Consider the following 139,951-nt stretch of genomic DNA (forward strand, 5'->3'; position numbering starts at 1 on the left):
GAGGAAAGTTCTGCGCGTTGTTTTCCGGGACCTTCTTGCGACCGGGCTGGTTGTTGGACGAGGCCTTCTTCCGGATCTCGGCGTATTCGGCCCGCTTCGGACAGGCCTTACTCGTGGCCTTGTGGGCAGCACCGCAGTTGGCGCATGTGGGAGCGGCTTCCTCGATGCTGTCGCAGTCGTCGATCTTGTGGTTTTTGCCGCATTTGATGCAGCGGCTGGCCATGCGGCAGTTCCTGGTGCCGTGCCCGAACAATAGGCAGTTCGAGCACTGAGTGACGCCACGGTGGGTTGGCTTATACCGCTCCCACTTCACTACGATGTGGAACAGTGTGCGTGTCGTATGGAGATCCTTCACGGTTGTGGAGTTCTTCTGCAGATGGACCAAGTAGAGCTGGTCACGATACTTGATGGCCTTGCTGCGGGTCATCTTGTGGATTTCGACCGGCTTGAGGCCGTTCGCCTTAATCTCGTCCATTAAGGTGGTGGTGTCCATGTCGTGGAGCCCGCGCAGCACCACTTTCAGCGGCTTGGTGGCCTCGACATCGTGGGAGAAGTACTCCAGCTTCATCCTGTCCAAGAGGGCCTGGACTGCGTTGTAGTGATTTTCGGCCGAGACCATCAGTTTGTAGCCTTCCGTGCACCGTTGAATGGAGCAGCGAAGGCCCTGCTTAATGTAGAAATCCAGCTGCTCCCATAGCCCGGGAGGGAAGCCCTTCACATAGAAGGGTGGCAACTTAACTTTTTTAGGCACCGTCTCAGGGTCCGACTGCGGCTGGGCTCCGTTCTGCAGGGCGGAGAACGGATTGTTGCTCAGCAGCTTTTTTGCTGCCGATGCGGTGGCGCTGATGTCTTCAGGTCTGGGTCGTTTAGTTCCGGGAGGCCCCGGCTGCGGGTCCGCAACGCCTGTCGGGACGGGCAATGGGGTTTTCTTCTGCTTCTTCTGAGCTGGCTCGGTGGTCGCGCCGTCTCCTGGGAGAGTCTGTTTTCCCGGTAAGCCGGCACTCGCGTTACCGCGCGATTTCTTACCCATGGCTGGGTCAGCGAGAGCGTCACTATACAACGCGGAGCTAATACGACTTGCGAACGAACGAACGAAACTAGAGAGAATTCAAATCGACTGAACTGCTCAACAGTCTGGCAGCGGATGAGTGTGATGAGCAAAAGCATGACAGCAGCGCTGTTTTATATCTTTTCCGGTTCAGAACCTGATAAGATTTCCCGCAGTTTTTTTATAAATGGGGCGGAGCAGAAAGTTTCTTTTGTGCAGAATATGTAAAATAGGATGGATTTTGGATCTTAATATAATTGCATTAATAGAGGCACCAGATATGTTTCACCGTCAGTTGTGTGTAATTCACCAACTGAATGTCATCGAACATGTTTTTCAAGCAATTTGTGTTCGAATTTGAAAGTTTCGGTGTGGGAAAAAATTAAGGGAAAAACTTGTTGGGATTTGTTTAAACTTTATTTTCCGGAAAAAAGTAATCGTCAAGGTCCATGTCTTTTTCGGGTTATTGTTGAGGGGTGGGGGGGCTTAGGATAGGTATTTGAGGGGCGGGAGGGAAGGTTAGGAAAGATTGTTGATGAGTGGGAGGGGGGGTTAGGAGAGGTTGTTGTGAAGGGGGGAGGGGGAGGTTGTTGTGAAGGGGGGAGGGGGAGATTGTTGTGAAGGGGGGAGGGGGAGATTTTTGTGAAGGGGGGGAGGGGGTGAGATTTTTGTGAAGGGGGGGAGGGGGAGAGGTTGTTGTGAAAGGGGAAGGGTATTTACATAAATTACACCGTGATCCACCTTTAGCCGCTGATTTGGTCCTGCTTACTGCAGGACCAAGTGCCACGCCGTCCGAAGCGACAATAAGCAAAAGCATGACAGCAGCGCTGTTTTATATCTTTTCAGGTTCAGAACCTGATAGGATTTCCCGCCGTTTTTTTATGAATGGGGCGGAGCCAAAAATTTCTTTTGTGCAGAATATGTAAAAAAGGATGGATTTTGGATGTTAATATAATTGCATATATAGAGGTACCAGATATGTTTTACAGTCAGTTTTTGGTAATGCATCGAGTGTATATCTCCTATTAAGCAACATTTTTTGATAATGTTGGCTCTGCATGTAAAAAATAAATTGTTCATACATTAGGGGAAAAGTTGGCTTCGGCAATACCTTAACCTATTATCGTCAGGGGGGTAAACAAAGTCCTAGAGCACTCAAATTTGGGCCAATAGTTGCTCTGAAACACAATGTATCCACATGCCAATAGGTTAAGGTATTGCCAACATGCGATAATAGGTTAAGGTATTGCCGAAGAGAACTCTTCCCCTATTAGGGTTTGCTTAAAATTTATTTCCCGAAAAAAAAAGATCGTCATAGTCCATGTCTTTCTCGGGTTATTGTTAAGGGGAGGGGGAGGGGATTGTTAAGCGGGACAGGGTTTTACATGCACGTTTTTTCAAGTCTCATTCCTTTACATGCACTTTTTTCCAAGTCTCATTCCTCATTGTGGTGGACACGCCGTGATCCACCTTTAGACGCTGACCTAGTCCTGCTTGATGCAAGACCTAGTGCCACGCCGTCCGAAGCGGTAATGAGCAGAGGCATGAGAGCACTGCTGATTTATAACTTTTCAGGTTCAAGCAGAATGATGTGCAACCAAGTGGTATTCGTTTATGATGACTGGGTTTGGGAAAAAGGCTTATTTCATGAAATCAATGATAAAATTATCATTTGTACATTTTCAAAAGTTTAATTACAGAAAAATTGGAAAAATATTTATTTTAACAGGTTCGTAATGTTATATCCTATCGATTGGCGTATTTGGATTTTAATTTCATCTATAAATAACAAAGTTACAAGCGTTCAAAACCTAACACTCCTTCACCACACATATTTTTTGATTTGCACCCCAGTATAGTCGACAAAGACGTAGTACTACGTCAAAAAAATCAGTTTATTTCTTTGTTAACATTCCACACTATTAAAATTTCAAAGATTGTTTTTATGTGTACCACACATGATTTTTTGCAATGTGATCAACAAATGATATCCATGTGTCGGACACATACTCAATATGTGTACACAGAAAAGCCATGTGTGGCCACACATACTATTCATTTGACACATCAATTTCATGTGTACTTCTGAGTGGATTCTGTTTATGTGTGGTCACATGAAAATCATGTGGAATTTCACATGGAAATTCGTCAATAAAAATGTGTGAAATTTTTTGAGTGCAGAATTAATTGGAAAGCTCATCAAACGATGAATATTGTTATATTGGAATACCAGCATGGCTATTGATTTTCACAAAATTAGAATACGAGTTTTGCCTTGCAAACAGCACCGATAAGTTTTCGGGTTCAAAAATTCATTGCTTAATATTTTGACGTTATTCATTGTGGATGGAAAACTAAGAAAATACACATGAGCATGTTATCAATTGACGTTTGAGTGGTTTTTACGAGTTTGTAGCTGGAATAATTTTTTGCATGAGTGAGTGTGAATGCGTGAAAATACATGAGAATATCTAGCTGATATTTGTTTGTTAGATTCGTATGCGAGTTTTTTCTCTCAGGAGGGCTCAATGAATGAGATTTGAGAATAATTTTCCACACCAACCCAACAAACAATTTTGGCTAGCTAGCTTATACAGCCAAAAATTATTGTCAGTATCTGACGATATGCAACTTTCATGATGTACATCAGAAAGGCAGCCGGCGCCGGTGGTGTAGTGGTAAGCGTGACTGCTTTCTAACACCCCAATGGGTCTGGGTTCAATCCCAGCCGAGGTCGGTGGGATTTTTCTGAGGCATAAAAATCTCTGGTCACGTCTTCCTTCGGAAGGGAAGTAAAGCCGTTGGTCCCGGCCCATGTGTGTTGTGAATGGGTGCGATATCCTACGCAGGTGTGGAAGCTGCCTTCCTGCACATTCGATTGTCGTCAATGGATGGCAATCGATGTCCGTCGGTGATTGGCACTAGATTGCGGAACAGAGACCGACTTTAAATAAAGGAAAGAAGAAGATCAGAAAGGCAGACAAAGAATAACAAAAGTGATGGAAATGGTACCATAATGTTTGAAAATTTAAATATAGTCATATGCCAGGGATAGATCAGATTTTGTTGTGACTTTAAAATATATACTCAAAATATTCCTCACATCAATGCTACGTGAAAACACAAATAGATTTTTTCCATTGCATTTTTCACGTAAGACTTACGTGATTCTCATATGGAGGCACTCAATTCAGTGAGCTTCCTCGTCACTGGATTATCACGTAGAAGTTACGTGATTCTTCCGATAAAATGCATAGTGATTCCAACTGATTATTTAATTCCGATTCGATTTAAATAAAATGTATTCTTTATTTTTTAATAGACATAAATAAATAGACAAAAAAACACATTGGCATTAAACATATAATGAAATAAAATTCGACAGAGACAAGAACACTAACAAAAATACAACGGCTTATAACTTCCACTTGACTTGAAGCTCGATTTGAAGTTCATAGATGATGGTCCTTGTCGTCATACTAAAAAAGGAACAAACTAAATTAATCTCCTTGTAAAATTTTAATTAATTATACTTACAACTCGAAATTGTCTCAGTAAAGACAGCGCCATATTGTATAGCAATATGAGTGAATCACTCATTTATTTTTTCAGACGTGAAAATCACTTAGGGTTTACGTGAAACGAACGTAGAATCTGTGTATGTGTAATTCACGTAAACGTCATTAAAAAATCTGACGATTTCGAAAGGAGTTTCGGTTCACATATAAGTGGTATCATGTAGAGTTTACTTGGGCCACGTAAAATTGACAGCAAAGGAAAATGAGATACCCTACGTGATTTTTCACGTAACAACAACGTGTCGATTATTTTGAGTGTATCCCTACGAAACAATTAAATAAGCGGCGCCGGTGGTGTACTGGTTAGCGTGATTGTCTCTCACCACAGCAGGCCTGGGTTCAATCCCAGTCGGCACCGCCGGAATGTTCTGAGGCATAACATCTCTGATCACGCCTTCATTCGGAAGGGAAGTAAAGCTGTTGGTCCCCGGATCATGTGTTGATGGGTCGATAGGTAGGGTCCAGGTGTGCAAGCTGCCTCCCTGGCGTCGGTAGCATTGGTGCTCAGCAAGGAAAACAAGATCGACGGAAACAAACCAGAAGGAAAAAAAAGGAATTAAATTGACATTCAATTTATTGAATAACAGCGTTCGCTGTTTGATAGATTATTAATTGAAAATTGATAAAAGACAATCTCAAAAGAGATTCAGTGTATTTGTCATAGTTATGCAACATTTAAATGTAATATGGTTTCAAATGCACATTGAAGTAGTCTAAACCGGTTTGTTAAATGAAATCCATTTTAATTAGTGAATTGCCATTATTGAGTTAAGGTACACCGGGGCAAGTGGTAACGGCCTGACAACGGCCTGGTTAAATCTAAATGCTGAAGTGTAAGTGCGATAAAACGAACCTATGACGTATAGTACTGCTGACGGCATTACCTATATGAATTTTCATGCCAGGCGCCCAGTGCAGTGACGGTGAAACGGCAATGTGACATCATACAACATGTCAAAAAATCACGTCAATGTCGTGTGGCGTGTGGCGATCCTTGACATGATGTTTTGGCGTGCTAACAGATGGCACACCTCTGCAACTATACTTTAGCTATCAAATTTGAAAATGGCAATACCCCAAAGCATAAAACAACTTTTTATTTTTAAATTCAATGTGAAGAAGAAAAACTATTTTTTTTTTAAATTACGTTAAGTAAACATACATCTTTAATAAAATAATAATAATAATAGGTAAAGTTGTACCATTCTTTTATGATTTATTTTTCGATATTTTTTATCAGTTCTCTACCTTTTTCGACTGGCGTACCCTTTGAAAAAAAAATTACCTTCTCATTTTCAATGGAATGATTGAACAACCAAGAACATAGATCGTTTATGCAACAAGTTGCAAAAAGAAGATTGTTTCACAACGAGTCGTAATTTATCCAACGAGGCTTGCCGATTCGATTCGTTTATTATCAATTTTCAAGTGTCCATTAATTTCAATATTCGTTAATATTTTTAAAAAATATATAGAAGGAAGTTTTGAGAAATTTAAGTTTTTTTTACGTTTTTGTAAAATAAAACAGCAAAAAAAGGTTATCTTCCATTTAATTCCACTAAATAAAGTTTGGTATCCATGACAGATACGTATTTCGACTACAATGTGCAGTCTTCATCAGTGTCATTCCCACTAAAGAACTTATCAAAATCTAACCCCCTTAAGTACTCATCTCCTAGGTAAAAAGTCAAGATCTCAGGTATAAAAATGAAACTACAACTACTTTTTGTGGTGTGGTGTTGAGTACTTGGCACTGATGAAGTCTGCAAGTAGTAGACGAAATACGCGTATCTGTCAAAAGATAAGCAATTATAACGGAATTTAAAGGAAATAAACCAACCCACTCAAAGCTCTTCATACTTTTTGCTGTTTTATTTAAGCATTCCGCTAACAACCCAATTTCATTACTTCAATACGTTTTTGGATATTTTAAAGCACTAAACAATTTTTATCGTATTTATTTTTCACCTTTGTGTTCTCTACAACTTTGTGTCAGACTTGATTTCGATTAGAAGTTACGTTTTAGTGTTACAATTTATTGAAAAATGTCTGACGCCTTTTGACAAAAAAAAATCTAGGGTAGATGTACCAATTATGGCTAAACGTTCCACCATAATGGCGTGTAAGAATGTATAGCCATAACTGATACATCTACCCTATACGCAAAATGACGGAGTTTCAGCACAACTGTGAATGATTGCCTATAACAAACAATTATGCAAAGTTTCATGCAAATCGAAGAAGGTCATGTCTGATCGATTCGTCATTTGTCGTGGAACTGCTCTTTTGCTGCACTTCGTATTCCAAGATGCTCCAGTTTTTGTACCAAAAGGCTTTGGTGAATAGTATCGAAGGTTTCTTTTTAAGATCGATCAATACGATACCAACCATGTTCCTATTATCAACCATGTTCCGAATCGTATATATCCTCCACAAGACCACAGGTCAAGATGGAAGTATGTATAGCTGGTCAAGTATTCACGGTCCGCTTGTGTTGGTGGTTTATTTGCCGTTAATGCTCATGAAAAGTTCACTATTTTACCATAAACAGTTCCAAAACAAAATAAACTATGGACGGATTTGGAGAGATTTGGACCTGTTTCATCCGACCGGAAGGTGTATGCTGGTCACAAATGCCTTACCACATCGATTTCCTACGCAAGTGATCAATCTATGATGTGAATTTCGTGAATAACACACAAGCAAGAAGGATTGATTATAGTTAAACTCGCCATATACAATCGTCATAGTTCATTTTAGTATACAAACTAACACTTCTTCCTTGTGTTTAACCTTTGTATTAGTCGCCTATACCACAGGTAGCACTGAGTGTGCAAGAGCTTTCGTGAAATCCGTACTGATGAGCGTATAGCAGTTTGTAGCGGGAGCAGTTCCAATTTTTGAATCGATGTGTATGAAACTTTGCGTAATTGTTTGTTGCGATCAATGATTCACTTTTTTAATTTGGCCATTTTGGATCTTTTAAAATTTTCAAAGCAGGATTTGACACTTTTCAAAAAAATTTAACTCATAAACGGCATTTCTGATTAAAATTATATCTAAGACAAATAATGTCTTTCTTTAAAAAATAAACATAAATGGTTATTTTTTATTTAATGTTTAAATTTTATAAAAAATTAAAACCCAAATATCTCAAAAATTCCCTGCCCTGATATATATATTTTTTAAAGCATCTGAAAATTTCAATATACATTCAAAATATTCAAAACCATAGACCCTTGAGACTGACAAAAATCGAAGATCAAGAATTTTTGATTAAATTTATAAACTTTTTGTTGGTATGCTTTTTTGAGTTTTTTTCTTTTCAAAAACAAATTTCTGGTATAAATTACATGAAAATGTTTTTACAAAAAGTTGAAAAATATAGCCAACTTCTTTCTGTATTTTCCAACTTCAACGGTTTTTGTCAATTTTTAAGTGTTCATGAATTTAAATATTTCAAAAGTTTTTGTTCTTCATGAGCTTTTTTTTTAAAGTTCAGACGAAGGCATTTTGAAATATGAAGGTTAATTTTTTTTTAATTTTTACTTGAAACTGCTAAAACATATTTTTGTAAATTTTCCCAGAAAAACATTATTTTTGTCTACATCTTTGTGTCATTCGATCAGAAATTTCGTTTCTGCGCTGCATTTTTTTTATGTAAGACGCTATTTTGAAAGTTTTACATGATTTAAAATGGCCTAATTATAGCATACATTTGAATGATTGTCCATAACAAACAATTATGCAAAGTTTGAAGCAAATCGGAGAAGGTCGAGTTTTTCCTATTCGTTATTTGATGTGGAACAGTGGTGGCACGAGTACTGGTTTTTAACATTTTGTCCTTACCATTTGATACTTTTCACAATAACCAGAGTGAAGACACACAAAAGCAAACTGACAAGCGGTAAAAATGTCGTGACATTTCTTAACTGTTTTCTGCAATCGGCAGAACATTTTCGAACAAAGAAACATGCAAGACCAGCGTAGACCAGCATATCATGTAGAATTTTGCTGATATCAATCCAATTATTGCGTTTATTTGATGTTTTTATTGTATGGATTTAAAAGATATGAATTAATACTAATAAGCAAATATCTTAAAATTATGCGCAAATAGGGGAGTTCCAAATTAACGGCCACACGTAAGCTTGCAGCTTAAATTTAATACAATAGACTGTTTGAAAATAATGGGCTACGATACACAAATAGAATGTTTGAAAATAATGGGCTACGGGTCACAAAAATAAACAAATGCAGTAAAAGCAGCGTAATGTCAGTTCATGCACTGTATTAATGATCATTTTGTCCTTTTTGGCGAGTAATATTACACCATATTTATGACACGATTGACGTGCATCCGCTTTTTTTTTCCTTGATTTGTTTTCCGTCGATCTTGTTTCTGTGCTGAGCACCAATGCTACCGACGCCAGGGAGGCAGCTTCCACACCTGGACCCTACCTATCGACCCATCAACTCATGAACCGGGGACCAACGGCTTTACTTCCCTTCCGAATGAAGGCGTGATCATGCCTAAAAACTTTGCCAAAGGAAGTATGGTGCTAGAATGTATCTAACAAAAGTTATAGCTATTCAAATATTTATGGTTTGAATTAAACACCAAAGATCCCTTTTTCTGCCAACACTGCCGGTGTACCAATGGAAGTCAAACTGAAATAATATCGGAGTTTCATATCTTACCGATTTGGTATGTTCAGATGAATTCTTCAAAAACAATTGCTCCATCTCATATGTGTAGTTGGAGAGGGGGGAGGGGTTAATAATATACCCCATTCCCCTCACTCATATCAATAGTTTCAGCTTTACTTCGGAATTTCTTATATTATCGATTTGGTATGTTCAGGATGAATTATTCAAAAACATTTGCTCAATCTCATTAACGTTGTAAGACAGCGGTGTAGGGGAGTGGGGAAGGGCTTACTGTATGTAGTTTTTTAAACGAAAATTGCTGTAGTGTAAATATTTAATATCCACTTGTCGGTTCATCTGTTAGTGAGGAGATGTTTTTTGAATTATTAGCAGCTGAGAAATTTTAAATTTCTATACAAAGCTTTTATTAGAAATATTAAACTGCCATTCGGGCCACCCGCATATAGAAAACATAGAAGTAGTCGTACGTCAAGAACCAAAAACAAGAGTAAACGAAAATTGTCTTCACCAGTTTCGTTTAAGACACAGGTACAGTCGGATTTCGCTTGTTGGGCTAACTTTAAGTGGGCCAAGTTTCAGTTGGGCTCCCAAGCCAAACGTCACTTCTAACAGTGCTGATTCCTTTTCGAAATTTCGACCGGCTTCATGCAAAAACCGGCAAAGGAGTGGAGTAATGATACAGATTATTTCAATGCGATACAACGAGTTGGTTCCTTGATGGTTGTCAACGAAATGGCTGAATGAGGGGTGAAGCTAATTTCTGAATTATAAAGAAATCCACCAGCGCCCTAGTTCAACAGCAATATTTGCTTCAAGGGATAGAACAGCATCGAAAAGAGTACCCTGAGAAATCGTAGAATATATTAAAATGAAATATAATCATTACAATCCATCACATTTGTGTGAATTTATCTGACATTGTATATTGCACCAAAAGAGTAGGGAAGAGAATGGTATTACTCGCTTTACAACTGCTCTTATGAGTTTAAGCAAATGTTTTTGAATAACCCATCCGAACAACTCGAGAGATGGGAAACTGCGAAGTTATTTTAGTCTTTATCTTTACTTTCATTGAAATAAGTGAGGGCCGTAAAGCATACATACCCCCCCCCCCCCCCATATCTTACTACGCATATTAAATGGAGCACATGTTTTTGAATACATCTGAACATGCCAACTTGACAAGATCAGAAACACCAAAGTTATTGCAGTTTGAAACCCTGCCTCCATTTATATGGATGAGGGGGGTTGGAGTATAGTAAGCCCCCTCATCTCTTAATATGCCTATGAGATTGAAAAATTGTTTTTGAATAATTCATCTGAACATACCAAATCGATAAGATAAGAAACTCCGAAGTTATTTCAGTTTGAAACTCTACTTCTATTGATATGAGTGACACCCTCCTCCCTCCAACTACTCATATGAGATAGATCTATTGTTTTTGAATATTTCATCTGAAGATATCAAACCGATAAAATAATCAACTTCGAAATTATTTCTGTTTGGAGTCTGACTTTCATTGGTACACCGGCAGTGTTGGCAGAAAAAGGTATTTTTGGCATTTAATTCGAAACATTGACATTTGAACAGCTATAACCTTTTTTATGGACATTCTAGCACAATACATTTTTGAGCAAAGTTGTTAGGCACTTCCTGGGCTATACTTTAACGTATTTAGGTTTGTGCAAAATTGTGGTCCCTAGTAATAAAGATGCAAAAAAGTAGGTTTTCCCATACTAATTTCCATACAAATTTCAAAGGCAATGCGGGAAGCCGGGTAACAACCATTCGTTCCCAAATTTTGCACAGTTGTTTGGAACCAAAAATCGTTGTTTTGAAAAAATGACCATGATGACCCATCCTAGTACATATACACGACCGCACGTGTGCTAGCTGTTTTGTTTCACTCTAGACGATGGTTTTGCAAAAAATGTACATCTGCCACCTCTGCTTGGAACTGCTCACGGTGCACACAGTCGTTGATTCTTTTTAAAAGCAGTTTTTCAACCCAAGTCAGAAACAGACCACTTTCCGGGGGTTCCTAAAACATGGCCAGATGTGACCAGTGTGTTCCTGGGCACTTCTGAGATGCACTATTATTATTAATCAATACAAAAAAGACTACCGTTTCACTGGATTTAGAATTCTCATTTTATTTGAGGTGTCACATGATAAGGTTTTTTTTCGTTTTATGACGTATTTAGTCGCATGGCCCATACAAACCGGATCATGTTCCAAAAATATTAAAAAAAAAAACGTTTTATATGATATTAGTACCTTTCATTTTGAGGTTGTTGTGTCCTATTCGGGTCAGTGGTTGTCGAGAAATACGACCTAATTCCCTAAATCAGTCCAGTTCGATAACAGTTGATCGATTCCAAAGATATTCAATGGGACCATGAAAACTTTCATTTGGTGGTTGTTGCGTCCAATTTCGACCAGTGGTTACTGAGAAACATGTCTTAGATTTTTTTTTCGTTACATACACACATTATCCGATCTCGTCAAGCTGAGTCGGTTGATATATGGAACTCAACCCTCCAGGGCTCGCATCGAAAGTAGGTTATCCAAGCGATATGTATACCCTGCTTTATAAGAAGGGTAAAACGGTAACTATAAAACTTTCAAGCAAACATGATTTCAGCTCTTTATTTTCAAAAGTTTATCAATGACTAACTACAATCCTGTAATTACCTGAGTACTGCGGACTCCCTCAAGGTGCCTGTCACTTTGGAGCCAGTGTGATCTGTCAAGCGGGAGCCAAACATTCACAAGCAGCAAATGCAGTTACTGTTCTTAAAGGGTGTCCACGATGAAATTGCCACACTATGAAATTGCTCTAACTTTTTAACCGTTGGGTAGAATTTAATGAAAATTTGGGTGGATTTAGTTCATAGTGCATTATTTACATCCTGCAAGTTTTAAAGTCCTGTGATCAAAACTCGCGGAAATGGAGTCGAAAGAACAGCTCGTGCGTGATAAAATCTTGCGCATTCATCACGAGAACAAGGATCTCTCGCATCGTTCCATCGCTAAAACGTTGGGAATCGCGAATTCCACGGTGTCGCGAGTGATTAAGCGGTTCGAGGAACGGTTGACCACCGATCGGAAGCCCAGAAGTGAAGGAAAAAGTATTCCGTACAACACCAAAAATCACAACCGCGTAGTTGGGGCCTTCAACCGAAATCCGAACGCCTCCATTAGGGATGTGGCTAAGAAGCTGCACCTAAGCCGAAGTTTTGTCCAGAAGGCCAAAACTAAGGCTGGGCTTCGAACGTTCAAGGTACAAAAGGCCCCTAATCGCGACGAGAAGCAGAACAAGTCCGCCAAAACCCGTGCCAGGAAGTTGTACCTCAACATGCTGACGAAAGTTGAATGCTGCATCATGGACGACGAAACATATGTGAAGGCCGACTTCAAACAGATCCCCGGCAACCTGTTTTTCACGGCCAAGGATAAGTTCAGCGTTCCGGAGCATGTCCGCACTCAGAAGATGTCCAAATTTGCGAAGAAATTCCTGGTTTGGCAAGCCATCTGCACGTGCGGGAAGCGGAGCGCACCTTTCGTGACCCAGGACACGATGAACGGACAGGTGTACATAAAAGAGTGCCTCCAGAAGCGGCTGCGTCCTCTCCTGAAGGCCCACAACGTCCCAACAATCTTCTGGCCGGATTTGGCCTCATGCCACTACTCCAAGGACGTGCTGAAGTGGTATGCGGACAATAAGGTCAATTTTGTGCCGAAAATGTTCAACCCTCCCAACACTCCGGAGCTCCGCCCCATCGAGAAGTACTGGGCGATTATGAAGCAGCACCTTCTTAAACGACCTAAGATAGTGAAGACAGTTGAGGAACTGAAGAAAGTATGGGTTTACATGCAAAAAACGGTTGATTCACAGGTTGTGCAGAATCTTATGGCCGGGGTTAAGGCCAAGGTGCGGGCATTTGCGTATGGACTGTAAATAAAATACGAGTAAAATGGTAAAATGAAGTTTAATAGTTATTTCTCAATCCCTGAAAATTTGATGGCAATCGGATGAAAACTCGAATTTTGCGAATCAATTTTGTGTGTGGCAATTTCATCGTGGACACCCTTTATCTACCGTCAAGCATTGTAATCTCATAAAAATTATCTATACTTTTTCATAACACATTCTTAATTTTATGCTCAAAGATAAAAACCAACAGGCTTAGTGATAAAAGTATAAAAACCAGCATAGTTTTTATGAGGCTGCTGAGTTTTCAATTACAGTAAAACATACTTTGGCGAAACTCCTGGCTCAGAGCTTTTGGTGGGAATCAACCGAGAAAGAGCAAACCAGTTTAAACTTGAGAAAATTTTTAAGCAGTTTTCCATTGGTTTGCAAAATAAAATTTGTCGACTCCGCAGGTAATTACCATTTATTTCCACCTCCAAATTTTTTTTCCATTGAGCACCCTGTTTTTTCACCAGGTGGATACATCCAACAAAAGCACCAATGTGTAATTTTCATATGATATAGCAGCGCTCGCATGCATGATTGAAATCCTTTCAAACTGGCACAAATTTGAAGTATAAAACAAGCTGAAAAAGTGTCACGTATATGTTTATCAAAAGAGAGTGCGCATTCATTGTCGCTATAGGTGTTTGAGTTCCCTCTAACAAAAAATGAGCACCTCGTGTTGTGAAGATGAAGTAATTATATGATGCGCATGTAACACTACGAATGTTCTCTCTTTCTTAGAGCAAGTGCTAATGACGAATACGTAAACATGCTCTATAGACGTATATCATTGTATTTTTTTAAGTCTACTTTATATCCGGGGATGTCACATACTTGTGTGTTTGTTTGGTTTTGCTAATGACTAAGAACCTTCACGCTTAGGAGTTTTATTCCACTTTCTTTTGCAAATCGTTCCGCACTTGCCAAAAGGTTTGCAAGTGAATCCAAAATATGTATATATAAATAGCACGATAGGTCAGCTATACAGTGTGGTTGAATCACTTACCATTTTTGAGAACATGACTTTAACTGTTTTTATTCCACTGAGATTATTTGTTTTCTTCTGTTCGGGACATAACTCCACTGCGACCAGTAATTTGGTCTAATGTGGTTATGTCCCGTGTCCTTAGTTTCGTGCTTGACCCTTAGGTTAGTGGATAAATCTAGATAGAGCAGGAATTAGGGCGTAACAGCTTTTGTAAACCATGACTTCTATCGATGATTTTTTGCGATTCAAGGCACGTCCACGCAGACCAACCTAACCATCGGATAGGGGAAGTCTTTCCTTACCCGATGAGGATGTTGGTTTACGTGGGCGAGAATTAAATTTCTAAAAATCATCAAGAGAAGTCTTTGTTTACAAAAGCTGTTAGGCCCTAATTCCAACTCTATCTAGAAATGTGCGCTTATTGGGCTACAAACACTATCGGGCCGCCATTGTAGAGACTGTTCATATTTGACATGATTAGTAATCGCGTGCTTCAAGACACAAATTTCCATGCTACTCCCGTACATCACACTGCTAACGCGTTGTAATGTCATGTAACATAGTTGCTTACCATATCATTTTGAGATGATAAACTCTTGGTCAATTTTAATAGGAAATTTATCACACTTTCTTAATCTGCAATAATAGTTGAGGGTTACTTTTCAGTCTTTTTTTTAGTTGCAGTACAAATTTGTCTGTCAGAAAATAAATCCTGGTATAATGTGTCAAAAGGTTCCGAGGTAATGACGTTCGGGGTAACAACGGCATTCGGGATAGTATCAAAGAGTAAAAATATAGATGTCTACTGTAATTGTTCAATGTAGAGTATAGCACGTTTTTGTAATGATTTTCAGGTAGGGTAATTTGCAAATAGTTGCAAACTTCACATTTTTTACTGCCCAGCATTTATCCATGACCATGACGTTTACCGATCATGGTGACATGTTAATCAATGATTGTTGAACGATAATACGATAATTCCCAAGTAACAATTTTGGTTTTATGAGGGTTCTGTAGACCATTATTTAGACTTGAAGAATGCTTAAAAACCTTGATAAAAGTTGAAATGTTAATAGGGTTCTTTGATGTCCAGTATTGAAAATATAATGATAAACATGTTTAAAAATTTTGTGACATTGTACCTACACAGTAAACAATTAATTTTAATATCACATCAAAGTGGATGTACTTCAATCGGGTCGAAATTATGGTGTAATATTACTTGCCCAGAAATGACAAAATTATAAATAATACAGTGTACATGAACTGACATTATACTGCTTTTACTGCATTTGGCCATTTACTACTGGCCATTAAAATTACATTTGATTTTCGACATGATTGAAGTGCATCCTCTTGGATGTAATATTAAAATTTATTTTTTTGCTGTGTATGATTTCAGGCGATTTCTAATTATTTCAGCTTATAATCCACTGATGAACTTGGGAAAGATGGTGAACAGTTTAGGCTGTATTTTTTCCCTTGTTTTCTTTCGGTTTTGGCAATTGGAAAGACTGGTTAGCGGACGGTTGATGCGCAAATACACAAAATACCACGCAAAAAGCAGTGAGTGATGAGATGTTGGTATGATTAGTTTTTTAATGTTGAATTCATCATTCATGAATGATATTTTGAATGTTGAATTCATCATTGATTCTTATTAGAAAACAAATCTTTCGTTACATCCTTAACGAAAAGATAAATTCGCGGCCACATTTTTTTCAACTCTTTATGTGTTCTAAACTCAAAATAAATTACATTTCATTTTAACTTTTAACCTAGGTGCTCCTGCTACTACAGTAACTTACCAGCCTTAATTGTTTTAATATATATCTAAGTGTTTTAACATTGTTCCTGCCTTGGCAATTCAGTATTTTAAACTTAAAACTAAAACTAAATCTTATATATTTTTTTTCCTTTGGTTTGTTTTTTCCGTCGATCTTGTTTTCCGTGCTGAGCAAAAGCCATGGCCGGTCTAAAAACTTGTTTAAATACTAGAACTTTATTCGTCAGGCAAAGCTTGGATTTCCTGTTTATAAGAGGATACAAACATTTGTTTGTTACATTTGGCTTGAATGCCCTCAATGTAATCTTTAAAAGTTAAATTTTGGTCCGGTACTAATCCAAGATATTTCACTTGACTTGACCAGGAAATTGGAACTCCGTTCATAGTGACTATGTGACGAGTACTACTAGGTTTCAAAGAAAAAGCTCTAGGATTATGTGGAAAAATTATAAGTTGAGTTTTGGTAGCGTTGGGAGAGAAATTTTCCATTTTTGTAAATAAGTAGAGAAAATATCTAAACTTTTACGTAGTCTGCTACAAATAACACGAAGACTTCTTCCTTTAGCGGAAATGTCGTGTCATCAGGGAACAAAGATTTGTGGCAACCCTGAGGCAAATCAGGGAGGTCCGAAGGGCAAATGTTAGTCGATCAGATTTGGAATTTTGATAATTTACCTGCAGAGTTCTGTCAGTTAAATAATTTTGAACTAATTTAATAATATAGAGTGGAAAATTAAACTTTTTCAATTTAGCAATCAAACCTTCATGCCAAACACTCTCGAATGCTTTTTCTATGTCTAGAAGAGCAACTCCAGTTGAGTGGCCTTCAGATTTGTTTGAACGAATTAAATTGGTAACTCTTAAGAGTTGATGAGTAGTTGAATGCCCATGGCAAAATCCAAACTGCTCATCTGCAAAAATTGAGTTCGCATTGGTGTGAAGCATCATTTTATTCAAAATTATCTTTTCAAAAAGTTTACTTATTGAAGAAAGCAAACTTATTGGGCGGTAGCTAGAAGCTTCAGCTGGATTTTTATCCGGCTTCAAAATTGGAACAACTTTTGCATTTTTCCATTTATCAGGAATGTATGCCAAATTGAAACAACTGTTAAACAATTTTACCAAGAAAGACAAGGTACTATCTGGGAGTTTTTTTATGATTATATAGAAAATTTCATCATCACCTGGAGCTTTCATAATATGAAACTTTTTAGTTATAGATCTTACTTCGGCCAAATCAGTGCCCCAGGAATCTGATTCTCAATAGGAGCTTCTGAGTTTTTTTTCGTCTAGTTCTTCTTCTAAGAACGAGAATCGTTTCACAATAATATAATTTTCATTTTCTGATATGACTGTGTTCCGGAAATTTGTTTGACAATATTATAACGGGTTTTAAGTTTTCTCTCCATCGCTTTATGATCTGCGTCTGAAAAAAGCCATAGTGCATTTTTTAATCGATTTTAGAAATTGCCCATGTACAAAGCTCTTTAGCAGTTGTAATGAGATGCCCTGCAAACTTGCTTTAGCTTGCTGTGAACTTGGAAGAGCGATTGATTGTATGCTTGGAAACATTACTCACCTTACTAATCAGGCTAAGACCTTGTTGTCCTCTGCTGTCCGAATAAGTCGTGTCCACTCTACTCGATCTATGGCCACAATTCACCAGCCTTGTAGTTTGCGAAGGGTCCGCAGACCACCTTCCACTTGGTCGATCCACCCTGCCCGCTGCGCGCCTCTTCTTCTTGTTCCTGTTGGGTCGCTTTCGAGAACCATTTTCACTAGGTCGTCGTGCGGCATTCTTACGACGTGCCCAGCCGACCGTAGTCACCCATTTTTTTCAATGTGGGCGATGGATGGTTCTCCCAGCAGCTGGTGCAATTCGTGGTTCATTCGCATCCTCCACGTTTCGTCATCCATCTGCACTCCACCGTAGATGGTACGCAACACCTTCCGTTCGAAAACACCAAGGGTTCTCCACGACCATGGTCCAGATCTCGTGGCCGTAGAGGACCACCGGTCTAATCAGCGTCTCGTAGATAGTCAACTTCGTGCGTCCTCCGGAGTCCAAAGGAGGCACAATACCTGTCATAATGCGTCTTTGAATGTCTCTGCTGGTATCTGTAGAGTTGGGAAATTAAATAAATCACTATTTCATTTACGTTTATGATTCACCCCTAAGAAATTATAGTTTTAGTTGATGACTTGACTTCACCCCTGACGAACGACGGCAGAGAGGAGACGGGAGCTCTTGATGCTCGGGGGCAGTCGTGATCGAACCTTTATGGAAAGCGGTAGCTAGACCTCTTAGTAGCAGGAGTGTTTTTGGAAGTGCAAATAGGAGTGATTTCAAGGCCGGCGTGATTCTACAATTTGGCGCAGCCGGTAGCATTAATTGAGGTGAGTAATGCAGGATAATGGTGCTATGTTTGTTAATATTCGATTCGGAAAAATTTTTGATGTTCGGGAGCGTTTTTATTTTCTCGTAATGTGAGAACAAAATGGCGGCTAGGATGAAGAAAAAGTGGTAAAATGAAATCGACAGCGGGTCCGATAAAATGTCGTAGCGCTCACACTGATACATAGCAAAAAGGAGGCAAAAGTGAAAAGCGAGACCGGTTCATAGCTGCAGCGCTGGTTTGTTAAAGTAGAGGAAGCGAGACCGGTCGATGTCCGAAGTGCTCACCATTGTATAGAAGCGAAAATTTTAGCGAGACCGGTTGAGGACCGCAGCGCACGAAATCGAAGCTTTCTACGTGTATGTGGAGTAAATAGCGAGGCCGGTTGACGACCGCAGCGCGCAGCAATACATAGAGGTATAAATATAAGCGAAGCCGGTTGAGGACCGTAGCGCACACAATTAAAGCTCACCACATGCGTGTAAAAAAATAGCGAGACCGGCTGACGACCGCAGCGTGCATGAATACGAAGAAGCAAAACGAAATGATAGCGAGGCCGGTTGAAGACCGAAGCGCATATGCTAGCATTGTGTCTGTGTATGGAAGAGAAAAAAATTGCAAGGCCGGTTGAGGACCGCAGTGCTCACAAATATTTAGAAGTAGGTAATAATGCGAGTCTGGTTGATGATCGAAGCGCTTCTGTACAAGCTCTGGTAAATAGAAAGCAAGCGAAAAAGTGGTAAATAATGACAAACAACGAGTTTTTAGAATTGTGTACATGATGATGTTTTGTTGCTGAGGACAGCCAGTAGTGTAATAAGATAATTAAAGCAAACTTAATTACGGGTTATTGAATTGTTAATCACAACATGCATTTGCTGAGTTAATTAGGCTACATTTTCGCTATAAATTTCGAAAGATAGATTTTTTTAATTCGAGGATCTGTTTTGTTACAGATGGATCCGGACAAGGATTGGCCGTTGGAGCCATTTAATGACGCAGTTGTCACTTCCGATTTACGTCGTGAATGGGAAGAATGGTTCAGAGCGTTCGAACTTATCGTAGAATTGAAGACGATTGAGTCGCAACATGACAAGCTTGTTCTACTCCTGGCACGAGGAGGCCGAGGCCTTCAGCGAATTTTCTACAACTTGCGACCGGTGGCTGATGAAATTTATCCGGAGCCGGCTAAAGTACCATTTCTGCCAGTAGAGACACCGGAGTACGACAACGCAATCAAAAGATTGAGCAACTTCTTCGTGGGAAAACGCAACGAGCGCATCGAGCTGGAGGTATTCCGGGCGTTGAAGCAATCGCCTGATGAATCCTTCAACCATTTCATACTGAAGTTACGTACACAAGCCGCTCGTTGCGACTTCCGGGTTCGAGAAGAGATGGAAATATTGCATCAGGTAGCGATGGGAGCCCATGACGAACGAGTCAGGGACAAAGGTCTTGAAAATTCAATGAACCTGGATGAGCTGACCAACTACGCTGTAAACAGAGAGATGTTATTGAAGCAGAAAGAAAAGGCACTTCCTTTCAAGGCTGAAGTAGATTATGGTACTGTGGCTGTGGTCAAGCAGGAATGGAACAGGGAGCCTAGACCGACAAATTTGGGATTGCGTGAGAGACGACGGGAACAGAGCAGCCGTATGGAGTGTGAAAATTGTGGATCATGGAAGCATCGAAAGGATTCTCGGGAATGTTCTGCCCGAAACGCCCGGTGCAACAACTGTGGGCGTACCGGTCATTATGCAAGAAAGTGCAGATCAAGACACGGAAATGCCAGGAACTGGAAGCGTTCATTTGGTGAAGCCAACTCGGTGCGAGAGGACGAACGTCGTCGTTTTGGCTACCGCTACCGGGAGGACCCTGAGGAAGGACCATCTCGACGTCCTAGCCCGGTGTTGAAGGTAGAATAATTTATATCTTCCTTCTTTTTGATTTACAATTATATTTCAGTTCAAGTTGAATTCGATAAGTTTTGATTTTTTTTTGTAAGCATATGTTGAGGGCTTGTAGAATCACTCACCGCATATTTTTTTTCTGATTAGTGTGGATTACTAATAACTTAAATTAAACGGAAAATAAAATAAAACTGAAATGATGTTTATATTTGATTTCTTTATTAAAACTAGGGAAGTACAACGAATGACGGAAAAATAACCTGCAAGATTGATGAGCTTCCAGTGGCATTCTTAATAGACTCTGGTGCCGCCATCAACACAATCACGGAAGAAGATTGGAAGGCACTTGTAGAGAGCAAGGCAAAGATATACAAGAAGAGGTATAACTGTGATCGACAGTTCACTGCATACGCCAGTCAGGAACCTTTGCAGGTTGAGCTAATATTCGAAGCTTGGATTTCAATTAATGATTTCAAACCACGAACCTACGCCGAGTTTTTTGTCATTAAGGGAGCCAAAAAGTCTTTGCTTTGCAAGAGGACTGCGGAAGAACTCAAAGTATTAAAAGTTGGCCTTGATGTTGCAAATGTCGAAGTTGCGGATGATGTTTTTCCGAAATTCCCGAATATTCAAATTAAGTTCTCGATCGATCCAGACATTCCTCCACGGAAAGTAGCATACTTAAGAATCCCAGCTGCGATGGAAGAGAAGGTGGACAACAAAATTATGCAGATGTTGCATAGCGATGTCATTGAACCGGCCGTAGGACCGCCGGAGTGGATATCTCCAATGGTTGTGGTTCCGAAAGGGAAGAGCGATATCCGCTTGTGCATAAATATGAAATACCCTAATCAAGCTATCCAGCGCGAACATTATCCGCTTCCCATGATCGACGCTTTACTGAACAAGCTAAGGGGCTCGAAAATCTTTTCTAAACTGGATATAACATCTGCATTTCACCACATTGAGCTTCACCCTGATTCCCGTGGAATAACCACTTTCATGACCAGTAGGGGTCTCATGAGATTTAAAAGGTTGATGTTCGGCATCAACTGTGCGCCGGAAATTTTTCAGCGGGTGATGTCCGAAATGCTGGCTGGGATCGAGGGAATAATAATATACATTGACGATATAGTCGTTTCTGGAAAAACACGTGAAGAACATGATGCTCGGCTAAAGGAGGTATTGGCAGTTCTAAAGGCAAATAACGCGACGCTGAACAAGGAGAAGTGTGTGTTTGGTGCAACGAAACTTGAAATCCTGGGCTATGAGGTCATCGCAGCCGGGATCAGCCCTTCTGAAAACAAGATCTCTGCAATTCAGAATTTCCGACGACCAGAGACGAAGGAAGAAGTTCGTAGCTTCCTTGGACTCGTCAATTTCGTCGGGCAATTCATTCCGGATCTATCTACGAGGACTGAGCCACTTCGTCAGTTTATTAGGGGAGACGTAGAGAATTTCGGCGATGCCCAGCAGGTGGCTTTTGACGATTTACGAAATATGCTTGCAAGTACTGTTCGTAAGCTGGGATTTTTTGATCCCCGAGATAATACGGAACTGTTTGTAGATGCATCACCCGTTGGTCTGGGCGCAGTTCTAACTCAAAAGGACAAATCGAACAAGTCACGAATTATAAGTTTTGCTTCAAAGGGCTTGACAAAAGCAGAAAGAGTGTATCCACAAACTCAGCGGGAGGCACTGGCGGTTGTATGGGCCGTCGAAAAATTCTACCCATATCTATTTGGAAGTAGATTTACAGTATTCACGGACCATAAGACTTTAGAGTACATCTACGGAGGAAAACACCAAAATGGAAAGCGTGCTTGTACCAGAGCTGAAGGTTGGGCCTTGCGTCTTCAACCTTATGACTTCACGGTGCATCATATTCCAGGCTCAAGTAACATCTCGGATATTTGTTCTCGATTGTGTACTTCATCAGAAGAGCCATTCGATGAAACTACAGAACATTATCTCTGCGCGGTAGGGGAAGGGCCAACCGCCATTACATTAAAGGAAATAAAATCCGAAACGGCAAGTGATGAAACCATGACGGCGGTTATCAAGGCTATTCATACTCAGCAATGGTCACAGGACTTATATCGGTATCAGGCATTCTCAAAAGAGCTGGGAGTGATCGAAGACATCGTAGTTAGAGAGGATCGAATTGTGCTTCCGCTAAAACTGCGACAGAGAGCATTACGGATTGCTCATAGAGGTCATCCTGGTATAGTTGCGATGCGGCGAAACTTACGTGAGAAGGTATGGTGGCCATGTATGGATCGCGATGTTGGTGATTATATACAGCAGTGTGCAGGTTGCGCAGCGGTGAGTGGACATGGAGTTCCTGAACCTATGATGCGGAAGGAAATGCCAGAGCGGGCTTGGCAGGATATTGCAATCGACTTCTTTTCTGCTAAAGAGTGCGCAACATTTCTGGTAATCATCGACTACTATAGTCGCTTTACGAAGGTTATTGAAATGAAAGGCACTACAGCAGCGAAGACTATTGAGTCTCTTGAAGGCGTATTTGTGGAGCAAACGTACCCCGAAACAATCAGAAGTGATAACGGACCTCCGTTTTCATCCGAGGAATTTCTGAGCTACTGCATCTCAAAAAACATACGGCTTATCCGAACCATTCCTTACTGGCCGCAGATGAATGGTTTGGTGGAAAGGCACAACCAAGGCGTATTGAGGGCTTTACGAATAGCCAAGGCAACGAAGATAGATTGGCGAAAAGCGGTCAGAGACTACGAGTACATGTATAATACTACTCCGCATACGGTGACCGGTAAGCCACCGTTGGAACTATTGACTGGGAGACCAGTAAAGGATCTGTTGCCGTCGATGCGTACTGAGCCGTATTGGTGCCGGGATGAAGAAACACGGGACCGTGATGCAATCAAGAAAATGCAAGGCAAGATCTACGCTGACAACCGAAGGAAGGCAAAGGAATCGGAAATTGATGTGGGTGACGAAGTAATGCTCAAAAATTACGAGACAGGCAAATTGGAACCAAATTTCAAGCTTGAAAAGTTCGTGGTGGTTAAGAAAACTGGAAGTGATGTCATCGTCAAAAATGAAGAAGGAGTAACGTATCGCCGTTCCGTTTCCCATTTAAAGAAGTGGCCATCTTCACGAAATGCAGGTGGACTGCCCGAAACTCCGGATCATTCGATGGATTCATTCCTACAAACGGCGAAACCATCAATATCCCGAGAAGTTGAGCTGGCATCAGAAAGAGAAGCGGAAGCACAGAACTCCGATCTGGAAGGAAGCTCCCCTCAACAGCGCCCGAAGCGAATGAAGAAGTTGCCGGCAAGATACAACGAATAAATGGTCATCGTGGTAGGACCAAGATTCTGAATTTTTTTTTTCTTTTTCTTTTTTTTTCTCACAGCAGAAAAGGGATGTAGAGTTGGGAAATTAAATAAATCATTATTTCATTTACGTTTATGATTCACCCCTAAGAAATTATAGTTTTAGTTGATGACTTGACTTCACCCCTGACGAACGACGGCAGAGAGGAGACGGGAGCTCTTGATGCTCGGGGGCAGTCGTGATCAAACCTTTATGGAAAGCGGTAGCTAGACCTCTTAGTAGCAGGAGTGTTTTTGGAAGTGCAAATAGGAGTGATTTCAAGGCCGGCGTGATTCTACAGTATCATTTTCGGTGGTCACCAGTTAGCCCAAATACACGAACTCGTCAACCACCTCGATTTCATCACCATCAATCTGAACTCGGGGTGGGAGGCTAACCTTGTCTTCCCTAGAACCTCTTCCTCTCATGTATTTCGTCTTCGATGCATTGATGGCAAGTCCAATCCACCTAGCTTCAGCGTTCAGTCTGATGTACGTTTCCGCCACCGTCTCAAAGTTCCGTGCCATGATGTCGATGTCATTGGCAAAGCCAAGAAGCTGAATGGACTTCCTAAATATCGTGCCACTCGTGTCTATCCCAGCTCTTATGATTACACCTTCTAATGCGATGTTAAATATCAGACACGAAAGTCCATCACCTTGCCGTAACCTCCTTCGAGATTCAAAGGGACTCGAGACGTACATCACTCGATCCATCGTCGCCGTGCATAATCGCGTCAGTCTATCCGGAAATCCGTACTCGTGCATAATCTGCCATAGCTGACCACGATCGATTATGTCGTATGCGGATTTGAAATTGATGTACAAATGATGTGTGGGCACGTTGTATTCGCGGCAATTCTGCAGAACCTTCCAAACCGCGGGCACCCATGAATCCCGCCTGGTATTGCCCCACGAACTCTCTTGCAAATGGAGAGTACCTTGTAGGCGGCGCTCAGCAGTATCATCGCGCAGTAGTTGCAGCAATCCAACTTGTCGCCCTTTTTGTAGATTGGGCGTTACATAGGTAACGAATTTATAGCAATATTTTGATAAATGAGGGATTCCATCCAGAATGACCTGAAAAAACCTGAAATCGTGCTCGACCATCTACGATTTGGATGATACTTTGCCCATATTTTCAGTATGATAGACCAAGTATTTTCCGCAGGAGAGGAGACCCTTTTGACTCAAGGGTAATTTTTGAAAAGGGCCTATGTGTTTTTGCACACATGCTTTAAAAAAATGTAGTTCGAAAACAGTTGGTTGTAGAAAAAAATTTACTAAGAAGGAGTTGTAGGAAACTAATAAGGCTTTATAAAAATATACACACGGAATTTTTGTTTCGTTTTTTTTTTACAAAAAAAAATAAAAATAAACCTCAAAATTCAAATGACAATAAAAACGTATTTTTGATTTTTTTTATATTTTTTAATAAAAACTTGAATAGAAAGCAGAAGTTTTGAAAACAACTGTAGGATGAACAAACTTTCAATAAAAAGGTTTTTCTAAGAGGAACTTTTGAGGCATTTTTGAAAGTTTCATTATTTACGGCAAAATGTTTAGATTAATGTTAGTATATGATTATAAAAATCATTTCAAACGATAGTGCTCATAACGACAAACTTCCTAAATATAACCGTTTTCGAGATATTTCAAATTTACTTTCATCAAAATCAATTTGTTGTAGAAAATAAGCCATTTTCATAAGTTAATCGTGATTCTCCATCAGCATTGATAAGTTTAGCAAGATACACATATATTTACCTTCAATTTGTCTTGTGACGATTGAACGATCAGACAACCCGTTTAGAATTTACAGAGGAAATGAAAACACTATTATTTTAGGTATAGAAACCAATACAAGTTAAGTTGCACTTATTTTCATTATCAAGCGTAGTTTCATCCTATTTAAGTTGTTAATATTGATGTACCTATCCATCTTATTATTTTAGGTACATTATAATGTCTTCCATGGTATTTTTCATGAAAAAAAGAGCTTCTCTGTTAGAGTAGCTTCAATACCAAAACAATATTTATACCTGAATATCCAAATGGTATCTACGTTTGTATATAAGCATGACCATCCTTTTGAAAACAGACATCACTAAAAAAATCTTTTTGAGTGAACATGTATAATTTGAATAAAGAATTCAAGAAGGTCGAGTGTTGCAAGCCGTTTCCTAATAAACGGTGTTCGTCAAAGCTTCGTAAATTATCCGAAAATTTGATTGAAAAACATAAGTTCCTAGAGTGGAAATTTAATTTGGATACATCTCTATCAATCTGTGATACGTGTCGCTTGAATTTAAATAGAATCGAACCATGTGCTGAAAATCTGGAACTAGAAGTGCAACCGTCAGTCCTGGATATCGCGGAGCCGCAGCCATCTACATCTCGACATGGCCTTGAAGAAATACCATCAACTACGTCAATAACAACAGCATCATCTCAAGATAGTGGAGAGCAACAATTTTCCAGGACGCATAATATTGAGCTATTCAACAAGGGCATAGCTGGTATCAACGTTTCGCCAATATCGACAAAAAAATTCCAGAATGTTAACTTAGAAAGTATAAAGTGGTATGTCCATATAACCAATGGCATTAAGAAGTCTTTGTAAATTTAAAACGAAGTACAATATTGATGTTGAATGGCACTTTTTTTGCAACTTCGCATGGCAAGGGACCATGTGACGCGATTGGTGGCACATTAAAACGAACGGCAAGGAACGCAAGTGTGGCTGTAGAACACGAACATCCAATCACAAGTGCAGCAGAGTTATATGCATGGGCTAACCAGAAGAGTAATGATTATTTCACAAAAATTTCATTTTGTTTTGTGTCACAAAAGGAATACGAACAGAGGGCTGCAGAATGGAAAAGCATTTTTGAAAAGGCCAAAACGATCCTAGGTACAAGAAAATATCACTGTATTGATCCGATTTCCGAAAATAAAATATCAGCGAAACTATTTTCGAATGACGAAAAACGCACCATTCATAACTTATAAAAACATGCCAATCAAAAGTTCATCAAATAAAAATATATCCAACGAAAAGGTTTATGTACAAATTATTAATATTAAAGACGATCGAAAGTAATAGGGTTTTTGATCTAATTTCCGTCCTACTACTACCCGCGCTTTACCTCTCTTTTCTGAACGAATTTAAACAAAAAAATTGAATATTTCTGTCAAAGATGACTTGCAAATTTATTCACCTTTCCATACGTACCGTTGGATTTGATAAAGAGTCACAAATTGATGAGATATTGTCTAAAATCTAACACTGCTTCTTGATTCTAAATTCGTTCTACGAGTTTCAATTCCGTCCTAACGCATTGAAACGCCATTAGATTTTCTTCGTCCTACGGATAAACATAGAAAAAGGGGATTCACTAGGAGCGCTTCTTTTGTTTTGAGAACAATGAGCGTAAATATTCATACAATGCGCTCTAATAGGATTTATGTTGTAGCTAATGAACTAGCGCATCGGAACAAACCTATTATTGATTTGTGCACGGTGAAATCATTGATATTATTGATCTTTACTGATCGATAGAACGGAAATGGGCGATTACGACGAAGTAGCGCTCTACCCTAAATGTAAGATACAAATAAAAACGCATGAGTATTTAATTTATTTATCTTATTTATCTTATAAATTTAAAACCAATTTTCCAATAGTCTATTGGTGGAAGGGTAAGTTGAAGGTAAGTTCATGCATATCTTGCAAAACTTATCATATTTCATGGACAATCACGTATAACTTACGAAAAGGGCATATTTTCTACAAAAAAAAATGATTATGATGCAGGTAAATTTGAAATATCTCGAAAACGGTTACATTTAAGGAGTTCATCGATATGAGCACTATCGTTTGAAATGATTTTTATAATCATATACTGTCATCAAACTGAAAATTTGGCCGTAAATAAAGAAAGTTTCAGAAATGCCTTAAAAGTTGCTCTTAGAAAAACTTTTTTGTTAAAAGTTTGTCCATCCTGGAGTTGTTTTCAAAACTTCTGTTTTCTATTCAAGTTTTTATTTAAAAAATCATAAATACGTTTTTTTTTTGTCATCTGAAGTTTGACGTTTATTTTTAATTTTTTTTTTTGTAAAAAAACGAAAAAAAAATCCGTGTATATTTTTTTTATAAAGCCTTATTAGTTTCCTACAACTCCTTCTTAGTAAATTTTTTTCTAGAACCAACTGTTTTCGAACTACATTTTTTTAAAGTATGTGTGCAAAAACACATAGGCCCTTTTCAAAAATTACCCTTGAGTCAAAAGAGTCTCCTCTCCTGCGGAAAATACCTGGTCTATCATACTGAAAATATGTGCCAAGTATCATCCAGATTGAAGATAGTCAAGTTTGGTGACTGACCGATTTGGCGTGGAATTGGTCAAACGATTCATCTTTACATTTCTTCATGAAATAGTGACGATCGTTATCGATTTTTCATATGAATGTCTTTGAAGATCGATGTATCGAAAATTAAAGAAATTTAACGAAATGGTTGGTCGGGTTGATGATGACATTTGTTCTTCAGTTATCAAAATGGCGTCCGAGTAAGAGGAGCAACGCGTCAAAATTTTGCACGCGCATCGTGAAAATCCCAACTACTCGCACGCAAGGCAGACAGCTTCCTGGGCAGATATGAAACTGTCGAAGTACACTAATAGCGAATTCGTTTATTATCGGGGTTGGAACCAGTTCCAACCCAGTGCGAAACCGAACTTTTTGTCAGTGCGAACCTCAACCTGAGCTAGGTTTTAAAAACAAACGAGCAAACTGACGTTTGTCAGAAAACAAGCAGACCCAATCTTGATACCCGATCCAGGTTGGAACTGAATAATAAACGAATTCGCTATAAGAAATATCTGGTTTGGCAGGCTCTATCTGTACCTGTGACTTGAAAAGCGCCAATTTTATTGCAACCGGGACCGTCAACTAGGCACTTTACGCGAACGAGTATCCAGAAAAATGTCTGCTGCCTTTTTTTGAAGGCTATCGAATATTGGGCCGTCGTCAGGCGGAACCTGAAGAAGACGCAAAAAACTGTTAGAAGCTAATAGCAAACTGGCTTTCTGCGGCGAACAAAGTGGACGAGATGGCTGTACAAAATCTGATGGCAAGAATTAAACGAAAGGCCCGGAAAATCGAAAATCGGATGATCAACCACAGAGCGATTTTCGCAAAATATAATTTATTTTCGAAGTGAAAATTCACTAAATGGAACACAGCCTAAATTAATATGATAATGTTTTTTCTTAAGTCTAGTCGAATTGCAGTCTTCAACAAAGGCCCTGGCTAGAGTAGACGCGATGCGACTCACGCAAGAAAATAATAAATAACAAGATTATTTTGAATTTGCCGCGTCGCGTGTCGCGTCTACTCTGGTCGCGGCTAAAGTTGTTCTGCAAAGCATTTCAAATCTATTTCCGAGGTTTGGTGGAATATGAGCAATATTGTAATTATTGGCAAACAAATTAACAGGTTTAAAAATTCTCCCTCAAATCCAGATCATAACAGATATCCAGATATATGTGCTTACGGTGCGCATAGTGAATACCCCTTATATGCTATATGTATATACATGAGTTATCTGAGTCCACTAACCCCTCATTTTATCTATCAAACTTTTTTCATAGCGAATCAAAACAAACATTGTACTAGAATTTTGACAAGAATGGAGTGCGTTATTCGATTTGCTTGGGACCAATAGGCTAGTCAAGTAGTGAGCCAATTTAAAATCGTTAGTTGCCACCGGTTGTATAATGCTCGATTCAATAATTTAAATAATTTAAAATTTTATATTTTATTATCAAAGCTTCCAATAATAAAGCCTAATAAAACCATGATATGCTACAGCTGTGCCATCTTTTATTTCATGCCAACAACTGTAAGCATACAAACAAATCTCTCGCAATCCCTTCATTATTTAGAGAAGTCCGGAGTGATTTGAGATTTGGGCGTAATTGTATTTGTAAACAAACACGTCAATCGCCAATTTCTCGCGAATAAAAGCTCAATTTTGAAAACTAATAACACTATTAGGTAGAAGTATGATTCTTCTATCATTTGGTATAGTTTGTTTATAAGATTGAGCTTTTATTCACGAGAAATCAGTGATTGACCTGTTTGTTTACAAATACAATTACGCCCAAATCTCAAATCACTCCGGAAGTGCCGCATGCAGAGGAAGGTACTAAAACAACATTTCAAATTGACGTTTCGTTTTTCCAGCTGGGCCTTGAGCAGAGAGCGGCAGAGAGTCGAGAGCATCAGAAACAACATAACTGAGCATAGTGGGAGCGATGCTACCCTCTTCGCCCATCTCGCTCTAGCATAGGTGCAAAAAACAGCGCCTCTTCGGCAGAGAGTATGTTGTTCCCGTACATACTCTGTTATTTGTATCTCGTATATGAATTCATTCACACAAAGATAGGTGCTGGTATAGTGGATATACGGACAGTTAGACATTTTTGTTTTGTGCCATACCCTCATTCTGCGCTGGATAGTTTACATCGCGACAACGCACGTCCTTCGGTACGGAAAAATATTTTCATTCAAATTTCTAATTCTACTGCCCAGTAGGTTATCCAGTGGCACTTGTTTACTTACTTCATATTACGGTGGCTAAGTGATAGATATTTCAAAACCAAATTCTACTTAAGTGCTAGTTCAGTAGTGAACTTCGTTTACCGTCGAATGCAGTATATTCGACACGAAACGCAGGTGGAATCTTTGGTTGTAATATGGTGCAGTCAATATAATTTTCAGTGAAACGAAAATCGATTTGGAGTGAACCCTTGTGTTAAAATTTTAGTTCCAGAAAAGATATCCAGGTGTGGTTGAAGTGCTCATGCAAAGTTTGGACAATTACACCGAAGATGTAACCTTATAAGTGATAAATGTTCGTAGGGTCTGTTTGAAAGTTTTACGCTAATAGTGGGTTTGGTTACATCAACAGCCATTTTCGTATTAATTTCAAAGGAAAATTCAAACGTGCAAATTAGTGTGTCGTGCAAGAAATGCTGCATAGAAGATAATTTTCAATCTAACGAATAATCGGGGCTGCGCATTGTTTGATTGATTATACGAAAGTCAAGTGTTTTATTGGTGCGATTTATTCCCGAAAAATCTATCAAGGTGGAACATCCTACTATGAAAACTCGTCTAACGACACTGACATGGCGAGGTTCAGCATCCGTGGATCCCAGGTTCTCGGCTTCGATGCTGCCTTGGTCCATTGCAGACATCAGGAATCACGAGAGTTATGTAACTGTAAGTATTTCAATTCCATGTTCCCCGGGGCAAACCCCCAACTTCAGCATATCAAGTGTTTTTCACGGCACTGCACAACCTCGGGCCCGATTTTGATATGCTGCCTTCCATACAGATTTTCATTCGTTTCCACACGCTCTCGCAGCCCACTGCATAAAAAATATTGATTTTCTTGACTCATACATTCTTCTATTCATGAAAACCACACTCGCTCTTAGGAACACTCGTTGCAATGGCTAAGATAGTAGAATTATTTTTCTGCTGCATAGAAGAAAGGATAAAGGTTTAGGTATGTCTCTATTTCAACGGTACCAGCAGTAGGACGATAAGAATAAAAGTATCTCCTTGAATACTTGAATATCGTCGAGTGTTTCGAACGTGAAACTAACCAAAGAAATGAATAAGGTAGATGTACCAGTTATGGCCATACGTTCCTATTACGGTGTGTTCTAATGATTTCCCATGGAATTCATATATGTCATAATTGGAACGCACCATAATAGGAACATTGTTTAATTTCATCCCCTGTCCAAATTTTAGTCATAGAACACTTACGGGACGGCAGACGGAGTAAAACGGGCAGGTACTCGGGAAAACGTGATAATATTAATTTTAATTGTATTTCAAACTTGCTATCTGGCATCATTTTAAGCTACTACACTACCAAATAAAGCTTTTTTTGGTTATATGTTAAAAGTGATTTAAATTATATTTCTAAGTTATTATCGGTATTTGATAACAAGAATGCACTTATTTTCAACATTAACGACATAAATTTCCTTGGGGTGCCTATTTTAACCCCATCAACCCTATATGTCAAAATTAAGTGTCATCTTAAAGTTACTACGAATCAGAAGCACTGTGAATGCCACTTAACAACTGGTATCTCAGTTGTCGCTAGTTGCAAATTAAACATTTTTCAGTTACCGTTAGTAAACATGTCTTCAAAATCGCATCGAACGGTTTAAGACCGAGACCTTATTTCAAGCAGTAAATTTCAAAGCTCATTACTTGCAGCATGGTAACATCACATCTTCGAGCATCTTTTAGATAGGCTCTCTACTATTTTTCTTGAGAAAAACCCGTTTCTTGGAATAATAAATAAATTGATAAATCTTGTTTCAGCTTAGGTTGCTTCCACTGATTTCGGAATTATGAATTCATTAGTTGTTATGTTGATATTTTGTATTTGTTACAAAAGAGGTTGTAAAGTAATGTGTTTGGTACGTAAACCTGTCAATTTCGCTTTCATAGGATCACAATTAGCGGTTTGGCAATTTCACTCAGCCACTCACTCGATAATGAATTCGAATTCGAACTACTGACACTATTGATACTTAGGATTTATAGGTATGTTCGAAAAACTGGTCTACTGCTGGGGATCCATCTCAGAATCTTTAGCAAATTCCATATTGAAGCTTAATTAAAATTAAGCACATTTAAAACACTAATCCTTTTCATTGTTCATCCCTACTGGTACTTTACGCCGGCTCTCAACAGTTGTTAATAAAGAGCTTTCAAAGCCTGTGCCATGTTTGCATTAGTAGAATTACATAGGTATGTGGTAATTACAAACATAACCCAGTCAGCTCCAGCATGGTCTCGCTTTATAGCTGCGTCTTTACCGACAGAGCAAAGGGAGGCCTTCAAAACTAATACAGTAACTAAATTGCAAGCTATTTATTCAGCAGTCTGTGATTCCTTGGCTGATCCGTGTTTTTTTCTGCGGAATCATAGCACAATTTCAAAACTACGACTTTTTCGGTCTTTGCAAAAATTGCTATTTGTACCGTCCAAAAGACGTATTCATCTAGAAAAACAAATTAAAAATATGATATTTCCCAATCATTACATCCACAGATCATCAATTGGCCCTTTTCCAAATTGTGGACGCACTATATTTTGTAAAAAATATATGAATTCAAAACATGTTGATTTTAGAAACTATGCTAACTCGTATATGTTTAGCTGTATGGGAACTCCGGATATGCGGATAGATATTATCCGGATATTTGTGATCCATTTATCCGTGTATGATTCCGGACACCGGATATCTGGATTATGGATAGATCCGGACTAGTCTCAGCACTATACCACTCGAACTTTACCATGAAACAGTGTTTTAAGATGATTTCTTCTAGAATGCCGGCTCCCTTGGCACTCCCTAAAAAATCTGCAATTTGAAAACTCATTTCCATCAAATCTGCGGTGGTTTATGAACAGTCCCTAATTCTGTTATGCATAATATTTTACTAGGTGATCCGTAATATTGAAAAAAAGTCATATCTACGGGCTTCCACAATCTAAATTCAATTATTTTGAAACTTATCTCATAATTCCAATGGAGTCTCGAATTTCTCATGTAACTCTCCTTAGAAATCCATTTAAATTTGAGTTGCATTTGTATTCCATCGAAATTCATCTCAAAATACTCGTAAACTCATCAGATTTTGCCAATTTTCAATTTATTATGTAATATTTCACATATTTTTTGGACTGATCATAAACATGATTTTGGTTTTGATCATTATCATAGTAACTACAGTAAAGTATCACAATTTCACGCACCTAAATCCTTTATTTCGTGAAGTTTTGATATATTCTTATATGATGTTTAATGTGGATATTTTCATTTGAGCTGAATATGTAGATAGGTATTATTGAGCTACTGTACTGTGAACTCACTCAATATGCTTGCCAACTGTGAGCCAATGTGAACTGTCAAACGGGAGCCAAACATTCAGAAATACACCATATATTGTCGTAACTCATTATTAATTATAAGCTCACTTGCAGAAAACAACAGGCTTAGTGAAGAAAGCTTAAAACCAGCACAGTTTTGATGGCTAAGTTGAGTTACAGTTCCAATAAAATATACTCTGGCGAAACGAGAATGTAAACAAACCTTATTAGATTCATGGAGACATTGAGTTCGCAGTACCCAGTTATAGTCTAGTGAAAGGGAAAAATATAAATTTAGAAAATATCACGGTACACTACAAAATATTGGCAAAATGAGCAGAGTTAGGCACCGAGTGAAATTATGGAACTTCACGGTACATATTAAATTTTTACATCGTCTGGACAACTAGAACCGAAGGTGGAGCGATATTTGTGAATTTAAACTGTAATCCCCATACAAACTTAAATCTTTAAACCTTCATTAATATTGACATTTTTTCACTCAGACTCATAACTTGCACTGAGACAAAACAACGTAAGAATTCTATAAGATCCACTTATGAATTTCAGCCACAAGAAATCGGTATGAATTTCACTGATTTGCCTCATGAAAAATAATGTTGACAAAAAAAAATCATAAAACGGAGCAGACTGGAACCGAACCATGGACGATGAAATTACGGGACCCGTTTGTTGACTACTCGTCTTACATTGCTTGGGAAAATAAAATGGTTAAAGGCGTATACCTCATGTTAGCCGAAAATCATTCATAAGTCACGCTTATGAAATTCTTATGTAACGTTCATAAGTCGAGCCTTATGAAATTCTTAAGTTTATTTGCCTCAGTGTGGGGCTATGAATCAAACAGGAGGATAATTGCAAATACTTTGTACAGAATGAAGTTTACCAGACCTTAAGGTCTTGTGGGGTTAGTCTTGAACTCATCTCCGTCGATTATTACACTACTGCCTATGCGAGCTCTGTAGCGCTCGATTCATGATGCCAACAGATACTTTGTCTTCACTCTATGACGTATTCACATTTAATCTACCTTTTTTTTTTTAATAATTACTTTATTTGTACAGGCTCAATCGAATAAACTTTACAGAGCCGAGTTATCCTTTGCGTTATACATTATTACTGTCTTAAATTTAAAGTTAAAGGAACTGGACCGAGTACTCGCGGTTGTCTCGAGGTTAGTGGAGATTTACAATTTTTTGGATGGGAAAAGGGAAGAAGGAGGTTTGAAATGTGGTTTACGATACAACTATTTAATTAATCCTAAAGCATGAAATTATTTCTATTCCTCTTGAAAACAAACATTGAAAAAAAACCCACACGTACAAAATACAAACTAAACACAAGGTTAATCAAACTTACAATCTAAGGTTAATATCCTTAAAGTAAACATATATGAGTTTCATAAACTCCAGATCGCGTCTAGCCAAAATATCCCGAACTGGAACATTAGGTTGTCTACCTCGAGCCCGAAGGGAATCATAAAAATGTGATCTGACTCCACGATACTCCGCACAAGACCAAAGGATGTGATCAGCGTCCTGGTAACCTTGTCCACATTCACAGAGATTGCTGTCTCCCAACCCCACACAGAACAAGTGAGCGTTTAGACAATAGTGATTGGACATGAGACGAGACATCACGCGTATGAAGTCTCGACTCAAGTCCAACCTTTTGAACCATGCAAACTTCGACACCTTAAGGATAATTGAATGTAGCCATCGTCCCAAGCTCCCTTCACTCCATTGATGTTGCCAGCTAACGAGCGACTGCTGACGATAAATAGAGAAAAATTCACTATAGGCGATCTGTCGATCATAAATGTCGCCTTCCATAGCGCCCACCCTCGCAAGTGAATCCGCCTTCTCATTGCCCAAAATTGAGCAATGCGAAGGGACCCACGCGAAGGTGATGATGAAAGAGCGCACGGATAAAGTACTAAGCAGTTCTCGTATTTTCAAGAGAAAATACGAGAAGTGCTTTACCGGCCTAATGGAACGGATATTTAGCCTCGACAGAACTGAGACTATCCGTAAAAATAAAGTAGTGGTGTGGAAGAAGTGAAGCAATAGTTTCCAAAGTGTAGTGAATTGCTGCCAGTTCAGCCACATACACAGAACAAGGAGCTTCAAGTTTTCGAGAGACGCTATGGAATTCATTAAATACACCAAAACCAGCGGACTCCTCTATTAGAGATCCATCTGTGAAAAACGTTCTTGCAGAATCAACATGGCCAAACTTTGCAGCGTATAATGACGGAGCAATCATAGGACGATGATGCTCTGGAATTCCGCGGATTTCCTGCGTCATAGATAAATCAAAATTCACTGAATTGCCGAAATCGGAGAAGATTACACGATTGGGAATATTTCTTGAAGGGCTGACATCCTGTGTTAAATATAGGTAGTACAAAGTCATAAAACATGTTTGAGGATTTAGCTCCAGAAGCTTCTCAAAATTTTCGATCACCAGTGGGTTCATAACTTCGCAACGGGTGAGGAGCCTCAGAGATAACTCTGAAAAACGGACGGATAGTGGCAACATGCCCGCCAGCACTTCGAGACTCATAGTATGAGTCGAGTGCATGCATTCTAACGCGATACGAAGACAACGATACTGGATCCGTTCCAGCTTGATGATGTGCGTTTTAGCTGCCGACTGGAAGCAAAAACTACCGTACTCTAAAACCGATAAAATCGTTGTCCGGTACAACGTCAGAAGATCTTGTGGATGGGCTCCCCACCACGTTCCGGTAATTGATCGAAGGAAATTGATCCTTAGTTGGCATTTTCGTCTCAGATACTCAATGTGGGATCTCCAGGTGCATTTGGAATCGAACCAGACCCCGAGATATTTAAAAGACATGGAATGAGTGATCGGTTTACCCAAAAGTTGAAGCTTCGGTTGTGCTGGGCTATGCTTCCTAGAAAAAACGACCAACTCAGTTTTCTCCGTGGAGAATTCGATACCTAGCTGAATAGCCCAAGTAGACAAATTGTCCAAGGTATCCTGTAAGGGTCCTTGCAGGTCAACCTCTTTTGGCCCTGTGATAGACACTACGCCGTCATCTGCAAGTTGTCTCAACGTGCAATTGTCACTAAGACAATTGTCAATTTCTCTAACGTAGAAATTGTACAAAAGGGGGCTTAAACAGGAGCCTTGGGGGAGACCCATGTAGCTAAATCGAAAAGCTGTAGAGTTTCCATGAGAAAAGCTCATATGTTTTTCTGACAGCAAATTGTACAAAAAATTATTCATTAATGGAGACAATCCACAAGCGTGGAGTTTCTCTGAAAGAACTTCAACGGATACTGAATCAAAAGCCCCCTTGATATCCAAGAACACAGAAGCCATTTGCTCTTTCTTAGCAAAAGCTAACTGAATTTCCGAGGAAAGCAACGCGAGACAGTCGTTCGTTCCCTTACCCCTACGGAAACCAAATTGAGTATCTGAAAGAAGGTGGTTCGTCTCAACCCATTTGTCGAGGCGAAAAAGGATCATTTTCTCCATCAATTTCCGAATACACGACAGCATCGCGATGGGCCGATACGAATTGTGATCCAACGCGGGTTTATCAGGCTTTTTAATGGCTATCACCCTTACTCGTCTCCAATCGTCGGGAACAATATTGAGCTCCAAGAACTGATTGTACAAGTTCAACATGCGCCTCTTAGCGACGTCTGGGAGGTTTTTCAGCAAGTTGAACTTGATTCTATCAGATCCCGGGGCAGAATTGCCACACGAAAGGAGAGCGAGTGAAAGTTCCACCATTGAAAAAGGCTGACTGATTTCGTCTACCGAATTCGCGTTTTCGCGAGGAATCAACTGCGACGGCACGGAATCCGGACACACTTTTCGCGCGAATTTAAGAATCCATTGATCCGAGCATTCCTCGCTTTCGTTGTTAGTAGACCGGTTACGCATTCTTCGCGCCGTACTCCAAAGCGTATTCATAGACGTTTCACGCGACAATCCGTCTACAAACTGCCGCCAGTAACCCCGTTTTTTGGCCTTGATGAGGCTCTTGAGTTCGCGTTCAAGAGATGTGTATGCGTCGAAATGCTCGCGTGTTCCGCGTTTCCGAAAAAGTTTAAACGCGTCGGACTTTTTTACGGTAAACCTCCGTGCATTGTTGATCCCACCAGAGCGATGGTGTTTTCTTACGGATTGACGATCGCGGCACCGGTCGTGTTTGAGCTTGAAGGGCGCTGTCGACGATGAGATTAGAGAGGAAATTATATTCCTCCAACGGCGGAAGCTCTTCCACTGACGATACTGTATCGTCTATCGCGGATTGGAACTTAGTCCAATCGATGTTACGGGTTAGATCATACGCGACGTTAACGGATTCTGACGAGTTGAACCCACTGGCAATCGAAATTTTGATCGGCAGATGATCACTACCGTGCGGATCCTGGATTACATGCCAAGTGCAATCCAACGATAGTGAATTGGAGCAAAAGGTGAGGTCTAATCTGCTACCATTCGAGGATGGACCAGCCAAACGTGTTACTTCTCCATTGTTAAGTATTGTCATGTTGAAGTTGTCGCAGAGATCATAAATCAAAGTAGAACGGTTATCATCGTACAGCTCCCCCCAGCCTGTACCGTGGGAGTTAAAATCTCCCATGATCAACCATGGAGCGGGAAGTACCGCACATATGTCGAAAAGTTGTTTGCGATTAACAGAGACTCTAGGAGCAATATATACAGAAGCAATACAAAGGCTCTTACCTTTAATGGTAGCCTGACATGCGACAACTTCAATACCGGGGAATTCGGGAAGATTCACTCTATAGAAGGAATGGCACTTTTTGATCCCCAAAAGTACCCCTCCTCCACGTGAATCCTCACGATCCAATCGAATAATGTTAAAATCAAGAAAAGGGATCAATTTCTGAAGAGAGCCATGTTTCACAGAGGGCAAATGCATCGCAATTATTGTTATGGACTAAATACTTGAACGAATCTAATTTCGGAATAAGACTTCGACAATTCCACTGTAGAACAGTGATCAAATCCCCGAGCTCGTTTGGAAAATTATCCATCGAAGGAGATGATAGCTGCAAGAAGGGGCCATTTTGAAGTCAATTGCTTCAAGAAGGATTTCACAGTCGGAAGCAATGTGAGGACAATGCTTTTCAGAGGATCAGAAATGTTGAGGTATTTGAGAATACCGTCCACAATGTCATCAAATGAGAACAGCCCAGATGAAGAAGGGGTTTCTGTTCTTAACCCTTAAATGCATGATTTTTTATTTTGTGGTGATTTTTTTTTTTCTTGTAGTATATATTGCTCTTACTATTAAAATGTTGTTTCACCATGTTTAAAGACCAACATAGGTATGTTGCCAAATGGCAACACTATGCATTTAAGGGTTAAAATTGGGGCATCAGGGGTTTTGGATGTCCCCGGAAGAGGTGGAAAATCCTGGGTATAATCAGTTCTGCGGAATCCAGGAGGAGTAGAAGTCTCCTTTTTTCCACCACTCCTTGATTTGGGCAAGCTGATTTGGGGTTCTTGATCTGCAACTTTCCGCGAACGGATGCGTTTTCGTTTCCGGGCAGAACCTTCCGGAAAACTGAAAGAAACTCCCTCCTCAGCCAAGTCAGAGCCAGACTCGTCATCTGACAAAAGATCGAAGGGATTTGTTTCGTTGGTCGATGGCTTGGCTGTCTTAAGCATTTCTGCAAAAGACCGCCTGGAACGTTCCTTAAGGGAGCGTTTCATTTTGTCCCCGAGCTGTTTGTACGCCGGGCACGACGAGAGAGCATGAGGAGGAGTTCCATTGCAGTACACGCATTTTGGTGCAGTAGCTGCGCAGGCGCCATCCTCATGCTTCTCCCCGCATGTGGAGCAGCGTGCCTTGTTGCCGCAGTGGGAGGCCGTATGTCCCAACCGCTTACAATTCTGGCAGTTCATGACCCGAGGTACAAACAACCGCACAGGAAGACGAAGTTTTCCCAGCTCGATGTATTGAGGAAGGGCAGATCCAGAAAAGGTCACCCGAAACGAGTCTGTGGGGGTAAAACTCTTTTTACCCTCGCTGAGCGATACTGACTTCATTCTATGAACGGCCAGTATCTTCACCGGAGGAAGCAAGGGGTTCTTGAATCGGCCTACCGCTTGCTTCTCCAGTATCTCGGGGTTCAGGCTCGCCTCAGTGACCACGCCTTCGATCTCCACATCAGAAGCTGGAATGTACACCCTATATTCCAGTGTGAAAAACTGGGAAACAGCAATTTCATTGGCCTGTTTCAGGTTAGCGACGGTCACACGAAGTTTGTTGTGCCTAACCTTCGTTATTTCGGTCACGGCAGAGAATCGCTTTGTCAGATCATCAGATATCTGAACAACATTCAAGGGTTTGTTTTTGGGCTGAAAATAGACAACCCATGGGCCAGTCGAGTCATTCGGGTAGGCCCGCAATCTGGTGCTTTTCTCATCCTGCCCATTGACAGACTGAGACGACGAACCAGGGATGACATCATCATTATTCTGAGATGAATGGTCATCCATGTCGTCTTCTGACAAAACATCCATTTTGTTCAACTAATGGGAGCGCAAAACGCTCTCCCACTGAACGCACAGACACAATACACAGAAAACTTTACAAACACAGAAATACAAAATGAAAATTTAACTAATGGGGGAGGAAAAGAAACAAAAAAAAACAAAAACTTATCTGATAATTCTATACTACTACCACCGAGCGTTATATGTGTAGGCGTTTACACAGATGGCTGGAAGAGACGCGCTGCGTGGATGACCTTCGTTGTGGTGCACTTGATCGAGGCTCGGTACTCAGCGCACACAGGCGCACGTTGATTGATGAACGATGTAGATGTAGAAACGGGTGCTCACACTCGATGATGATGATACGTAAGCGGGTATGCGTGAGCGCGTATGCGTGACCACGCAACGATGATGCCCAAATTGTTTTGCGAATTACCAATAGCACGGATTAATCGTTCCGAAAATGACACTTTCTACTACAAAAAAAACTCACTTTTCGATCAATTTACCGGGAACTATGCCAGGAGTCACTTAGTGAGAAAAAACTGATAATTTATATCAAGCGAATACCGAGAAAACTTCCAAAACAACGGAGCGCGAAACAAGTCGACCGTACTTCTTGCTAGGACGCAGTGAGATCATAATCTACCTTTTATGCGTCACGTTTTATCCTGGTCTACTGGTTTTACTAGGGGTAAAAATGCAAAAAGAAAATGTCTCAAAATCAAACAGCTCCAGTTCTCGCTGGAGAAAGCTGTTGAAATTATTCCTTCCTACAGGAAAAAATCTCAGGAACCAAATGGAACTGGATTCATCTTGCGCATGATTGTGCAAGTTGGGGTTTTAGTTAATTTTCCATATTAGCTATAACGTTAAAAAATATTTGAGTTATTTTTTTCTAAATAAGGGATTTTGGAACAAAACTCACATTTGCACTATCCTGCACAAGATGACACTAGTTTCATTCGATTTCTGAGATTTTTTCATGTAAGAACGAATAATGTGATCAAGTTTCTCCAGTGAGAACTGAAGTTGTTGAATTTTGAGACAATTTTACGTTGTTGTTCCCAGTGTGGAACGCCTGGAATGTTCATCTGACAATGTCCACGTCTTCAGCAAAGCAAATGAACTGGCTGAATTTATTGAAGATCGTGCCCCGCGTGTTAAAGCCCGTACGTTTCATAACACCTTCTATCACAAGGTAGACCATTTATCCAGGCCCATTTTAATAAGGTCCGCTCCGATACCACCTTCCTAGCTGCCTTGTTGTTATTTAGCTGTTTTATAGCATTCTTAAATTCTTAGTTGCTGTGGGCTGTAAAATCCAATATATAACCCATTTACCCCACATTGCTTCTGGTACTTTGCATTTTGGTTCCCACTTTCTGGTTGGTTTACCCAATATACTGGTATTACTGGTGCAATTAGACAAACTAGTTTAAAAAAATAAAAGTATCGATCTGTTTTCAATATTTTTTCAATGCAATTAGTACTGAGCAACACTAAACAGATTAATTGGAAGCCTAATAAAATCTTTTACTTCGGTTTTATGATGATTAAAATGCTCAAAACAAAAACATTCGACTGAATCTAAGATTTTGTCCTTTGCATCCCCCCTGATTTATCCGCACTATCTTCTTCAGTGTCTAGTCATATTGATAGACTATGACTAGAAACTGAAGAAGTTTGCAAGTAGTATACGAAATACGTATATGTTATAGTTTTTTTTTCAAGTGATAGAACGAGTAAATAGTGAAAAGGAATAGTGAATTAGTTAATTTGAAAGTGGTACAATAGTAGTATTCTACTAAAACGATCATCAATCAATTTAAAGTAAATATATTGGTGGAAATATTGACAACAATTCTGCCTTGCGGGGTGCACTTGACACTCCTCGTCAAACCAATCGTTTCGTTGATTCCTCTCCATGATCCTGCGCTGCGCTGTTGAAGGATGCTTTGACAATACTCCAGATCAACCTGGTCTATTCAAGGTGTGGAATTGAAGGACTAGGGGTATTTGAGGTAGCATGCACCGTTTTAAGCCTAACATGCATTTTTACAACAAAGTAGTTAGTAACTAGTTACCCTACAAGTTTAATCTATGTTTGCTTTGGGCGCCGTATCTATTTGGCAGCTCTATGTTATCAGATAATGTAAATACAAACATAAACGAGTTTGCATTGGATATAGTGTAATTTTGTCCTCCGAATTGTTAAGAATTTTTAGCGATCAAACATTACTAAGCATCGGGGAAAGATATTCCCATTTGACTGAGGTTAGAGCTACAGCTTTCTGATAACATACCGGTAAGTTTTAATAAGTATTTCTATTCTATGGTCAACAACATTTTCTTTATACATACATACATACATACAAAAACATTTTCTTTATACATTCGGGGCAAAATGCACTCCTATGTTTGGGGCAAAAAGATCCTTTAGTAAACAAGTTTTGCTTACGTTCTATTCTTTCTACAGAAAGGTCCGCAACGTTTCGAAGTCTATTAAGCGGTCATGGACCTTTGATTACTACGATCAGAACTGGAGGCTGTCGAAAACGAAGACGTTCTTCTGCGTCAATTGGTCATGAATATTTATAAGACGGCAAAGAGAGTCATATTGCTCCATTTTTTTAAATACTTTATTTGTACAGGCTCAATCGAATAAACTTTACAGAGCCAAGTTATCATTTTCGTTATACATTATAAATGACTTAAATCTAAAATTAAAGGATTTGACCGATTACTCACGGTCTTCTCGAGATTAGTGGATGACAATTGTATGGATCGGGAGAGGGAGAAGGAGATTTGGAATATGATTTATGATAAAAATTTCCCTATTTCTAAAACATGTACTTAATCCTGTCAACGTTATTTCAGCTCTGTAATTATACAATTATTACAGAAACAAATATACAAAAATACAAAAAAACACACACACACACACACACACACACACACACACACACACACACACACACACACACACACACACACACACACACACACACACACACACACACACACATATATATATATATATATATATATATATATATATATATATACACACACACACACACACACACACACACACACACACACACACACACATATATATATATATATACACACACACACACAACAAACTAAACACAAGGTTAATCAAACTTACAATCTATGGTTACTATTCTACATATGAAAACATATATGAGTTGCATAAACTCCAGATCGCCTCTAGCCAAAATATCCCGAACTGGGACACTAAGTTGTCTACCTCGAGTCCGAAGGGAATCGTACAACTCGGATCTAACTCCATGGTGCTCAGCACATGATCAAATAATGTGATCTGTGTCCTGGTAGCCTTGTCCAGTGTCACAGAGATTACTACCCACCAGTCCAAAACGGAACAAGAGAGCGCTTAGCGAATAGTGATTGGACATCAGGCGAGACATCACACTATTGAAGTCTCGACCCACCTCCAACCCTTTAAACCAAGGATACTTCGACACCTTAGGGATGATCGCCATCGTCCCAAACTCCCTTCACTTCATTTATTTTGCCAGCTGCCGAGTTACTGTTGACGATAAATGAAGAAAAATTCATCGTAGGCGGTTTGTCTATCGTAAATATCGCCTTGCATAGCGCCCACCTTTGCAAGCAAGTCCGCCTTCTCATTGCCTGGAATCCACCAATGAGATGGGACCCATAAAATGGTGATGACAGATGATCTTAAAGATAAAGCACTTAGAAGCTCTCGTATTTTCATGAGAAAATACGAGGACTGCTTAACCGGCCTCATGGAGCGAATAGCCTCGACAGAACTGAGACTATCCGTAAAAATAAAGTAGGGATCTGGTGCAAGTGACGCGATAGATTCTAGCGTATAATGTATTGCCCCCAGCTCAGCAACATATACGGAACAAGGAGCTTAAAGCATTTGAGAGGCACTATGAAATTCGTTATAAGTACCAAAACCAGCGTTGTAAGTACCAAAACCAATACAACGTTAGAAAATCTTGCGGATGAGCTCCCCACCATGTTCCGGTAATTGTTCGGAGAAAATTGATCCTTTGTTGGCATTTTCGTCTCAGATAATCAATGTGGTATGCAGGTGTGCATTTGAAATCGAACCCGACCAGATCTCCAAGTGCATTTGGAATCGAAGATATTTGAAAGACATGGAATGAGTGATCGACTTACACAAAAGTTTAAGCTTCGTATTAAGTTTATGCTTCCTAGAAAAAAAAACGACCAACTCAGTTTTCTCCGTGGAGAATTCGATACCTAGCTGGATAGCCCAAGTAGACAAATTGTCTAAGGTATCTTGTAAGGGTCCTTGCAGGTCGATTCCTTGGGCCCTGTCATAGACACTACGCCGTCATCTGCAAGTTGCCTCAACGTGTAGTTGTAAATTTCTCGCCGGAGACGAACCAGCCCTGGGCTGAAAGTCTCCTTAATAAAGATATATAAAAAAAAAAAAAATTCTCTGACGTAGAAATTATACAAAAGGGGGCTTAAACATGAACCCTGGGGGAGATCCATGTAACTAAATCGAGAAGCTGTAGAGTTTCCATGAGAAAAGCTCATATGTTTCTCTGACAGCAAATTGTACAAAAAGTTATTTATTAATGGAGAAAGGCCACAAGCGTGGAGTTTTTCTGAAAGGACTTCAACCGATACTGAATCAAAAGCCTGAGTATCTGAGAGTAGGTGGTTCATCTCAACCCATTTGTCCTGGCGAAAAAGGATCATTTTCTCCAACGAAGCGTGCTGTCCAAGATTAGATTGGAGAGGAAGTTATATTCCTCCAACGGTGGAAGCCCTTCTACCGACGTTAGGGCATCTTCTATTACATTCTTGAACTTTGTCTAATCGATATTACGGGTAAGATCGTACGCAACTGAAACTTTGATCGGCAAGTGATCACTACCGTGGGGATTTTGGATCACATTCCACGTGCAATCCAACGATAATGAGTTAGAGCAAAGTGTGAGGTCTAATCTACTTCCATTCACGGATGGGCCAGCCAAACGTGTTACTTCTCCATTGTCAATTGTCATATTGAAGCTGTCACAAAGCTCATATATCAAAGAAGAACGGTTGTCATCATACAGTTCCCCCCAGCCTGTACCGTGGGAATTAAAATCTCCCATAATCAACCGTGGATCAGGAAATACCGAACAGATATCTGAAAGTTGTTTTCGATTAACAACGGCTCTAGGAGGAACATAAACAGTAGCAATACAAAGACTTTTACCTCTAAAAATAGCCTGACATGCAATAACTTCAATACCTGGAAATTGTGGAAGATTCACTCTATCAAAGTACCCCTCCTCCACGCGAATCCTCACGATCCAGTCGAATAATGTTAAAATCATAAAAAGGAAGATTGATATATGAAGAGAGCCAAGTTTCACAAAGAGCAAATGCATCACAATCATTATTGTGAATTAAAAACTTAAAAGAGTCTAATTTAGAAATAAGACTTCGACAATTCCACTGTAGAACAGTGAACAAATCCCCGACCTCGCTTGTAAAATTATCCATCGAAGGAAATGATTGCTGCAAAGAGGGGCCACTTCAATGTCAATTGCTTCAAGAGGTTTGTTAGTGGGGAGGGTAAAGCCATAGGATACGTTCGGTAGACGTTGTTGGTAGATTTATAATAGCAATGGGGGGTCGAATAAGGCATATTGAAAAATTTCAAGGAAGGGGACAAGCCTGGGATTGAACTTCCGGTCTTCTCCTCAGCAAGCCAAAACGGTAACCAACAAGCTACCGATCCCGTCTAATTTTAGTGTTACCATCATGCTGCTGAAATGAATGCAAAGTTAATTTTAAAACGATGAATCACCATTGGGGCTAAAAGAAGCCTGTTGGTGTATATTTACAATAATAATACTAACAATAATAATAATAATAATAATAATAATAATAATAATAATAATAATAATAATAATAATAATAATAATAATAAAAAAAATAATAATAATAATAATAATAATAATAACAATAATAATAATAATAATAATAATAATAATAATAATAATAATAATAATAATAATAATAATAATAATAATAATAATAATAATAATAATAATAATAATAATAATAATAATAATAATAATAATAATAATAATAATAATAATAATAATAATAATAATAATAATAATAATAATAATAATAATAATAATAATAATAATAATAATAATAATAATAATAATAATAATAATAATAATAAAAATAATAATAATAATAATAATAATAATAATAATAATAATAAAAATAATAATAATAATAATAATAATAATAATAATAATAATAATAATAATAATAATAATAATAATAATAATAATAATAATAATAATAATAATAATAATAATAATAATAATAATAATAATAATAATAATAATAAGAATAATAATAATAATAATAAAAATAATAATAATAAAAATAATAATAAAATAATAATAAGAATAATAATAACAATAATAATAATAATAATAAAAATAATAATAATAAAAATAATATTAATAATAATAATAATAAAAATAATAAATATTTAAATATGTGCTAGAAATTTTTTCATATTTTTGTAGAACATTGTATGTTAGTATATTCACTTATTTTTAGCATAATATGATTTGTTGATAAAAAATAGTCTTATTTTTAGTCTAGATTAATCGAAGAGCAACAGATAACAGCAGACATCATTCATCTGAAATTAGATGGTAAATACTACAAAATCCAAACTTTTATTACACAGATAAAAATTCTGAATTCTAATTGTAATGTAAGCATTCATTCACGTAAACATGTATTTCATTTCACGCAACCGAGCAACTTGTAAACAATGTTGTTTACATAAATGGGCTTTTGTATACAATATTTGCAACATTGCATGAAATGTGTCAGAACTTTACATGATATATAATGTAAACGTATATGATATGTGACGCTCCATTTATGTGCATCATATTGAACAGAAATTTATACTACTTTTTCGAGCTGTGTAGGATCTTGTAGTATCCGAAAGAGTCATATCTGTAGTAACACGCATCAAGGTAGATGTACCGTTTCTACTATGGTGCTCTATAATGATGGCCTATGGGAATCTCATAGGCCATAATTGGAACACATCATTATAGGAACATAGAGCCATAAATGGTACACCTATCCTACATATGGCACCTATAATCAGTACCTTTTACTTCATTCATTATGTGATAGTTCTGAAACGGAATCAGTAATCATTATTATAATCTTTATTAACGAGGCTTTAAACGTTCATTCACCTCGAGGAATCAGTAATTAAATTGCTACATTTCAATAAAGATCTTAAATCAACTGTCTCTATATATTCAGTTTTACTAATTAAATAACGTTTGCTTGTAACAATTGGGCTTGACAACTCAAGGTTGAAGAAAGTTTGTCAGAAAGGTTTTCAGCAAACAGAATTTTTATCGAAATATTTTATATTTTTTCTGAGGAATTCTGCTTTGCATAAAGTATTTCTAAATATTTTCAAAAAACCCAATATTTTTTATTTTCTAAATTAATAGGCTAGCGTTGCATCAGTTTCATAGCATTATAGGATCTTTTGAACAATGTTCGGAAAAACTCAAAATCTCAAGCGTGAGTTTATTCGCCTATGAGTTTTTCCTCGCAAAATTAATCGACGCAAAAATCACCGATAAGTTTTTAAGTTTAAAAATTCATTGCTATATTCATTGCAAATATATCGTTAATCATTGTTATTACTGTTAACTGTTGGACTGCATCAGTGGATGGAAAACTAACACAACATTCATTGATGTTTGAGCGGTTCTAATGAGTTTTCAGCTGAAATGATTTTTTGCGTAATGAATGTGAGTGCGTGAAAATGCATGCTCGGAAAAAAATCTAAACCGTAAACCGTAAACTAAAAATCACGACCATCTATCCAGAACAAAATTTTCTAAAATATACATATACATGAACAATGGTTCACGGCTGTGGTTAACGAATATGGGAACTCTTTTTTCCGTGATATTTGTATGCCAGATTTGCCAACGAGTTTATTCTCTCAATTAGGCTCATCGAATGAGATTTGAGAATGATTTTCCGAAGACTGCTTGTGAATAACATTATCCTCTTTACCCCTCCACTTAATAAACATATGCCAGAAACTGATTTGTTCTATTTATTTAATTCCTGCATCAACAGGGTCGTGGTCTCAATGATTGCTAAATATTTAACACTACTGACTGTCATGTACATAATTATATAAGTTAATTTTATATTGGTTTAATAATAACAAATCCAACAACTTCAAATAAGGGGCAAATGGCTGAAAGCCTCTTTAATAAAAAAAAAAACAACCTAACCTAACTTCGAAAAACACTTTGTTAACATGTTTTGAACGTCGATTTTGACAAGCTAATAAGCATTAAAAAATCTGGATAACAAACAATCAAAGTATGCAGTGTATTATAAGTTATAGCCTAATGTACTTTTTAAAATTCATACATCCTGTCGTTGGATACTACCACAAGATCCTGATAAAAACTTTTTGATTTTTTAGTTTCAGATGCATGTGATGTGCCCTTCGAATAATCTAGAATAAAAAATGGACCATTTTTTTACGTAGAACTACGTCTTTGTCGACTTTACTAGGGTGCAAATCAAAAAAAATATGTGTAAGGTTTTGAACGGTTGTAACTTTGTCATTTATAGATTAAATTAAAATCCAAATACGCCAATCGATAGGATATTACGTTACAAATCTGCTGGAATTAATACTTCTCCAATTTTCTTTAACAATACCTTTGAAAAATGTACAAATGATAATTTTATCACTGTTTTCATAAAATAAACGTTTTTTCCCAAACCCAGTTAATCGTATACCACTTGGCTGCACATCGTTCTGCTTGAATTTGAAAATATATAAAACAGCGCTCTGTCGTGCCTCTGCTCATTACCGCTTCGGACGACGTGGCACTGGGTCCTGCAGCATGCAGGAGCAAGTCAGCGGTTAATATGATATTTACATCTATGCGGATTTGCTAGTGCTAGTGTACTAGCACTGTGCAAAAAAGTAGCCAGCATAATGTAAGCAGGGCATCAGCGTCTACCAGCATAACCTGAAATTCAACAACTGCATCCCCCTAATTTTCAATTAATGTTATACTAAGCACCTACTTATTGGAAACCAAACATTTGATTTGAGAAAAGTCACAGTATTCTATTTTGCATCATTCTACGAACACTCTGTAAACTACATAATGATGATGCATGATTATTTTATGTTAAGGTTATCCTCCAAATTGGAGAACAAAGAGATGCTTAGACCCCGTATGATCGTTATCATAAAATGCAACCTTTACTCTCTTCTCTGCTTCAGAGACCTAATTTAAAACTAAAGATGGAGCTACTGAAAAAAAATAACGTATTTTTTGGCAATTGTTTTATCCGATTGTGGACTACACTGCGGTCATTCTGCGGTCGTGTCTAGGACACAACTCTTTATTTTTTTTTAACCAAAAATCACATCATTCCGAAAATAAGAGGTTATATGTTAATTCATCATCTCACTTCTTGGGGATATACAGAATACGTCAAAAGCTAGCTGCGTGTTTAAAACACTGGCGAAGGTAGAATAATTCCTTGTTTATTTGCTATTTTCAATCATCTTCAAAAACTGTTATTATCATATAAAAAATCTATTTCGATCTGTTTGATGATTGCTGTGCTCATGATCACTATTTCTAATTTTCACACCATGGTGTGAAATGAACGATACATTTGCCTATATAATACTGTACTGTCCATAAAAGCATAACTGTGCCATTTCTGCAGAAAATACCGCGAACTTTAATAATCAGAACAAATCTTCCTCTGATTTCAGCTTTCCATTGGTATTGAAAACGGTCATCTTGAAGCTTACAATACTGATTTTGAGCTTCAATTTGTGCACCAGCTTAAATATATCCTAGGATATTGCAGGTTAGTATACACGTGACCATCGATGCACACTTTTATGAGTTTGTCCAACGCAAACACTAATCACCTTCACTTCTCTTGCTCTTCCAGAGTAATCGTCAAACAGGAAAAGGGGAAGAAAAATTCCGACTTTTTGATTCCGAAATCCAACAGCACCCGTGCGTTGCCCATCACGATTGGAAACGATAACGTAGCAGAAATCTACGGACCAGAGTATGGTCTGATCTACCTACTGAAAACACCACAGGATCCGCTGCTGCACATTCATCTGTACGAGTGCGAAAAATACGAACAGGTGAGTGGAAGTTTTCTTCTGAAAAGTCATTTTACTGCGAGGAAAGGCTCCAGCAGTAGTCATGTGTAATTTTCAGAACTGCAATAAACATGATATTTATGTCCGCAGTTTATGACAGTTCAGTCATAAACTGTTCAATGCTAAACTATTGGGATGGGTGGCACTTTATAACTTTTCATAGATGAGCGGACGTTGTGATTTTAAACCAGATGATGCTACTGATGTTTTAGGAACATGGTATAATATGCATCGTTGAATACAATTCAATAAGTTGCCTTCAGTTATAATTATTGCTCATTATAAATATGTTGATCACTAACGTAAGAGTGAACCACTACTGATTTGACAGCAAAATCACTCGTAATGACGAACCCAAAACACAGCCGACTAACTAAATTGAATAGCAAACTACCACTACTAAATACTCATGGTATTGGGTAGTGGGGTCGATTTGATGTTAGGTAGGTCAAAAGTCACCCTTAACACGACAAGCACCGAAAGTATTTGGTATACGCCCTACCCCATGCAATGAACTCCATTGTTCAAAAATAGTATCCGGTGGGAATCATGGCTGTTTTTTTGATTTGGTTGCGTGCTGTTTCGCATGTCACAGATACCGTTTGCTGGCTTGAGATTTGCTTGTTCGTGCATTTTCAATGACCATAGCGTGCGTATCGTTGAAATCTAGGTAAACGTAACCATACTCTGTTCATATACGACCACTTATATGATAACAATGTCAATAGAATCATTAGAAAGTTTTATAGCGTTGCTGAGAGCCGAATCATTAGTTGGTGATACTTTACAGAACAATTATTACCAATTTAAAAAAAAAAGTAGCATCCTGCCAATCCTGCAATGTGTTGAAATTACTATAATAATAAAAATAAACATTTTACCTCATTTTGAAGGTAATTGCCACAAAAATACAATGAGGGTAACATTGGCCACCGGGGATCTGCTGCGGAGATTTTGAAATGGAATCATGAGTACAACGCGTTACATAAATCTCTAATAAAATCGCACCAATAATGCGCAGTTATCCAATACTCGATATTTATGCTCTTAAAAACTAGTTAATAATACCATACAAACATAGACATATTATAATTACGTCTTCAGCAAAATTGATAGACTTGTTCTTAAATGTATAGGTTTATTCCCTCTAGTTTTCCCCTTATTTTTACACAATATTGAGATTGAGAGTTAGTGTCCTGGGTAAAGTTGTATAACAAATTGTTGCACAAAAAACTTTGTAGAAGACATCACAATCTCATATTAGCGTATTTTGGGACATAAACATCACAAAACTCATACCTTAAAAAACTAGCCTTAATTAACCTTAACTATGCTTTTAAGATGTCATCCCACTATGTTACCGTTTTCATGATGATATTAATTAAAAGCATGAAAGTAAGGAGTCACTGGAAAATGTAAACAATACTTCAATTGTCTTTCTCGAAACCCAAACGGTTGTAGTGGATGATACAAGAATAATCTATTTAAAAATGTGCAGGAAATCGATTTCGATAGGTCTCATAAATAACAAATGACGGGTTGTGTCCATTTTGCCCAAATTTCCAATCGCCTTTTTTTTTTGGTGAAATCGGAGACTACTACTAAACGAAGAGACACGCAAAGAGTGAAGCATAATCTATTCAAAGAAATGTCAAAACATCTAGGGGAAACGCTCCTATAGTTGCGGTACGTTAGAAGCGTTAAGTTCCTATAGTTGTGTATTGAGTCTCCATGCACAACTATAGGAACCTAACGCTTTTAACGTACCGCAACTATAGGAGCGTTTCCCCTATAGCAAGTTGGAACGCGCGGGTAAGTTGAAATTGATAGCGCATCTATATACGCGGAACCCGAGTAGACAAGAATATCAAATCAATAATAAGTTTTACTTTTAATATTGGGGAACAGAACATTAAAAGTTGCAATTAGTTTGATTGAATTATCTAAAATAATATCAAAAAATCAATGGTACCTTCCCTTCTTCTTCTTCGCATTTCAAGCTTATTGCATATCGCATATTAGCTTATTGTGTGCTCTCAACTTAGTGTTCTAGATGCAGTTCCACAGTTATTAATTGAGAACTTTCGATGCCTGTACCATTTTTGCATTGGTATAATTGTATGGCAAGTCCAATCATACTTCTATGCCCAGGGAAGTCGAGAAATTTTCTAACCCGAAAAATTCCTAGACCGGACCGGGAATTGAACCCAGCCACCTCCAGCATGGTCTTGCTTTGTAGCTGCGCCTTTACCGACTGAGCTAAGGGAGGCCCCATCAATGGTACCATAACTAAGAAATATCTAAGTCAGTTGATGCCATATCTAAAGAATAGCAAAAATCATAGTAAATTAATATCATATATTATTATTAATATGTTATGTCATTAAGCTATTGATATGTTGTATAAATAATCAATTTAATAACTAATAAATAAATAGCTTACTCTGATATCAAATCAAACATCTTGAGTTCATTTTACCAAAATATCGTAACGAATAATTACTATTAACTTGTTATAGCGCACAAAATACCAATAACATAATAAGGTATTGATAGCTAAATTTGATATTATTTTGCGCTGGTTTTGCTATTTCCCTCTACCCGGGAAGTGAATATTCACATTATTTTTGAGTGGCAAACTACTGGATTAAAAATAACCACAGTGCTAATTCACTTCCACAAAAAGATACGCCTTCCATTTCAACTTCCCCGCGCACTTTAACTTGCGCGGTGTAACGTATACAATGTACCTATCATGCAAAATAAATAAACATTATTATGCTATGAATTAATATACTGGTCGATGTAATCGTAAACACACCGTAAGAATTGAATTTTCACGGGATGCGCATGTCATCGACTATGTAGTATTGATATATTTTTGTTTATGATTAGTCGGAAAATTACTACGGCCGTTAAGGCTAAATTTCGTTTTCACTGGAAATCATTTGAATTGAATTCATAAGTTCTCTGTTGCAAAGTGAAAGGGTAGAGAATCTTTTGAAAACTATGCTGCATGTCCTTAAATTTTCCTTTTTGCTCGAATATGCACCGACTCTAAACTAAACAATATCATATGAATTTCGAAACACAACTCACTGATATCGGCTTTTGGTGACATCGTCGATAGAGCTCGACATTCGAGATTCAGTTGCTAGCCCACCAGACACGAACTACATATATATCACAGGCATTAATGAATGTTAATGAAAAACTGCACCTGGGCTTAACTTTTTGTTGTTTTAAGTTTAATGATAATAATTTGAAAACGGTTACAGCTTCAAACTTGACTTTAAAGAATAAAATCTGGAAAATAATTTGAAATTTAACACATTACAACATTAAACATATTTAAAAATTTGTTTACATTGTTCCTGGTTTTCTGAAGGGTGTATTCGTTTAAAATGGCACACACATATTTACTCACCAAAATTAAACCGATAGTCGACTTTTCTTGAAATTTTCAGGGATTGAAAAACTACTAATGAGTTATGATTTACAAAATATGTTTTATTCAATTTCGTCTCCCATCCCGAATGCCCGCACCATCTTTTTCACTCCACCTATCAAATTTTGTACAACCGATTTTCCCAGTATTTGCGTTGTTTTTACCCAATTTTTCTTCAACACCAGCTCTATTTTAATAGATGTGTTATGTTTGCGACGTTCCGTCTTCATAATTGCCAAGAATTTTTCAATTGGGCGAAGTTCCGGTGAATTTGGTGGATTCATATCTTTTGGCACAAAATTGACTCCGTTGGCTCGGTACCACTCCAACACGTTTCGAGCGTAGTGGCAGGATGCTAGATCGGGCCGAAACAGAGTTGATCCTTTGTGCTTCCTTGGAAAGAGGCGCTTCTTAAGGCACTCTTCCGTGTAAATCACACCGTTGATTGTTCTGGAAGTGAAAATATTCTTGCCGGAAGTCAGCTTTGCCGTAAGTTTCGTCACGATGCAACACGGTTTGGTGAGCAATTTCGTGTAAAGTTTCCGGACGCGGATTTTCGCAGTGATGTTTTGCTTTTTCATGGTTTTCTGCACACAACCGACTGATACCTGGACTATTTAGCGACATCTCGAATTGACATGTTTGGACGGTTCTTGAACTGTTGCACCACTTTCCTGGCCATTTTACTGTTACTGGAAAAACGTCACGATAGGGGGGGAGGGGGTAATTTTTTGCTCGATTTAGCGTGACATAATTAATGCATGGGCCCTAAGTGCACAAAATTTTTCACGGACAATTTCTTCTTTCGACGACATGACTGGAACTTACTTACCTTACCAATCAGGCTAAGGCCTTGTTGTCCTCTGCTGTCCGAAGAAGTCGTCTCCACTCTACTCGATCCATGGCCACAGTTCGCCAGCCTCGTAGTCTGCGAAGGGTCCGCAGGTCACCTTCTACTTGGTCGATCCACCTTGCCCGCTGCGCGCCTCTTCTTCTTGTTCCTGTTGGGTCGCTTTCTAGAACCATTTTCACTGGGTCGTCGTGCGGCATTCTTACGACGTGCCCAGCCCACCGTAGTCGCCCAATTTTTGCAATGTGGACGATGGATGGTTCTCCCAGCAGCTGGTGCAATTCGTGGTTCATTCGCCTCCTCCACGTTCCGTCATCCATCTGCACTCCACCGTAGATGGTACGCAACACCTTCCGTTCGAAAACACCAAGGGCGCGTTGGTCCTCCACGAGCATAGTCCAGGTCTCGTGGCCGTAAAGGACCACCGGTCTAATCAGCGTCTTGTAGACAGTCAACTTCGTGCGGCGGCGAATTTTATTCGACCGGAGCGTCCTCCGGAGTCCAAAGTAGGCACGATTCCCTGCCATAATGCGTCTTTGAATTTCTCTGCTGGTATCATTTTCGGCGGTCACCAGTGAGCCCAAATACACGAACTCATCGACCACCTCGATTTCGTCACCGTCAATCTGAACTCGGGGTGGGAGGCTAACATTGTCTTCCCTAGAACCTCTTGCTTTCATATATTTTGTCTTTGATGCGTTGATGGCAAGTCCAATCCGTCTAGCTTCAGCCTTCAGTCTGATGTACGTTTCCGCCATCATCTCAAAGTTCCGTGCCATAATGTCAATGTCATCGGCGAAACCAAGGAGCTGGATGGACTTCCTGAATATCGTGCCACTCGTGTCTATCCCAGCTCTTCTGATCACACCTTCTAACGCGATGTTGAACAGCAGACACGAAAGTCCATCACCCTGCCGTAACCCCCTTCGAGATTCAAAGGGACTCGAGAGTGTCCCCGATACTCGAACAACGCACGTCACTCGATCCATCGTCGCCTTGACCAATCGCGTCAGTTTATCCGGAAATCCGTACTCGTGCATAATCTGCCATAGCTGATCTCGATCGATTGTGTCGTATGCGGATTTGAAATCGATGAACAAATGATGTGTGGCCACGTTGTATTCGCGGCATTTCTGCAGAACCTGCCGAATCGCGAAAATTTGGTCCGTGGTAGCGCGGGCACCCATGAATCCCCACGAACTCTCTTGCATATGGTGACAGACGGCGGCATAGAATTTGGGAGAGTACCTTGTAGGCGGCGCTCAGCAGTGTGATCGCGCGGTAGTTGCAGCAATCCAACTTGTCGCCCTTTTTGTAGATTGGGCATACGACACCTTCCATCCACTCCTCCGGTAATATCTCCTCCTCCCAAATCTTGGCAATTACCCAGTGCAGCGCTCTAGCCAGTGCTTCACCACCGTATTTCAATAGCTCACTTGGTAGTTGATCTACACCAGTTGCTTTGTTGTTCTTCAGCCGACCGATCTCCTCCTCAACTTCTTGAAGATCAGGGGCCGGTAGCCTGTCGTCTTCTGCGCGTGCTCCAAGGTCTGTTGCCGTGCCACCTTCGTTTTCTGCTGCTTCACCGTTGAGGTGCTCGTCATAGTACTGCTTCCACCTCTCAATCACCTCACACTCGTTCGTGAGAAGGTTACCGTCCAAGTCCTTGCACATATCGGCTTGCGGCACGTAGCCTTTGCGCGAACTATTTAGCTTCTCGTAGAACTTCCGTGTGTCGTTTACGCGGTACAGATTTTCCATCGCCTCGCGATCTCGATCTTCCTGCTGACGCTTCTTCCTTCGGAAAACCGAGTTTTGTCTGTTCCGCGCTTGTCTGTATCGCTCCACATTCAATCTCGTGCGGTGTTGCAGCATTCTCGCCCGTGCTGCATTCTTCTCCTCTACTAACAGTTTGCATTCGCCGTCAAACCAGTCATTTCTTCGGTCCGGGATTGCAGTACCTAGTGCCGCTACAGCAGTACTACCTATGGCTGAACGGATGCCCCTCCAGCCATCTTCAAGAGAAGCTGCGCCAAGCTGCTCTTCCGTGGGTAGTGCAACTTCCAGCTGCTGCGCGTAGTCCTGGGCAACTCCGGTGTCCCGTAGTTGCTCAATGTTGGGTCGTGGCGTTCGACTTCGACGTGTGTTATGCACCGTCGAGAGTTTTGAGCGCATGCATACTGCAACTAGGTAGTGGTCCGAATCTATGTTCGCACTGCGGTACGTGCGGACGTTGATAATGTCGGAGAAGAATTTCCCGTCGATTAGAACGTGATCGATTTGGTTTTCTGTGTGTTGGTCAGGTGATCTCCAGGTGACTTTGTGGATATCCTTGCGGGGGAAAAAGGTACTTCGAACTACCATACCCCGGGAGGCTGCAAAGTTCACGCATCGTTGGCCGTTGTCGTTCGATACGGCATGCAGGCTGTTTGGCCCGATTGCCGGTCTATACATTGCCTCCCGTCCTACCTGAGCGTTCATGTCGCCGATGACGATTTTGACGTCCCGTTGCGAACAGCCGTCGTACACCTGCTCCAGCTGCGCATAGAACGCTTCTTTCTCGTCGTCGGGTCTCCCTTCGTGTGGGCAGTGCACGTTGATGATTCTGTAGTTGAAGAAACGGCCCTTAATCCTCAACTTGCACATCCTCGCGTTGATCGGCTGCCAACCAATCACGCGTTGGCGCATCTTACCCAGCACTACAAAGCCGGTTCCCAGCTCGTTGGTGGTGCCACAGCTCTGGTAGAAAGTAGCCGCTCGATGCCCGCTTTTCCATACCTTTTGTCCCGTCCAGCAAAGTTCCTGCAGTGCTACGACTTCGAAGTTGCGTGGTTGAAGTTCGTCATAGATTAACCTACCGCAACCCGGGAAGCCGAGCGATTTGCAGTTCCACGTTCCGAGTTTCCAATCGTAGTCCTTATTTCGTCGCGTAGGTCTGTGCCGATTGTTCCGATTCGTATTTCTTTCTTCGGTATTTGCAACTTTGTTTTTTTTCCAGTGCGGCTTGTTGGGCCTGCCCCAACCCCCTGTCTCGCCGGGGGACCATCGTGCACAGCTCTGTTTAGAGTCCCACGCTGGCACTAGGACGGTGATCAGCCGCTCCTAACATGGAGAACAGACGCCGTTTTGAGCCGCACCTCCATGGTGAGCAGACGCTCAGGTTTGGTGAAGCATTTCCTCTATCACCGTACTATGGTTACCGCGCCAGTGTTCGCGTCGCACCTCTTCACTTTGCTATTGCCGGACTGGCAACATTGCCCAGGCTACGCCAACCAGCTGTGTCCATGTTTCAGCTGGTAGTCTTTTGTTATCATATGACTCGAGGAGGCGTGAAGTAGGAACTTGTGAGGACCAGGGCTAGGTATTCCGCTCCTTCCAGGTTGTCAACTCACCATTTTGTAGCCCACATGACTGGAACTACTGTTTGCATAACTAGGACACTTGACATATGTAAACAATACACTATGAATAAGATTTAGTCCAATTTTCAGGTTTTTTACTCATACGGTTCAAAAGTTACAGAAGATTTTCGGTGTGCCATTTTTATCGAATACACCCTTTATACCCGCATGTCAGTATAACAATAGATATATTAAAACTAAAAACTAATCTTATCTAAAAATAAAGGAATTTAATTGTTACAATTGATTTGTGGCAAATCAGGGATGTCCGAAGTAAAAATTTTATACAATATAAGCCCAAGAATGCTACCAACCGGTGGAAACGAACGATTTAAAATTGGCTCACTACTTGACTAGCCTATTGGTCCCAAGTACATCTATAAGCTTATCACATTCTTGTCGAAATTCTAGTACTACACTATGTTTTTTTTGATTCGCTATGAAACTTTGACAGATAAAATGAGGGGTTCTTGGATTCTCCTATGTTTCGAGGGGTGCATCGATTAGCTTGGGAGCGAATATAGTACCAGAGCTGAGCTGGAACAACTTTTGCATTTTTCCATTTATGAGGAAAGTATGCCAAATGGAAGCATCTGTTAAATAATTTTACCAAGAAAGACACGGTAATCTCTGGGAGTTTTTTGATTAGGATATACAAAATTCTATCATCACCTGGAGCTTCTATATTTTGAAACTTTTGACGTCGGACTGCGTCTTTAATTTCAATACTGGGGGTCACATTAAAAAAAAAATAAAAATTCAGACATGTAACGAAAAATCCCAAACACGGACGCAACGATAGAGCGCAAATCGAACACACGATACATTTCGCATGCTCACATGAGCGAGCTCAATACTCGGTTGACCGCTCATCTTTTCACCAATGAAAGGAAGGGAGGAGAAAAGCAGCGATAATAAAAAATGCTTGCCATATAGTTTTCTTCGTCATTTGCTTTCGAGCAACGGACGGATAATCGTCGGAGACGACGTATGAGTGCAACAGCACGCATCGCACCAATACGAAGACGACGACGATGACGGAAACACCCACATCGACCGGAGAAAAGGCTTTCTGCAATAGGTAGCATGACTAGGCCGCCGTCATCCGGTCGGCATCGACTTGCACTGGTTTGACCACCATTTGAAAATCAACCAACCCTTTTCAGGGCCACCAATTCAAAAACGGAAAGAGTTAAGAACTAAATGATCAACATATTTGTTCCGTCCACTAGCGGTCCGACGTCAAGCTTCCGTTCGTGCCCCTAGGCAAAGACCCTTCTACTTTTTAGTTAAAGAATCAGTCCCTCAGGAATCATTAAAAATATTTTCCCGAGAGAAAATATTCAGATAACCCCAAGCAACCTGATTCTTAATAGGACAAGTAAGACCCATTATGGAAATTATGAAATTATGGAAAATCTCAAATTGCTTAGCAAGTTTTTGGGCTTTTTTTCGAATTTGTGATCAAAATATGACCACCTTCTTTAAGCGCTGGAATGGGCTTTTAAGGGTTTTCCAAAAAATTTGTGAGCTTTCAAAAGAGTTTGAAACTCGGGTCTAATTTCGAAACATTATTTTCAGAAGTTTTGTTCCTCAAGGCAGAGAATCGCTTTTTAATTTGTTTTTGAAAATCCTGCCAAATAACTTTCATGGTAGAATCGCGTGTTTCTCCTACGGAGATTTTTCAGATGAATCAAGAGCTGTCGTCTATTATAATTGAATGGAATTTAACCTCGCATTTTGGTACTGAGGCAGTAGAAGTAGTTTATAGAGATTCAAGAGCATTATTAATATCATCTTTTAATGCAAAGGAATATTTGGATCAAAGTTATGTTCCGTAAATGTTCGAAATCATTTATTGGTTATCGTCAGCATGGGTAACTAATTGACTACAAAGTTGACATGAATTAATTAAGATCAAATCAATAGTTGAGGGATTTCTTGCTGAAGCAAAGCATGTTGGGCTGTTTGGATATTGAATAGTGTAATAACCTGTAGAACGATTATCAAACAGAATATTACCATTGGAATTGCTTTGTGCATTATTCCATGAGTGGAATTTTATATTTAAATCACCAATAATGAAGAATTTAGACCTATAACGGGTAAGTTTCTGAAGGTCACCCTTGAGAAAATTCTTCTGCTGGCCTAAGCATGGGAATGGCAAATAAGCAGCTAAAAACGTAAGTTGTGCAAATTTAGTTTCGACAGAAATTGCCAAAGTTTCAAAAACTTTGGTTTCAAATGAAGAAAGAATTTTATGTTTAATACGTCTATTTATGAGCAACGCCACCACGGTCATTTCGATAAATGAAATTATTTATTTATTTATTTATTGTTGTCAATCAGATATAGAGGGGTTTGCTACAATAATGATAACATTTTTTGTTTTTTTTTTTAATAATAATGCAGTAAAAAAAAGACCAAAATTAAAAAAGGCAGTATTGCGTCCCTTTTAACCTTATGGTTAGGTTTAAGGAAAGTTATAGCGGCGATATGCAATTTATGAACTTTCATGAAGTTAAATAGCTAATCTTCATTATCTTTAAGAGATCGATGATTTAAAATCCATTACTGAATTTCAAAGTTATGACGATATTGTTCCCAAATTTAACTCCAGTTTGAATAGCATCAAACAAGGAGCTAGTTTTTAGCATATCAGTAATCATGTCGATTACTGATTTCTGATTACCGATTGTCAACAGCAGAGACATTAGTACCTGGTTGGGAAAGTGGAGGATTTCCTACCTGTCGCTTAGAACGAGATTATAGGGTCGCTTGGCGAGTCTTACATCCTCAAAATTTGGAACTTAAATTTCTTAGGATCTTCCTTCACATGACAGTCGTCCTTTGCGTGAAAAGAATCACCACAATTCATGCATTTACCTGGCATGCAGCAAATTTGTTGTAGGAGTAATACTTCCTTCAGCAAAAGCAAATAGATCCGCACGATGCGGACTGTTTTCCGCAACAGTAAGCGGGTCGACAGCTCACTTCAATATATTTCAGATGGTGTAGTGGTTTGTGCTGGGGCTCTCAGGCAGAAGGATTGGGTTTAATTCTTCAAACAGCTCAAATACTACTATTAATGCTGATAAATCAATACACGTTCATACTTGGCTTCAGAAATAACTTTCATAAAGATCTGACTTTAGAATTAACTTTCATAAAAGTGCGAACTAAATATGAAATTGGTGTAGACGACAAAAACCTTTTTACCCTTCTTACAAAGAAGGGTATAGATATCACTTGAAAAACCGACTATCGATCCGAGGCCCGGAGGGCCGAGTGTCATATACCATTCGACTCAGCTCGACGAGATCGGAACATGTCTGTGTGTGTGTGTACGTGTGTATGTGTGTATGTGTGTGTGTATGTAACGAAATGAATGCGCTCACGTTTCTCAGCAACCGCTCAACCGATTTGGACAAACTTGGCGCCAAATGATAGGTCTTGGGGTCCCATTGAACGGTTTTGGAATCGGTGAACCGGTTCCGGAGATATGGCCGGAATAAGATCCGGTGAATATGGGCCTTCACGCTGGATTTAACGGAAAACGTATCAAAACCATCATGCGACACATCAAATTACTACAGAATTCAAAAATAAGATCAATGCAAGTCGTTCCAGACCACATTGGGGACACACTTGGATATGTTCCGGGTACCCCGGGGAAGTTGCTTGAATATGAATTGAATTAAAACCCATTAAATCACATTAAAATACGATGATAAGGTGATTGGTAGCCTCACCAAGTAGACTACACCCGGATATATTCCGGGTACCCCCAGGCAGTGGCGTAGCGTCACTGGATGACACGGGGGTGGGGGGCTTGGTCACTGATAATGACAATAAAATAAATAAACTTGAATAAGTAAGAAGGGTCTGATCACACCATAGGTGGATAAATTCGGGTTTTTAACTTATTTTTGAAAGTGCGGTTCAAGTTCCACCAGAAGCTGCTTAGAATGTTTTTCAATTATGGTACCGGAACTTTCAAGTTCTTATAACGACTTAAAAATGAGGCTGCTTAGAATTCTACAGACCACCTTCAACCAAGCTGCTTAAGCCTCAAATAGCCTTTTGCCAGAACTTTTTGATACTATGACTAGACACTGAAGAAGTTTGCAATTAGTAAACGAAATACGTATCAGTTATAGGTTTTTTAAAAGTGATAGTGAAAGTGAATACTTAAATTGTATAGTAAAATTGTATAGTGAAAGTGAACACTATTTTGTTCGCCACTATGGTGATGGATTTTTGACATTTGATTTAATAGTAGTAGTTTTTTTGAGTGATCTACAAAGGTTAGAGCCTCGCACGTATTACGGATATAGAGAACCGAATTTAATATTTGATAAAAGAAATGCAACTTTGAAGCTTATTTGTAATATACCTTCAGTTAGTAAGAAGTTTACTGGCAAACGTTGGGGGTTCGTCAGCATTCCTGACATTGCTGAAAATTAAGACAGCATCAAATTGCGGAATTGCTATCCGAGCAAAGTTGGATATCAAAATAATATCAAAATAATAACAAATTATGTTTTGGAAATCATATTGATCACATATTTTGATATACTATTTTTTTTTTAGTTGAATTCATATTTTGATATTATTTTGATACATTTTTCTAAAAAAATTAGTTAAAACCAAAATTTGATATGTTATGAAAAGAGCATCCACATTTATCACTGAAATCTATTTATTTTTTTTTCTTAAGAGTCAATCAGCATGCTTGCGGTTTGCGGACAATTATGATTTTTACAGTTATAGTTTACAACATTTATTGATATTAATCTACATGCGAATTTAATTTACAAATCGAATATTAATCTACATGCGAATTTAATTTAGATATCGATAAAACTGATTGAAAATAGGTTTGTTTTTATTTAGAAATAAATGAAAACTCATTGATAACATTTTTCGATTTTGAATCTTGATATCAACCAATAGATTTCAAATTTCAGATTACTAAATTTGATATCATGATATCAAAATAATAACTAATTTAGTTTATTTTTATTTTTAGTTTTCCTTTCATAGTTATAATAACATATTGATTACTTATTTTGTTTATTATTAACGAAATTACTAATATCAAAACGCATACATGTATTTGTTATCAAGAAAACATGATTTGTTATCTTTTTAATATCCTTCATATAGCATTTAGATCTCATTATTGTTATGATTACTATTAACTCGACCACATGGTAGGTAAAATATGTTATCACGAACGCTTATATCAAAATATCAAACTCAGTTTTCATTTTGTTTTCATTCTCTGCTCACTACCCGAGATTTGCTTTTGATGCTTTGTTGATTGTTCATTATCTCTTGATTGCTTGTAATACTTATGAATATTTTAGCTGGACAAAAAGGCAAACTAAGGGGAGTACGCTTGAGTTTTTTCACATTTATATCGCTGTGAAGCAACTGTATTTTATATCTGTAATTGTAACCAGTTCGTTTTAGTTTGCTAACCTGGTTTAAATGTCATACTTAATTATCATAATGATAAATCGTCTAGCTCAATCCTTTGTAAGGGTAAGAGGTGGGACCATCATCATCATTTTTCAAAGTGAATAGTAAAAAATAGTGAAAGTGAATAGTGAAAGTGAATAGTGAAAGTGAATAGAGAAAGTGAATAGTGAAAGTGAATAGTAAAAGTGAATAATGAAAGTGAATAGTGAAAATGAATAGTGAATGTGAATAGTGAATTGTGAATTGTGGAAGTGAAATAGTAATAGAATTGAATGGATAAACAGCGTATAAGGTACACAATTATTCTACTAAAACGCTCATCAATCAATTTAGAACCGAATATCTTATTCGTTGCTTTTTTTTAGCATACGAAGAAATTGAATCATTAAGGATCAAATCATTCGAGCAGTTTAAATTTACTTTTCCTACAACTCGAACTTTGTCATGTAACAATATTTTGAGATTTTTTCCTCTCGAAATTCTAGAAAATAGGGTCTAATTTATGCTAAGCTTGAAAAAAATATAACTGCTCTTCAATATGATTAATTAGGGGCCTCAACTTTCGAATCCGACACTGCCAGCATATGTCCATTATGTGTTGGACGGATTGCTGTAATTCAACATGACATGGCTAATATCAAAATAAGAAAATATACCTTGTTACCTCAGGAGTGGATCACCATGCGTCTCGCCGACAGGTTTATCAGTCACAAAACCTAATGTCTGTTACCTATGTAACTCTGAGTTGTTCCAAGTTTTTTTTTTTCAATATGTTTTGTTAATAAATCTAATTGTCGAACAGTTTTGGGAAGGCCTTCTACCAGTGATTTTAAGAAAATGATACAATAAATTCCAAAATTTTCAAGCTTAGTATAAATAAGACCCTATTTTCCCGAAGTTCTAAATGAAAAATATCAAAATATTGTGCCACGGCAAAGTTTGAGTGGTAGTAAATGTCATTTTAAAATGCACTAGAATAATATTTTCCATTGATTAACAGAAATTGACTTATATTTTATTAACGTTTTTTTTGTATGCAGCAAAATGATCATACTAATTGTACTAATTACACATTTTTCGTTTAAATTAAAGAATGTACCCAAATTCCAGCTGACATCGATTGCTCTCAAAAAATACAGAAGATTGTTCTCACTGACGAAAGTATACCAATGAAATCACCACCATCAACATAAACATCGTGATGAACCAGCAACATGCAGAAAAACATTTGCCGGCATCAGCAAGTGACCAATTGACATTTGTACGCCTCTAATTGAAAAACAGACGAAAAACATACACAGCTCGATGATCATATGTATGCCTCGCAGCTGTTGATTTACTTCGATTCCTGGCTGTGTTTATTCACTTGAAACAAATACGGAAAGCTAGGCCATCGATGCTGGGGTATCGTGAATCGTGACTACACAGTGACGGCAACCGAGGTTACGCTCCGGAGCAAAACAGACACTTACATGAGTCAATTTTTTTTGCATGCAAACCAGTACCTACTCTGACGAAGGTGTTGCTTAAACTGATTTTCCACCCATCATCGCCCACTGCTTTTCGCAAATGAAACTCACGTTTTTCCTCCTTCTGCGTTACCAATCGGTTGGTAGTCATGTATTTGTTTGACTTTTGCCTTTGCCTGTGTGTCACATACACAGTTCCGATAAAAGCCGCAATGCTTTTAAACCCGAACTCGTCTGTCAGTTTAATTTTATTTTTCGTACATTTCGGATGTTCAAAAGTCGTTGGCTCACTCGGGGATCGAACGTTCTCCGCATCACTGTGAAAAAGAAAATAAGGAAGGAAGCAAAGTCCTCGGAAACCTACATACCTAGATGAAAGTGTCAAGTGGAGGTGAAAGAATATCAAGAAATCACTCAAAGTGCTGAATAAGAGCTTGTGCGTGTCATTGTGGCATATGATTGTGCATAAATATCCAATAGATAATAAATAGAATCAATTTCGCTCGTATCAACTCTAATTAAATTAATTGACTATTTCTGGAATTTCCACAACGACAGGGAGTTACATTGCTCGCCTGTGCAGAAAGATCCGTCTTTTAATGTTCAAAGTGGGTCTAAACCCAACGTACAAGTTATAGTGTGATGAAGAATTGTAGCTGGTGAATTACCTTGTTTCATGCAAAATTAATGAAAACCACTCTGCAGATATGGTTAAAGTGAGTGTGGTTACGAAACGACAGTGCGAGAAGGTGTCATCGTGGAAGGAAAACGAGAGGGACAATTCGGTCGATGGCGTTAGTTACTCAGTGTAGTTACAAGAATAGCAGCAAATCATTTTTTTCGGTTGAATGACAGACAAACGTATTAAATCTTGGTCAAAGTTTCCGTTTGTGGACGTGGTTTTCGTTGGAATTAGAATGACTACAGTGTGTCTAATGTCATTCAAGTTGCACAAATTGTTTTAAATTGTCGATCATTCGACCGACGAAAATAATGAAGTTCCTCTCTTCTTAAGCGCATTGACGTCATCCAACGATTGTCAGTTTGAATTTTTATTTATTGCTAACAAAGAAAGCGTTATATTTCTCAATCATGCTGTGACACTCGATACAAAAGAGGATCGTTAGACCGGTAATGGACCCCGATTGTTTTATGTCTGAATTTCGACCTGCAACAGGGCGCGAAGACGAGGAAATTATCAGCATTACAAGGTCGAATGAAAAGGAAAATGAACATACTATCTTCCTCTTGAACCAGTAGTTGCGGGTGGGCTGAAAGCTAGACGTACGAACAGCTCGTGAAAAACAAAGCGATAAAATATTGCCTGAAAGAGTGTAAACAAATCAATCGTCCAATCTAATTAAAGCCCTATCGCAAGTCTGTAGAACGGTCGTTTGCTTTGTTATGAACGAATAAGAGCAAGCCAGTGTTAGAATGATAAAGAAGCAACAGTAAACACAAACAAACAAAGAAGGTATGATGAGAGGTTGATTACTAGTTGACGATAAAGTGATTTGACTAATTGTGTTGAAGTGATATCCAGCTGATAGTAAACTGTGATTGGCTACAGTTTCAGTTAAATCACAATCACAACAATGTTTACGATGCCACTGTACAAAGACAACATTTTGGTCACTTCCTGGAGTGATGCATCCAGTCTTCGAATGAAGAAAAGTGTAAGTGTTTCTATGTTAATATTGATAAACCGAACAATAAATCAATCACCAAAGCATTGCTTTTGAACACTTTCCTCTAGAGCAGCGTTTCTCAAGCTATAGGTCGCGACCCACATTCAGAAAACTTGATCAAAATTGCATGAAGAATTTATCTGATTTTAAAATTATGCTGGGATAATCAATTTCAAAGCCCAACATGGCCATTTTATAGCCAGTTTGGAAAGTTTAGGCCATGTTGATTTATTTAGACAATTTTTCCCCCATGTGACGTTTTTAAAGCAGTTCCCAGGACGTTTTTAAAAACCATTTATGCATTTTGAAACCTTTTTCTCGATTTAAAGGCTTTTTGTTTTTATGATCATTCTGGCGTTGATAGTAGGTGTCGAGTCAGGTTTTTTACAACGTTATGAAGTGGTTTTCTAATTAGTTTTAATACAAAATTCTCGGTTTAATATTATTCATGCGTTTATATAGCTCTGTCAGTATTTTCAGTCCAATTTTGCACAATTATGGCCGTTTTTGGATTGCCACAATTTTACATTTTTGACTTTTTTGGCGTTTAAATCTATTTTGAAGTTTTTAAGAACATTTTGACCAAAACATCTTATAAAATTCCAAAAATTGGGTCGCAATGGAAAAAAAGTTTGAGAATCGCTGCTCTAGAGTGCATGAATGACAAGCGTGACAGCTTAATAACCCTATAGCTATGGGTTGAATGCCCAAAATAATAATTCATAAATTGACGAATATAGAAGGAACACCATAAACTCGAACTGCTCATTTACAGCTCAAAATAAGTGCGACGTTGATAGATTCATCCACATTCCACAGCTGTCTGTTCAATAAATATTGTACAAGGAGATCTTGATAAATCGATTGGAAATTATGTAGTTTTCAATTGCCTAGTGGATTTGGTTGTCTTTCCTAGAGGTTTGACTCGATAAACTATCAACAATAATATATCACTTAGTGTGATGACGATAACGGTTTGTTGGAAATTTAGCAGTGACTGTAATCTGTTAACTTCAAAACGATAATTTTGTAATAATCTATATAAATGTCTAACTCATATCAAATTCTAAATGGATTGATGAGCGTTGTAGTAGAATAACTGTATACCTTATTACGTTGCTTTTCCTTTCAATTCTACTACTATTTTATCACTTTCACTCATTCACTATTCACTTCTATGACTAGACAGTGAAGAAGTTTGCAAGTAGTAAACGAAATATACCTGTTATATTTTTTTAAAGTGAATAGCGAAATAGTGAAAGTAAAAGTGCTACAACAGTAGTAGAAAAGGAAAAACAACGTAATAAGGTATACACCAATTATGAGATCGGTTTCTCAGCTACCGCTGCACCAAATTTGACAAACCCGGCGCCAAATAACTAGTCTCCCATAGAACACTATAGAATATTTGTGCGATTGGACCACGACTCCGGAAAATTAACCGAATTATCTCAGATCATTCGAAAATTTCACGTTATTTTTTTTTAATTCACAGTGTCCCACAAAAACATACAGGTGGGGGTATTTTAAGAGGTTTTAGGATTTTTAAGTAGATTTAATTAGTAAACTATCCAGAACTCGATGGATTCAGCAATCCCTTCATTTTTCCATGTATCATACTCTCCATAAGTCGGTATTTCCACAAGCCGATGCATCCTTTGGTCGATGTTTCAAGTAGTGTATTTTAATTCCATATCTCGATATGTCAAATGCAGAGCTTCTGCATTCCATGATTGTTGTGTTAAATTCAAAGGAAATTTATAAATATGATAGCTGCCTGCCTCAGTATCTAGGACTCATTGCCCCACGGAACAAAAATGACACGTAAAAAACCATTGATTTTCATATGAAATTGCGCTATTGGAAAATCCTATAAAACATACCTTTTTTCCCAGGTGGCTACTGTTCTCAAAATCATGTGTCGTAAATGATGGTCTTATGAAAATCATTGACACATGACTTTTATTGGATTTTTAAACGATTTAAAGGATTTCACCGATGGCGATTACGTAAAGTTTTGCTTCATTGTAGCGTCCTCGAGCAAATGGTAGATACCCAAGCCAGTACATGTAAATAATTCCAATATCTATCATGGATAAGCGATATGGAGAGCTCGGGCGATAGTGCCAAAAAGGTTCCAGCTGCCTTCAGAGAAGTGAGTAGACTAGAAGCAACAACCGTTTGCGAAACATGAGCTTTAAAGAATCATTTGCGATTATATTGAACGTCTGCAGAGCACGAGCAGACACATCCAGCTTTGTTTCGACCGTGCTTGGGGTAAATGGGCAAAGCCTATGGTGAACCAGGATCTTTAATGGGGCATAAAAATCGACATGTGCTTTTTTCATATTTGCTGTTTATTCCGAATCAACTACTCAGACCTTCCGTAAATTAATTCATGAATCATTTTTAGTTTTCATTTTTTATAAATAAGGTCAGATTTTAAGAGACGATCCACCCTATCACTGAAAGTCCCTCTAATAAAGGAAAAAAATGTCAGATTGTCCAGTAGATGGAATAATTCAGAATTCTTCATCAAATATTGGATGAAAAAATAATCTATTAGTCGAAATTCTATAACTCGATGGTCCCTTCAATATCAAGCTATAGATAATTGACTTTATTTACAATAAAAATATGTTTTCCTGCATTTAACCTCAAATTTTGCTTGTTGTTATTTTTAAGGTTGCCATCTCAAGAATTAAAAAATATCTTTCTCTGGGATTGAAATATATATTATAATTTTAAGTTTGTATGTTTTTTTGGATAAAAATAACCTATAACATTTCAACGTCGAGATATATCAATACACTGGAAAATGTAAGTTTTCTAAAGACCACTTTTCCGAAAAATAATCGCCATAATAAAAAAAAAAAAGATGTTCGATGACCTCAACAAAAATTTTAATCTGCACTTAAACTTTAATGGGGATCACCCTTATCAACTTTTTACATTCAATTTCAAAAAAAACTTTAAGCCGCCAAAAGTAAATAAATTGTCGTTTCGAACTAGATTGCACAATAATGACTTATCTAAACGCTCATATTGCTTTTCTAAAGAAAGTGACGTAATTTTTGTATGTTGTAATGCTTATTCCCGATTATGATTATTATTATAGTGAGAGAAAAAACAACACAAGAATTACCGGCAACATCCCTATTTTGGCCACATAAAATCAACGCCTTGATTCTAAAAACGGGAAGGCACTGTATTTCAAAAACTGTAACAAGAGTTAAAATTATCGATTTTTAGCACAAATTTGGATGATTGTTCATATCCACAGAACATTTTGAAACTAGGCTTAAATGCAAGTGGAGCACCTAATATTTCGTTTTGGTGGGTGTTTCAGTGTACTGATATTTTGTAGATAAGCACCCCTATTCTGTATTTCGTTTCAAACGAAATTCTCATACAAAAAAATATTTTTTTGTTTGAGAATTTCGTTCGAAACGAAATACAGAATACGGGTGAAGCTCTTCTTGCAGAGACACCGTGGTTTAAATTGTTAAACCCATAAAACTACTACAAAATGCCCATAGCATGAATGCATACTGGGTATTTTTTATGTGGATTTTTTTGATTTAGAACAATATTAATAGGAGATGAAAATCTCGATAATAGAGGTAGATAAAATAAAATTAATGCTCTCAAATTTGTCTGTTATAAATAGTTTTGACTATACCTTCTGCCCCTACCTCATATGAAATCATGTCCAGTTAAAAGAAACACCAGAAGCTGGGAATTTTCTAACAAATAAACATGTTCAGTAAACAGGCACCATACTGTCTATCGCTTCTTCTACATCAGTTGACAACTTTTGCAAAAAAACATATTTCATTTGATAAAAAAGAACATTTGCCAGACCGTCCGTCGCGGGCCATAAACAAATAAGTAGTACATGCGTAAAAAAAAAAAAACTAAAAATAACTGGAAACCATAAGCGTAGACTGAGACACACATGTTGAGTATCGGTCAAATTACTCCCGACTGACACCCACCGCATCGAAAATCGTAAATATGTTATTGTGGCATCCATACCTTCCATATCAGCTGAGTTTCGTGCCGCAATTTTCAATCTGTAATTATCCTTATGGGTAAATGCTCCTATAGTTGCGGTACGTTAGAAGCATTAGGTTCCTATAGTTGTCCATTGAGTCTCCATGCACTACTATAGGAACCTAACGCTTCTAACGTACCGCAACTATAGGAGCGTTTCCCCTGCCTTACGCAAAAATGAAATTATATTTCTGCTACAGTTTTAAAAACGATTAAAAGGCTGAAAGTGATGAAGGTCGCACGCGCTGTGCTTACAAAATTAGCTCTCTGGGTGTAAAACTCACTGAAACTAGGGTGAAATTTTCACCTTCCTGACGGTGATGTTAGCTTACGTGGGCTTACAGCTTCGACAAATTGAAATTTGAAACCAATGTTGTTAACAGTACTTACAAACCATTTAACTATTCGGCGAACAATCTTCAATCTTTAATTAAAAATATTTGATTTAATATCTGTATTTTATTAGTGCCCAAAATCAGTGTGGGATTGAATTACGATTACATTTAACATCAATGGGAAAAATAACCGCAAATCAGTCAAATACTTTTTACTGTGGTACATTTTGTTATACATTTTCATGAAAAAAATTACATTTTTGATAAGCATAGATCACAACGATCCTAATTCAAAATACTGATGCAACTGACTTGCGTTTATTGACAGTAAAGTTCATCCATGCACTGCCCATAAACGCATAAAAATCCCATGTTGAAAAACCGCAACTCGAGATAAACGCAGTTCATTTTTTATTCTTTCATGGTATCTTATGGCTGAGACAACTAAATTTTGATATGTTTAACGATTTTTCAGAACAAATCAGTTCACTTTATGGGCATAAATTAAAAATTCAGGTAGCTATGATCTTCCAGAAGATAACTCATTTCTGCTAAAAAGTCACATGGGACTGTCATGCAGTGTATCACATCGGGCGAATTCGCATTCACGTTGCCAAAGCGTGCACCTACTTTTCGTCATCAGTACGATCACGTCAACAGTCGCAGTAAATTCTTATTTATAAACTTTTGTTTTGCTTCCGAAAGAATGTTCAAAGCGAAACCAAAAGATCGTAATGATTAAAAGTCATTCGCACGAATGCCATCAACACTTCACTACTTCAAAGCCGTTTCCCAGTCATTTAGGTAGACTTAGCGTATCAGTTATGAATGCATGTTTCTATTATGGTCTGTTTCTATGGGGCTTAGGGGAATCCATATTCCATAGTAGGAACAAGGATGTTTTTCAATCGACATAGTGTCAATGTAAGAGTTGAACTTAAGTTTGTCATCAACAATCACGCCAAGATATTTAATCTCGATATCGATCAATAGCCTCATCATCAATTACAACGGAGACGTTCTAATTTACTCTATTCCGAGAAATTACCATGAATTTAGATTTCCTTGTATTCCATCTCAATTGCTTATACTTCAACCATCTGCTTAGAGAATGCAAATCTTCAATCAAGTGTAAAACGGCATCATCTAAATCCTTCGCTGTATTGAATAACACTGTATCATCTACAAAAAGGTTAATGTCGCAAGATCTAAAACACGTCGTAATTCATTAATATACATAATAAATAAAAGGGGACCTAATACACTTCCCTGGTATCCACGGAACTGGAAACAGAATCATTAAAAACAGTCCATCACACAAATAGCGTTTAAACCATTTATATGCAGTAATAGTAATTCCGAAACGCTTGATGGTATTTACTTAACAATAAGAGCCTATAAATTGTTTCAAGAGCGCGTTTCAGATCCAAAAAACAGCAACAGTCGTATCTTTATGATCCAAGTTATCTTTCCACTTTGCAAACACCAAATTCAATGCAGTTTCACAAGAATGACCTTCCCGATATCCTGATTGTTCTGGTAACAACCAACTATTACTACTTTGACTATATGTTTTATATTATTTCTGCGTGAAGTCAACGATTTACATAGTTGAAGATGCTAATTTCAAATAACAGACTAAAGTGGTAATTTTTATACGATAGATGAGGAGATGAAAGTATAGAGTTGATAGTTCCGTTAGAGTATGGCAGTGTGAAAATTGTATATAGAGAGTAGAAAGCGAGCAAGGACAACTTTAGGAAGGTACAAATCGGTTTGATCATCTCTCTTTAACAAACTCCCCCGTTGAAGAGGCATCCCGGCGATAAGCAATTAGCTTGAAATGCGAAAATGAAGAAGAAGACCGAACATTCAGTTATTTTTAATAAAACTACTGATGTTCAGTAGCTTTTGCGACAAACTACTGAATACGGTAATAACAAGTACTGAATTCCCAACAAACAATCGTCTATTGAAGAAACGACTTCTTGGCCATTTTATTCAACTGCATGCTTACCAGTACTTGTACTATTTTTAATAATAACTTCTGTTCAGGCTTTGTTCACACAAATCTGGAGGATTTATTCAACCACAACATTGATTCACTTGGTGTTGTATAAGCTATATCAAGAAGCTTTTATTCGACTTATATGAGTTGTAACAGAGTTTATACGATAAAATTTTTGATTATTCAGCGTTTATTAGACATCACTGCTTCCTTAAAACAGTGATGCTCTGTATACGGTTGATTATCATGTGAAGTAACGTTTAATTAGACTTTATTGTACATTTATATTAAACGATTATTCAACCGTGGGAAAATTAACCCGAAAAATAAGAGACACGGGGACAGGGAAGGGTGTGTCTCTTAAGTATTTTGTATTCATTATTTCTGACGTGGCTCGCACCACACAGACATTAGAAAATTTATTAAATACTTATACATGTCGTTGTATGGGATTCGAACCATGTACCTTCCGATCACCAGCCGCTTGCCTTGTCATCTGAGCTATCCTAGAATTCATCATATGGGCAACTCAATAATCAATAAAAGCTTGCATGAAAGTAAATATCTATCAGCACTCTCGATCGCAACTCTAGCTCCTTCAAGGCCCTGTGGGAATGATTAATTCATTCATCGTTGTTTTAAATGAGACCAATGTTGCCTCTTCACATCTCCACGTCGAAAGAAAGGATGCTCGGTTATATTTTAAACTAGATCAATGCATTCATTATCGTGAGTCATGTGATCGATGATTACTATTTAAAGTAATTAGACGTAGAACACAAATAAAAAAAAGGGTTGAGCTGGGATTGAACTCACGACCTTCTAATTGGAAAGCGAAAACGGTAACCACTACTCTACTGATTTCACCTTGTTGTTAGACTGAATCAGTGTTGTCGAATAATGAATCTAATTCGTCGTTTAAAAAGCATTTACAAATCATGTGATTACAACATGGTCGCATAGTGGTATAAGAGCAATCATGCTGACTGTATTCACCTTTATTCAGCAATATTGTTAAGTAATGCAAAGAAATCTAATAGTGGAGCTGGAGTACATTTATTAGACGTCTAATAATAAGAGATGAACTAGCCTCAGGCTAAAAATCTCTAAAATAAAGATAAAAAAAAAAAAAAAAGACGTCTAATAAAGCATCTTATTAAATCAATTGAAAACAGTCGAATTAAAGTGTCAATGTATGTACAAATTACACTTATTCAGTTTGTTATTAGATCAAACTTCTGACGTTGAATTGGGAAGACATTTAACACTTTTACAGCTTTAAATAAGTAAATTAATCAGATCAGAGCAAACAGTGGAATAGATGTGCATCTATCGATCTCAATGAGCATTTTCAGCACATAATTCGAACAACTCTTGTTATTCAGCATTGTACACTGTTATACAGCATTTATTCAAAATATATGCTTATTTGTGACTCTGAATTGTTTGTTGGGTGGTATAAGAGCTATTTTGCTGAGTGTATTCACATTTATACAGCAATATTGTAAAGCAATGCAATGACATCTAATAATGGAACTAGAAAACATTTATAAGACGTTTAATAAAGCATGTTATTCAATCAATTGAAAACAGTCGAATTAAAGCGACAATGTATGGGCAAATTACACTTATTCAGTTTGTTATTAGATCAAACTTCTGGTTCTGAATAAGGAAGACAGTCAACGTTTATAAAGCTTTTAATAAGGAAATTCATCATATCAGAGCAAACGGCGGAATAAAGGCGCATCTATCGAACTCAATGAGCTTTTTTCAGCACATAATTCGACATCCTGTTTTATTCAGCATTGTACACTGTTATACAGCATTTATTCAATGTGTATGCTTATTTGTGACTTTGAATTGTTTGTTGGGTTTTCCGTAAAATAACAGCTTTACAGCGAATAACCAAAACTCAGTAAAATAGAGTACCGAGTGTTCAGTATTCATTATGTTTTACTGAACAATCATCAAACGAAATTTTAAAATCCAATTCTGTGTATAACTGACAAAAACAATGATACTTGGGACACCAACAAGCCATATAATAGCCTCTTGCAATATAAATCTAATATACGGCTGCTTTAAACTTCGGAGGCCCTTTATTAACGTTATACAGTCATATTGCTCGATATATCGTAACATATTTGTTTCATTATATGTAGCTACCGGTATGTAGCTACCGGTATGTAGCTACCGGTGTGAGTCACGATGTCACGAATGTCAATTATGTTCACGTAGTAGTGTTCAACTACGATAGTTCAGCGCAAATGTAATTCAATGAAAAAAAAAAACACATGAATTATATACATTTTTATAAACCTTTGCAAAATATTAAATTACAACACAGAACAATTAAAGTTCAGTCCCTAAATATTTGTACGTCCTTAGATCCAGCTTCTGAACACATGTATTGTTTAGATTTCGGATCTTTTGAAAGTTACGTTATATTGAAGCAAAAGCTACGTTATATCGATATTACGTTATATGGAGGTTATGTTATATCTACACAGATAAAAATTCTTAATTTTAATAGTGATGTAAACATTCATTCACGTAAACTTGTATTTTATTTCACGCAACCGAGCAACTTGTAAACAATGTTGTTTACAATAATGGGCTTTTGTATACAATATTTGCTACTTTGCATGAAATGTCTCAGACGTTTACATCATATATAATGTAAACTTATATGATATGTGACGCTCCATTTATGTGCATCAACTGAACAGAAATTTACACTACTTTTTCGAACTGTGTAGCCATGACCGTATTGCAAATTGGGCGATTGGTGGGCAATTAGCGGACTTGTCGGTTACTTGAGGATACTGATATTTGGCCATTCAACAGAACCCTGGACCGAACCGTTTTTTGTTTCGAATCACAGTTCCTCGGAAACTCTAAAAACCGATTCTCAAAACCAACAACAAGAACAACAAGAAGAGCTTAGGGCCAAAGTTCGATATGGTAGATCTAATACCGGTAACGCACAACGAAAAGGTGATCTATCCGCGTTACGGGATCAATGACATTACTCCGACAACACCAAAAGTCAATATGGCCCGTTATTCCGAACGATATTGCGCCGAAATACGTAATAAAGAAGGAAATATTCTCTTTTTGGAATATTTTCAATAAAAACGCAAATGTTTCGAATACTTTGACAAAGATGGGAATATTTTCTACCTAGTAAGAATACTTTGAATAGAAGAAAAAAGCTTTCTTCTATTCAAAATATTCTTCGTTGAATAGTTTATAAACAATAAAACGTTTCCTTCTTTAACTATTTTAATAAAGAATGATATATTGATAAGATTGATTAAAATTTTGAAAATTTTGCTTCACAGTGCTCAAACGGTTCCAAATTGGTTCCTGAAAATCCTCCCAAAATTTGAACCGTTTGAGCACTGTGGAGTGAAAATATCATAATCGATGGAAAATTGGCTTGAAATGTTTTGATTTTTTATTTAAATTTGGAACAACTTATAGTATGTTAGACTTTCAGGAAAATATGCTAAGAGTGAGAAATAGTTCTTGTTTTCTTTGAGTATATTAAACAGAAATATCGGCTTATGTGATAAATAAAGTACAAATAATGCATTATGTTTGACCTGTTATGTACTTGCCATGAATTTTTGAGTAATTTATTATTTAATGCTTTATCACTTATTGCGAAAAATCAAAAAGTTCCTTGAAAACCATAAGATCAGTTTGATATGTTTATATTATTGATAAATATTGAAGATAAATAACAACTACTTAACATGCCTAACATACAACAATTAACCTTTAATATTATATGAAACCATTTATCCGCAATTAATGTTATATTAATCTGTGTTTTGAACAGGCCAATAAAAATGTAATTATTTATCAACGAACAAATATATAAATTTACAAGAATGTGTAAAGTTCAGCATCTATTAATTTAATAATGATGATGATGATGATGATGGTCCCACCTCTTATCCCTACAAAGGTTTGAGCTGGACGAGTTATCTTAAAGATAATTAAATATAAACATTTTAACCAGGTTTGCAAACAAAATCGAGCTGGTTACAATTACAGATATAAATGTCCTGTTAAATATGCTATAGGCATCAACCAAAAACATTCAAAGGTGTAACTAGCTATCAAGAGTCCAAGTATATTCCTCGACAATACTTTCATTTACACGGGACCTAGGATTTACACGTTTAAGCTTCCGCAGTGCCAGGACTATATCCAAGGAAACGACTTCCAGCCAACCCTTTACTAATTCAAGGCTTTTGCCACAATTTCCACGTATTAGTCATTTATACCTGTATTCCGCGCGCGAGGCTCAAACCATTGTAGACTACTCAAAGCTATTTTTACTATTACTACTAAAAAATCAAAAAACTAAAAATCCATCATCACCATCGAGGCAAACAATGTAGTTTTTTGTATATGCTACACAAATTACTAAAATGTCTTTATGACAGTCTCCATACAAAATAATCCGTTAGAGATAACTTCGTCAAGATACATGATTTATCCATTCATAAAAATTTAACTGCTCAATAAACAGCTTTTACATATGAAATGCAGCGCTTGATGTGTCTATTTAAGCCGAAGTTTTGTCCAGAAGGCCAAAACTAAGGCTGGGCTTCGAACGTTCAAGGTACAAAAGGCCCCTAATCGCGACGAGAAGCAGAACAAGTCCGCCAAAACCCGTGCCAGGAACTTGTACCTCAACATGCTGACGAAAATTGAATGCTGCATCATGGACGACGAAACATATGTGAAGGCCGACTTCAAACAGATCCCCGGCAACCTGTTTTTCACGGCCAAGGATAAGTTCAGCGTTCCGGAGCATGTCCGCACTCAGAAGATGTCCAAATTTGCGAAGAAATTCCTGGTTTGGCAAGCCATCTGCACGTGCGGGAAGTGGAGTGCACCTTTCGCGACCCAAAACACGATGAACGGACAGGTGTACATAAAAGAGTGCCTCCAGAAGCGGCTGCTTCATCTCCTGAAGGCCCACAACGTCCCAACAATCTTCTGGCCGGATTTGGCCTCATGCCACTACTCCAAGGACGTGCTGAAGTGGTATGCGGACAATAAGGTCAATTTCGTGCAAAAAATGTTCAACCCTCCCAACACTCCGGAGCTCCGCCCCATCGAGAAGTACTGGGCGATTATGAAGCAGCACCTTCTTAAACGACCTAAGGTAGTGAAGACAGTCGAGGAACTGAAGAAAGTATGGGTTTACATGCAAAAAACGGTTGATTCACAGGTTGTGCAGAATCTTATGGCCGGGGTTAAGGCCAAGGTGCGGGCATTTGCGTATGGACTGTAAATAAAATACGAGTAAATGGTAAAATGAAGTTTAATAGTTATTTCTCAATCCCTGAAAATTTGATGGCAATCGGATGAAAACTCGAATTTTGCGAATCAATTTTGTGTGTGGCAATTTCATCGTGGACACCCTTTAGGCATCGAATTGAAAACATTTATACCTATGAAAAATAATGAATTTTGTGATGCATTATTCAAAAGATGTGGTGTTCTTACTTCATCCGCGTTTCTAGTGTTTAGAATTTATTTATTTATTTGTAGTTTGTTACAGTCAACAGGTTAAAATACCCAAATGACAATTAAAACTTAGAACTATCGCACTATTGCTACTGTGACATAAATCTCAAGAAATTCTGCCTATTGGACGCACGTGAAAAACTAAAGTCAAATACATGTTGACAATGATTGAACACACGGCACATGCTACGAACTGGCTCATTCAAACCATAATTTGTCCTGGAAGTATCGATGAACAAAAAGGCGTGTGTACGTAGCTGACGTCTCCTAATGTTTATGTTTAGCTGTGTAAGTAGCGAAGGGCAGTCGATGAGAGACGTTAACAGATCACTGACAAAGCAAGCTTTTGCAACATCACGTCTAACACTGAGTAGGTCCAGATGAATGAGTTTGCAACGACTCTCGTAACTAGGAAGATCCAGACGGTCAGTCCAGGGAAGGTGTCGTAGAGCATAACGGATGAATTTCCGTTGAATCTTCTCAACGCGTTGAATTCCATTTTGGTAGTATGGACTCCAAACAACGGAGGAGTATTCAAGTATGGGTCGCACCAAGCTGCAGTACAAGGCCTTTAAGCAGTATACATCTTTGAAGTGCTTGGCAAAGCGAAATATGAAGCCTAGCTGGGAAGATGCTTTCGAGATGATGTATGTCAGATGAGCGTTAAACGTTAGCTTCGAGTCCAAAAGCACTCCCAGGTCTTTAACCAAGGATTCTCGTGCTAGAGACACTCCGGACAAGCTGTAGTTATAGATGAGCGGTGAACGTTTGCGAGTGAAGGAAATCACTGAGCACTTGGATGTGTTTAATACCATACGATTTCTTCTGCACCAATCAGCAAACGTTTCGAACTGATGTTGTAAGAACTCGGCATCGTCTAGTTTCTCGATGATCGCATAAATCTTGAAGTCGTCTGCATAGGATTTCTTGTGACACCTTAGAACTGAGTTGACGTCGTTCATAAACAACAAAAACAGAAATGGCCCCAGATGACTTCCTTGCGGTACACCGGATGTAACAGGAAACGAAGTTGAAAACTGGTTGCCGAGCCGTACACGCATGTTACGCCCCATCAGATATGAACGTAGCCATTTGAGTAGCCTAGCATCAGCGCCTAATTTATCATACTTGGCCAGAGCGATTTCGTGGTTCATCTTGTCAAAAGCTGCTGACAAATCCATGTAGATTGCGTCAATTTGGCAGCCACGCTCTATCGAGCGAGCAAGAAATGAAGTGAACGTGGTTAAGTTTGTGGTAGTAGAGCGCTTGGGCATAAAGCCGTGTTGATCTTCCGAGATGTAGTGCGAGCAGCCGTGTGAAAGGAAGTCCAGAACAATCAGCTCGAAGAGTTTTGAGGTTGCACATAGAGCGGCTATGCCACGGTAGTTTGAAACTGTTTGCTTACAACCTTTCTTATGTACAGGAAACACGTACGATTCCTTCCAAATATTCGGGAACACGCCTGATTCCAATGAGAGGTTGAACACAGTAGCGAGAGGTGCTGAAAGAGAGTGGATGCATTTATTCAGCACTATAGACGGGATACCGTCTGGGCCGACTCCGGTAGTATTTTTCAATCGTCTGCTAGCGGAAAGCACCGTGTCACTTGATATCGGAGGAAGTTCACCAAGCGGAGGAAGTACAGGCACATTACTCACGGCATCAACAATATCCTGCGGGCTAGTTGGGTCATTGCAAAAAACTCCGCTAAATTGTTTCCTAAACAAGTCAGCGATGTCGTCAAGGGCAGAAGCTTCTGTGTCACCATTACGCATAGTGGAGGGAAGTCCCACTTCTTTCCGCTGGCCATCTACGTATTTCCAAAAGCTTTTAGGATTGAGTTTGAGACTTCGCTGCAACCTCTCTTGATAAGAATTGAATAGGCGTTTGTTAAGGATCTTGTAGCGTTTGTTTGCTTTGGTGTAGCGTGCTCTGTTTCTTGCGGTTCGGTGTCGAATGAACTTCCTTAAGGCACGCCTTTTAGCCGTTTTGAGACGTTTCAAGCGTGTGTTGCTCCAGATTGGGAAAGCCTTCTCAGGGTTGGTCTTTGTCGGCACGTACTGGTCAATAGCGTAGAATACGATGTTCGAAAGGGTCGACGCCGCCAAATCGGTGTCACAATCACGAAACGTAGTGTTCCAGTCTATACTCGATAGGAAAAGATTCATGCCATCGAAATCAGCTTTGTTGAAATCCAAAAGCACCTCTTCGGTAGTATCCTGAAACTGGCAATTAGTGCAGTTGTTCAGAGACAGCAGTAGAGCTGGATGATGCATGCAGTCTTTGACTAGAGGATGAGGAGCTTGTGTTACAGAGCAATTGGGTCGGAGGTCTTCACTGACAAATGCGAGGTCTAACATGCGGTTGTTGCTATTAGGTACCACATTTATCTGCTGCAGGTTAGCGGTGCTGTATCCATCCAGAAGACATGTGGTTATTCGTCCAAAATTCAAATAACGGCAATCGGGGTACGAAAATCCATTCGAATCGACTCGCCAGCTGATTTCACGCAGATTGAAGTCGCCGAGGATGAGAATATTGTCTCTAGCGTCCATACGTGAGACGACCCAATCAATCGCGCAAAGATGTTTGTCGATAAGTTCATCATCGTTGATGCGGTCCGGAGGGAAGTAAACGACACAGACGAAAATGCACATGCCCTCGAACGATAGTTGCACCCACACTTGCTCGATTTCAGATGTGCTGGGTGGATACAGCTGGTGACTTTTCAAGCTGGAGCGAACCGCTAGCAGAACACCTCCACCAGTACGCTTATGGCTGTTGAGCGGGGAACGGTCTTGACGGTAGACGGTAAACGAGTCGTCAAAAATCTGCCGAGAGGTTGTGCTACTATTCAGCCAAGTTTCGGTGAAGGCATACCAGTCGTAGCAGGCATCAGAACAGGCAAGCTGATAGTCTACTATGGAGGTGTTGATGCCACCGACGTTCTGGTAGTATCCCAGCAGCTAACGGGGGGCTTGGGCTACCTTACCGGGACGTTGAGGTTGGGAAACCCCGTCATCATCACTAGAGACAGGACAACCGTGAAGAGCGTAGGCTGCAGTTGGCTCCACGAGCTCAAGGGCGCTCATCTCAACGTGGGAAGAAGTGCGTCCTGCTGATGTTTGATGGTGGTCGTTCGTATAAGCTGAGGGCTGACATGTTGACATAAGTGGCGGGCTGACCTTCGTAGCAGTCACATGTTTGCTGGAACAACGGAAGTCATCAGGAAGTGAATGCTCTAACAAATTTGAATACTTGCCTTGAGAAGCAAGTTGGAGAACCTCTTCAACAGAACCAGATACAGGACCACGACGGCTAAGATGAGCGCAGGCGGCAAGAGGCAGGACCGATCCGGTCTGAGAAGAGGTCTCCAAGTTGCTATATGCAGTGCGTCGTGGTGGTCCACTTCTTATTCGGTCATGGTGTTCGAATCCGTGATGCTGCGTCCCGATGGCGAGCTTGGAGAATGATTGTCTGTCGGCGTTTGATGGGGCTTCCAAAAATTTCCGGACGACTTTCTGTCCTTGATATATCCTCCTGTGTTATATCTATGTCTATTTCTAATAGATTGTTAGACGTATGATTCTATGTTTCAAAACGTGCTCCGGATATGAGTTGAAAATTTGAAAACTGCAATTGCTCATTCAGTAACATATTAGCATTGAAATTGACAACCGTGTTATGTTTTTATAGTTGCGGTTATCAAATAATCTGTAACAGGATGCCATTTTTTCTGTGAATTGACAAAATACAAGCATGACTCATTTCAATGGAAAAATGCTCGAATTTATTCAACTTTACTTCAAATGTGGACAGACGGAGCTCTGGTCGACAGCACGATGCAGAAACTAATCCAAAAATCCTATAACAACTGGACATCAATCCAAAACCTACTCGATAATGTCCAAACATTACCCCAACATAAATCAGATTGGTGAAATGCAAACATTACACGAATACTCACGTCCGATGTGCCATGACCTTGCTGAAAGCTAATAATTTGAGGTCCCTACTCGTGCCGCGCCACACCGGCGGTGGTAGAGGAGTGAAAAAGTAATCTGTTCTGCCATCATTAGTGTGAACGACCTAATTTTTATTTCTTTTTTTTTCTGAAGCGAAAAGCGTGAACAGAAAAAAAATCGTTTTCATACGCGAGTAAAAATAGATGGCATCCGACCGAGTCTGAAGCATTACACACGATGGACAGCGACACAGGCCCAAGAACGTAAGAACGCGGGCCTATACGTGAACCGGAGTAGCAGTAGCAGCACTTGTTTATCGTTTCTGTTTGCGTAATGTTTCGTTTTCCCTGATGTGCAAGTATTGTGCACTGTAACTCTATGATCTTGATTAGTAGCTGTAGTAATGGGTGAAGAAAATTTTCCTCCTGTTCTAGTGTACTTAATGGCAAAGTCAAAAGTTCAATTTTCAAGCTCCCAGCTTTAAGCATCAGGTTGGCCTATATCTTGCTTCTACCTGTGTGAAAAAACTGAGCACAACGTCAGTGCTAAGGACAAATTACAGTATGAAGTACACGGAGCCACTTCCGTTCTGTGACACGCGGATGGAAGGTAATTTGATTTCCATTTATAAAATCAACAGCCGAGTAATGAAATTATATTTTGAATAAGTCTTCTTCCATGGATCGCTGTCGTTCCATTCTAACGCCTAGCACCGTCATGATTTTCTGGAATGCTTTTAGTTAGAGCCCAGAGAAGGGTGTCTATTGATATTTCAAAGGAAAATGGCTTTCTTGTTGCCTATATGAAAATAGGCTTGACTTTTGGGAGATATATGACACGGCATAACCAGTTCGAATACCTGTTGAGAATCAAATTTATCAAGGGAGTCTTTTCATCCAACTTAATTATTTCTGAATAAATTTGCCGAGTCTCACACAAACAAATTTATCCCAATATCCTATATCGGCGGATATCCACGGTGGTGGCCACACAGAGTACGGAAATGCCACTTTAAAGGATCTGTACAAAGCAGACGACTGGTCGCCATCGAGAGCGAGAGTTGCTATAGAGTAGCTACAGCAAAAATAACACAATTCGTTGGCAGTTATCCAATACATAGCGACACATATAGACTCAACCAGTACCCGAATGAATAAAAGACGGGTGATGACGTGAGTTTTGCACTCAACCGGTGTCATTTTGTTTTCATTGTTAAATTGGATTGATTTTTTTAGCAATGACGCAATTTATGATTGTTGAATAAAATTAATAATTTAGGCTTTGAGAATATTCGCATATTTATGAATCATACCTACCAAATTACAAAGAACTTCCACTAGTTATCTTACCGTAAATGAAACAAAACTATTTAAGTAGGTGTATGATAATGTATTGTCTAATTTATGCTAATGATGTCTCACGGTGTCTCAGGCAGAATAACATTGACCCTTCAAAACAGTCCGCATCGTGCTCTCTTGCCGTGCGGATCTATTTGCTTTTTGCTGAAGGAAGTGTCACTACTACCTAAAGCTACAACAAATTTAAACGGCACTTTTCAGTGCTCAACCTGTAAAATTTCTACCTTGTTCAACTCTTATTCCTCTTCGATCCTTGTTTGGACCCTACCCGAGGTAATCCTTCTTGAATATCGATTTGGAAAATTCCTCTTCGATCCTTCAGATTCTTAAGTAATCTGTTTGGGAGTCGATTCGGATAAAAATTTACTGCCGCCATGACGCCTAAACGCAAAAGAAAGGGGCAAACTCTTGATCCCCCTTCTGATGAAATTAATTTGATTTGCTCACGGATGATGAGAATGATCCATCATCCAAGAAAAATTCTAGTAAACTTTCCCGGCTTAATGCCAAGAAGGAAAAGATTCCCCATATTGTGATAACCACTTCCGATTTCCATGCTCTTCGCATGGAACTTTTGAATTTCGTGAGAGTTAAGTTTTCACTACAAATTGGACGTCGGGCTGAATGCCGTGTATTGGCTGAAACCTTGGACGGATTTAAATGTGTTCTCAAGTATCTTACTGAGAAGCAGCACAAATTTTTTACTTACGACATCAAAACTGAACGTGTGTTCAAGGTTGTCATGAAAGGACTGCCCAGTGGTGAATCCCTGGATCAGATCAAAGATGAACTGGCAAAGTCACTTTGAGTTGTGCCACTCCAAGAAATCAAAATGAAAATTAAATCCTGTCCTGGCGATTCGCGCAGCGGGATTTCTAATGATTTTTATTTAGTTCACTTCAAGTCTAGTGAACTAAACAACCTAAAGGCCTTAGAAAAAGCTAGCCTTATGCTCCATGTCCGAGTGAAGTGGGAACACTTCAGGAAGACTGAAGGAAATTTCCAAAACCTCACTCAGTGCCGTAAGTGCCAGGGATGGGGTCACAGAACTAAAAATTGCTACATGCCAGCTAAATGCATGAATTGAGGTGATTCCTCTCACGCAAAGGACGACTGTCCTGTAAAGGAAGATCCTAAGAAATTTAAATGTTCAAATTGTGGTGAAAACCACAAATCCAATTTTTGGGAATGTAAGACTCGGAAAGCGATCCTACAATCTCGTTCTAAGCGACAGATAGGAAACGCTCCACGTTTCCGAACAGGTATAAATTACTCTGCTGTTAACAACGGTCAGCGAGGAACAAATTCTACATTCGTACCCGTAGGTACAAATATCACCCCTGCTTCAAATTTTTCATCTGTACCTACTCCTCTCGCTGCTAACAATGTTCAACGAGTTAATGGAGCTACCTATGCTGCTATTGCAGCGGGTAGAAATCAAAATACTAACCAACGTAATTCTAACGGAAATTTTGACAATTTTGACTTAGGAAGCATTACTGCCCCTAAAATTGATTTTTAACAGAAATCAATAATTGACATGATTTCTGATATGCTTAAATCTAACTCCATGTTTGATGCTATTCAAACTGGAGTAAAATTTGCAAATAATATTGTCATGACTTTAAAATTCAGTAATGCAGCATTAAATATTTTAAATTGGAATGCTCGATCTCTTAAAGATAATGAAGACGAGCTATTTAGGGGTATTTTCCCCGGCCACCACTCTCCAACGGGGGAGTTTGGTAAAGAGAGATGATCAAACCGATGTGTACCTTCTTGAAAAGTTGTCCTTGCTCGCTTTCTACTCTCTATATATAATTTTCACACTGCCGTACTCTAACGGAACTATCAACTCTAAACTTTCATCTCCTCATTTATCGTACAAAAATTACCACTTTAGTTTGTTAGATGAAATTAGCATCTTCAACTATGTAAATCGTTGACTTCACACAGAAGTAATACAAAACATATAGTTAAAGTAAATTTTTAGTTTAAATGGCTGGCTTGGCTCCTGGTAGGCAAGTCCAGGCAAAAATTAAAAATGTGTTAAATTTGAAATGGCTAGCACGCCTGATAAACATGTTCAGGGAAAAAATGAACAAAATCGTGAAATTTGAAGTGGCTAGGGCCCTTCATATACATGTTCAGGAAGAAATTAAAATTAAATTTTAAATGACTTACGCCTCTGGTGAACATGTTCAGATAAAAAATATTAAAATCATTCAATTTGAAGTGGCTAGCGACTTGATATACCTTGCGCTTCTGTTTATGTTAAGGAAACAATGAATCAAAAATGGTAAATTTGAAGTGGCCACTGCCCCTGATCGAAGAAAAATAGAAAAAGAGATAAGTTTGGAATCATAGCAAAAAAAGCTCGAAATCACTTCGGAAAGTACTGAATCAGTTAAGAGTAGTTCAGAATCACTTCTAAAAGTACTTAATCGCTTCAATACAATTTGAAATAACTTCGGAATGTACTGAATCACTAAAGGAAATAATTGAATCACTTCGGAAGCTAGTTAATCACTTCATAAAAGTTCCGAATCACTTAAGAAAGTACTGAATCACTTCAGAAAAGTTTGGACTCCCTTCGGAAAGTGCTGAATCACTCCAGAAATGATTTCAATCACTTCGGAAAATACTGAATCACTTTGGAATGTATTGCATCACTTTAGAAATGTTCGGAATCACTTCTGAACGTACTGAATCGATTCAGAACAGTTTGGAATCACTTCAGAAAGTACTGAATAGCTTAATAAATGTTAAGAGTGCCTTCACAAAGTACTGCATAACTTCAGAAAAGATCGGAAACGCTTCAGAAAAATTCGAAATCACTTTGGTAAGTACTGCATCATTGCGGAAAATTCACTTTGGAAACAATTGAATCACTTGGGAATGCACTTCAGAAATGTTCGTAAAATACTGAATAACTTCAGAAATGTTCGGAATCACTTTGGAAAACATCATGATCACTTCGGAAAGTACTGAATCATTTCAGAAAGTACTGAATCACTTAAAAATATTCGGTATCACTTGAAAAAGCACTACATAACTTCAGAAAAGTTTGGAATCACTCCAGAAAGTACTGTATCATTCCAGAATGTTTTTAATCACTTCCGCAAGTACTGAATCACTTTTGAAAGAACTGAATCACTCTAGGAAAGTTAAAAATCACTTCAGACAGTACTGAATCATCCCAGAAAGTTTTTAATCATTTCCTCAAGAACGGAATCACTTCGAAAATAATTTAATCAGTTAGAAATACACTGAATCACTTCAGAAATGTTCGGAATCACTTCTGAAGTACTGAATCTCTTCAGAAAGTTCCTTATCACGTCGGAAAGTACTGAATAGTTTCAGAAAGTACTGAATCACTTCAGAAAAATTCAGAATCACTCCAGAAAGTACTGAAACACGTCAGGAATGTTTCGAATCACTCCGAAAAGTGAATCATTCCATATAGTTTGTTATCAATTCCGAAAGTATTGAATCACTTCGGAAAAAAAACTGAATCACTTTTATAATGTTTGAAATCCAAGCCATAAAGGGCTCGATGTTGGCAACATAGATGAAGTACAGAAAACTCTCCACAACTCGATGTCCATTAGTTCGATATCGAGTTATATAATCATAGTAAAAATTAATGTCATGTCTACTGCGATAGCGAATTTGTATGAGATTGTTATTCTATAACTCGATGTACTGCAAAAACTGAAACAAGAACCTTAAATAACCGTAAAAACCTGGCACTGAAACAGTAAACGTATTGCATTTTAAGGTTTCTAACGGTAACATCAATTGTAACAGCACAAACATCTCTGGTTATTTCAAAGTAGCGTAGCGACGATTGCATTATTAACACACACACACATGCTCGAGGAGTTTGGGAATCCACTTTTGCTAAAAGTAGCAAAGGATGAGTTCACGAGGTTTCCTAGATAAAAGTTTCTTTTTCAAAGGTAAGGGATGTGCCATTTTGCATTAATCTAAATAAATTTATCATTGTTGTTCTTTTATGCTGGCGATTGATTTATGCTATCTTAACAGTAATCATAGTTTATAACTACTCAAGATATCAAAAATCCACCACCTCCAGTATAAATTGAACAGCACCGTAGAAACCAAATTGGTAATGATTTGTAATACGCCAGAGGTTTTCTGAGGCTGAATTTAAGTATCATCATATCTATAATCTTGCTCTTATTTAGCCTCGAACTTGAGACTTAAGAAGGGCAACCAAGTGCCTCGGAGAAACGAAAGTCCGTTGCCCCATTGTTGGCACAGTAAGGGCTTCATACTGTGGAGGTTTTTATTTTAAAACTGACTGGTAGTTTTGGGAAATCTGTTTTGCCCGAGGTTTAGCCCACGAATGTTTAGGAAAATTTCTAGAAATTTTTCAGAGTTTTTTCCTGAAATTTTGAGAACGTTAAGTATAATGAGATACAAACAAAAATATGGTGCTTGGAAAGTGTTGACAGAACATTTGAAAATTAATCATAATTTCGAGAAGTATGGATAAAGGGACTTTGTAGATGTTCAAGGAACATTAGAACGATTTTCCGCCCCTCGGGTTTTTGTTGTGTGACAAATGCCACCTTTGACACGTGTAGAATACGGTGTTACTCATCATGCAGTAGCGATAAAGTACAAATGTTTTGCAACGGACCATATCAATTAGATAATGTAACAACGCCAAGGGCGGACGCATCATTATTTTAGGCAGATTTATATTTTAAGGGCGCAGGTCAATATTGGGTGCGGAATTTTAGGAACATAGCACTGGTTATACTTGATGGAAGCCGCGAACCGAAAATTAATTTTGGACACCCACTTGGAAAATCGCTAATAAATTCATTGCCAGTTAAAAGCACTGTCAGAAAGATTCGTCAGCGAGAAGGATTTCGATCTTTTCGGGCCAGTAAGCAACCAAACAGGACACTGAAGCAGAATCGGGATGCAAAAGAGATGAAGAGATGGTGGAACAAAACGGCCGCTCAGGTTAGCCAACAGAGTGTCAAAAATATGATGAGTGATATTCGAAGAAAAGTTCGAGATTTCATCAAAACCAAATCGGAATAGTTTTTTTTAGTTATTTTTCCTTTGAAGTGCAACAAATGATCATTATTTTTATTTCATTAAGACGGTTCCGAGATAAATCCGTTTTTTGGGTCCAGATATTAAATGACTCAAGCTTTAAAATAACCGTGTCGATAAGTACTACTTTTCAGCATCCAGTGCACAGTTGTTGGGGACTTAAAAACGAATCGAAAGAGCTGTGGGGAGTAGCGGGATGTTAAGTTGACCCAGCCTAGTGTACACCATTGGCGTAACTATGGGGGGCTATAGGTGACACAGCCCCCTAGGATTATTGCAAGCCCTCAATAGAATTGTTGATACTTATTTTCTCTACACATCATATTGTTCACTATTTGTCTAATTGAGATATTCTAAAAATAAATTCAATCATCCCCTCTCCCCCACCCCTAGGATTGTTCCTTAGTTACGCCAGTGTAACTAGTGTACACACTAGTAAAACTGTACACCACTGTACAATAGACTGTCCAATTTTTTCGCAATGTTCTCAGATTTTTGCTCCCCATCAAAAACTAACTTCCTATATACCTCAATAGCTTATGTGCAAAAGATCAGCTCATTTGCTCATAACAGGGTCTAGCCCAAAGCACATTCGTGAAAAAATACTTTTTGAGTCATTTACATCTTTGAACGGGCCATCCAAAAACTATGAAACTATTTCAAACAAATTGTTTATAGCCTCTGCAAGGTCTGCAAAATAACGTCTCTGAAGCATGTAGGTGGCTAAAATGATCGAACAAAATTATATAAAAAAAGTTAACTGCCTTGAACCAACATACACATGCAAGGTTTTACTTGTTTCGTGGGAAACCTATGCCAAATAATTTTGTACAGCAAAACTTTGGTCAATAGAGGCTAGGTAACTGTGAACTATAACTTTCGCACTTATATACCTTGATTGTAAAACATATAGTTCAGTTCTTTTAGATTAACCTTTAGTGTAGTTGATCGGAAATAACCTTGCATGCAAGTTGCAGTATCGATTTCAATCATAGTGCGCCTGACAAAATCTGATCACTCAGTATGAATGACATATAAAAAACAGCTCACATCTGCTGAAAATGCGTACAGTGTACAAGATATTTAAACTCTTTGAACTGTATGGTCAGTAGCGTGGCGTGGCGAGATTCTTTGGACGCTTTTCTGGTGTACACAAACTATAAAAAGCTCGTATGAAATCAATAAAGTAGTTAATAATAGGATGTGGTGTATATGGGCTGTAGGGATACCGTACATGTGAGAAGTATATCAACGACCAAGATTAATTATAGATTTTTTTTTACCATATAGCCATCAAACCGCTCTCGAAAATTAAAACAGATGGGCTACTTTGGAGACGTGGTAAATTCTGTTTTTTGACATTAAAATTGAAAAATTAATCAACAAAATAATCCAAAAATATTCAACCTGTACAAAATTCATAGTCAAATCAGACAAATAACTGGAACAGAGAGATTCTCATAAATCATGAATTTTTGGAATGTTCGAGTTTTAATATGACTAAATAGGGTAGGCGTACCAGTTATGGCCATACGTTGCTATTATGGCGTGTTCCAGTTATTTAACACACCATACAAAGGAACATGTAGCCATAACTGGTACATCTACCCTAATACCTTTCATTCCTTTACCTGAGATCTGGGGAAGACAAATCCCAGTCACCTTCAGACTGCTGCGATGGATTTAAAAGTCGTTGAGTTTGATTTTCTCATGTTTCGATAGTAATTGAAATGTGGAGCTACGCGAAGATTGTGTAAGTGCACCAGTTAAATAAAATATGATCTTTGGAATTATTTTGAAGTGATTTGTAAAAAAATTAACGATTGGCTTTTCACTCAAAATTAATACTTTTCATTCATTTCTTTCTTGCAACAGTAGAACAAATTGGTTCGATTTTGACAGTTCAAATTTGTTAGAAAATCATTCCGTCACCGCAAGACCCAGATCAAAACATTGATATATACGATTTTCACATGAAATATTCTGCACTAACTGATATTATGAATGCTCAGCGACTCCCGAGGGGTGCTTATGAAAGTTTCAACAACAAATTTGTAAATTTTTTGGGAAGGTTTCCTTTGCTAAACTTTTCCGCCTAATTCTGGGAAGTCCTTAATTGGATATAATTAGCGATATTTCACGAAGTTCACCAAGGGAAAAGTTCGCGAGTCATAGTGAGTTTTCGCGAACTTTTCCATCACTGCTGAGGATTATACGATCTAGTAAACTGCAGTCCCAGTAACAAGTTGCAGATAGACATTCAATCGATTATTTAACCTACTTAGTTTGAAAGTGTCTATAGTAGCCGGTCCAGTCCAATGAAGCCCGCTACGACGGTAACGATTAAGAAAGAATTTAGACCATCAATGTCTATAAATAATCGAATCAAAGCATGACCATGATGAATCAATGGCTACATTTACTTTTTAATATTCTCATAAAAGAGAGTTGTCAGATCAAACAATTAAGATTGAAAAAAAAAACAATTTAACTATAAACACAAGCTAAGTATATTAAACTCGCGAGGAGACATCAATGCCAGTCCCGTAAACAACCTTCCGGTGCGGCATTCTGTCACGTGTCAGCCATCTACGTACCAGTATGCAGGCGTGTTTCAAACAGCAGCTGATTTGTGCCTACACCTAACCTTATCGAGGTTAGCGTAATATATTTGCTCTCGCAACATGTCCAGCTTTGTCATATTACCGTAGTTACACAAAAAGTAACTTGCTTTTACTCACCCTACCAAAGAAAAGGCGATATAATTAGCGACTCTGTTGGGGATCATCAATATGCAAACAGCTTAATCGCACCTATCTCTGGCTGGGCCTCAGTCACTCCACCAATACGAATAGGTACTTATGTGCACCAGTCAAGTTCAAGTTCTAGACGGCCGCGATCTTTAACTTTGCCGTATTCTCACGTAATTCACGCCGTCCCTTTCAATCTGCTTCTCTCTTTTCTTCTCGCTATTTCAGATGACAGAGCTAATGCATCAGATGCGTGATCCTGCCTCGATTGGTGGCGGATCTGTCGGCAGTATTCCACAGAGCATCGTGTCATCCAGTGCAAATTCGAACGACATACATCGTGCGCTGCGTGGCCAAGGAATCCATTCAACACCGGCGTCAAACTTGAAACTGTCGGAACAAATGCGGAATGCGCAGCACGATAGCAGTCCCACGCTAAACCACAACCAAAACGGTAGCAGTGCAACCGGGCAGCAGCATGGGTCGCAAAGTCGTCTGTCCAGCTCCAAGAGCTACTCCGGTGGACTGAACCACTCGGCCAGTGGTGGAAACATGCAAAACAGTAGCAGTGTTTCGTCCAGTTTATCCTCCCTACCGGACATTTCCGCCAACAATTCACAATTCTTCGAGGTGCTATACGTGGGCAAGATCAAGGTGTCTCACAAGCGAGTACCGTTTACCTTCATCGATGACGCTCTGCCCAAATTTAAGGCATATGATGCACAAAAGATCAAACAACAGCTGGAGACAACTAAAAAGGTGAGTTGCTTAAATTTTCCTATTGATAATTTCTTCCAGTATATTTAGTTTATTCTGAAAATTAGGAAAGATGGAAGAAAATAACTATTGGAAACATGCCCTTCATCAATTTTAAATAGTTTCCTGGAAGTAAAAATTTGATATATTCCTTTCGAAAATTAAATATGCCCTCTTTTGATGTTCCGGTTGCACTCAAATCAACATCCTTAATCCGAATTTACATTTGCATTTACACAAAAAATAAAAACCTATTTACATGAATCATTGAAAAAGTAAATCAATCATTACAAACTGAGCACCTGTTACGTAATAAAAGGAACCCTAAATAGTTACCGTATGTTCAATAGGGTTATTTGGGAATTACATGTCAATAAAATGGAGATGGTTGCACCCAATAGCTTTAGCCAAAAACTTTCTGAGTCTCCAAAAGCACACACCCAACGGAATATTTCAAAATATGTTGTGAAAGGCCATCAATAGATATCAAAATAATCTGTTTTAGACTTCACTGAATGCCCCAGTAAGAATAAGTGCAGTAAGCCGTGTACATATGATCATTCTTGCACTTATGCTTGGAGCCCTCAAAGTTGGTTGCACTAATACAGGTGCAGTTTTTTTTATGCACGTGGACAGTGAAGACAATTTGTCGATGTCGGTGGGATTTTTCTAAGACATAGAATTTTCTGGTTACGTCCTTCGGAAGGAAAGTAAAACCGTTGGACCCGGCCCAAGTGGTTGTTGGGTGCGATATCTACCCAAGTGTTGAAGCCGGCTCCCTGGCATTCGATAGTCGTCAATGGATGGCAATCGATGTACGTCGCGTCGGTGATTGGCACTCGATAGTGGAACACAGACACCGTCCACCCACCGCTATTTATCGGCTGTCCTTCAACCAATTGAGCTGATTTTCTGTAGATAACTAGTTTGTGGTTGACACTAATCACATACAAAAAAATAAGCCTAATTGGTTGAAGGACAGTCGAGAAACAGCGGTGGGTGGACGGTGTACGGTTTAAAGGTGATTGTGAGGAGAACTTCAAGTGAAATCTAAGGATTGCTTCCAAGGTAATTCCGCGATCCACCTAATTCCAGATGAATCTTAATAATAATTTTTGAAATGATTTTCAAGTTAGTTTCAATGAAAATTATAATGAAATTTGGGTTTAATCTTAAAATGAATTCTAATGAAACATCCAATGTGGTTCTAATAGCATTTTAAATAGAAATCTAAGATTGTTTTGTACAGACAGGATTTGAGGCAATTAGCGATTTTCCAGGATTGTTATCTGGCATTCAGACAACATTTCCCACCCACTACGCTCTTGCAGCCTTGGTGACTTTCTGAATACCTAGGAATTTCCAGCAAATACTGGGAATTTCGAGAAGAACTGTATGTGAATTTTAAGGAGAAGTAGAATTTTTAAGAGGGATTTATAATTCAAAATAAATTCAGGGAAATCTAATGAGAATTTCATGATAGTTCTGAGTAAAACTCCAGGCAATTCTAAGGAGTATTTGATGTTATTAATTCGTTATACTCCTACGCATTGCTAGCATCAAATACTCCTCCAAATTTCGTGGAGTATTCCTATTCAATTTCTAGCAGAATGTGAAGGCTAATCAAGCGAGAATTTTATGAGAATTCAGTGGAGAATTTTGTAGAGAACTCCGGAGTTAATTACAATACTGGTTAGAAATTTTAAAATACTTTTAGAGTGAATTTCAAGACTTATATGTAGATAATTCCTACAGTATTGTGAAGAAAACTAAAAGAATACAACAGCGAGAGATAGTATCCAGATGGACTTCATAGATGGTAGTAGGTGAATTCTCGAAGAAAAATCAAAAGAAATTCTGTACCATCGCCGATTTTCATGAAACTTTGCATAATTGTTTATTTTGGGCAATCATTCACATTTTTGCTAAAATTTGCCCATCTTGTATTTTTTTTATCAAAATGGCGTCTTTAATATTTATCCATATATTATAGCACTAATGCGTTTTGCTGTTTTATTACTAATGCGTCACTTCTGATCGAAATGACGTCTGAGACAAAGTTGTAAAGGAAAATAATGTGTTTTAGGCTAAAATGTACTAACAAAAAGTTCAAACATTCAACCAAATGTTCTTTTTCTACGATTTTTGTCAATTTTCAAGTGTCCACAGTTTTAAATATTTTCATTTGGGGATTGATTATTGTATTATAACACTGTATACCACGAAAAAGCAGCCAGCCAGTGAGTTTTTGAACGTTTTCAAGTAAAGCGTAATCATAAAAATGACAGTTGCAGGGTGGATAGCGAAACGGAAAATCGGGAATTTGAAAAGAAGTCGGGAAAACTGGGAAAAGCCGGGAATTTGATGGGAGAACCAGGATGTTGATATTTCCCGGCGACTTAACAAAATAATACAATCAAGCGTAATCTTCATGCAAACCTAACTAGGATTTATTTAAATTCATATTTCGCAAAGTAGCTTTCAACTGGGTTGCTGGGTTGAAATAGACGATGCACCTCCAGCCACTACAGTACCGCTATCCGAGCTGCTACCGCTCTGTTCTTCATCCTGTTTATGTTCTCCGGTCTGTTGTTTTTGTACTGGCTGTTTACGGGCCTTCACTTGAAGCAGTAATTCATCCGGTGGCTAGGAAGCATCCCTACTTTTTTTTCCTTGATTTGTTTTCCGTCGATCTTGTTTTCTGTGCTGAGCACCAATGCTACCACATCTGGACCCTACCTATCGACTTATCAGCTCATGAACCGTGGACCAACGGCTTTACTTGATCAGAGATGTTATGCCTCAGAACATCCTGGTGGTGCCGTCTGGGATTGAACCCAGGCCTGCTGGGGTGAGAGGTAATCACACTTAAGGCCCAAGCGCAATGACAGCGGAAGCGGAACGGCAGCGGCAGCGGAAAAGCCCGATCTGAGTAAGCCTACTTGTCGGATTGAAAACTAGTTAGAACCAAATCGACTTCGGTTAAGCATCTTGATGTCTTTTGTGACAACTGTCAAACTTTCCGTTTCCGTCCACATTGCGTTTGGGCCTTTACAACTACACCACCCGCGCCGTCATCAACAATATTTCTCTTCTGATTGAGGAAACTAAGCGAGGAGGAAATCTCCTTTTTCACGTCCATGTATACCATGAACTTGGGTTATTCCGCGTGGTTTGTAATAACACTTAAACGACTTAAAATTCGATGAATTCATGAAAATTAAAAAAATATAGATATTAGTGCTACACTCGTATGCAGGGTTGTTTCCACTCATTTCGCTATAAAAATTGTTTATCGGAATTATGAAATCATTAGACATTATACTGATATTTCGATCTAGTTGCGAATAATTAAATCGCTTTATGTGACTCTCAGTAGGTAAAATTTACAGGTTTGATATATATATATATATATATATATATATATGTATATATATATATATATATATATATATATATATATTACAACCTCTTATTGTTATTTACATGAACAAAATTTCGTTAGAACACCTAATAAATACATAATCCTGAAAAATATATTTAAAAAATAAGACAAATAAAATAAAAACATTTTTATAGAGAAGTGAGTGGAACCAACCTTGCTCGTATGTATCCTTTTTTTATTTGCTGAGTGAGCGGAATTACCAACCGCGGGCAGCAAAACCTCCGGTGGTCAATCGTAAACACGCACATATAGAACGCATGAGAAATGGGTACCTCAAGTGTCTTTACATTCACATAATGGAAAATTAAATCTTCCGTGTTGAACTTTATGAAAACGGGTTTCTCCTCCGCGATCGGGTAAGTCTCTTCCATCTGAACGGGATCCGCATCCAGTGCATTCACGAAATTATCAATTTCGCCTATAGTGGATTTTGCACTTCCATTTTTCAAGCTGAACTTTATTTCACACATTTTGCTTCGACCGGCAATGACAAAAGCTACCGAGTTGACAATGAAACTCCAAAACAATAGCTGTTATCGAATTTATAGACTATCGCGTTATTAACACCGAAAAATACAACTGCTGCTGTCTCAAATCCGAAAAAAAAAGTTTTTTTCTTCTCCATACTGAGAAAGTAAGGCCCTTATAAAATGTAATGCAAAAATCAGTGCTGCATTAACCAAGGGGGCAGCGATCAAGAATTTCGTCATAGCTCACATCAATGTGATAAATATAGAGGTTAGGATGACTGCAACAGACTACTCTAGCATTCAGCACTGTGATGCAAGTGTGAAGGAGTAAGTTGTTTTGTTATGTCGTACCTCCGTCAGTTTTACCGCTGTCAGTATGCCTCAAAAGTTTCGTTGTCCAAAAATGTCAAAATCATGTGAGCTACGGTGTTATATGTGGTTGACAGGGATAGAGTTCTCTTGGCATTAACGTGATTACTCCACCGTGTAAAACTCTGCAGTATCTTCTTTTTACTTTTTAGTTTTTTTTTTAATTCATTCACACTGAGCTGCATATATCTACATTATTACCATAAATGTGTTTAACTGATAAAATGGAATTAGAAGGTGTTTGGGGTGGGTGATAGGAATAAAAGATCTCAAGACTAATTATGGCCCAATCATAATTTTCGTACTCCCACCTTTACGTAAATCAAAACAATTTCTATAGCCTATTTGATTTTTACAAGTTGACTGTATGGAACGCTAGATATGAACCAGTTTAAACCTTTCTTTCAGAATGATGAATCAACTGATGGAGAGGCAGACACATCTTCCACCCAGCAGCAAAAGCAAGTGCAGGCACAGGTGCTAAACAGGATCAACGAGTCCAATGAAACGACTGGTACAGAGAACATCACGGCGAACGCAACTACCGAAAACAAGGAAAACACCCAGCCGACGCTGGCGTCTGACGAGGGTGAAGTCTTCCGAGTCCGCAGAGTCAGTCAATTTGATTTGCCAGTGAAAAAAATGTAAGTGTTGTTATTTATCGAACTACACAGCCATACTGATAGGATATTTCGTTTTGACAGCATGAAGTAATTGTAATTGTTCAGTTAAAGTTAATTAACAAGGTACAAAAAAATTGTCACTTTTTTACAATTTATTTGATAATTTTATAAGCATTTGTTTAGTTTCGATACTAATTTAGATGTTTTATTTTGGCTAAATATCGATACTGTTTCGACGATGATGGTTCCATTTTATTATGGTTTAATCAATCATTGTAACCCCAAGCAACATTGCAAGTTTTATTGATGTTTTATAGCATTCTACAAGTCTAAATCATGGTCTACAGAACCCTTATAAAACCAGAATTGTTACTTGGAACGTGCTAAGGGATACAAAAAGCAGTAATAACGAATAACATTCAAATTTATCACATTTGACTCACAGAGATGAACCAGCCGATGGCTGAAAGTCTCTTTAATAAAGAAAGATAAGATAAGATCACATTTGATTGGTGCCATCGTTGTTATAGTTTTGACAATAATTCCCAAGGATGCACGTGTAAAACGAACACATACTTAATACAACACACGGCTGCATCGACATATCAGTCACATTTACTGTTGTTTTGTTGTGGGTTGGATGATTCACTGTATTGCACTTTTTCACACTCACAATAATATAGCGAAGACTCATCGAAGGAAGAATCAAAAACAGGAAACACCGACGATAGTGAATGTGCAAAAACCGGTGGTGGCATTCAAAGATCTGTTTCACACCCACCGCCACAGAAAGAATCCAAATCATCTTCCGACGAAGAGTAAGTTAGGACGAACACGTTTTCAGGCAAACAATAGAGCATAATAGTTGGAATGGCTTCGCATGTTTAGACATTTGATTTAGCTTTCACTAGCGTGTTGATAGACTGTTTACGTTGCAATAAAAATCACTTGGACCTCGATGACGAAATTTAACAATTGCATACTATTTAATATAATGTAGAGATGACCTATTAGTATACGACAATTGGAAAAGTATGCCAAAAAAGGCCCAAGAGTTTGAAAGTGCCTCAAGAAAAGGCTTGTTTTATTTTAGCATTCACATTGCAATTACAAACCTCTATAGCTTTTTTTATTAAACCACAAGCATGGAATATTTCTTCAATAAATTATCATAATTTCTACATTGCTACATTATTATTAAAATAAGGACATATGTATATAATCATCAACATCGTAATCGCAAAAAAGACAGATTTAAATTCTTAACACCTGACTTTGTTTGCAGATGTTTCTTAAATATAGTAATGACCCGATTTTATCAGCCCCTTCACGCATCAGATTTTAATCTTACAATAATTTCACTTGAACGTAGTTCCAAATAATTCTCATTCCTTCAAAATGTAAACATCCATTCCCGAGCAGGATAAAATATCTTATTATTACCTAATTCAGACATGAAAATAGCATAACTGGCAACCTAATTATGGTATTGACGAGCCTGATAAAACAGGTAAAATGCCAAAAATTAATGCATTAAAAATCTTCTAGGAATACTAACTAATACATAATATAGTTATTATAATAACTGCCATATAACAAACGCATTTTATGATGCCAGAATACCATAATTTTATATCTAAATGGTCTTCTAATACCAATCCAATAGCTCTTTTAGGGGTTATTGTCTAAAAACTGAAAAATCACGCAAAATATTTCGATAACTGAATAATATCAAAACAAGGTTTTATACCACAAGCATAGCAAAATAAGGTATCATACCAAATTAAGTTATTCATATGTTATCGGTTAGTTATCGGCTCTTGCTCGGGTACGGTATACTTTTTTGCAATAAGACCACTGTAAATACGCAAAGGTTTCATAGCACAATTGAATATTTTTTCAAAAATGGCCCGGCAAAATCGGATCATTACTGAATTTCATTAAAAATGTGTCCAACCTTATCGCTTAATATGAACTGAATTTAAAACAATTATTTGTAAATACTTTACATACTTCAATATGCAATTCATCGTTTATTGTCGTGCCACCTATAAATTGAAAATCACCACTCCGAGTTGCGACAGCTTTCAGTCGCAGCGGCACATGTAATGGTAAGCGTGATTGCCTCTCACTCCAAAGGGCCTGGGTTCAATCCTGATCATGCCTTCCTTCGTAAGGGAAGTAAAGCCGTTGGTATCCGGTCCATGAGTTGATGGGTCGATAGGTAGGGTCCAGGTGTAGGAGCTGCCTCCCTGGCGTCGGTAACATTGGTACTCAGTACGGAAAACAAGATCGACGGAAAACAAATCAAGGAAAAAAAAACTTTCAGTCGCATGTACAATACTTTTTTTTTTTTTCCTTTGGTTTGTTTTTTCCGTCGATCTTGTTTTTCGTGCTGAGCACCAATGCTACCGACGTGCCAGGAAGGCAGCTCCCACACCTGGACCCTACCTATCGACCCATCAACTCATGAACCGGGGACCAACGGCTTTACTTCCCATCCGAAGGAAGGCGTGATCAGAGATGTTATGCCTCAGAACATCCCGGCGGCGCCGACTGGGATTGAACCCAGGCCTGCTGGGGTGAGAGGTAATCACGCTTACCACTACACCACCGGCGCCGTTTGCATGTACAATACTATACATCATGAATTAAGATTCAGCGTAACTCAGCGATAATCTATTGCAACTTAGGTGCTTCAAAGGTTTCAAATTCTTATTACAGCTAAATAAATGTTTTTCGGAGTTATGAAATAATTAGATGCTATGAGTCTACTCTCCACAACTCGATGTCCACTAACTCGATATCGAGTTATAGAATCGTAGTTAAAATGAAATGTGATAGCGATTTTGTATGGCATTGTTATTCTATAACACGATAATTCAATAACTCAATGGTCCCTTCAATATCGAGTTGGACAAAGTTCACTGTTTTTTTTAAGATACACGAAGAGGTTACTATGTATGTGTTTGATCCATAAAACCTAACAATATCGCTTACTGATAATCATAATCAGTGATTAGTCACTCACGCACTGACTCAGCGATCAGCAAATCGCTGACTGTGACTCGTGTAAAGCAAAATTTACAGGTTGTATGTATAAACATATTTTTTGCAACCTCTTGTTATATCTTTCAAGTAAAAAATATGTTAATATAATTATGTCATAATTCCAAAAAAAAAACACGTTTTAGCTTAAATGAGTATTTGCAACCTTGACTTCACGCTGAAAAAAGTATTGAAAATCATTAATGCCACACTCCAGTTTGATCCATAATCCCAAAACATGATTCTCTGCCAAAAATGGCAAAGATTGATGGAGGTTTAGACGTCACGAAAATGATTTGAAGTTTGTATGGAGATTTTGGCGAATTACTATGAGGCATTTTCCAATTTCACGACAATCGCTCTATTTTTGATTCAAGTTATCAGAATTAGGGGAAGGCGAGGCATAGTGAACAGGTGGAGCATAGTGAGCTTCCTGTGCTATAGCCTTGGATTTCTTATGGTTCGAAACATATTAATTGATCATTTATCATTGCAATGGTGATATTGAATGATGTGGATGATGTCTGTGCTTGGATTCCCTGGTGAACTTAATACAGGAGTTTGCTCAAACTTGATCCCCTGTTTTAATTTTTTTCAACGAAAAAATCGAAAGTGGATGCGGTTTTCGCACAGGTACAAATGGTAAATATTTTTTGTAAGTTTATGAATAATAAAAAGGCTCCAAAATTATGTATAAATCTCTCAAACTACGTTTTTTCAGAAAGAGTATTAAAACGTGTTACGAAAAATTGGAGAAGACATTCATTGTTTTAAAGAAAAGTGTACTCAGGGACGGTTTCATACGGTTTTTATTTTATTCTCTCGAGCCTCTGACATGCTTTATTCATTCCTAAATGTACGGTTTTCTCAAATTCGCCAGGAATCGCAATTTTAAGAATTGCGGTACACTTGATCCCCCTTGATGACATGCATTTGAATATAAATTTTTACTCGCATCCTAAGGTCCAATGTGGGAAAATTCTTGAGAGCCAGGTCTCCACAAACAGAGTTTTATTTTTTCACCATCATATATAAGGTTTGTGTGTGTAAACCTTGGGGATCAAGTGTCCCCTAACTGAGTATTCAACTTCATATCAAACTTAACAAACAATCAAATGAAACAACACCAATTCAATGGTTATAATAAGTTCTACTTATTCACAGCTTATAGCTGTGAAAATTGTATACGTTTTGGTTGAAAATTCAAAAAAATATTTGGAATGTTCATGCTGGCCAAAATAAGGGAGTAAAAACATATGAACTGCTCTCAAAAATATATTCGTTCGACAATCTGACGAAAATGTCCCCATAACATTACCTTCCGTCAAGACGAAACTTAGGGGAAACTTACTTGAAAAAATCTGCTCAGAATTTTGAGAAACCAAAGAGGGATCAAATGTTCCCAGTGGTCAAATGTGTCCAGTCTCCCCTATTGTTGCTAACCACGTATTCAACAATCAATTTACTCTATTTTGTATTTTTTTTTCTTATTTTTATCCATCTTGAATTGGACAAACAAAAATAGGCTGTTATTCATTGTTAAAACAACAACATAATATTTGTTTACAGCGTGTGGAACTAGAACCACAGTTAGAGCGATATTTGTAAAACTGTAACTTCTTTAGTAAACTATTTTTTTTTTTTTTTATATCTTTATTAAGGGGGTATTCCCAATCTTTTGCCTTTTTTCGGCCTGTTTTTCAATTATTTTTTTTCAAGGAAAATGAATAGTAATGCGCCTAACTCTTTGGGATTCTTGTTTATTGAACATTAAAGTTTACAAATAATTTTTTTTCGACATAAAAAAAGACATTATTGACGTCACAAAATGGCGGCAAACAGACCCCTGTTCGCCGCAAACGCCTGGACGGGCGAAGACTTTTCTCTGGAACGGCTTCATCTGAAACAGATTTCGTGATGAAATTAATAATCTGCATAAGATTCTCTGGAGCTTCTCCCGTTGGCAGCAAAAAATCTAGCAAATTAACAAAATGGCGGCCATATGAAAAAACAGGCGATTTTTAGCCCGCTTTTTTGCAGCTTTAAGGTGCTTCAAACAATGTTAAATGTTAATATTTTTGGCTGAAAGTGGGAGAAGCTCCAAAGAATTTAATAAGGAACAAAATGCGAAAAGATTCAAGTCAATATCTCTTATAGTTTCTGAGAAAAATCTTCGCCCGATAAAAAAAATATGGTTTCGAGAAAAACGCGTTTAAAGTTTTGACTTTAGTTAAAACCATTTGGGGGTTCTTACCATTAGTCAGCTATGCCTGGACACCGAATTCGCTGATCGGAAAACGGCTTGGGGGGATGAAAGTATATAGTCTAAAGTACAAAAAAACGTGAAAAAAATAAATTTGATTTTTTGAAAAAAAAGATCGGGAATACCCCCTTAAGGAGACTTTCAGCCGTTGGCTGGCTCGTCTCCGAATTTAGTAAACTAATATCCTTTCCAACAAGATTACAAAACAAAGGTAAAATGGGATTTTGGATTTTATGCCTCAGAACATCCCAGCGGCGCCGACTCGGATTAAACCCAGGCCTGCTGGGGTGAGAGGTAATCATGCCACCACCGGCGCCGACTTTGGTTAAAAGTGAAAATTTACCATGGTGGCGTTTACGTCATTTTGTCATCCCACAGCAGTATGGGGTTTGGTTTGAATGTTTGGTGCAGAAGAATATTCTGATTCGATGGAAAAATTAACATGTTACTGCGATATTACATCTACATGAAGGTTTCAAAATGGGAGTCAGTAATAACCCCCTTGGGAAAAACCAATCAGTCTTAAATTGCAAAATCGGCTTGTTGCATCGAAATCAATCCAAAAATGTAATTAACAGTCATACTCGCATGACCACATCAACCATAAAATGGACGAACTAATATCCTTTCCAACAAGATTACAAAACAAAGGTAAAATGGGATTTTGGATTTATGCTCGAAGAGTTTATATAGCTTTTTCTATTAATGACAATATAGTTGGCAACACGTTTGTAATCTATTATATCTAATCTAATCTAATCTAATACAAACGCAGCCAGTACGAGAAAACATCCTAGAAAATGATTAGGTTAGATGAGGTCTAATCATTTTTCTTGTCTTATTGATGTTTACAGCATATCTGAGATATGATATAAACATCAATACGGCCAGGCCTACTGCGTTGTATTTGCCGCAAAGATGATTCTTGGAAATGAATGGGAACATTTCTTGAATCTACAGGGGTGGAAGGATGCGTGGACATACCGTACCAAACGCTCCGAGTTACTATGTGTAGTTGTGTGTAATGTGTAAATATTTGTACAATATTGAAGACTCATAAAATAATGCAATAGAAGGATCTTACCGAATTTTCTCCTATATACCACAACACATTGCTTGTTGAGCAGAAAAACGAACCACTTTTTGATTCACCGATTTGTTCTGTGATTCCGTGCGGCAATTTCCTTCCGTAGATCATCCTTGGTCGGTTTTGAACTTTTCTTTAGTATGTCCTGATTATAGCACTTTTTGCTTGTTTTTACGCTATTAAAACGACAATAATCAGATTCAGATCCTCCGCATTTCTGGTCTGCCAGATTCTCTCGAACTTCTACCAGTGATTGATGTTGTCTAAAACACGACACCAGAACTATTCGCAAACTTTATCAATTGAGACCACCGCTAAAAATCTTCATTTTTCAAGTAGTACACAACCGAAAAAGAGTTTTTAGACGGAAAACACACAGACAAGCTAGTAAAAATTGTGACAGGAGGGCAAGAAACTCAACCATTCGCGAGCAGAACCTACTTCGATCACACGTTTGTAATCTATTATAATATCCATGAAGTATTAGGACAAAACTGAAAAAAAAAACAACTGATGAAATCGTGTTGCCAAAAACGCGATGGCGTTCTATTAGAATACATGGTTTGCTTAATTAACGAAAGATTCTGAAAACACGCCATTAAAATTAATTTCTTCATCCTCATCCAGAAAGGATCAGTTGATTATTAATCAACGCATTGCACTATTATCTAGTAGCTTCTGAACCAACCGAACCAACTGAGCAGATTTTTATGCGTTTAGTTTAGGCCCTAAACTTTAGGGTTGCTACTAATCACATATCTAATGCAAACAAATAAGCACGGTTTTTCAGAAAACAGCCGTAAAAAAGCAATGGTTTAATTTAGTTAGAAACCGCTCTCTGGGGACTTTTTCTAAGCTTTCCTAGTGTTTACTAATAATACTTTTTTGCTTATGCTGTGAATTTTCGTAAGTACTCAAAACCATTAATTCGACACCGCATTCACATTTTATCCTCAGTGTACCGGTGTGTCGCGATCGATCTGCCTCGATCGGCTCCATCCCGGTTGCCGACCAGAACCGTACGATGGTATTCTTGATAGGCCAATGTGACCTGCGGTTGATTAGTCCCGATCGCAAACAGGTTTTGCTGCACAAAGAGTTTCGTGACGTGGCCAGTTGTGCCCAAGGTCAGAAAAATGCAGATCACTTTGGAATTATCTGCCGAGACGTGAACAACGATGGCTACATTGGGTACGTCTTCAAATGCCAGTCCGAGAACGTAGCCGATGAGATCATAATCGCCATCTCGCAGGCATTCCTGGTATGCTCAGAGCAGAAACAAAAGGACAAAACAGCTGCACAGATATACTCCTGCGAGCATTGCCCCATGCTGTGGTATCATAAGCTGTGCTCGGACGTGGAAGGACTGAGCGATAAAAAGACACAGTATATGATCTTTAAGCGAATAGAATCCACCTTGGCAGAGGACGAACAGCGATTGGTATTGGAAAAGTATCACGGTGCTGAGAAAGCCCCAGGGCACAGCATTGGCGAGCAGAATCAATTCCTCATGATGTTACTAAGGGCGCACTGTGAATCCAAGCAACAAAGACACGTACACGATACGGTTGAGCATAGAGCAGAGTTTTTGAACCAATATCTAGGTGGCAGCGGCATCTTCATGAAAGCAAAGCGTTCACTGACGAGTTCATTTGATCATCTACTCAAACGTCGTACAAGCAAAGACGAATTTGGAGGGGTTCCATCAATCAAGGACTCAACATCTTCGGGTGATCTTAGAACTTCAAATGATCTAGAACCACAAGCAAGATCACGTGCTTCTACAATTGGTTCCAGCCCTTCGTTGAGTCGAAAGAACTCGGACTTTGGCGTTGCCCCCACTGCTCCCCAACTGAAGTCGCCAATGATGGATATGTATATTTCTTTAAACTTTCACCCACAAATAGATCAAATTTTAATGGTTTTCTATTTAATTGCAGATTCATTAAGGTAGGCAACAGTCCCCGAGAAAATTCCAATCACACTGGATCGTGGCGGCAGGCAATGTTGCACCGTGTTGTTACCCCTTCGAAGAATATGAAAGTTTCAGGTGATGAGTACATGTCTCCGTTACGAGCTCCACAAATCAGTAACAGGAAGCGAACTCGGGAGGAGCTTCGCGAGCTATGGCGCGTAGCAATCAAACAGACCATAATTCTCAACCGCATGGACAAAGAGAACGCCAGACTGCAAGCCCGTCAGAATGCAATCAAATCCAATGAGATCAAACGCATCAAGTTGGAATATGATGAGATTTCCATCTGTGATAGACAAGCGGCAGAAATTTGGGACAATTTTCTGAGTGTTCTACCAGCAGAAGGGGTACATGCCAGAAAGGATCCAAAGGTGCTTTACCAAGCCATCAAAAACGGAGTGCCGAGGGCGAAACGTGGCGAAGTGTGGATGTTCCTCGCCAACCAACACTCGTACAACACGGCACCGGTCGATGTTTCCAAATACCCCAACTACTATACGCCGTATCAAACGCTGTTGAAAAATTTAACCGAACATCAACACGCCATTTTCATTGATTTAGGTAAGTTGAAATATGCCAGTATCTAGTGCTACCCAGTATGCCAATACCAGAACCCCACACCCGGAAAACCGAAGAACAGTTTGAACGCGATAATTGTATTTATCTGTTGAGCTAACTTTTCGTTGAGAATTTTTCATTTAGTTTATTTGGTAAGACTCAAATGTCATTAACAACTAACTCTACGGGGCAGAGTAAAATCGAATAAACTTATGAATGTAAATATAGAGGGAGGTAATTAAAGGGTGAACACGAGATTAATGCCACACACATAAGAAGCTGTAACTATGAATTTCTATGAGATTTTGTATCCCGAGTTACAGTAGAGTGAACAGACTGCTTTCTGCTCTAAAAAAAATTGTGCAGTCTCAATTTGAAATCAGCGGTTAAGTAAGGAAATGTATTGTTCATGGTTGCTTTTGATTCACGAGGCCTTCCCCTTTTTTGGCCAATAACACATCTCCAAATTGTGCAGTTGGTCAGATATAACATTACAAAATTTCGGCTCATTTTGATGCAAACAATTTAAGCACATGGCAACTCAACCCTTTAAACCCACCCCTAATTAATAATTTCTTTCACACTTTAAAGTGTTATCATCTGTAAAAAAAAAGAATAAGCCAAATTAGTAGAAAATTAACTAAATGTACTTTCTTGCAACTGGATAAAATTTTAAAGACAACTTTTTGTTTTCCTGATTGGAAAACGGGTATAAGTTTGTCATTGAACCTTGGCATATTTTTTTCTTGTTTAGATCTCTGAAAATTCATTTAGTATCGTGGTTAAAAAGTTTTTTTTTTCCTTTGATTTGTCTTCTGACGATCTTGTTTTCCACATGCTGAGCACCAATGCTATCGCGACGCCAGAGGCAGCTCCCACATCTGGTCCCTGCCTTTCGACCCATCAACTCATGAACTGGGAACCAAAGGCTTTACGTCCCATCTGGAATGAAGGCGTGATCAGAACATCCCGGCGGCGCCGACTGGGATTGAACCCAGGCCGCTGGGGTGAGAGGTAATCACGCTTACCACTACACCACCGCCTTTTATGAGACCTTTTTGTTCTTACTGTGTGGTTACTTGCAGCCGTTTGCTTCTGCGTACACGTTCTGCGTATTGATTCAAATATATTATTCGGTTAATTCAAAGAAAAATATTTTTGAATCAACAATAATCTGTTTGTTGATTCTAAAAACCATTTTGTTGATTCAAAAATATGTTTTGTTGAAAAAGTGATACAATATGTTTGAATCAATAACAAAATACATTAGACCCTGAAACAAAAATCCATTTTTCTGCGTGTAGCCATGGATTTATTATAAAGTTCGAAACAAATTAATTGGTCATTAATCATTGCAATGGTGATATTAAACCTACTACCAATTAATTTGGTTCGAACAACTAGAAGTTTTGGACTGGAGTGCGGGATGCTTATTATGCCCCACCTGTTTACTATGTCCCTCCTACCCCTGCGTAGTTTATTTGGCCTTAACGTTACGCACCCCAACAAAACTGACTGAGTTCCTCGCCTGATGTCTCATTCAAATCTCCGGTTGATCATCTACAACTCCTTTACTTCCACTTTACCTAAGCGATTTCAATAGAGAGCCTGATTGATCAACCCTATAAGGCTTTAAATCATTTCAAATATGCAGGGAAGGAGTTAGTATATTTAATTTTGTTGGAATCGCGTGCGGTTATTTATATAATTAAGCATCTTTTTTTAAATTATGACCGCTTACCGGGTAGTAAGCGTACCCTTACCCATGTCGTAACTCTCCATAAATTAAGCAAACAACTAATCATTGCCCTCCTTTCCAGGTCGCACATTTCCCGATCACAAGTATTACAAAGATGCCCTTGGCGTAGGCCAGCTATCCCTATTCAATCTATTGAAAGCATACTCTATTCTCGATCCAGAGTTAGGGTACTGCCAAGGATTAGGGTTCATCTGTGCAGTTTTATTGCTACACGTAAGTCTACAAATGTCCATTGCGCATGTTTGCATCGAAATGAAGTTAAATCTTTCCCATATTCAACAGCTGGAGGAGGCGAACGCTTTCGAGTTACTTAAGCATCTCATGTTCAAACGACAAATGCGCGCCAAGTATCTGCCTGACATGAAACAATTCCAACTGCAGCTGTATCAACTATCTCGCTTGCTTAAAGATCACATCCCTGAGCTGTATGACTGGTTCGATCAGCATGACATTTCACCGACACTCTACGCTGCACCTTGGATCTTAACCGTTTTCAGCTCTCACTTCCCACTTGGATTTGTAGCCCGTGTCTTCGATCTTTTGTTCCTCGAATCTTTCGACGTAATATTTCGATGTGCAATTGCCCTGCTGGAGGTCCACAAAGAGCAACTGCTGCAAAGAAACAACTTCGAAGACATTATGAACTACCTGAAAACGGTAGTTCCGAAAATCGACTCTGATGTTATGGAGAAGGTTTTTCGGAATGTGTTCAAGTCCGATTTCTCTCGGCAGCTGATCGAATACCAAGTCGAATATAATGTCCTGAAGGAAGAAATGACCTCTCAGAATCATCACTTGGAGAACTTCAAACGAGTTAAGGAAGAGAATCATCAGCTTGAAACACAATTGCAGTTTGCTCAATCTAGCTTAGTTCAGCTTGACAAAACACGCCAAGCGCAGCAAAACCAAATCCAAACCCTCCAAACGCAGGTTCAATCTTTGGAGAACACCGTGCACATACTAGTGAAGTTTGTCGACCAAACAATTGAAAGCAGACCGGACTACGTGCTGCCTAATGACATTTGCCGAATTATGCAACAAGTTCAGGACCTGCAGCACCAGCAAATGGTTCAGCAAAAGAAACGATCTCCAATATTCTTGGACCGCAAAATCGGCAAATCCATATCATTCAACAGCAACCTAGGACTGGCATTGAACGTACTAGAAGAGGCAAATGAGCAGGACGGTGCTGGAGGAACTCCGACAAAGAAGAAGCCGTTTTTCCAAAATTCATTCGAGCAGATTCGTCAACAAAAAGCTGGCCTTCGCCTGAACAAGCTGGATGAGTGCAGTAGTCCGGAACATGCAACGGACCAGAATGGTTCAAAGAATAACAGTGCTAGCGACGATAGTGGCATCGCAACGCCAATCAGTCCACAAATGCATGCTCCTTCGACAACTCCAATGGTGGCGGAATACAAACCGATGGTACCAATGATTGATATCCATCCCCTTAGTGGTGACGTCAACGTACAGTTTAACGGAACGACTCAGCTCAAATCTATCAAACCACGCGTGCAATCGAGACAGAACTCAGTTTCGTCAATTGTGAGTGATATCGGTGAAGGTGGACCCTCCACGAGTGGCACCAATAGAAGCTAACAACCAGCCATCGACCGCTAAAATGGCATTATGCTTCGAAAGTAAGACGTACAGCATCAACAATTAAAATCTCAATTGTTAAATTGATGTATAAAAGATAGTTCAGCTCACTTCGAATCCAACCGAAGGATATATTTTACTGCTAATATATTTTACTGATTCATGCTTTGGCAAACAGTGATATGTGGTACTACTAGTAGTATATAAGTGTTTAGGAAACTTTTCAGTATACACGCTTGAGCGGTGATTCCAATGAATGCAGCTTCTCGATACCCGGTAGTAGAAGGTACAAATTAGAAAACAGCCCATTTTGCTTCCGCAATGTTGTCAATCATATTTACAGAATAAGAAAACCCGTAAGCAGTGGCTAAAGAAAATTAAATAACATATTTGCTCTTGCTATTGTTCACAATGTACCCTCCATGTAACCGATTTGGCAAGCATACTGGATAATATATAAATTGATAAAACAAAACATAAACATCAGAATGGGAATATTTTATATACTTAACTCCAAATTAAGACTTGCCTGCAACACATTGAACTACTAATTAAAAGCTTAATAGCAAGATTTGATCACAATCGCTTCTAAATTGTATATAAGGAGGAAATCGCGAAAATTGTGACCGGAGCAGATTATCAATAAGTAATCAAGAGTGCATAGTAACTGCAATTAGCTACAACCGAATCCCATTCACCAATAAACGCCAATTTCGAAAGTTGCTAGTGAAAGAAATATTGCACACACACACCAAGGTAAATTAGAGCTAGAGAGGAATTATTTTTTATATAGCTCCAAAGCTGCCCCAATCTGGAATCATCAGGAACATAAGGAGAAACGTTTACAAAGGTGTCTTATTTCGAGCTTATCTCTTTTTAATTAAGTCCCAATGTTTGCTTTCTTGGTTCTTTTGTTAACTGTTGTTTTGTTGTAAATCGGTTTTACGTTTGGTTTTATCGGTATGGTTTGAGTACATTAAACAGCAAATGTAGCTTAGGGAAATTGATATTCAATTGAAATTTGTTGAACAATATTAAAATCGGTTAGATTGAAACGCGGTGTGTACTCTAATTTAGAATAATGTATGACCCAAAATTGCTGAATATTTAAATGAAGAGAATAAACATTATATCCAAATTATATAGCCATAGAAATACATGTACTACTGATATTATAAAGAAATAAAACTGTGAAACCTGCATCTATAATCACAAATCCGAGTTTTACTGGTTATTAGAGTAAGGATATAGAGAATAGCACGACCGGACCGGGAATCGAACCCAGCCGCCTGCAGCATGGTCTTGCTGTATAGCTGCGCCTTTACCGACTGAGCTAAAGGACGATGATGATGGTCCCACCTCTTACCCCTACAAAGGTTTGAGCTGGACGACTTATCTTAAAGACAATTAAATATGACATTTTAACCAGGTTAGCAAACAAAATCGAACTGGTTTCATTTACAGATATAAATTCCCTCTAGAGTTTACAGGTGCTTCACAGCGATATAAATGTGGAAAAGCTCAGGCGTCCACCTCTTAGTTTGCCTTTTTGTCCACCTAAAATATTCATAAGTATTACAAGCAATCGAGAATTCATGAATAATCAACAAAGCATCATATTACACTAGCAACCCCGCAATCTGATGCTATCATAATTTTCAGCAATGTAAGGAATGCTCACGAATCCCAGACTTTTGCCAGAAAACCTACTACTAACTAAAGATATCTTCCAAATAAGCTTCAAAATTGCATTTTTTTTATCAATAATTATTAAAAAAGTCATTATGACAGCTATAATCCGTTAAAGATAACTTTGTCAAGATACATAATTTGTCAATTACATAAAAAAAAATCACTGGATAACTGTTCAAACGACAGATTTAACGTGTGAAATGCAGTGTCTTTTGAATTCTGTAAGTGTTGCTGAACGTTTGATATGTCTAGGCATCGAATTGAAAACATTTATTCCTTTAAAATATAATGAATTTTGTGAAGCACAAGTCAAGAAATGTGGTGTTCTTATTTCAAGCGAGTTTCTTTTTTTTATTGGATATTAAGCTGGAGCTGCGTGACAGCTTAGTTTTCAAGACATGACCCATTTGAATAAATTTTGCTTCTATCTTTGACAACACAGCAGAAGGACTAGCCTATGTTGGCAGCTTGAACACTTGATTCCGTGTGTATTGTTTCAAGATAGTTATGGAAAAAATGCTGTGACGTATGCGCGTAGATACATCCGCGTAGTAAACCGATTGAATAAGTAAATCCGTTTCGAACGAAATATCTTAATTATGTATGTTACGAAAACCGCGCAAATTCCGAAAGCCGTGCGAGACAACCGAAGCGAGAAAAAAAGGCTTATTATCATTTAAAGAGTACCACCAAAATAAATGTGATAGTCTATGTTGGCAAGTTGATTAATTTTGGTTCCTCCCCAGGTTCCTCCCTAGATATTCTACTTATTTACTACTGAGCTTTGTATCAAATTAGTTAATTTAAAGAACGTACCAATCATTTCAAGATTTCGCGACCGAACAAGTTCTATACTACATAAGCTCAAAAGCCTTTGACAAGCTCTACCGAATTGCGCATCACCTCTGCGTAAGTTCCGTAGATGTAGGCGCGTTGATTCCGACAGCCACCAAAGGTTTAACATGCACCAAAACCGCTTAAAGAACGACCTCGAGTCAGTGAAACCGTTTAGAGCTCAACATCTAAATTACGTAAGATTCCCAGGTCGAACAATTCTTCGATAAGGTTTAACAGTTTCCGACTGGTTGAATTGGATTGCATAATAGACCCTTTGACTTTTTAAATGATGAACGAAGTGCTCGAAAACTTGAAGGTTGTCATTTTGTAAAGAGCTATAAAATGGTTTGGAATTGATAAAAACAAAGTTCCATAAAAGTAATAAATAAAATATGTATATTACACAGAACAGCGTAATATAAAACTGAAATATAATATCAAATAATCAAAAAAAAAATGATAAATTACTAATTTCATCATCTTTTCCGGGGGATGGTACATTCTGGGGAATGGTTTTCTGGGGAATGTTATAGAATCCAACAAAGGGGCAAGACGCACCATAATGATGAGGCAAAATGCACCCAAACAATGAGGCAAAATGCACTAAAATAATGGGGCAATAGATGCATTTCGCGGAAATTGGAATTCGGAGCTGGCAGCACCCTCTCAGATTTCAATGAAACTTTCTGGATGTGTGTTATCTTACAAAAACTGTTTTCATGTCTGAACTGATTTTTTTTTTTGATTTGCCATTTTCATACAAAACTAAAGCAGTGAAGCTCAAAATCGTCTCAGATTCCAATGAAGCTCAATTTGCGATTCAATGTTGTCTAATCAGCACTTAAGTTCACTTTGATTAATCTTGAATTTCATATGAAAAGGGCTCATGATGCATTTCTCGCCAAATCGTATTTGGAATTGGCAGCACCCTCTCAGAGTTCAATGAAACTATTTGGACATGTAGACCTTGTCAAAAAAAATATCATTCCCTTATTCTGTTGTCTACTACTGATGCAAAATTGGATAATATGTGAGAGATAAAAGACAAGATTTTTCATATTTCAGTTATTTATATATTTTCAATGTTTTAAACCTATTTTCATACATGCTATTTTTTCCTTTTTCCAATCAAGTGAAATATTTTTGGTTCATCTTCTGAATTAGAATACCTTTTTGTCGCTTCTTTGTCACCAGTTATAGGCACAAAACTGTGGAATTTCTGTGTGCCAGATATTGTCTTTGTGCTGTTATATAGTTCTTCGAGTTCTTCTGACATTTTGATGTACTGTTCAGTGGATATGTACTCGAAACGTAGTTTTGTGATATTTTTATCTGTTTGTTCAACTGCCCAGTTATATAATTTGTGACTATGGCATGACCAGACACTCCCGGGTAACTAGCTCAGTAGCATGAGACCCCTGAACTGTGTCGCAGGGCCGGCATGTTACTGGGTATTCGGAGGGGCTACGCGAACAAAGTATGAAACACACAGGAATATTCACATTTTCTAACACTTTTATTTGCCCTTTTCTGTGGCGTGTGGGTGTGGGTTTTCACATATATGTGGCGTGTATGCGAGGGTTTAAAATGTTACGGTACTCACTGTTGCAGCAGATTCTTCTTGGGCGTCGCGACGCTGGCGTTGGCCCACACGGCTGCTCCTGCACTACCGTGTGACCGGAAACTTGCGGCGCGGGCTGCAGACAGTGTAGTTGCCGCTTTGGGAGAATGGCGGATCTGGTGGTGTTCATCAGCCACGTACGGCTCAGCAGGCGTTGCTGGCTCGGTTGGCTGGCAGGCGTCTTCCGTCGTTGACAAAATCGGCTGACCGTGGCATGGCCACCTTGGTCGAGCCGAGACGGGACCCTCCTTGGCAATTAAGGCCACCGGCCTGAGGGAATCGTCCCTGACGGACGATCGAGGATCATTTACTATTAGGCTCGGAAGCCATCTTGACTTCCGAGCCGAGCCGTGTAAGACCGTTTTATGTCGAGTACGAGGTGTACAAAATGTACAAAAGCACAAGAGCACAAGAGCACAAGAGGTCCTGAACGGAGGTAGGCTTTCCAGCCCAAACCCCCACAAGGGGGGGGGGGGGGGGGTTGTATTATATATGCACTACACTTCCCGATACCGGTCTACACGGACGCCTGATTACTTCTCCCAATTAGAAGGTTTTTTCTTTTACAACATGGCCACTCGCATGCCTTTTGCCGATCATTCTCCATTTTTAGCTTAATTGTCCTCCCTGTAGTATCGTTCGAGTGTTTTTGCAGCGGTACTAACCCTCTCGCTGCTGTGTGTTGCCTTCTGATTAGGAGGTTGCAGTTAAAAGTTGATAGAATCATCAAGATGACTGTTCTTACCTAGCTCATCTACGGATCGATGGCCACTCATTGATGGACCTGGATCATCACTATGCTGCTGCCCACTAGTTGACGGTTGGATATTTACTTCATTTCCAACCGATCGGCGTTTTTTCATAACTGGACTTCTATTATGAGATATCACGCTACGGCATGACTCACAAATGCTCATCGTTTCATCAATTTCGTGGTTATATCCCATAGAATGTATTTTTTCTACCATCATTGACGATATGGCCCGTAACTTATTTCGGTTGCATCTCGGATTATTTATATTTGCACAACATTTCAATCCTTTGAGCCTTAATTTACTACTTTGGTCCATGATAATAATTTTACTACAACTTGTCTTCACAACTTTCGTTATCAGATTGACTGCTGCTTGTATGAAATCAACTTTAGTTTTATGGTGCTCATAGGTAAAATGAAGTGGTAGGTATATAATGTTAATGGTTTAGGTATAAATAACAGAAGGGCATATAGAATTATGATGCGATACGTTGACTTCCCAAATCGTTGTTGATTCGAAAGAAGATCTCAATTTAAATTTTATTCATACCTAATTCTGTATGGATAATTTGAGCTAAGAATTCTTAGTTGCTATAGGAGTATCGGATTTTGCCTCAGTAGTAGACAATATAATCAATTATATCATTTTCTAATGATATAAGCCCTTTTCATATGGAATTCTCGATTAATCCAAGTGATTAGTTGCTGATTAGACAAAATTGAATCACAAATGGAGCTTCATTGGGTTCTGAGATGATTTTGAGCTTCACTGGTTTAGTTTTGTGTAAAAATGGTACGTTCAAAAAATCAGTTCAGACATGAAAAAGTTTTTGATGTGATGTGATGTGATTAGAAGTCACCACCAGTGCAGGACTTGCCATAACGTACGGTTCCTCTTAATGGCAAGATCAGACTATGCAACCCTGCAATCTTTACTGTTCCGTTGTGTGAAGGGTCAATTCAGACATGAAAAAGTTTTTGTAAGAAAAACTTTTTTCCTTAAAAGTGCCCATCTCGCGATGTATGGATGGATGGTAGTAAACATAATTACCTATCTTGAGGCAAAGTTTCATCCAAATCAAACATGGCCATTTTTTTAAATCGACTTTAAATTATAAAAATCGATTTTTTTCAGTGTAGTGGTCAATTTCCTAATAGTCATCCATACAACATATTTTTGTTGGAGTTGTCATTTTTCCATAATATTTTTTTGAAAAAAATCAGCAGAAAAAGTTTGGCCCTTCTCAAATGTTAGTCTAGATAAATTTTGGAAAAACTGAGTATGCAATAGTGCTTATTTAGTCACATCCACAAAATTTTATTGAAATCTGAGAGGGTGCTGCCAGCTTCGATTCGATTTGGCGCGAAATGCGTCAATATGACTCTCCTTGCCGTCTTATGAATGATCATGGCCAATTAGGCAGAAGAACGTCTTCGTTTTTAACTGCCACCAGTTCCGATCGTAGTTGCTCAAAGCGCCATGACTGCAGAATGTTGCGGACCATTTCTGAGGAAAGAATAGAGCGTAAACAAAGTTTGTTTTCTAAACGATAATTTTGCACCGAACTTAGAAGTGTATTTTGTCCCGGATGTATAAAGAACATGTTTTTGATCATAAAATAGAAATACATATTAAAACTTACCGGTACTTTATCAAAAAAGATGTTGCTCTAACCTTAGTCAAATGGGTAATATTTTTCAACGACGCTTAATAATGTTTGAATCGCTAAAAAATCTTAACAATGCGGAGGACAAAATGACACTATATCTAATGATTTTTGTTTTTATTTACATTATCTGATAACATAGAGCTGCAAAATGGATACAGCCAACGCAACTTCAGATTTAAGCAAACGATAGGAGTGGTCAGGGATGTTGCAAAATCATTGACGGAGGATGCTATATTGAAAAACATGTACAGTGGAAATATTAAAATAGAAAAGGTTGAACGAATTATGAAAAAGACATCCGAAATAAATTTAGTTCCAACATATTCGATAAAGATATACGCGAAGGGACAACATCTGCCAAAATCAGTGGAAATTTACGGAGTGAATGCTCGCAATGAGCATATGTGTTTCCTCTGAGAATTTGCTACAAATGTTGGAGGTACGGACACAGTAAGAAGTTGTATAAGGCAAACTCAGTAAAATGTTGCAAATGTGGACTTGAACATGACGAATAGGAATGTGAGACAGAAGTATTGAAATGTATAAACTGTGGAGGAGCCCATAAGGCATCAGATAAAAATTGTCCGGAAAGAGACAGGCAAGATAAAATAAGAATTGAAAATAAAACCTCATTCTTTGTGGCGGAACAAAAATATCCGAGGAAGAAAAAGTCAGTACAAAGTAGACTGAATTCGAATAAAGACTATCCTTCGTTGCCGAATAGAAATACTGAAAATGATAATACAGACTGGAATTACAAAAATAAGGATGCTGCTTCCGAAGGTGGATCCTCGAGTAATGTCAGGACTGGAACATTGAGTAATAACTTGATGAAAGGCTCGGAAGGAAATTTGAAATGGTCAAGGGGAGGACCTTTGAGAGATAAATCGAACCGAAATATACAACAAAACAAATTCCCGCAGCCGGCAAAAATTGAAGAAATTCCTCATATTTTCAATCCTAATCCATATGCAACCACTGAAATAGAAAGATTTGCACACCAAATTAAACAAGAATTGATCGCACAGTTCAATTTGACAGGTATAGTTGAAAAGATTCAGGCAATTCAAAGCACAATTTTGAAAAATACCGACAAGACAGAGACACTAGAACAGGATTTGTTATTAATCAACATAAGTAATCAGTTAGATTCAATAATAAACCCGTAAATATTAGATAAAGCGCAACAGGAAACCATGTCAAACTCAAATTCAAACAATGGATCAGAAGAATTATAAAAGGATAACTATAATACAGAATAACGTTACAAGCATACGGCCTATGGACACACGAGAAATGATAAAGAATTTTCTTAATAAAGAAACTGTTGACATAGCTATATTAAGTGAAATATGGTTTAAACCAGGAGAGAACTTTAATTTTCCAGGATTCAAATTTTTAAAGGAAGTCAGGCCGACTGGTTATGGCGGAGTTGGCTTCCTAATTAGAAATGATATTGCAATACATGGATTTAAATTACCTTCAATGAATCGAATAGAAGCAATAGTAATAGAAACTTTGAATACGATTCCAAAAATGCTCATAATATCAACGTACATACCCCCTTTGCCCATAAATAATAATGATATTAAAAATCCACTTAAGAAACTTTTAGACATAATAGAAAAACATAATAAACCAACCATATTAGCAGGAGACTTTAATGCACATAATAAATTATAGAACCCAAATCACCCTAATTTTCCTAGAGGTGAATTAATAGACCATTTACTTGAAAACAGACTTAGTTCTACTTAATAACGGCTCCAGTACATTGATTAAACCACCAAATACACTCCCCTCAGCAATAGATCTAACTTTTGCATCACCTTCAATAGCTTGCAAATCAGCATGGACAATATTAGATCAAGATTTTTTCAGTAATCACAAAATCATCAAAATAGAAATAGAAAACTCAGCTCCCTATAATCAAACCAATGTAGAATTATTTAACAAAAACCAAGCAGTAGAGAAAATAAATCAAATAAGCCGCAAATGATTCACACACCTGAAGATATTTCCCCAATAATAGCAGAACAAATTAATTCTTCAAAATATAATTTAAAAATAGGAAAGGTTAAACGAATACCTAAACCTTGGTGGACTAAAGAAATTGCGGAAATACTAGAATCGAAAAACAAAAAATTAAAGGAATTTAATAAAAATCAAACAATCTAAAATTTAAAAGATTTTAAAAGAGAAAGAGCAATATTAAAGAGAAAAATAAGAAGCGAAAAGAGAAAAAGCTGGAAGGAAGTAATTAACTCTATAAATCCAGATATGTCTTAGAAAGAGTTGTGGAATACAGTCAAGCTGATAGGAGAAGGACGTCCATCTAAAAATAATTTAATATTACTAAACGACAAACAATTGACATCACAATTCATGCATGTTAACTTCCCTACGATATCATCTGAAATTAACTATATTCCAATTACAACACAGCAGCAGATAAGAATAGATTTCAGAGATATAAGAAGGATCGTTTATTCAAAAACATATCATTCAACCCCAGGACCAGATCTTCTCTCATTTTATATACTAAAACGTATCAGATTGTATGACATTCCCCCGAAAGCCATTCCCCAGAATGCCATTCCCCAGAATGCTATTCCCCAGAATGTACCATTCCCCAGAAAGCAATTCCCCAGAAAGCCATTCCCCAGAACGGACTATTCCCAATAAAACCATTCCCCAGAATACACCATTCCCCAGAAAACCATTCCCCAGAATGTACCATTCCCCAGAAAAGTATGCCATGTATTAGATTGACTATTTTTGTTTATTATAGTCACTCCTGGAATCTTCTTTCGCGTATATAAAAAGAATAGAAAAACTTCTTAATGGATCAAGGCGTTTTCCTTTCTTTGAAAATATAAGAAAAGGAAATAATTAATTCTTTGAATATATTCCCATCTTTTAAAATATGAAAGAGAACATAATTAGTTCGTTAAATATATAATAAAGATGGGAATATTCTGTTCTTTGAAAATTTAAGAAATGGAAATCATTAATTCTTTGGATATACGATAAAGAATGGAATACTCCCTACTTTAAATATGTAAATAATATGAAAAAGAAGCGAATATTCCCTTCTTTGAAAATATAACAAAAAGAAAGAAATAATTCTTTGGATATACGATAAAGAAGAGAATATTCCCTTCTTTGAATATATAGAAGAGAACATCATTAATTCGTTAAATATATGATAAAGAAGGGAATATCCCCTTCTTTGAAAATATAAGAAAAGGAAATAATTAATTCTTTGGATAAACGATAAAGAAAGGAATATTCCCTTCTTTGAATATATAAAAGAAAAAATAATTAATTCTTTGGATGTATGATAAAGAAGGGAATATTCCCTTCTTTTAATATATAAGGAAAATATATAATCAATAGGTCGTATGAATAAAAGCGTTTACTTTACATTCCCCGTAAGAAAAGCACGGGAAAGTAAAGTAAACTCTTTTTATTCATACGGCCCATTAGCTTTTCGCAAGGGATTCGGGGTAATGCCTATTTATTTGGGATAATAATGAGTGGAATAATTTTATAAATTTGTAATCGGTAGTTCAACCGGTAGTTGCACCGATTTTTTAATCCATCGTGAGAAATTCTTCAACTCAATTCGAACAATTCTTCGATAAGGTTTAACAGTTTCCGACTGGTTGAATTGGATTGCATAATAGACCCTTTGACTTATTAAATGATGAACGAAGTGCTCGAAAACTTAAAGGTTGTCATTTTATAAAGAGCTAAAAAATGGTTTGGAATTGATAAATACATAGTTCCATAAAAGTAAACATAGTGCATTATCAATAGTAAAAAAAAGAAAAGTGAAAATTACTAATTTCATCATCTTTTCTGGGGAATGGTACATTCTGGGGAATGGTACATTCTGGGGAATGCTTTTCTGGGGAATGGTACATTCTGGGGATTTTTTTCTGGGTAATGGTTCATTCTGGGGATTTTTTCTCTGGGAAATGGTGCATTCTGGGGAATAGCATTCTGGGGAATAGCATTCTGGGAAATGGCATTGTGGGGAATGGCTTTCAGGGGAATGTCATACAATCAACGTATCAATCTAAATTTACAAATACGAATCTCTGAGCTCTTGAATGAAGTTCTCAATTCAGGTAATATACCAGAAGAATGGAGAGCAATCAATATAGTCGCTCTACTGAAGACAGGTAAAGATCCGAATGAATGTAATTCGTACAGACCATTAGCTATGATGAATGTGTTATTAAAACTCATTAACTGTACAGTCAAAAAGGAATTGAACGAGTACATAACAGACAATAACATTCTTCCAATTAATTCTTTTGGATTTCGAAAAAATATATCAGCAATCAATTGCGTCAATTACCTGGTTTCAGGAAACTAGGTTTTGAATTAAATCCACACAAATCAGCCACAATGCTTTTCACAAATAAATTTAACCCAAACATAAATGTTAGAATCAATAATACATCGGTACCTATAATAGAAAGTCATAAATTTTTGGGAATCCATTTAGATCACAAATTGTTATTCAATAGACACATAGAACAGACTGCTATCAAAGCAAAAAAGAAAATAAATATTCTTAAAATGATCTCCAAGAAACGTAGTGGAGCTCATCCGGAAGAGATGTTAAGGACAACTAAAGCAATAGTTAGACCACACTTAGATTACGGAATTACATTAGTAGCCGCAGCTGCTAAGACCAATTTTGCAAAGCTAGAAACAGTTTATCTCTTAGCACTAAGGACTTCCATGAGAATATTAAAATCAACTCTGAATCATGTAGTTTTATATGAATCAGGTGAACTACCATTAAAGCTAAGAGCAGAAATCTTAGCTCTGAAAGAATTAACGAAAACATTATACTTTAATAGTCCAATAGTAAAAAATCTTTCAGAATTAATGCAACTTAACTATCTACTTAGACATACATCTTTCATAGAAAAGATCACTTCAATTAATAATTTCCACTTCTATCAACTAGCTGACAATATAGAAATAATAAGTGAACTTACATTAGAAAATAAACTCAAGGTTAATGATGAATAACCTAAAAAAATCAATTTTTTCAACATCAACCCAAAGACAAATAATTACAGATCTAATCCAGACAAAATACAAAAACACTTATCAGCTGTATACAGATGGCTCATTATTAAATTCCATTCCAGGTATTAGTTTATATGATTCTCAAGAAAAAATATCCTTTAGCCAAAGATTAAAAACAGGTTTTACAATTATGAATACTGAAATAGTAGCAATAATCAAAGCAATAGAATACGCGGAAACCAAAAATATAAAGAAATTAGCTATTTTCACAGATTCGAAGTGTGCTTGCACATTAATTAACAACCCCAATCAATACGAAAATTATTTGATCAAACAGCTAGTAAATATAGTTGAGAAATCATCGATAGAAACAGTCTATATTCAGTGGATTCCTGGCCACATAGATTTAGTCGGTAATGACAGGGCGGATCATGCAACTCGAAACACTGTAGAACAGTTTAATTTTACCTTACAATATTTGATTAATATTCTTAAGAAAGAAACAGAAAGCATCTGGCAAGATCAATACTCACAAATTTCATCTGAAAAAGGCAAATTTCACTTTGAACATGCTAAACAAACTTCTTTGTCACCCTGGTTTAAAAAAATGAGCTTTGAAACTTTAGACACCATCATGTTATCACGCATCAGGTCGGGACACATGACAACAAAGGACAGACTAGCTACATGGAAACTGATTCCAAATGATCGTTGTGACCAATGTGACGTGACAGAGAACCTATGGCACATACTGTACGATTGTCCAAAACACCATTCGATTAGAACTGGGTTTCCAATTTTATTAAATAACACACCCATTCAATTGATTCTAGCCCAAAAAATAAAGGAGAATATACGGCAATAGTTGAATACCTGAAAACAATAAAACAGGATCTTAAGGATTAACTTCGATTTTTGATAAAAAAAAAATACATACAAATATATCTAATGGAATATTAACATAAACGAAGAGTATTTACCACTAAAAACACTAAAGGGGCATCAAAAGTTCGAGTTCGTTTAAATTGATGGTTTTGGCAACACAAGACTATTCATTCACAAGACTTGGCTTTATGGATCGATAGGTATGAGCCAGATGACGGTTAGAAGGAAAAAAAATAGATTTAACTTTTTTTTTTTTTATTTAAGAGGTTTTCAGCCAAAAGGCTGGTTCGCCTCTGTCCTATAGATTTAACTTGAAGGGTAACTACTTTGTTGTAAAAATGTATTTTAGGATTAAAATGAAGGAAGTGTATCTTGCCCTAACGGTGCATTTTACCCCAGGTATCCCTACTTAGGGACAGTGATAAATAGAACAAAACAATGATTTCCGCTGTTCGACGCATCAGATTACATACAATTTAATTGGAAAATCTATTTAAAACTAGGAGACATAAAAAGTGAACTTAACTTTTGAAAATAAAAGCATGTAATATACTCTATTGGGGCCGCAGGACTTTGGTGGATCCCGCTCGGTCAATCTCAACAAAAGTGGTACACAATTAAATAATTAAAATAAGAGTAGCGCAGTGAACCTAAACGGCGATGATAAAGCGTTTCTTGAGTGTGTATGTGTAAGTGTAGTTGTTGGAGTCTTGCATTCCAGTGCATGGATTATATGCTGCCTTGGAGAAAACGATAGATGCCTAATAAAACTGAGCACCGTGGATCGGCTGTGCATGGTGACTGTTCATAATCTGCTGAGTTGGTGTTGTAAATAAGGATGGAGAAATTGCGCCTCCAATCAGTTGCTGTTGGGCTACATTCTGCGTTGAAGTAGCCGCGCAAGCAATCGTTGGATTCATTGCTAACTGTTGCGTTGGAGTTGCTTGTTGTTGAGACTGCTGTCTTCCAGTACTGGAAATGAGTCCGGGATGAATATTCGGTTGGTTTCCAATCGGCATCAAGTTGGTGTTAATCATCGTCATGTCTACTTCGCCAAGGCCGTTTACGGTGATTCCATTTACGAGATTCACTGCATTTCGAGCCCCTTGAGCATCTAGTTGTCCCCAATACGCCTCACTTGGTGATGTAGTATTGGAACCTGGTGGTGCCGGAACAGGAGCACCAGTGTATCGGAAGTACGGATTTTTAAGATCTAGGGTGTTGGTGGAAGTAATAAGTGTTCCTTCCAATTTCAAGTCAATTTCAACATCATAGCTTTGCCTTTGATTAGCTGCCAAAACTACTTTGCCGGACAACACTTGACCTTGCTTAACAAAGATTGGTGTTTGCAATAAGCAGCGAACCTGATACCAATGCGTAAGCGATTCCGTCGGTGCCGTAGATAGCCAAACTTGAGAGCATGAACCAGCAAACTCAACATCAAACCAGAAAGCTAATCCGTGACAAGATCCTGTTTCAAGAATGTGAAATTCAACGTCAATCTTTATGCGGTGCAAATCTTTTTCATCTGCTGTCAAAAAATTGGTTACATGTCTTATAGACTTAGCCATGCAAATGCGAATATCGAATGTATCAACAATTGGCTGCCGGAAGTATTCCTTCATAGCAGCATCTCTCAGGGCCACCAAATTCACTCCATGGAATTCGGTTTGCATCCAAAAGTTGGCTTTATTGTATTGCTCCATGTAGAGAGCTTCGTCAGTGAAGGGCGCCACGTGCAAGTCACCCCGTGAAGGGAACATTTTTCCATCTGGTCTAAGCCACTTCTTACCGTGAAGATAGGTTTCCAACATGCGCTCGTTGTACAGCATGTAACCCATTGGTTCGGAGATGATGACGTCGACCATCTCAGGGAGTTCGATTTCCTCAATCTTACCGGCAATCACGGTAATCTTCCCATCGAGATTATTCGAGTGCACTAGCTGCTGGGCGTACTGGGCCATATTGCTAGCTTCAACTGCGTAAACCTTAGCTGCACCTGCCTGAACGGCAAAAAAAGATAGGATACCTGTGAAGTGGAAAAAAGAAAAAAAAAAAAGGTTGAGTTAGTGGAAGGAATGTTGGTAAAAGAACTTGTTAAGGTACACCGGGGCAAGTTAAAACGCGCTGGGAAGTTGAAACGGTACGTGTATATCTTAGCGAAAGTAAATATTCAGTGTGTACTACCGCAAACTACTAGATTAGAAATAATCTCAGTGATTATTCACTTTCGCTAAGAGATACACCTACCATTTCAACTTGCCCCGGTGTACCTTCTGCATTTTGTAATTTCCGTTTTGCGCGAAAATCGCGTTATTTGATCTGAATTAGCAGCTATTATTCAGTTTTTGTGCATCTTCGTACAGCAGACCCATACTGAAAAACCGCCGAGAGGTGCTATGGTGGTTAGATTTATTGGTAAAGCTCATTGTTTGAAATGCCATTTAATGTACACTAATAGTGTACCAAAGGTGATGCATATTGCTATTAACTACAAGGAGTTCCAATGAGTTGGTCAAATATCTTGAATAGGGTGGGCAAAGTATGTGATGGATCACAACCACCTACTCCCACTGCTCTTTCTGGTGCCCAATAACAAATGTGCAAAATTTGGACGAATTTGGCTACGAAGTTTGTATGGGAAAATGTAAGGGAAATGGAACGGAACGATTCAGGTGCTTGTCAAAAATTAAAAAGTTCTCAATTTCGTCAAAACCTTAGGCTTAGATTGGCAAAACTATGTAGAACAACTTTGTCGAAGACCGCAAATCTATTCGATTAGTGGGCTACCTATAAGCCTTATAAAGGGTGTATTCGATAAACATGGCACACACATAAACAGCTGTAACGTTTTAACTATTATACCAAATAACTTTAAATTTTCAGAGAAGATTCTGTAGAGAGTTCTGATCAATATTTAAATACGAGCTTTGACTTGGGTTTTAATGGGCATCAGTATGATTGGCTACCCGCGGAGGCTACTCTGTTATTACCAGATCAACTGTAATTACAGAGGATCCTCAATGTGTAAAACCAGCCGAGTCCGATAGCAGGTCAAGCAAGGATTGGGTAGAAATGTGTTGACGTGATACTCGCTTTATTGGAAGCCGAGGAGTTATCTGCACTTCCACGAGAAATCACTGGGTTGTCAGATAAAAGAGTTGGGTATGCAGCAAGGTTCGTTTTGGTAAACGGTACGCTGAATTTGGAGGGGCATGATATTAAGCTCATGATGTTCTGCTCAGCAAGCAAAAACGGTTGATCTAAGGCCACCAACCTCCTCATATCACATCACACCACTTATGATCGAGTTGTTGTAGCCATTCAAACCTGGCACCGCCGGATAATTTTCACAAAACACGATGAACAAGCAATACGACTAAGAAACTCTTTAATATGATGGGGCCTGGGTTTTATCCAACGATTTTCTGCTCTTACTGCTCTTACGGCTGTCTGAGCCTGGCGACCTACGAGCTTTTAAATCATGAACATACTAAAATGTACTTATTCATTCACTACGTTCTTCGGGTACGCACGGAATCTATAAAACCATCATATTTTTTAAATTACACATTATAAGTCTAGTGGAGCGGACTCTAATACAACGAGTCAAAATGGAACCAGCTTTGCTTTGATTTGATCTAGAAATTAATTGGCAATCATCCACGGACCATACATTTTTTTTTTTGTGTTGACAATTGTCTACGCAGGGGGAGAGGGGGTCAAGAATCCCAAAAAACTGTCTACGTTGTCAATGAACGCCCCTATGATGTGAATGTGAAGCATCACACTGCAAAACATGAGCATTGTAAGTTATTGTTTACTCCATATTTGGAATAGGGGAAAAATACGTTTGTTAAATTAAAAAAAAAACTAAATTGCCACACAAGTTTTAAAACATGACAATCTTTTAAACTGATTTTGTTACTAACTAACTTGTAAAAAATTCGCTAACGTGTTTGATGATGTTTTGGACGCTAGATAAGAACCTCATTTGTCAAGCTATGTGGCAAAAATATTTACGCGAAATTTATTTGCATAGCCGTGGTTATCAAAAGAGAGGATTTGAATTGTTCATCTAGAATATGGAGAAGAAAAATTGTTAAATAGGGGAAATGGCTCTTATGTTGACTGGGCTCATCGATAAAAATATCCTGTTCTTCAATTTTTCTTAGAACAATGATTCTTCTAGATAAGACCTATGGATTTTTTTGGATGCTAGGGAAAAATTGGCAAAATATGCTTTCCTTCGAAATGTATGTATGGGTCCTATATTAGGGACACTTAGGACGACATTAGGGACATTAACCCTACCTAATCATTTTCCAGGATGCTTTTTCGTACTGGCTGCGTTTATATTAAATTAGATTTAGATAATACTGCATACTTTATGTCGAAAGACCTTCGCGTCAATAATTATGAAAAAATTGTAGAAGTTAATTTGATCTCGTTCAGATCGATTTGGCTTTCCAAGAGCAGTTTTAGTAAAAAAAATATTATTATTTTTTCAATTTATTAATCAAACTTGGCTTGCTGAAAGTATAATTCAAGGGCACATTCAAGGAAAAAACTAACAAAACTCTGTTCTTAAATGTCACTACGATGGAATTTTCTCTTTGAGGATGGAGAAGTTTTTCTTTTTCAATTTTACTGGATATCGCAGATAACAGTAACTTTAAAATTATTTTGTAACCAATGTATGCCAAACAATAATACAAAATTTGGTAAGTACATAAATAGCACAGACAAACAGACGTAACTCTTCATTATGGATGGATAATTATGGAGAAAATAATTCGAAGCAACTGACAGCCACAGCATGCTATTAAAGCTGATAATCTGACGTCAAATGTGAATCTATTCCGCGAACTACTCACCGACGGAGTCACCGTAGCGCAGGAAACGGGATCACTTTGACGTTTCTACATATCTTGGTCACCTTGAATGCAACATTGTTCGCGACTTAGTGAGCAAGCTTGTTTTTTGCGACATGCTCGAGAGATGTCGTTACTGAGGTCCCATTTTTTAGGTACAATATTCTCAAGAAAAACTAATTCACGTCTGTTTGTCTGTGTAAATAGTGCATCTTTTTAATCATTGTCGTACCAACAAACATTGAAAGCAAAATAAGAGCTTATTCAGGCCAAAATATGCTTTTACAGTTAATAAACTATTTATTCAGCCTTTAATCAGCACACAATTTTTGTTAGGGTTAACTTGTTGAAAGAAATATATTATTTTTGTCCCCGCTCTTTGAATTCACCCCGCAAAACGGTGGGTTGAGCAGTAGAGTGTTAGCTCTCTTTATTCATACGGTGCATTAGATGTGAAGTACTTAATGTATTCAAGCTACTATTTGCTTTTTCCGTAAATGTATGTTTGATTTAAATTGATGGCTGACATGCCACCAAAAAAATCCCGAAAAGTTAAATCGATCGACATACTAACATACAGCAGATAAACAAACTAAAAATAAACCAGGTGACTTACCCGAGCCGGCGCCTACATCCAGTACTATCTTGTTGTGGAAGTCCTGTGAGTTGCTATAGATAGCTCGTTGGTAGGTGCTCGTTCGAACGAAATCCTGCATCATGTTTTGCTGCTGCGAGAGATAGCCATAGAACTGAAAATACTGTGATGCTGACGAATCCTCCGTGCGGAGATTGAATACTGAGTTGACCTTGCCGGACATCTTCTGCAGCAGTTGCCGGAACAGCTGGCAGTCTGCTTTGGATCCGAATTTGACGTAGATCATATCGCCTCCTACTACCAGAATATGTGATGTGATGCCATGATTGAGATGGGTAGTTTTCGCGTTGATAGGATACTCTTCCAGCTGCTGCTGACTGCCTTCCCGAAACACTCGGATACTCATCCCTTGCGGATCATAGCCGCAAACGATCGCTACATTGTGGCCATATTTGTTGACGAGGTTGTCATTATCGCCGATGATGAAAATGTTGCATCCGTGCAATCTCGCCAATTGGTCGCACATTTTCCTGTTCCGTTCTTTTTCGAACGCGCTGATAGTGCACTATTCCGGCACTAACTGGCTGGAATTTTAGGGCTTTAACGAGAACAACAGACAAGCAATCGAATGACGCTAATTTCACGGCAAAAATGCTATTTTTTCGTCCTGAAATAGGATTTTTACAACTTAGGGACAGATCTTCACACAGTCAGTTTCGGGTCGGCTGTCGCCCTTTTTTATAGCGAGCTCGCACACACTAACGTACCTTTGTCCATCGTTTAGCAGCACGCATACCAATTTATAACCGCCGCTACATTGTGCAGGTGTGCGTGTAAGGAAGGAACGATATCCCATGAAGCAAAACAATGCATAAGGACCAATCTGGAGAAAATTGTCAATGCGTCGTATATTCAAAAGATTTTAAAATCTAAATAGTACAAAAGTTATGCCAAAATGGCAACCTATGCACGCTTAGTATATAGAAATGGATTATAATGCATTTTATAAGGGAAGTTGTTAGTTATCGTAACTATATCAAAATATTTGTTGAATATTTTTATTTTTTTTCCTTGGTTTGTTTTCCGTCGATCTTGTTTTCCGTGCTGAGCACCAATGCTACCGACGCCAGGAAGGCAGCTCGCACACCTGGACCCTACCTATCGATCCATCAACTCATGAACCGGGGACCAACGGCTTTACTTCCCTTCCGAAGGAAGACGTGATCAGAGATGTTATGCCTCAGAACATCCCGGCGGCGCCGACTGGGATTGAACCCAGGCCTGCTGGGGTGAGAGTTAATCACGTTTACCACTACACCACCGGCGGCGCTTGTTGAATATTTTAACAACATATAATTTATTATATACCTATTGTGGTGACAATTTGATAATTTGAATTGCATGAGTTTAGATTACCGAAGTCGGTAAAATTTTACTGAGTTTTGAAACAGCTGAGTTTTCAGTAATCAACCAAGTAGTTTTTGCTTTTGCTGAAAACTCCGTAAATTGCAGAATCTCTGAACTGTCTAACATTACCGTTTTAGCGAAGACAACAAATCAAGAAGACTGGCAACTCTTCCATTTTCTCATACGAACGCTATGAGACAGTTACGTCATCTGCCGCTCAAAGGTAAATGCTTCGCTCAAGCGCAGCGCTATTGTATCTATCACTTGGATTCTGGCAAAGTTGCCAGTTTTCTGATTATGATGTCTTCGGTTTTAGTCAGTACTAGTACTGCTGTCTTTCTCAGTAATTTACCGAAAATGGTTAAAAATTGTTTATAATCCCTGATAAACTTTAACTGAAATTTTTATGGAACTTTATATGAACGTTTGTGTGATAAAGTTTTACCCTTATGTATTAGGGAAGGTCCAATAATTATGTCACGCAAATTTGGCCCATTTTAAACCACCCCCCTCCCCTTTTTGTCACATGTTTGTATGGACCTTAAATTTGTTTTGTAAGGCTCGTCACAGTTTCCCCCTCCCCTTAAAAGTGTGACATAATTAATGGACGATCTCTTTATAGTTTTTTGGAAGTGAACCCAAGAGTGAACCTTACAAATAATGGGTTGTTAAGAACCATTACCATTCCAAATTCTTGTTTTCTTCATACATTTTCGGAAAGAGAACTATACATATTAGAACCTTTTAACTTATTGTTTGAGAAATTTAATGGTAATGTAGTCAGTAAGGTCCATGAATGATTTTGTAACATCGATCAACTTAAGGTGGAATATATCGCTAATTGGTTGCCTGTAAATTACTGATTACCAATTCACGATATATTCCACGTAAAGTTGACCGATAATACAAAACCTTACTGACTACCAAGGCACGATCAACTTCATTATTCAGCTGAAATGTAAATACATACTTCAAAAATGCACACAAAAATACGTGAATGTTTACATGTTGAAACTAAAATACCCTAAAAAATATACTTAAAAATACTTTGGAAATACTTTGTATACGAAAAATACATTTCATAATGACTAGAATACACTTTAATACAAAAATACACAAAACTTAAAAATATATAAATACGAAAAATACAAAATACACCTTTTCAAGTCGGGTAGATGAATCGAAAATACTCAAGTTGATAGCCCCTTGCTGACTACCATAATCATTACCATTAAAGTTCTCAAACTATAAGTAAAAAAGGTTCTAATATAGTTTTCTTTCCAAAAATGTATGGAGAAAATAAGAATTTGGAATGGTAAGGGGCCGTCCATAAACTACGTAGACAGTAAAAAAAATTGTATGGACAATTGTCTACGCAGGGGGAGGGGGGGGGTCAAGAATCCCAAAAAAAAACTGTCTACGTAGTTTATGAACAGCCCCTAATGGTTCTTAACAACCCATTATTTGTAAGGTCCACTTCCAAAAAACCATAATAAATAAGGTTAAAACTCTATTACACAAACGTTCATGTAAAGTTCCATAACCATGTTACGTATAATTTTGTTAATAGTGAATTATTCCGAGTTCGGATTCAGTCAACGCTAATGTGATCAAACTATTTCACGCGTAAACATAACGGAGAAAAAAAACAGGGCCATCATAACACACCCGCTGGAAAACGTCGCACATACTTGGAATTTGCTGTCATAATTATGCAATGGGTGGGAAAAAATCCCTCACGCACATCAATAGCAGGAAGATTTCCGGTCAGTAGTAGGTAATTGTTCGTCGGTGAGTAAGTCGCTTGCACCAAAAACAAAAAATTGGCTGACTAAAAAAGGAGATCGAGAAGTGCGGTTTCTTTCTATATGGGAGTGCGATTGCCAATCCGCGTTTGATCCGGTGAGGATGTCGTGCGTGTTGTGCGAGACCCACTTTGGAGCGGCGTTTAGCAGATCTCGTGGAGTGAGCGCCTACAACGTCTTATTACCACGACGGTGGCATGTCGTGTGAGACCCACTTCGAGCTGATTAAATTAGCTCCAAGTGGGTCTCACACAACACGCCACCGTCGTGGGAATAAAGCTGGGTTTAGATAGGGCAAGTCAAATGATCAACTCAGTTGAATTCAATTGGCTTGCAAAGTTGAGCCTGGTTCAACTTTTTTCAATTCAAGTGAGTTGATCAAGTCAGTTGAATGGCATGGTTTACACGTTCAATTCGCGTTCAAGTCAGTTGAATTCAACTGACTTGATCAATTGACTTGCCCTATCTAAACCCAGCTTAAGACTCTGTAGACGCTCGATTTTGAATTCCTTTTCCACCTGCTCTTATCCGTCGAATTTGATCGGTTTAAGTCCGCGAAATGGATGTGCGTTGCCGTCTTCTCCGTGATGCACTTGATGTTGTCCCGCGACCGATTTTAGACGAGTCAGTCTTCTTTTTTAAGTTTTCGCACCGATTTTTAACCAGCATAGCCAGCTGACAAACATGGTGTTTATTGTGGAGATTGTTGAAAACTGACAGTGAGTATGGCAGAGTGCTTCCTGGTCGACCTGAAAACTTCGAGAAACTGCACGGCTTGCATGACAATTTGTGTGCATGCAGAAGGTATAAGTTGGGAAAAGAAAGAATAGATAGAATGGATTGAAATTTTGTGCACGTTGAAAATTTTATGAGAGGTTTTGGTAAAAATGGGATAATCCTGAAGTGTCGTTCCCCCTGGTAAACCCCATTTTGTTTTGTTTGTGCACATGCCAATTCGTGTTTTGCGTGTGGTAGTTCTGATCTATCAATAAAGGAAAAACTGTAACAACCATTTCAGTTAAAGTTTAGGAGGGATTATAAACAATGTATAACCTATATCGGTAAGGTCAATTGATGGTTCGCGTTTATGCGGGTTGATTTGTCGTATGAATAATAATGTTGGCAAACAAAAATAATCAAACGGAGTAGACTGTAACGAAAACATGGACGTCGAGATTACTGGGCCCATGTGTTAACCACTAGACTTTCAACGCTTGGGAAAATGAAATGGCTAAAGGTTCTACCTCATGTAAGACGAAAATCAATCATAAGCCACGCTTATGAAATTCATATGTTTCGTTCATAAGTCGAGCCTTATGAAATTCTTAAGTTTATTTGCATCGATATATACCTCCTCGTGAAAATTGTTTAAATCAGAGATAGAAATTCTCACGATAAGCATTTCCTCACTCAAGCTACTTTTCGGTGAGTTGTGAACCGTTCAAATTTTCATCTCTCCTTTTTCACCGATAATTCATTATCCTCTCTCATACATAATCCGAAAATATCTCTCTTCAAAACCCAACGAAAATACTTTTTCATCACCCATTTGGCTCTGAAAACTACCAAGAGCGAAAAAATACCACCCCAAATTGTTCGGTTCCAACCCAATGTGATGTAAACAGTTGAGGCTTCGGAATTCGCCGTCTCTCTTGTTCTTCCGCTTATTAAATGGTTTACGGAGTGTGAAATCATAACTGTGTTATCCCTAGGGGCAAGTCAGCTGTACTCTGAGCAAATATATTTACATTGAGTAACTGTGAGTTACTCGTATTTGCTCAGAAAATAACAAAGTAGCATCAATTTTACTTTTTCCATACTGTCATATTTACAAACAGCCATTATGAACAGATTTATAGCTAATTGCAAGTAAGTTATTTTTGTATATAATAGCCTTGTTGAAGAGTAGATGATCCATCCAACTAAAACTCTGTTATCACCATACAGTTATCGTCCAACACACCAGCTCGGTAGATCAAGACCCTCATACTGATTAGACGATATTGTGCAGTACGATTGGATTAGCTCTCTCCCACTACGTATCAGTGAAGCCATCATCATGCCATCAGAAGCTCTCAGAAACCCAAGGAAATCATCGCATCGACGGAGGACTGACCTTCCTACAACGATCGTGCGGGTAAAGGGATCAGTCCCCTTAACCAGGTCCCTGTATTATACGAATAGGAGACTTACGACGGCATTTTAATCCGTTACGTTGTTCCTAGTTTAAGTGAAATACAAATTAGTGATAAACTTAATAAACCTTTTATTGTATGTTTTTCTGTGTTAAAAAAAAGTGCTAGGTATTATTTAACCGTAGCGAGTGCTTAGTTAGTTGTTACGAAGCAAACACCTCCTATTGGGTACCGGCTGGATTGTCTGATTGAAGTCCCAATCGACATTGTGCTTGGTGCATGAATTAAGTACCCTTTGTTTACCGTGAAACTGTTTCATGCATCGGTGTCGGGAGTTTAAACCCAACCGTTTTCCACTGCTGAGCTAGAAGGTAATGGCCCACCTTTGTTCAAACCTCTTGGTAAAATTTATTTTTCATGGTGCAAGCTGAATTTTTTTTTTTATTATTATGGTCACTTTAACTCTTGGGTCATTTGTGACTTGTCCGGGGGTGAGATTTGAACTCGTGACTTTGGCGTGAGAGGTATGGATGTTAACCACTACGCCGGGGTCGCCCCTAGGTGCAACCTGAAAATATAATATGGGTTCAGAGGAATGATTTAGACATTCGGTAGTAACGAGAAGGATAGTGTTATAACTTATATCATCAATAAGTTTTACCCGTATATAAGTTTAAAAAAATAAGTTAAAACCCGTATTCTTATTCCCAGATCACCAAGAACTATTCTGTTTTTTTTTGCATGAGCAGAACCACAAATATGTAAATAAGAAGAGAAACCTGTTCAACTGAGTTGCTGCGATAAAAAATTGCATGTTGTCAACGATTTGCTCAAAAATTACTCATGGTTGAAAGCTGTCTAGCCCCTAGTGTTATCTATTTAAACAGCGGCAGAACGAAAGGGACAACGATTTCACATAGCCTCACCTGTTTGCATTTCATTGGTTTCAACCAGTCCGGCAGATTTTTTTATTATTTCCTTTTTATACCTTCTGTCAAATCATAAGGGTCATCCAAATGACGATTCAATTTTCTTACCAATTTTAGACCATCTCCCCCTTCGTGACGTTTTTTCTATACCTTATGCATGGTCCGTTACAAATGTTGAAACCACCTCTCCATTACTCCTCAGATTCTACGTAATTTATGGATGTGCCCTAACTGTTTGCGTGCGGAAAGTGAATTTTCAGGTGTATGAAAGAAGTGAAAAATCATTATCGGCATCAAGAATTCACTGAAAAAAAAAAACGATTTATCTGCCGCTCATGCTCTCCGAAAAAAATAAATCGCTGTTGCTTTTCTCGCGAAAGCTGCTGTGAGCGTATAATATTCTCTCGCTTCTCACATTTTCATCTATTTCTCCTAGCAGGTGAAAAATGACGTTTCTCTTCTCAAGTACAGGGTGCGTGACGAATTTTTGCAGTAAATTTCAAATAGTAATTTCTCATGCATGTGCATCATGATTTAGATATATTTAGCAGCACTGGATAGCTTATACTGTTAGGTGTAAGATTTGAACAAACAATGTTGAGTAAACGTAAAAATGTCGAAACAAGAGAGCAATCTGTCAGCCGTTGTGGCTTTGTTGCGCGCCGGAGTATGCATGAAAGAAATAATTCGGTTGGTAAATGTGTCTGAAAGAACAGTGTATAATATTAAAAAAAGGCTTGGGAAAGTGATAAGACGGAGCACCTGCTCATACTGAGCATGAGCATGAGCATGATTGACCGCCCACGGTTGCTACTCTGTTATTGCCAGATCAGCTGTAATTACACAGAGAACCAATAGACGATGCTTGGGACTAGCAATCATCCTCAATGTGTAAAAACTGGTGATCTCAAATTAGGCAATACTAGCGCCAGCCGCGCCTGAACGCAGGTCAAGAAAGGAATGGGTAGGAATGTGTTGACGTGACACTCGCTTTGATGGAAGCCGAGAAATCCTCTGCACTTCCACGAGGAGTCACTGGGATGTTGGGTAAGAGGGTAGGGTTTGCAGCAAGGTTCGTTTTGGTAAACGATAAGCTGAATTGATGTTTGAACCATAGGGAGGGGTTACTGTATAAATAAATAAAAAAATAATGATCACAGCCAAATAACCAAGTGGAGCTGCACCAACAGCAACCGGCCAAATTCATATTATATTATAATAAAATAAAAGGTAAATAACAATGATAAGCTATTTGATACACCTTCTGGTCCTTCAGGATCTGCAGGACAACTATTTTCTAGAAATGAAAATTTTAGTTATAATTATATAATGAGATTTTAAATATGTGAAATAAAAGTAATTTACTAGTCATGCAATATATAAAAGAATGTAAAATAGACAAGTATTACAAAATACAAATAAGCTCGATTTCAGTTAACCTCAATACATTCAACTGATTTCAACTTCTGATATTTTATTGGAATTGAAACAAACACTTTATTATGCACCATGGAATTTCTTAACGCAATATGGAATGCTTTTAAAAATATTGATAATCTTTCATAATGCATCAATAGTTAGAAAAATCGAGGTTATTTGGACAGTTAACAGTTTTTATGCAATGGATATCATGCATTCCAATGTTTTTTTTTTATATTTTCCTGCACGAAGGCTGAAAATAGTGAATCATTATAATATTAATCTAAAAATGTCGAAGAGCTGAAAATAAACTTAAAGTTTTAAATCGATGAGTCCAGCCTAAACGGAGGGCTCGCGAACACAATAAGCTTCCTCATCACTCATATTCAGAATTTGATTAAATACGTATTTACAAATATACAAATAAATATATCAATAAGTAATGCAAGGGGCAAGACATTGTAATATATATTTAATATATTTGAAAGATTTGGTGGGTTTCAAAATATTAGCGATATTTCGCTATATATTTTCCCGCTGTCAAGAAACTGATGAGTTTTTAATTCAGTGTTTGTTTCTTGTCATCGTAGAAGAAGATGGTGGCCGAATGTTGATAATATCAACTCGGCTCATTTTTTTTCTTGTTCGTCGGAGATCAGCACAGGAGAGTATGGACAGGAATATTCAAGACATTTCAACTTTCTGCAACGAGAAGAACTCATCGATGTTCCGATGCCGGTGTATCTGCGTGCCTAGTAGATAGAAGTTGATAGCACCGAGATTCTCGAAGGAAAACATCAAGTACCAATTTTTATTTGTTTCCAGTTTATGGATACAGAGGAGGAATTCGAACACAGACACCTGCGGGGGCATCCGAAAATGAATTCTACGATAGATCCCGACGAAACCGAAAAAATCTCCAGATGGGGAAATCGAGTGATCCCGATGGAAAATCCGATGATCGATCCCGCACACGGATTCCGATGCAGAGTCCAAAGAAGGCTCCCGATGGGGAAAATCTTATGGTGGATCCCGATGGGGAACCCGAAGATACACCTTGATGGGAAATACGTGAAGTAAGAAATGTATTGGGAACCTATGATCTTCCCTACATCCAGGCGGTCTACGAATTCCTTTGTTTGTCTGATGTAAGAGTTTGATGTGACCATCCCCTCCTTTCCACACATTTTCCAGCCATTGTGTCCCAGTATTATTATCCTCCTATTTCTGTGCTACTTGCCCTTGCCCAGTCAGCATTTGGTCAACCGTCCGAGAGTAGTATCTGAAGGAGGCTTCAGAAACCAGTTTCCTACCTAGATCCTTCCAATTGAAATTGTTACCTATTAGCCTCGAGCCCACCACGAGTAATTGGTACCCAATCTAACCTAGATTTACTGCTGTATAAAATGTAAATTCAAACATTACTGATTTTTGGCTCCGTTAAGTTAAGTTAAATTTATATTAATATTATGTTAAAGTTTAGTTTAAGTTAGGTTAAAGTTGAGTTCTTGAAAGATGTCCGAATTCCTTGATAGAACATTCAAAACATCCAAGAAGTTGCATAGAACTCCCAAGGGATCGTCAATTAATTATGTCACACTTTTAGGGGGGAGGGGGAGTTTTGGAAACTGTGGCGAGTCATACAAAAACAAATTAAGGTCCATACAAAAAATGAGACAAAGGGGTGAAGGGGGGTTCAAAATGGGCCAAATTTGCGTGACATAATTAATGAACCTTCCCCAAGAAGTTCTCGAAAACTACCAATTAGTTTCCCAAGAACTTCCAAGAAGTTCACAAGAACTCCCCATGAACTTCCCAAGAAGTTCCAAGATCTCCCTAATAAAATTTGTTATTTACAATACAAATTTTATTAGGGAGATCTTGGAACTTCTTGTGAACTTCTTGGAACGACGTGTTCAGGGTATTATCCAAATCATTTGTGGAATACAGTAATGACCCGATTTTGCCAGCCACCTTTTTGAAAATATTTTCTTATGTTCGAAGAAACCCATGCCGTTTTCCATTTGTCTTTTTGCATCAGAGTATACCTTAAGCATGCACCTTGAAGATGAATGAGAAAGATTTAGAATTAGGTTATGTGAAATTATTGAAAGAAAAAAGTCTATTGCGGCTGACAAAATCGGGTAATTACTGTGATTGTATCATTTGGGTTATCGTTCGGGTATGTTATTTTTTCATTGGAGCTTCCAAAGAAGTTCCAAGAACTTCCCAAGAAGATTCGAAGAACTCCCTATTGGGATCCAGCTTTGGACTCCATATCGGGATCTGGCTTTTGACTATCGGGATCCAGCATCACACACGGTATCGGAATCTGGCTTCGGACTCTATCGGGATCCGGCTTGAGATTCTCCATTGGGACCGGTTCGGATTCCCCATTGGAATCCATCATCGGATTCCGTCTACGGAAACCACATCGGATTCCGTCTACGGAATCTCCATCGCAGGGCTGTTACAAGCCCCCCTTATTCTGCGAGTCACGTGACTCTCTCTCACCGGTGAGGTGACAATTGTCACCTCGTGTGAGGTAACTCTCCATGCAAATCAAATGGAGAGTCACCTCACACGAGGTGACTATTGTCACCTCACCGGTGAGAGAGAGTCACGTGACTCGCAGAATATGGGGGACCGGTGAGAGAGAGTCACGTGACTCGCAGAATAAGGGGGAAGATTTTCTAAATTTGATTCTATGCCTGTACCATCCTATGCCCAAAGAAGTAGAGAAATTTACCAATCTGAAAAATTAATAGTCCGGACGGAAAAACGAACTCAGTCGCCTCCAGCATAGACTTGCTTTGTAGCTGCGCCTTTACCGACTGAGCTAAAGGAGTATCGTTTGTAACGGTTCTATAACATTCCCCAGAAAACCATTCCCTACAAAACCATTCCCCAGAAAAACATTCCCCAGAATGTACCATTCCCCAGAAAAGCATTCCCAAGAATTTACCATTCCCCAGAAAAGATGATGAAATTAGTAATTTTCACTTTTCTTTTTTTTTACTATTGATAATACACTATGTTTACTTTTATGGAACTATGTATTTATCATTTCCAAACCATTTTTAGCTCTTTATAAAATGACAACCTTCAAGTTTTCGAGCATCATTTGATAAGTCAAAGGGTCTATTATGCAATCCAATTCGAATCCTTATCGAAGAATTGTTCGATCTGAGTTGAAGAATTTCTCGTGATGGATTAAAAAATCGGTGCATGGAAAGTTGAACTATCGATTACAAATTTTTAACATTATTCCACTCGTTATTATCCCAAATGGTCATTACCTCGAATCCCTTGCGAAAAGCTATTGATTATATATTTTCCTTATATATTAAAAGAAGGGAATATTCCCTTTTTTATCATACATCCAAAGAATTTATTATTTTCTCTTTTATATATTCAAAGAAGGGAATATTCCCTTCTTTATCGTTTATCCAAAAAATTAATTATTTCCTTTTCATATATTTTCAAAGAAATGAATATTCCCTCCTTTATCATATATTTAGCGAATTAATGATGTTTTCTTTTATATATTTAAAGAAGGGAATATTCCCTTCTTTATCGTATATCCAAAGAAATTATTTAGAATTAATTATTTCCTTTTGTTATATTTTCAAAGAAGGGAAAACCCATTGATCCATTAAGGTCTCCTAAAACCCCTTGACCCATTAAAAAGTTTTCTTCTTCTTTTTATATACACGAAAGAAGATTCCAGGAGTGACTATAATAAACAAAAATAGTAAATCTAATACATGTCATACTTTTCTGGGGAATGGTACATTCCGGGGAATGGTACATTCTGGGGAATGGTTCATTCTGGGGAATGCTTTTATGGGGAATGGTGCTTTCTGGGGAATGAGATTCTGGGAAATGGTTTTCATAGGAATGGTTTTCTGGGGAATGTTATAGAACCGTTTGTAGTATTTGAAAAAAAAAATAACAATGTATCATCTTCAGTTATTTATGTATAGTATAAATTCTGAGTAATTAGTGAACATAATAAAATATTATGAGATTCTATTGAATAATACCGGCCTATATTGATGAAACATTATTTAAAAAAAAATAATGCAATTTCATTTGAAATGCAAATTTTCTTGAAACTTAACCTTTGCGTCTCTGACGTATTGTGCTGTTCTAAATGTTGTAGTTAATTTAGCTGTAGTTTTCTCAAATTTTGACCGCTTCAAACCAAACACCCTGCACATAATTGAGAAATTACCAGAGATTCATAAGACACCCTTAATGTTCACGTCGCGTTCTGTATTCACACGGATATTCCTTGGTGTCTGTCCAATGGTGAGACATTTTCATTA

The 139,951-nt window shown here is 38.1% G+C and overlaps 3 protein-coding genes across 7 annotated transcripts; 2 read left to right on the forward strand and 1 right to left on the reverse strand.

The window, feature by feature from the left end:
- The first annotated feature begins 22,406 nt into the window (after positions 1-22,406).
- Positions 22,407-23,696, forward strand: LOC135713401 (uncharacterized protein K02A2.6-like). The gene has a single exon (XM_065236501.1). It carries the CDS (start codon positions 22,407-22,409, stop codon positions 23,694-23,696), a length of 1,290 nt encoding a protein of 429 aa, XP_065092573.1.
- A 6,509-nt stretch (positions 23,697-30,205) lies between these two features.
- plx (PTB_TBC1D1_like and TBC domain-containing protein plx) lies at positions 30,206-111,158 on the forward strand. Of its 5 annotated transcripts, XM_065236506.1 has the most exons (10): positions 30,206-31,009; positions 50,115-50,212; positions 50,300-50,504; positions 92,216-92,746; positions 97,436-97,671; positions 98,334-98,468; positions 105,006-105,923; positions 105,989-106,584; positions 108,402-108,553; positions 108,623-111,158. In XM_065236506.1, the coding sequence occupies exons 1-10, from the start codon at positions 30,890-30,892 to the stop codon at positions 109,940-109,942; spliced, it is 4,311 nt and encodes a 1,436-aa protein (XP_065092578.1). In that variant the 5' UTR covers positions 30,206-30,889; the 3' UTR covers positions 109,943-111,158. The 5 variants fall into 5 exon arrangements, with proteins under 5 accessions (XP_065092578.1, XP_065092580.1, XP_065092581.1 ...); XM_065236508.1 differs by lacking the exon at positions 98,334-98,468; XM_065236509.1 differs by lacking the exons at positions 30,206-31,009; positions 50,115-50,212; positions 50,300-50,504 and adding exons at positions 65,428-65,568; positions 66,193-66,853.
- Positions 111,159-122,898: 11,740 nt separating this feature from the next.
- On the reverse strand, positions 122,899-128,676 carry Art4 (arginine methyltransferase 4). The gene is made up of 2 exons (XM_065236505.1): positions 127,947-128,676; positions 122,899-124,485 (listed from the first exon to the last, which is right to left on the reverse strand). The coding sequence occupies exons 1-2, from the start codon at positions 128,449-128,451 to the stop codon at positions 123,218-123,220; spliced, it is 1,773 nt and encodes a 590-aa protein (XP_065092577.1). The 5' UTR covers positions 128,452-128,676; the 3' UTR covers positions 122,899-123,217.
- Positions 128,677-139,951: the final 11,275 nt, after the last annotated feature.

Source organism: Ochlerotatus camptorhynchus, unplaced genomic scaffold, assembly GCF_037179485.1.
Source record: "Ochlerotatus camptorhynchus isolate MF236.1 unplaced genomic scaffold, CSIRO-AGI_Acam_v1.1 ptg000554l, whole genome shotgun sequence".
NCBI lineage: Eukaryota > Metazoa > Arthropoda > Insecta > Diptera > Culicidae > Ochlerotatus > Ochlerotatus camptorhynchus.

Excerpts from the sequence above, each read along its gene's own strand:
- LOC135713401 (XM_065236501.1), top strand. The coding sequence starts at position 22,407 with ATGACGGCGGTTATCAAGGCTATTCATACTCAGCAATGGTCACAGGAC.
- plx (XM_065236506.1), top strand. The coding sequence starts at position 30,890 with ATGAAAACTCGTCTAACGACACTGACATGGCGAGGTTCAGCATCCGTG. Across the intron at positions 92,747-97,435 it reads AGCTGGAGACAACTAAAAAG|AATGATGAATCAACTGATGG; the intron begins GTGAGTTGCTTA and ends CCTTTCTTTCAG. Across the intron at positions 98,469-105,005 it reads AAATCATCTTCCGACGAAGA|TGTACCGGTGTGTCGCGATC; the intron begins GTAAGTTAGGAC and ends TTTTATCCTCAG.
- Art4 (XM_065236505.1), bottom strand. The coding sequence starts at position 128,451 with ATGTGCGACCAATTGGCGAGATTGCACGGATGCAACATTTTCATCATC. Across the intron at positions 124,486-127,946 it reads GGATGTAGGCGCCGGCTCGG|GTATCCTATCTTTTTTTGCC; the intron begins GTAAGTCACCTG and ends TCCACTTCACAG.